Source organism: Pagrus pagrus, assembly GCF_965226575.1.
Source record: "Pagrus pagrus genome assembly, chromosome: 13".
Classification (NCBI taxonomy): Eukaryota; Metazoa; Chordata; class Actinopteri; order Spariformes; family Sparidae; genus Pagrus; species Pagrus pagrus.
The window spans coordinates 20,663,916-20,797,504 of record NC_140197.1 but is presented as its reverse complement, the minus strand read 5'-3'; the positions used below and the strand labels follow the sequence as shown (position 1 = coordinate 20,797,504).

The 133,589-nt window shown below is 41.4% G+C and overlaps 9 protein-coding genes across 13 annotated transcripts; 5 read left to right on the top strand and 4 right to left on the bottom strand.

Moving 5' to 3' along the window:
• The first annotated feature begins 4,612 nt into the window (after positions 1-4,612).
• LOC311267944 (immunoglobulin lambda-1 light chain-like) lies at positions 4,613-6,644 on the top strand. The gene is made up of 4 exons (XM_084371215.1): positions 4,613-4,700; positions 4,786-5,115; positions 5,429-5,458; positions 6,122-6,644. The coding sequence occupies exons 1-4, from the start codon at positions 4,661-4,663 to the stop codon at positions 6,445-6,447; spliced, it is 726 nt and encodes a 241-aa protein (XP_084227341.1). The 5' UTR covers positions 4,613-4,660; the 3' UTR covers positions 6,448-6,644.
• Positions 6,645-7,385: 741 nt separating this feature from the next.
• LOC311267473 (immunoglobulin lambda-1 light chain-like) lies at positions 7,386-14,441 on the top strand. The gene is made up of 4 exons (XM_084370557.1): positions 7,386-7,467; positions 7,560-7,881; positions 13,219-13,256; positions 13,921-14,441. The coding sequence occupies exons 1-4, from the start codon at positions 7,428-7,430 to the stop codon at positions 14,244-14,246; spliced, it is 726 nt and encodes a 241-aa protein (XP_084226683.1). The 5' UTR covers positions 7,386-7,427; the 3' UTR covers positions 14,247-14,441.
• A 1,023-nt stretch (positions 14,442-15,464) lies between these two features.
• Positions 15,465-22,649, bottom strand: LOC311267971 (immunoglobulin lambda-1 light chain-like). Of its 4 annotated transcripts, none has more exons than XM_084371242.1 (4): positions 22,543-22,649; positions 22,132-22,457; positions 16,695-16,728; positions 15,465-15,985 (listed from the first exon to the last, which is right to left on the bottom strand). In XM_084371242.1, the coding sequence occupies exons 1-4, from the start codon at positions 22,580-22,582 to the stop codon at positions 15,660-15,662; spliced, it is 726 nt and encodes a 241-aa protein (XP_084227368.1). In that variant the 5' UTR covers positions 22,583-22,649; the 3' UTR covers positions 15,465-15,659. The 4 variants fall into 4 exon arrangements, with proteins under 4 accessions (XP_084227368.1, XP_084227369.1, XP_084227371.1 ...); XM_084371243.1 differs by lacking the exons at positions 22,132-22,457; positions 22,543-22,649 and adding exons at positions 20,533-20,858; positions 20,951-21,034; XM_084371245.1 differs by lacking the exons at positions 22,132-22,457; positions 22,543-22,649 and adding exons at positions 17,042-17,367; positions 18,893-18,992.
• A 2,392-nt stretch (positions 22,650-25,041) lies between these two features.
• On the bottom strand, positions 25,042-27,460 carry LOC311268504 (uncharacterized protein; the record flags this gene model as incomplete). The annotated part of the gene is made up of 4 exons (XM_084372183.1): positions 27,361-27,460; positions 26,943-27,268; positions 25,531-25,537; positions 25,042-25,367 (listed from the first exon to the last, which is right to left on the bottom strand). The coding sequence occupies exons 1-4, from the start codon at positions 27,398-27,400 to the stop codon at positions 25,042-25,044; spliced, it is 699 nt and encodes a 232-aa protein (XP_084228309.1). The 5' UTR covers positions 27,401-27,460.
• Positions 27,461-31,485: 4,025 nt separating this feature from the next.
• Positions 31,486-37,405, top strand: LOC311268503 (cytochrome P450 2K1-like; the record flags this gene model as incomplete). Its single annotated transcript, XM_084372182.1, has 9 exons — positions 31,486-31,671; positions 31,744-31,900; positions 32,223-32,372; positions 32,584-32,744; positions 33,147-33,326; positions 33,674-33,815; positions 35,417-35,598; positions 36,597-36,738; positions 36,823-37,405. 9 exons carry the CDS (start codon positions 31,486-31,488, stop codon positions 37,008-37,010), a joined length of 1,488 nt encoding a protein of 495 aa, XP_084228308.1. The 3' UTR covers positions 37,011-37,405.
• Positions 37,406-37,516: 111 nt separating this feature from the next.
• Positions 37,517-41,255, bottom strand: LOC311268430 (uncharacterized protein). Its single transcript, XM_084372088.1, has 4 exons — positions 41,101-41,255; positions 39,321-40,001; positions 39,049-39,162; positions 37,517-38,841 (listed from the first exon to the last, which is right to left on the bottom strand). The coding sequence occupies exons 2-4, from the start codon at positions 39,960-39,962 to the stop codon at positions 37,909-37,911; spliced, it is 1,689 nt and encodes a 562-aa protein (XP_084228214.1). The 5' UTR covers positions 39,963-40,001; positions 41,101-41,255; the 3' UTR covers positions 37,517-37,908.
• Positions 41,256-41,266: 11 nt separating this feature from the next.
• LOC311268431 (uncharacterized protein) lies at positions 41,267-44,273 on the top strand. Its single transcript, XM_084372089.1, has 7 exons — positions 41,267-41,366; positions 42,563-42,709; positions 42,797-42,982; positions 43,081-43,186; positions 43,319-43,472; positions 43,560-43,701; positions 43,820-44,273. Exons 1-7 carry the CDS (start codon positions 41,299-41,301, stop codon positions 43,923-43,925), a joined length of 909 nt encoding a protein of 302 aa, XP_084228215.1. The 5' UTR covers positions 41,267-41,298; the 3' UTR covers positions 43,926-44,273.
• Positions 44,274-46,428: 2,155 nt separating this feature from the next.
• On the top strand, positions 46,429-61,752 carry LOC311268019 (arf-GAP with dual PH domain-containing protein 1-like). Of its 2 annotated transcripts, XM_084371345.1 has the most exons (11): positions 46,429-46,812; positions 48,919-49,049; positions 50,183-50,274; positions 52,105-52,187; positions 57,608-57,720; positions 57,828-57,974; positions 58,291-58,374; positions 58,638-58,700; positions 58,856-58,927; positions 59,309-59,537; positions 59,627-61,752. In XM_084371345.1, the coding sequence occupies exons 1-11, from the start codon at positions 46,719-46,721 to the stop codon at positions 59,653-59,655; spliced, it is 1,137 nt and encodes a 378-aa protein (XP_084227471.1). In that variant the 5' UTR covers positions 46,429-46,718; the 3' UTR covers positions 59,656-61,752. The 2 variants fall into 2 exon arrangements, with proteins under 2 accessions (XP_084227471.1, XP_084227472.1); XM_084371346.1 differs by lacking the exon at positions 48,919-49,049 and having other exon boundaries at positions 46,696-46,812.
• An 899-nt stretch (positions 61,753-62,651) lies between these two features.
• Positions 62,652-117,735, bottom strand: LOC311268020 (ras-related protein Rab-26-like). Its single transcript, XM_084371347.1, has 9 exons — positions 116,967-117,735; positions 114,489-114,599; positions 93,788-93,829; positions 91,857-91,923; positions 84,084-84,136; positions 66,060-66,125; positions 64,885-64,941; positions 64,020-64,096; positions 62,652-63,646 (listed from the first exon to the last, which is right to left on the bottom strand). The coding sequence occupies exons 1-9, from the start codon at positions 117,150-117,152 to the stop codon at positions 63,547-63,549; spliced, it is 759 nt and encodes a 252-aa protein (XP_084227473.1). The 5' UTR covers positions 117,153-117,735; the 3' UTR covers positions 62,652-63,546.
• Between the last annotated feature and the right edge of the window lie 15,854 nt (positions 117,736-133,589).

Genomic DNA, 133,589 nt, shown 5'->3' with positions numbered 1-133,589 from the left:
CGCTGAGGAGAGGAGAGACAGCCACCATGGACTGTAACCTGGGGACTGTTACTGGTAGTGGTGCTCGCTGGTATAAACAGATTCCAGGAGGAGTTCCTCAGTTTATACTGAATTATCATCATAGCTATAGCTCTCCAACGTATGGCTCTGGTTTCTCCTCTCCCAAATTCACACCCACTCATCAGTCAGGAGCAGAATACCGTTTTACAATTGCCAATGTGGAGGACGGAGACTCAGCAGTCTATCACTGTGCTACATGGGACGGCTCTGTTAATCAGTGGGTATCACAGTGATTTACACTGTGACAAAAACCTCCTCACTGAATACTTCTGCTTTTTGACAAAGGAAACGTTGACTGAAACGAAGCCACCATACACAATCATAAATACACTCATGTGTGAATGTTATGTTATGTTTATGTTTATGTACATCGGGTGCTAAGAAAAAAACAAAGTCAAATTCCTTGTTTGTGTTTCACATACTTGGCCAATGAAGCTGATTCTGATTCTGATGTGCACACAATACAAACAAAAATATAAGCATATTTACACAAAAAGGTAATTGTTGGACAAATCAGTATTTTCATATTTAAACAGAAAGTCCCGATCAAATCAGGACTCAGCGCTGGAGACTTTGGGTAATTTCAGATTCTTGTGTTAAAACCACTGACAACTGCAGAGGACCAAACAAAAGCTGTGAAACACTCAGTTTTTGTGTAACAAGTCCATCAACAGGCTGACAGTTCATATAGAAACAGTCATGGCTGTTGTTAAAAGCTCAACTGAGCAAATAGAAATACTGCGTTCAGTCAGTTACAGATCTACGATGTGTTTCATTTACTTTTCAAATCCCTTTATTCATTTTTTTTCTTAAAGAAAAGTCAACAGAGGAGCAAAGAAGCGGCAGCATACAGCATAGAGGATTTATGTGTTAGAGATGAAGGTTGGCCCAGTGTTAAAGCAACGCTAGGTAGTTTGGACTCATTACTACCCCCGGCTGGTTGAGAGGCGCAATTATCTGTTACTAGAGTCGTAAATACTGTCGCTTTATGAGCATCCCTGGGGAAAATGAATACACGTGAATTTGTTGACAGAGCCGGCGAATCACGAAATCGTCTGAAAAAACCTCAACCGAGTGCCAACAACAAGCTAGATTCAGAGATAGCAGTTGGTAGTTTGTTAGCATATAGGTTGCACAGCACATTAGCATGCTAGAGTTATTCTCATACCGAGTTGGTTATAGTGATTGCACCGACTAAGTTACTTCCAAAACACGACTCTTGGGCGTGAATGTGTTTAGTAACGTCTGAAAATATAACTACGTTTTCGGGAGTTACTAAGTACAATCGCAAGTTGACGTTGTGTTCGGCGTAATAACTACAACCAACTCGGGACGACAACAGTAGCTAAGTAGCATGCTAACGTTACCGATAACAACAATAGCCTGACGCTACCTCCCGACCACACTGTTCAACAATTATGTTGAATATCTGCATGAACTAAGAAATCTGCAACTTTACAAGGCAAGACGTTCATAGTGTTTTAGTTAGTTAGTCATCGTCTACAGTCACTACATGAAAACGTGCAAGCTGACGTTGTGTTTGGTGTAATAACTACAACCAACTCGGGACGACAACAGTAGCTAAGTAGCATGCTAACGTTACCAATAACAACAATAGCCTGACGTTACCTCCAGACCACACTGTTCAACAATTATGTTGAATATCTGCATGAACTAAGAAATCTGCAACTTTACAAGACAAGACGTTCATAGTGTTTTAGTTAGTTAGTCATCGTTTACAGTCACTACATGAAAACGAGCAAGCTATCGAAACGGACAGCATTAGCTTATCTCCCGGCTTTATTATGGTTATAAACTGTGGACAAATAGAGCCCCAATGAACACCACATAACAACAAATCAACTCAAAGTAAAAGTCGGTAAGATAATAAATATGTATATATGTAATATATGACTTACAAATCGAGTAGCATCAAGGCTAGGTCGCCATCAGTTCTTTCAGCTCGCACCACCGAGTGTAAGCTGGTCCAATATTTATCCATGTCCGGCTCATGTTATATCACTTTCTCTTTTTCTTTTCTTCGCCTCCTCAGACAATGCCTTCTTGACTTTTTTAGCTGGCTTGGCCATGGCGTTGGTTTACAAAAAATCCAAGTAGCTGCTGGCTAAATCCACCGACGAATAAACGCGCCGTAAAGCAGGTCGCACTAGACTTCTTTACGTCAGGTATGTCGCTACCCGCTCTGGGAAGTTATGCAGTGCGGTTTCTGCCGGCGCGACCCCCCTCAGGCTGCAGAGGCGTCACCGTTCATCCTATTAACCTTTATTCTACCAATTAACTGAGTTTAGAAACATTATTTTAAGGTCGAAAAGCTACCTAGTGTTGCTTTAATGTTGGTCTCCAGTGTGGATGAGGGAACAAGCATGTGTTGAGGGGGCTGCAGCACTCCTTAATATCAGGCTATAACATATGCTGAATTTATAAGAAGGCTGAAAATAATTAAGAATTTGTCACACAGAGCTTCACAAAGTTGATAAAGTTTCTCCAACACAACAACCCACAAAATTTAGTGATTTTATAAGGAAGTCTGGGGAACTTCTCCCCCTCTTCATCTCCTTGCTGTTGTTGACTGTAGTTGATGTTGCTTCTTTGAACTATGATGTGTTTGTGTTCCAGTTTGCTGTCTGCTGTAGTACAAGACGTTCTCAAATTGTTATAAATTATTGTTAATAATGATTAGATACATGTTAACGTGGCCATTCATATGAATGCAAAAAACATGAATGTCACACCATTTACTATGACATCATCCTATAGACTGACCCCTCAGCACCTCCAGCTGTGACTGACTTCATGCTTCCCTGGTCCTGAGGTACTTGTAGCTGCTCACCCTCTCCACAGCCTCTCAGTTTAGTGTGATTTGTGTGATGTGAAACCACAAACACAATTTAGTTTATCAGTGACTGAAGTCAGTGTTGAGTGTTGAAGCTCCTCCTCCTCCTCTTCTCCTCTCCTCAGTGTCTTTATAAGCTTCAGTCTCTCTTCTCCTCACACTCCAACCTGCTCACCTCTCAGCTGGACAGTAAGGGACGTTTACAGCACACACTGACAACATGCTGGGGACCCTCTGCACTCTCATCACTGCTCTAACATGTAAGGAGGCTGACTGACTGCAGCTTTGACCTCATGTTGGATTCATCAGTCTGTGTGTTTCTCTTGACTCCATGTCATCTTGTTGTTTCCAGGTGTGAGTGGTGCGACGGTGGTGACACAGAAGCCTCCTGTTGTGACGCTGAGGAGAGGAGAGACAGCCACCATGGACTGCAACCTGGGGACTGTTACTGATGAACCAGCTTGGTGGTATAAACAGATTCCAGGAGGAGTTCCTCAGTATGTACTGAGGTTTCGTGAAAGCTTTTCTGTAGTATATGGTTCTGGTTTCTCCTCTCCAAAGTTCACATCTACTCATCAGTCAAAATCAGATTATCGTTTGATCATCAACAATGTGGAGGAGGGAGACTCAGCAGTCTATCACTGTAAAACATGGGACAGCTCTGTTAATGAGTACGTATCACAGTGATTTACACTGTGACAAAAACCTCCTCACTGAACACTTCTGCTTTTTGACCTGCTGATACATTTTGACTGAGAGTGAAGCCATCAGATAATGTTTCTGTAACCTCCTCACTTTTACAGTCAAAATATATTTTGATCTTCTAAACTCTTCAGTTGGATTCACAAATAAATCCTCACATCTTTCTCAGTGGTAGTTATATACAGTGTGCCATGTGTTCATACTTTAACACATGGAAAAACAAAATGCTCACCAGTAAAAGTCAACCACTAAAACACAAGTTAAGATCTGTTCACACTGTTGTAAAAATCAGTCTTTACACCAAATAACAATGATTCTTGTCGTGCAGGATAAAATAATGAAGTTATAGAAAGTCTGCAGCAGATTCTCATTCGCTGACACAAATAATGTGTAAAATCCCTCTTGATTAAATCCTCTGATGCATGTTACACCAACACTTGGACACTTGGGCCTGCATTAATATGGTGCTACTTCACTGACAGCAAATTATTGGAAAATTGGTGATAAACCTGAGCTGAGAGAAATGAGAACGATCAGAAATAATGAAACATCGATCATCTTAAAATAAATATGAAGTGAGCATTTGAATGTACAACATGTCGTCTTTGACACTGAAACCTTTTCACTGGACTTATTTACAACCTCAAGAGTCCAGTTCAATATAACATTAAACTATGAACCCATGAAGGAGTATTTTAAGTGTCATCAGTGGAAAAATAGAACGAAGCAGAGAGAAAATTAACGTGATAACACAACTGGGTTTATTACTGAAATGACATCAACAGACTTATAACAACATGAAGGTCTTTGTGGACAACAGAAGTTATGAAAAAGGTTTTTGAAACAATCCAAATGTGTTAATGTGAAAACAAAATCTATTTAGTTTATTAATGACTGAAGTCAGTGTTGAATGTTGAAGCTCCTCCTCCTCCTCTTCTCCTCTCCTCAGTGTCTTTATAAGCTTCAGTCTCTCTTCTCCTCACACTCCAACCTGCTCACCTCTCAGCTGGACAGTAAGGGACGTTTACAGCACACACTGACAACATGCTGGGGACCCTCTGCACTCTCATCACTGCTCTAACATGTAAGATATTCTTCTCTCTCCTTTCACAGTCCATATCTTCACACACAAACCTCTCACTCATGTGTTTTTCTGTGTGTGTTGACAGATGTTGATGCAGTGATAGTGCTGACCCAGACGCCTGCTGTCCACACAGTTTCTCCAGGACAAGAGGTCGTTCTCAAATGCAACATTCAGAGATATGACAGTAATTATGTCAGCTGGTATAAACAGGTTCCTGGTGAAGCTCCTCAGTATGTTCTGAGGTTTCTCTACTCTGGTAGTTCACCCAGCTTTGGATCAGGATTCTCCTCAGACCGATTCAACTCTAAAGCCTCATCAGACATAAATTACCAGTTCATCATAAAGAGAGCAGAGACAGGAGACTCTGCTGTGTATTACTGTCAGACATGGGACGACTCTGCTTCTGCAGCTGTATCACAGTGATTTACACTGTGACAAAAACCTCAGTGAGAGACTCACTGCAGCTTTGATGAATTCTGAGAGCATTTTCATAATTGTTCTTCTCAGTTTGATGATCATATCTGGACTTTGAACATCTCCACCATGAAAACAAAAGGATGCAACATATACATATGTTCATATATGTGAATATGAGCAGACTGATGAAGTGAAAGTGATGTTGACAGTGAAAGTTGGTCTCAACAGGATGTTTCAGTTCCACTCCCCTCATTAGTGAGAGTCAGGAGGTTTTTGTACGGCCATGTGTACAAACTGAATCACTGTGGTATTCGGACAAGGCACCAAGCTGATTGTGACAAGTAAGTACTTTTGAACTCCTCATAAAACAGGACAGATTTTCACTTTCTGATACATATTGAGAGAAAATCACCATTTTAAATGTTGCTAATTTATAAAATATTCATCATGTTGATTTTTGTTTTACATCGTCTTTGATGCCAGATGTTGTTGAGGCAAAGGAAAGATCTGTGAATGATCACTATATTTAAAACATTTTCTAAAAAATACTTTTTAACAGTTGATAGATTATGTTCTTTATTAAATTACTAAACTACAGGTCTTGTAATGTAGCTGAATATTATTGTGGCTGTTTCTAATTTAAAGATAGTTTTTTCTTTGGTGGTTAGACAGACTACTGATATACTGTCATTTATCACAGTCACTGATATAATTATATCATGTTATAAGACACAAAAGGTGAATTCATGAATTTGTTGCCAACATAAAAATGAAACTGAACTAATCAAAATATTTATAAACTTGAGTTTGATAGATTTTGTTTCACACTGCTCATATTTTAGATAATCGTATAAACATTTCTATAACAGATTTAAAATGCTTTTTTCTTCAAGGTGTTTGTTATATTGTCAACACAACTAATACATGAATCTGTTACTCTCGTGCTTTGTATCAGTGATTTTTAATGTCCAGTTATTTGATGAACGTCCTTCATGTATTTTCAGGCTCCAGCCTCCCTCCTCCTGTCCTCACAGTCTTCCCTCCGTCCAGCGCTGAGCTCCAGTCCACCACAGCCAGTCTGGTCTGTCTGTCCAGTCAGTCTGTGCCTTTTGCAGATGTGAGCTGGTTTGCTGGTGGGAGTCCAGTGAGCAGTGGGATCTCTACCAGCACCGCTGTTCAGCAACCAGACCGGACTTTCCAAATCAGCAGCTATCTGGCCATCCAGACGTCAGACTGGAACATGGAGAAGGTTTACACATGTAAAGTGTCTTTGGGCTCCCAGACTTCAGAGAGAAACATCAACAAGTCCGACTGTCCCACTGAAGAATAGTAGAGGAGCAGAACGACCATCTCACATCTGCTTCTTTACTGTTTGTGCTGTTTGCTCATGACGAGGTTCACATGTTAGAGAAGATGTGTCTGCATGCTTGTAATAAATGTTGTGACAGTTAGGTGGAGGTGTTGTTTCAGCTTTGACACTGCTGCTTTTTTCAAGACTCATTCAATAAAAACACAAAAAACTGTGAACAAAAATCTCTTTGTATTTATTTGTATTATTGAAAACATCATTTAAAACACTTTAATGTTCCACAGTAGAGTTAATTCAGGACACTTAGATAACAGACATATTTCTGATTAATCATCATTTGAATATGTGTCTTTAGATTCAGAAAACTTTCTTGTCATTAGACATTAATTTGAAATAAATCACAACATAGAGAGTAATATTACTTTGTCTGGTTTTAGTTGCCTGCAATAATGAAGACGTTAGAAAAATCAGATAAAATGAGCAAATGAAACTTAGTTTTCATCCTCCGTCAGTGAAGCGTCACCTCTCTACTCCTCCCTCTCTTCCTTCCCAGGATGCACCTGCAGGCCTCCTCTCCTTATTTATAGCTCCATGTAAATGAAGAGGTCAAGTGTCAGCTCTCTGTGAGATCAGAGGCAACTGAATTAAATCACATGCATTAGGAAGTGAGCAGAGACACAAATGTGTGACAATAAAACGGCATGACGTCTTTCTCACATCATGATGTTGTAATATTTTGGGCTCAGGGGGGAGACGTTTCCTACATGGACAATAACGGAGACAGAAAAGACTTTTCCCTTTACAGAAGATAAGAGAGCAACACATGTGACAAAGCATGCAGACTGAAGCAGAGCTCCTCCTCCTGTCAGTCACTCTCAGTTTCAGTGCTGTATTAAATTGCTCCTCGAGCACCTCCTCTCCTCATCCTCCAAAGCCTCTGATCTGTCAGCAGTAAGCTCACTTTCCAAGCTACAAGGCCATTCTCAGCACACACTGACAACATGCTGGGGACCCTCTGCACTCTCATCACTGCTCTAACATGTAAGGAGGCTGACTGACTGCAGCTTTGACCTCACGTTGGATTCATCAGTCTGTGTGTTTCTCTTGACTCCATGTCATCTTGTTGTTTCCAGGTGTGAGTGGTGCGACGGTGGTGACACAGAAGCCTCCTGTTGTGACGCTGAGGAGAGGAGAGACAGCCAGCATGGACTGTAACCTGGGGACTGTTACTAACAGTGCTGCTCGCTGGTATAAACAGATTCCAGGAGGAGTTCCTCAGTATGTGTTGTATTTTTATCACAGCCGTAGCTCGCCAATCTACGGTTCTGGTTTCTCCTCTCCAAAGTTCACATCTACTCATCAGTCACAATCAGATTATCGTCTGACCATCAACAATGTGGAGGAGGGAGACTCAGCAGTCTATCACTGTAAAACATGGGACGACTCTGTTAATGAGTACGTATCACAGTGATTTACACTGTGACAAAAACCTCCTCACTGAACACTTCTGCTTTTTGAGGGGCAGACATATCTTGAATGGGAGAAACAGTTGATGCTTTCTTTAACTTTTCTACATATATATTGAATATTTTGAAAGTCTTTCATTGGATTCACATAAATGCTTGAAACTATCTCAGTGGTAGTTGTCTATTACACATACACAATATTCACACTAGGAACATGTGATGAGAAGTTTGTATTACATGTAGAGGAAGGTGAATCGATGTTACACAGCCCCCTTGTGAGGGACTGTTAAATGTGAACTGTGTCCTGTGACTTGTGACCTTTTGATATGGCCTTGTTTTGTGACTTGTCTTATGACCTAAGTAAGGTACCGACACTAATGGTAAACATCCTGCTCTCTGTAGGAGGGCTTGAATCAGCATTTGTTATAGTAATAACACACCCAGAGAGAGAGAGAGATAAAGACCCTGATTCCCTCCTTAGAAAGTGAGTTTTCACTTTGTAACTGATCTGCGTGTTGCTCTGTGAATGCTCCTCTTGCACAAGATTAAAACCCTTGTTTGAACTTTGAGCTGACTCCGATCTCCTTCCTCCAGTTCTAAATGACCGCAGAATCATTTTAACAGAACATGTCAAAAATCATTATTCACAGTAAATTAAGGTCTGTTAGTCATCATGACAGATTCAAATAAAGGTGTACGATGTAAATTTCCAGAATGTGATAAAAACTTCTTGAGGAATCCTCTGAATCACATCTAGTGACGGTAATGATACTAAGCTCTTGCAGGCAATATTATTTCAACTGTATTTTTATCCAGCAAGAAAGTTTTCTCAAACCATCTAAAGAAAAAAGAAAATTCTTTGTCTCTCCAATATGTCATCTATATTCACAGATAATTGATGCGTTTCTTGTAAATTATTCACAGTCGGCATTAAAATGGAACATTCTAAGTTGTTGGGTGGTGAGAGGATGTTTCAGAAAAGTGTGATGACACTGAGATAAGAGATAAAAAGCTATATTTACTCTACACTGTTCTCTGTACATAATGTCGTATACAATTGTAAGAAAACATGACGATGAAGACGCATTGAGCATGTGATCATTTTGACTCCCTCTCAAATGAAACAGAACTGCGCTCAAGAAGAACATTTGTATCACCTCTGAGATTATAAAGACTGATGCAACAGACACCATGAGGCCTCCAAAGACGACAGCAACGATAACAAAACAAAGTAAAAGAACAAACACTAGCTATGATGTGAAAATGCATAAAATCTGTCATTTATCTGACTGAAGTCAGTGTTGAGTGTTGAAGCTCCTCCTCCTCCTCCTCTTCTCCTCTCCTCAGTGTCTTTATAAGCTTCAGTCTCTCTTCTCCTCACACTCCAACCTGCTCACCTCTCAGCTGGACAGTAAGGGACGTTTACAGCACACACTGACAACATGCTGGGGACCCTCTGCACTCTCATCACTGCTCTAACATGTAAGGAGGCTGACTGACTGCAGCTTTGACCTCATGTTGGATTCATCAGTCTGTGTGTTTCTCTTGACTCCATGTCATCTTGTTGTTTCCAGGTGTGAGTGGTGCGATTGTGGTGACACAGAAGCCTCCTGTTGTGACGCTGAGGAGAGGAGAGACAGCCACCATGGACTGTAACCTGGGGACTGTTACTGATAGTTCTGCTCGCTGGTATAAACAGATTCCTGGAGGAGTTCCTCAGTTTGTACTGAGGTTTCATCACAGCAGTAGCTCGCCAACGTATGGTTCTGGTTTCTCCTCTCCAAAGTTCACATCTACTCATCAGTCACAATCAGATTATCGTCTGATCATCAACGATGTGGAGGAGGGAGACTCAGCAGTCTATTACTGTGATACATGGGACAGCTCTGTTAATGAGGAGGTATCACAGTGATTTACACTGTGACAAAAACATCCTCACTGAATACTTCTGCTTTTTGACCTGCTGACACATTTTGACGGCCAATCTTGTCTGTAACTTCCCTGCACTGACATATTCAAAAACATGTTAAACCTTTAACTGGATTCTTGAATAAATCCTCAGATCTTGTTGGTTGTTATGTTTCAACACAAAAACAGACAACATGCTCACCAGTTGATGTAAACCACTCAAACACAAGTTATGATCTATTACAGTGTTGTAAAAATTATTGTTTACTGTAAATAGTGATGTTTCTCTTCACTCATCATTGAAGAATCAGGTGATCGTATTTGCAGCAGAATCTAATTTGTTCATCTAAATTCAGATTGTCTGTTAAATGTAAATGCAAACCTTTACCCTGCACATACAGTGATGATTGTTGATCAAACTCCTGCATTAAAGGATAACTACCGTTTTTTACAACCTGGACCTTATTTCTTGCATAAAATATGATAATTTACTCACCCAGATAACTTTGGTGTCATTTGAAGTCATTCGGACGAAATGAGATCCAGTGTAGCGCCGGTATATCCATATAATGCGAGTGAAGGGGCACTGAAGCACAGCCTCTATAACGCATTATCTGCCACGAAACTAGTTCATTTCACCAATATTTTGTCATGATACGCTAGCGCTATTCCCCTCTGAGTCCGGGCTTGTCTGTTATGAACATCCGGGGTCAAACTAGCAGTAGCAGCTACAGGTAAACAAGCCGGATGTCGCGGGTGCGCACGCAGCTCAGAGATGACATCTTCCAGGTCAGAGGTAGTAGGTCAACCTACAGACCCTGGATGTTGACAACAGACAAGCCCGGACTCAGAGGGGAATAGCACTAGTGTATCGTAGCAAAATATTGGTGAAATGAACTAGTTTTGTGGCAGATAATGCTCATAAAGGCTGCGCTTCGGTGCCTTATCGGTGCATTATCATATGACGTCATTTATCTGTGAATGTAGTCAGTGTTGAGTGTTGAAGCTCCTCCTCCTCCTCTTCTCCTCTCCTCAGTGTCTTTATAAGCTTCAGTCTCTCTTCTCCTCACACTCCAACCTGCTCACCTCTCAGCTGGACAGTAAGGGACGTTTACAGCACACACTGACAACATGCTGGGGACCCTCTGCACTCTCATCACTGCTCTAACATGTAAGGAGGCTGACTGACTGCAGCTTTGACCTCATGTTGGATTCATCAGTCTGTGTGTTTCTCTTGACTCCATGTCATCTTGTTGTTTCCAGGTGTGAGTGGTGCGACGGTGGTGACACAGAAGCCTCCTGTTGTGACGCTGAGGAGAGGAGAGACAGCCACCATGGACTGTAACCTGGGGACTGTTACTAATCAACCAGCTTGGTGGTATAAACAGATTCCAGGAGGAGTTCCTCAGTATGTACTGAGGTTTTATCACAGCAATAGCTCTCCAACCTACGGTTCTGGTTTCTCCTCTCCAAAGTTCACATCTACTCATCAGTCACAATCAGATTATCGTTTGATCATCAACAATGTGGAGGAGGGAGACTCAGCAGTCTATCACTGTAAAACATGGGACAGCTCTGTTAATGAGTACGTATCACAGTGATTTACACTGTGACAAAAACCTCCTCACTGAACACTTCTGCTTTTTGACCTGCTGATACATTTTGACTGAGAGTGAAGCCATCAGATAATGTTTCTGTAACCTCCTCACTTTTACAGTCAAAATATATTTGAACCTTCTAAACTCTTCAGTTGGATTCACAAATAAATCCTCACATCTTTCTCAGTGGTAGTTATATACAGTGTGCCATGTGTTCATACTTTAACACATGGAAAAACAAAATGCTCACCAGTAAAAGTCAACCACTAAAACACAAGTTAAGATCTGTTCACACTGTTGTAAAAATCAGTCTTTACACCAAATAACAGTGATTCTTGTCATGCAGGATAAAATAATGAAGTTATAGAAAGTCTGCAGCAGATTCTCATTTGCTGACACAAATAATGTGAAAAATCTCTCTTGATTAAATCCTCTGATGCAAGTTACACCAACACTTGGACACTTGGGCCTGCATTAATATGGTGCTACTTCACTGACAGCAAATTACTGGAAAATTGGTGATAAACCTGAGCTGAGAGAAATGAGAACGATCAGAAATAATGAAACACAGATCATCTTAAAATAAATATGAAGTGAGCATTTGAATTTACAACATGTCGTCTTTAATACTGAAACCTTTTCACTGGACTGATTTACAACCTCAAGAGTCCAGTTCAATATAACATTAAACTATGAACCCATGAAGGAGTATTTTAAGTGTCATCAGTGGAAAAATAGAACGAAGCAGAGAGAAAATTAACGTGATAACACAACTGGGTTTATTACTGAAATGACATCAACAGACTTCTAACAACATGAAGGTCTTTGTGGACCACAGAAGTTATGAAAAAGGTTTTTGAAACAATCCAAATGTGTTAATGTGAAAACAAAATCTATTTAGTTTATTAATGACTGAAGTCAGTGTTGAGTGCTGAAGCTCCTCCTCCTCCTCTTCTCCTCTCCTCAGGGTCTTTATAAGCTTCAGTCTCTCTTCTCCTCACACTCCAACCTGCTCACCTCTTAGCTGGACAGTAAGGGACGTTTACAGCACACACTGACAACATGCTGGGGACCCTCTGCACTCTCATCACTGCTCTAACATGTAAGATATTCTTCTCTCTCCTTTCACAGCCCATATCTTCACACACAAACCTCTCACTCATGTGTTTTTCTGTGTGTTGACAGATGTTGATGCAGTGATAGTGCTGACCCAGACGCCTGCTGTCCACACAGTTTCTACAGGACAAGAGGTCGTTCTCAACTGTAACATTCAGAGATACGATAGAAATGGTGTCCAATGGTATAAACAGGTTCCTGGTGAAGTTCCTCAGTTTGTTTTGAGGTTTCTCTACTCTGACAGTTCACCCAGCTTTGGATCAGGATTCTCCTCAGACCGATTCAACTCTAAAGCCTCATCAAACATAGATTATCAGTTCATCATAAAGAGAGCAGAGACAGGAGACTCTGCTGTGTATTACTGTTATACATCTGACGACTCTGCTGATGAGAGAGTATCACAGTGTGAATCACTGTGACAAAAACCTCAGTGAGAGACTCACTGCAGCTTTGATGAATTCTGAGAGCATTTTCATGATTGTTCTTCTCAGTTTGATGATCATATCTGGACTTTGAACATCTCCACCATGAAAACAAAAGGATGCAACATATACATATGTTCATATATGTGAATATAAGCAGACTGATGAAGTGAAAGTGATGTTGACAGTGAAAGTTGGTCTCAACAGGATGTTTCAGTTCCACTCCCCTCATTAGTGAGAGTCAGGAGGTTTTTGTACGGCCATGTGTACAAACTGAATCACTGTGGTATTCGGACAAGGCACCAAGCTGATTGTGACAAGTAAGTACTTTTGAACTCCTCATAAAACAGGACAGATTTTCACTTTCTGATACATATTGAGAGAAAATCATCATTTTAAATGTTGCTAATTTATAAAATATTCATCATGTTGATTATTGTTTTACATCGTCTTTGATGCCAGATGTTGTTGAGGCAAAGGAAAGATCTGTGAATGATCACTATATTTAAAACATTTTCTAAAAAATACTTTTTAACAGTTGATAGATTATGTTCTTTATTAAATTACTAAACTACAGGTCTTGTAATGTAGCTGAATGTTATTGTGGCTGTTTCTAATTTAAATATAGTTTTTTCTTTGGTGGTTAGACAGACTACTGATATACTGTCATTTATCACAGTCACTGATATAATTATATCATGTTATAAGACACAAAAGGTGAATTCATGAATTTGTTGCCAACATAAAAATGAAACTGAACTAATCAAAATATTTATAAACTTGAGTTTGATAGATTTTGTTTCACACTGCTCATATTTTAGATAATCGTATAAACATTTCTGTAACAGATTTAAAACGCTTTATTTCTTCATGGTGTTTGTTATATTGTCAACACAACTAATACATGAATCTGTTACTCTCGTGCTTTGTATCAGTGATTTTTAATGTCTAGTTATTTGATGAATGTCCTTCATGTATTTTCAGGCTCCAGCCTCCCTCCTCCTGTCCTCACAGTCTTCCCTCCGTCCAGCGCTGAGCTCCAGTCCACCACAGCCAGTCTGGTCTGTCTGTCCAGTCAGTCTGTGCCTTTTGCAGATGTGAGCTGGTTTGCTGGTGGGAGTCCAGTGAGCAGTGGGATCTCTACCAGCACCGCTGTTCAGCAACCAGACCGGACTTTCCAAATCAGCAGCTATCTGGCCATCCAGACGTCAGACTGGAACATGGAGAAGGTTTACACATGTAAAGTGTCTTTGGGCTCCCAGACTTCAGAGAGAAACATCAACAAGTCCGACTGTCCCACTGAAGAATAGTAGAGGAGCAGAACGACCATCTCACATCTGCTTCTTTACTGTTTGTGCTGTTTGCTCATGACGAGGTTCACATGTTAGAGAAGATGTGTCTGCATGCTTGTAATAAATGTTGTGACAGTTAGGTGGAGGTGTTGTTTCAGCTTTGACACTGCTGCTTTTTTCAAGACTCATTCAATAAAAACACAAAAAACTGTGAACAGAAATCTCTTTGTATTTATTTGTATTATTGAAAACAAAATTCAAACAAAAAAAATCTTTTGCAAATTATTTTCAGGTTTCCGCAAAGAACAGAGGGTGACCAGATTTATCTGCATCTGTAATACTCGCTCCAGAAGTAATGGGACATTCTGATAGTTGGTCGGAATATTTTAGCTTTGCTGTATTTTGCATGAATTATTTCAATCAAAGCATTTAGTTGTTGTTTTTGCTTGTTCTTTGTAAGTGGAAACCAAAGAAATCTGATTTTGTGAGACTGTGTAGGCAAATGGAGTCTCTTTTGAGACTTGTTGATGTAGTTATTGGTTATTGCCACTCATATTGCTACAGATGAAGCAGATATGAATAATGATTTAATTCACAGCAATTTCACACAGCGAAAGTCTATTTTCATTGATGGATTTGTATTTTATTTCAACAGTAATTGTAACTGTAATAGAGTTTCTCATCAGATGACAGATGAGGAGGTGTCTCCTTGTGTTTAAAAGTAACATTGTGTAAACTCATCAGAGTTTCATGTTTGCTTGTTTATTGTTTGACTGTTTGTTGTATTTGAGCTGAGCTGTTTTAATGATCTCACAGAGAGCTGACACTTCACCTCTTCATTTACATGGAGCTATAAATAAGGAGAGGAGGCCTGCAGGTGCATCCTGGGAAGGAAGAGAGGGAGGAGTAGAGAGGTGACGCTTCACTGATGGAGGATGAAAACTCAGTTTCATTTGCTCATTTTATCTGATTTTTCCACTCTAATGAAAATTAAAGGTTGTCTGAAGTCGTAAAGTAAAAAAGCATAATCTTGTAAATGTGACCCAACTGTGAAAAATGTATCCTCCATCAAAACATTTTTTAGAAAATGTTCTAAATATTCAAACACCATGAAAATAATTATCTCTACCCTGAAATAACTATGATTATCTTTTGAAGGTCACAGTATATTAAAGGTCAAATTTTGATTTAAATGATGTTTTCAATAATACAAATAAATACAAAGAGATTTCTGTTCACAGTTTTTTGTGTTTTTATTGAATGAGTCTTGAAAAAAGCAGCAGTGTCAAAGCTGAAACAACACCTCCACCTAACTGTCACAACATTTATTACAAGCATGCAGACACATCTTTTCTAACATGTGAAGCTCGTCATGAGCAAACAGCACAAACAGTAAAGAAGCAGATGTGAGATGGTCGTTCTGCTCCTCTACTATTCTTCAGTGGGACAGTCGGACTTGTTGATGTTTCTCTCTGAAGTCTGGGAGCCCAAAGACACTTTACATGTGTAAACCTTCTCCATGTTCCAGTCTGACGTCTGGATGGCCAGATAGCTGCTGATTTGGAAAGTCCGGTCTGGTTGCTGAACAGCGGTGCTGGTAGAGATCCCACTGCTCACTGGACTCCCACCAGCAAACCAGCTCACATCTGCAAAAGGCACAGACTGACTGGACAGACAGACCAGACTGGCTGTGGTGGACTGGAGCTCAGCGCTGGACGGAGGGAAGACTGTGAGGACAGGAGGAGGGAGGCTGGAGCCTGAAAATACATGAAGGACGTTCATCAAATAACTAGACATTAAAAATCACTGATTCAAAGCACAAGAGTAACAGATTCATGCATTAGTTGTGTTGACAATATAACAAACACCTTGAAGAAATAAAGTATTTTAAATCTGTGATTAAATACAATTTATATAAGTAAGTAGTGTGAAACAAAATCTATCAAACACAAATTTATAAATATTTTGATTAGTTCAGTTTCATTTTTATGTTGGCAAAAAATTCATAAAGTCACCTTTTGTGTCTTATAACATGATATAATTATATCAGTCACTGTGATAAATGACAGTATATCAGTAGTCTGTCTAACCACCAAAGAAAAAACTATATTTAAATTAGAAACAGCCACAATAATATTCAGCTACATTACAAGACCTGTAGTTTAGATTTGACATCACAATGTGATTTACTCTTTAAAAACATAAAACTTGTTTGAAGTCATGAAAATCAAAGAACATAATCTGTCAACTGTTAAAAAGTATTTTTTAGAAAATGTTTTAAATATAGTGATCATTCACAGATCTTTCCTTTGCCTCAACAACATCTGGCATCAAAGACGATGTAAAACAAAAATCAACATGATGAATATTTTATAAATTAGCAACATTTAAAATGGTGATTTTCTCTCAATATGTATCAGAAAGTGAAAATCTGTCCTGTTTTATGAGGAGTTCAAAAGTACTTACTTGTCACAATCAGCTTGGTGCCTTGTCCGAATACCACAGTGATTCAGTTTGTACACATGGCCGTACAAAAACCTCCTGACTCTCACTAATGAGGGGAGTGGAACTGAAACATCCTGTTGAGACCAACTTTCACTGTCAACATCACTTTCACTTCATCAGTCTGCTCATATTCACATATATGAACATATGTATTTGGTGCATGCTTTTGTTTTCATGGTGGAGATGTTCAAAGTCCAGATATGATCATCAAACTTAGAAGAACAATCATGAAAATGCTCTCAGAATTCATCAAAGCTGCAGTGAGTCTCTCACTGAGGTTTTTGTCACAGTGTAAATCACTGTGGTACAGCTGCAGAAGCAGAGTCATCCCATGTCTGACAGTAATACACAGCAGAGTCTCCTGTCTCTGCTCTCTTTATGATGAACTGGTAATTTATGTTTGATGAGGCTTTAGAGTTGAATCGGTCTGAGGAGAATCCTGATCCAAAGCTGAGTGAACTGCCAGAGTAGTGAAACCTCAAAACATACTGAGGAGCTTCACCAGGAACCTGTTTATGCCAACTGACATAATTACTGTCATATCTCTGAATGTTACAGTTGAGAACGACCTCTTGTCCTGGAGAAACTGTGTGGACAGCAGGCGTCTGGGTCAGCACTATCACTGCATCAACATCTGTCAACACACACAGAAAAACACATGAGTGAGAGGTTTGTGTCTGAAGATATGGGCTGTGAAAGGAGAGAGAAGAATATCTTACATGTTAGAGCAGTGAAGAGAGTGCAGAGGGTCCCCAGCATGTTGTCAGTGTGTGCTGTAAACGTCCCTTACTGTCCAGCTGAGAGGTGAGCAGGTTGGAGTGTGAGGAGAAGAGAGACTGAAGCTTATAAAGACCCTGAGGAGAGGAGAAGAGGAGGAGGAGGAGCTTCAACACTCAACACTGACTTCAGTCATTAATAAACTAAATTGTGGTTGTGGATTCACATTGTGTCATTGATTCATTTCACACCAACAGTCTCATATTTCATAACCTTTTCTGGATCTCAACCCCCCACAACACACTGGTGATTCACCTTCATGTTAACTCCCTGCTCAAGTGGCTTGTTTTTATTATGTGTAGTTAGTTCCCCCTTTAAATAGTCCACAGTGTATATAGGCCGTGATCCTTATGTCTGGGTTGATATAGTTTTCTTCAGGTTGTGAAACACCATTTAGTAATAGTACACTAATAAAGGAAAAGAAAATGTAATCCTACCTTCTTATATCACTTCCTGCACACCTCTCTTCATTTTCTTTTCACTAACAGACCATTAGCTTTATATTGCAGCAAACTGCGCTGATCAAAGTCGAGGAAACACATTCTGAACTTCTGTAGATGACTTGTTTTCAGCAATGCAGCATTTTAACTTGTTTTTGGTTTTTTTTGTGCATAGTGACTTGGTGTGTGCATTATATTTGGAGTCAGTCTTATGAAGCAGATTAATTTAGTTTTAATATTGTTATATTGACTGAAGTTGGAAGTATAAAATTCATCACCTTGAAACAAGTTGAGTGCAAATAAACACAAGTTCTTCATAATTCATTTGAAAGTGTCAAGGAGCATTAAACACTTATTAATAAATCAGGTGCAAAACTTGCATTTTAATTCCCTGTTGTGCACTTAAGGAGGTTCAAAAGGGTGTTTTTTATAACACCTTTACTATGAATCAAGATGTGCAGAGACCTTTAAAAAAGAGGAACTATTGAGTGAGGAGGTTTTTGTCACAGTGTAAATCACTGTGATACGTGCTCCTTAGCAAAGTAATCCCATCTGTGACAGTAATAGACTGCTGAGTCTCCCTCCTCCACATTGTTAATGATCAAGCGATAACCTGTTGTTGATTGAAAATTGCATCTGAATTTTGGAGAGGAGAAACCAGACCCATATGTTGGAGAGCTCCAGCTCTTATCAAACACCAGGACAAACTGAGGATCTCCTCCAGGAATCTGTTTATACCAGTGAGCTCCATCTAAAGTAGCAGCAGGCCCACAGTCCATGGTGGCTGTCTCTCCTCTCCTCAGCGTCACAACAGGAGGCTTCTGTGTCACCACAATCGCACCACTCACACCTGGAAACAACAAGATGACAAGGAGTCAAGAGAAACACACAGACTGATGAATCCAACATGAGGTCAAAGCTGCAGTCAGTCAGCCTCCTTACATGTTAGAGCAGTGATGAGAGTGCAGAGGGTCCCCAGCATGTTGTCAGTGTGTGCTGTAAACGTCCCTTACTGTCCAGCTGAGAGGTGAGCAGGTTGGAGTGTGAGGAGAAGAGAGACTGAAGCTTATAAAGACACTGAGGAGAGGAGAAGAGGAGGAGGAGGAGCTTCAGCACTCAACACTGACTTCAGTCATTAATAAACTAAATTGTGTTTGTGGATTCACATTGCATTTATAATTTCATACCCAAACTTATTAGGATTTATTTAACTTCACTAAAAAGTATGTAAGGATTTAATATATTTACATCATGACTTCCTCTGATTCAATAATAATCACTTCTCATAAAACAGAGATGTTTTTTTATCTTTATTCTCACATCATTCAAATAATCATAAAAAAGGCCAACAAGATCATTAAACATCAAGAGAAGTTTTGATCATCCCGACATGATCCTGTGGATACTGGACCTCCTCCTCAAAAGGGAGCAGTTTGTGAGGATCAACAGCTCCACCTCTCCTGTCATGATCACATCCACCAGCACCAGATGACGCTGCATTGGTCCACACCTCCAACAGCCACCGCCATTTTGAGGAGGAATCAAAGAAGCTGCGCCGTGAGGAAGATGACGGAGCTTCTCATAGACTTCTAGAGGGAGGCTGACCCTGTCCCACAAATCACACTAAACTGAGAGGCTGTGGAGAGGGTGAGCAGCTACAAGTACCTCAGGACCAGGGAAGCATGAAGTCAGTCACAGCTGGAGGTGCTGAGGGGTCAGTCTATAGGATGATGTCATAGTAAATGGTGTGTGACATTCATGTTTTTTGCATTCATTTGAATGGCCACGGTAACATGTATCTAATCATTATTAACAATAATTTATATCAATTTGAGAACGTCTTGTACTACAGCAGACAGCAAACTGGGACACAAACACATTATAGTTCAAAGCAGCAACATCAACTACAGTCAACAACAGCAAGGAGATGAAGAGGGGGAGAAGTTCCCCAGACTTCCTTATAAAATCACTAAATTTTGTGGGTTGTTGTGTTGGAGAAACTTTATCAACTTTGTGAAGCGCTGTTTCTGACAAAGTCTTAATAAATCCTCTATGCTGTATGCTGTCGCTTCTTTGCTCCTCTATTGACTTTTCTTTAAAACAAATAATGAATAAAGGGATCTGAAAAGTAAATGAAACACATCATAGATCTGTAAATCTATCTACTGACTGACGCAGAATTTATATTTGCTCAGTTGAGCTTTTAACAACAGCCATGACTGTTTCTATATGAACTGTCAGCCTGTTGATGGACTTGTTGCACAGAAACTGAGTGTTTCACAGCTTTTCTTTGGTCCTCTGCAGTTGTCAGAGGATTCAACACAAGAATCTGAAATCACCCAAAGTCTCCAGCGCTGAGTGCTGATTTGATCGGGACTTTCTGTTTGAATATAAAAATCCTGATTTGCCCAACAATTACCTTTTTGTGTAAATATGCTTATATTTTTGTTTGTATTGTGTGCGCACATGAGTGTATTTATGATTGTGTATGGTGGCTTCCTTCAGTCGAGGTTTGGTAGAGTCTCAAAAAGCAGAAGTATTCAGTGAGGAGGTTTTTGTCACAGTGTAAATCACTGTGATACTTCCTCCTTAGCAGAGTCGTCCCATGTTGTACAGTGATAGACTGCTGAGTCTCCCTCCACCACATTGTTGATGATCAGACGATAATCTGATTGTGACTGATGAGTAGATGTGAACTTTGGAGAGGAGAAACCAGTCCCATAGGTTGGAAAGCTATAGCTTGAATAAAACTTCAGCACAAACTGAGGAACTCCTCCTGGAATCTGTTTATACCAGCGAGCACCAACACCAGTAACAGTCCCCAGGTTACAGTCCATGGTGGCTGTCTCTCCTCTCCTCAGCGTCACAACAGGAGGCTTCTGTGTCACCACCGTCGCACCACTCACACCTGGAAACAACAAGATGACATGGAGTCAAGAGAAACACACAGACTGATGAATCCAACATGAGGTCAAAGCTGCAGTCAGTCAGCCTCCTTACATGTTAGAGCAGTGATGAGAGTGCAGAGGGTCCCCAGCATGTTGTCAGTGTGTGCTGTAAACGTCCCTTACTGTCCAGCTGAGAGGTGAGCAGGTTGGAGTGTGAGGAGAAGAGAGACTGAAGCTTATAAAGACACGGAGGAGAGGAGAAGAGGAGGAGGAGGAGCTTCAACACTCAACACTTCGATGTGGGCAGTATGAAATCGGCAGTGTTTGATGTACACTGTGTGAAGGTGAAGTTGTCTGAGTCTCAACCTGAGTTGTTCATATTAGAGGTGATCTCTATGCATAATGCGAGACAATGAGGAGATGTTATTGCAGTTTTGCATCAAGGAGCTGATAGCCAGATCTTTGTCTTCATGTAAGACCGACAGTTGGAGATTGATATCTGCTCTTATTAGAGGTTTGCAAGTTTTCTCAAAGCAGTTTTCTGAGTTGCTCTGAAATTGTGTTGACAATCAATGGTGGTTATTACAAAATATTTTGTGTTGTGCTGATTTGTCCTTATCGACAGCGTTTCAGTTGTGAGTATTGCAAAAAGCTCTCAGCACCAATATCTGTTTCAGTGTGTTGTAAGGTAGCAGTGAGCTGGCATCAAATTTAATCCAAATGTGGGATTCATACTTTTCCCTGAATTGATTGCTAGTGGTTTGTGTTGATCTGAAAGTCAGGGTTGTGCAGATTGAGATACATTTCCATATGCAGTGATTTGGATGGATTTCCACCAAGCTGTCAGAGTCACTGCAATGACAAGTTAGTTTTTTTAATTGAATGGATAAGGAAAGAATATGGAGATATTGATCATTCTTGTTCCATATCCAGTCAGGGTTATTGTGATTGCTGATTCTATTGGAGCCATTTGGGTATTATAGTATCAAAGATGACTTGCAAGGAGGTAGAATGAGAAATTTGACACAACTTCCTGGTCTCTAAGTTTCAGCAGAGCGGATAATTTGCATTCTCGAACTTATCGTCACCTCAAAATCATGTGTATCGGAAATTCTTGTAAATATGGTAAAGTAAGAATTCATAAGAGAAGATTATGGCTTTTTGATGAGCTGCAAGAGAGGGCCCAAGAAAAACTAGTATGCATTTGTTTTGAAAGTCTCAAAGTTACAAAAACTCAAAAAGCAGAAGTAGTTAGTGAGGAGGTTTTTGTCACAGTGTGAATCACTGTGATACGTTCTCCTTAGCAGAGGTGTCATATGTCTGACAGTAATACACAGCAGAGTCTCCTGTCTCTGCTCTCTTTATGATGAACTGGTAATCTATGTTTGATGAGGCTTTAGAGTTGAATCGGTCTGAGGAGAATCCTGATCCAAATGCAGGTGAACTGTGACTGTGGTAAAACTTCAGAACATACTGAGGAGCTTCACCAAGGACTCTTTTATACCAAAAGATATATTGATTATCATCTCTCTCAACATTACAGTTGAGAACGACCTCTTGTCCTGGAGAAACTGTGTGGACAGCAGGCGTCTGGGTCAGCACTATCACTGCATCAACATCTGTCAACACACACAGAAAAACACATGAGTGAGAGGTTTGTGTGTGAAGATATGGGCTGTGAAAGGAGAGAGAAGAATATCTTACATGTTAGAGCAGTGATGAGAGTGCAGAGGGTCCCCAGCATGTTGTCAGTGTGTGCTGTAAACGTCCCTTACTGTCCAGCTGAGAGGTGAGCAGGTTGGAGTGTGAGGAGAAGAGAGACTGAAGCTTATAAAGACACTGAGGAGAGGAGAAGAGGAGGAGGAGGAGCTTCAACACTCAACACTTCGATGTGGGCAGTATGAAATCGGCAGTGTTTGATGTACACTGTGTGAAGGTGAAGTTGTCTGAGTCTCAACCTGAGTTGTTCATATTAGAGGTGATCTCTATGCATAATGCAGGACATTGAGGAGATGTTATTGCAGTTTTGCATCAAGGAGTTGATAGCCAGATCTTTGTCTTCATTTTAGGCCGATAGTTGGAGATTGATATTTGCTCTTATTAGAGGTTTGCAGGTTTTCTCAAAGCAGTTTTCTGAGTTGCTCTGAAATTGTGTTGACAATCAGTGGTGGTTATTACAGAATATTTTGTGTTGTGCTGATTTGTCCTTATCGACAGCGTTTCAGTTGTGAGTATTGCAAAAAGCTCTCAGCACCAAAATCTGTTTCAGTGTGTTGTAAGGTAGCAGTGAGCTGGCATCAAATTTAATCCAAATGTGGGATTCATACTTTTTCCCTGAATAGATTGCTAGTGGTTTGTGTTGATCTGAAAGTCAGGGTTGTGCAGATTGAGATACATTTCCATATGCAGTGATTTGGATGGATTTCCACCAAGCTGTCAGTCACTGCAATGACAAGTTAGTTTTTTTTAATTGAATGGATAAGGAAAGAATATGCAGATATTGATCATTCTTGTTCCATATCCAGTCAGGGTTATTGTGATTGCTGATTCTATTGGAGCCATTTGGGTATTATAGTATCAAAGATGACTTGCAAGGTGGTTAAATGGGAAATTTGACACAACTTCCTGGTCTCTAAGTTTCAGCAGGGCGGATAATTTGCATTCTCGAACTTATCGTCACCTCAAAATCATGTGTATCGGAAATTCTTGTAAATATGGTAAAGTAAGAATTCATAAGAGAAGATTATGGCTTTTTGATGAGCTGCAAGAGAGGGCCCAAGAAAAACTAGTATGCATTTGTTTTGAAAGTCTCAAAGTTACAAAAACTCAAAAAGCAGAAGTAGTTGGTGAGGAGGTTTTTGTCACAGTGTGAATCACTGTGATACGTGCTCCTCAGCAGAGGTGTCATATGTCTGACAGTAATACACAGCAGAGTCTCCTGTCTCTGCTCTCTTTATGATGAACTGGTAATCTATGTTTGATGAGGCTTTAGAGTTGAATCGGTCTGAGGAGAATCCTGATCCAAACACAGGTGAACTGTGACTGTGGTAAAACTTCAGAACATACTGAGGAGCTTCACCAAGGACTCTTTTATACCAATAGATATATTGATTATCATCCCTCTCAACATTGCAGTTGAGAATGACCTCTTGTCCTGTAGAAACTGTGTGGACAGCAGGCGTCTGGGTCAGCACTATCACTGCATCAACATCTGTCAACACACACAGAAAAACACATGAGTGAGAGGTTTGTGTGTGAAGATATGGGCTGTGAAAGGAGAGAGAAGAATATCTTACATGTTAGAGCAGTGATGAGAGTGCAGAGGGTCCCCAGCATGTTGTCAGTGTGTGCTGTAAACGTCCCTTACTGTCCAGCTGAGAGGTGAGCAGGTTGGAGTGTGAGGAGAAGAGAGACTGAAGCTTATAAAGACACTGAGGAGAGGAGAAGAGGAGGAGGAGGAGCTTCAACTCAACACTGACTTCAGTCACAGATAAATGACATCATATGATAATGCTTCGTTTAATTTTATCTGTTTAAAGTTTCATGTTTTCCTCCACTTGTATATCACAGTATGTTTAAACAGTATAAGCAGGGTGTATTGTACTGAGTTCATGTCACTGTTTATCTCTCAAGATCTCAGTTTGATCATCTTTCCAAGAATTTGGAAACATGAATCATAAATCTACATGACGTGTTGTCAGGTGAATGAAACACTTTCATTTTGTTGTGTTTAAGTTGCACAGGACAGAAATTAACAAGTGTTTGTGTAACAATCAGCACTACATGTGCACCAGAGGAGTTATATTTAAAAAAGATTTTTTATTGTTTTCTGAATTTAGATCATTAAAAGAGAATCTGCTTTAAACTTTCTCTAACTTGAATAAATGTAATATTTACTGTATTTAATGATTTTACAATACTGTTAAAGATCGTAACATGTGATGATTTAGAGGTTGACTTTTACTGTGAGCAAATGGTCTGTTTTTGTAATAAAACACAAGCTATCACCAAGAGACATCTAAAGATTAATTTGAGAATCGAATAAAAGGCTTTAGAAGTTTAAACATATTAAAATATACTGTCAATGTGTAAGTACAGGGAGGTTACAGAAAACATTATCTGATGGCTTCACTCTCAGTCAAAATGTATCAGCAGGTCAAAAAGCAGAAGTGTTCAGTGAGGAGGTTTTTGTCACAGTGTAAATCACTGTGATACGTACTCTTTAACAGAGTCGTCCCATGTAGCACAGTGATAGACTGCTGAGTCTCCGTCCTCCACATTGGCAATTGTAAAACGGTAATCTGCTCCTGACTGATGGGTGGGTGTGAATTTGGGAGAGGAGAAACCAGAGCCATACTTAGGAGAGCTAAAGGTATGATAATAATTTAGTATAAACTGAGGAACTCCTCCTGGAATCTGTTTATACCAGCGAGGACCGTCTATAGCAGTACAGTCCATGGTGGCTGTCTCTCCTCTCCTCAGCGTCACAACAGGAGGCGTCTGTGTCACCACCGTCGCACCACTCACACCTGGAAACAACAAGATGACAAGGAGTCAAGAGAAACACACAGACTGATGAATCCAACATGAGGTCAAAGCTGCAGTCAGTCAGCCTCCTTACATGTTAGAGCAGTGATGAGAGTGCAGAGGGTCCCCAGCATGTTGTCAGTGTGTGCTGTAAACGTCCCTTACTGTCCAGCTGAGAGGTGAGCAGGTTGGAGTGTGAGGAGAAGAGAGACTGAAGCTTATAAAGACACTGAGGAGAGGAGAAGAGGAGGAGGAGGAGCTTCAACTCAACACTGACATCAGTCACAGACAAACCAAAATGTGTTCCATAAACGTTGATCATTCCAAAACACTTTTTCATATTTTCATTGGTTTGAAAAGATGTCTTCATGCTTTTGCAAGTCTGCTGATATCTTTTGAGTGATAAATCCATTTGAGTAATCACATTATTTTTTTTCTTTACTTTTTAAGTGTTGTATTCCAGGAAGGACCAATCACAATAAAAATACTCCTTCATGGGTTTATATTAGAATGTTAAATTGGACTCCTGAGGTTGTAAACAGGTCCCGTAAATAGGATCAGATGAAGGACATGGTGTAAATTCAAATGTTTATTTTATGTTTATTACACTTAGAGGATGTTGAATATTTATAGTTTTTTTCTTTGAACATCGTCAATCTCAGAACCTAGCTGATGTGTCTGGTCAATGTAATATTTTGATTTGGTCATTCTTCAGTTGTGTGTGAAACAACGGACTGCTATTGTAATAATTTTGTTGTTCCTGTTGCCTTTGGAATCCTGCTGATGTCCTTCTCATCAAAATCATTAACTGCAGGTGTTGTATCAGTTAATGTTCTGTTAAACATGCTATGTTATTATGTTAGCAAGAAATCAATTTGATCACCTTTTCTTCCAGTTGTATATTACAATATGTGTAAACATTTCTCATCTCAGTTGTAGCACCTTTCCAATAATTTGCTCTCAGTGAAGATGCTCCATATTAATGGAGACTCCAGTGTTTCATTTATTGGAAAAACATCACGAACCATTACATCTCAACATGTTGTCAGGTGAATTAAACATTTTCATTTGGTTGTGTTTTAGATGCACATGATATCGCTCAGAATAACTAGCTAAATATTTTATATAAGTGCTTGTTCAACAATAATCACTACATGACTGCCAGAGGATTGAGTTGAAAGAAACATTAATATCTGTAAACAATGGTTTAACCTGTGTAATAGATGTTTTTTTTATTGGTTTCCTTTACACAGGTGAGCATATTGTCTGTTTTTGTGTGTATGTACACATGCAATACTGTATATACACATGAAGAAATTCTTCTGTTAATATTTGAACTCATATGTGAAAATATTCAGTTCACATGTGAACTTTCTGAAGGGTAACGACTGTTGGGAGTGATAGTAGCATTGATTGAGAATCCAACAAATTAGTTGAAAAGGTTTCAAATGTAGAAGTGGGAAGGCTATAGAAAACATTATCTGATGGCTTCACACTCTAACAAGAAATATCAGCAGGTCAAAAAGCAGAAGTATTCAGTGAGGAGGTTTTTGTCACAGTGTAAATCACTGTGATACGTACTCTGTGACAGACTTGTGATATGTTTTACAGTAATAGACTGCTGAGTCTCCCTCCTCCACATTGTTGATGATCAAACGATAATCTGATTGTGACTGATGAGTAGATGTGAACTTTGGAGAGGAGAAACCAGAACCGTACGCTGGAGCGCTGTTGGGATGATAAAAAAACAACACAAACTGAGGAACTCCTCCTGGAATCTGTTTATACCAGCGAGCAGCACTGTCAGTAACAGTCCCCAGGTTACAGTCCATGGTGGCTGTCTCTCCTCTCCTCAGCGTCACTACAGGAGGCGTCTGTGTCACCACCGTCGCACCACTCACACCTGGAAACAACAAGATGAAATGGAGTCAAGAGAAACACACAGACTGATGAATCCAACATGAGGTCAAAGCTGCAGTCAGTCAGCCTCCTTACATGTTAGAGCAGTGATGAGAGTGCAGAGGGTCCCCAGCATGTTGTCAGTGTGTGCTGAGAATGGCCTTGTAACTTGGAAAGTGAGCTTACTGCTGACAGATCAGAGGCTTTGGAGGATGAGGAGAGGAGGTGCTGGAGGAGCAATTTAATACAGCACTGAAACTGAGAGTGACTGACAGGAGGAGGAGCTCTGCTTCAGTCTGCATGCTTTGTCACATGTGTTGCTCTCTTATCTTCTGTAAAGGGAAAAGTCTTTTCTGTCTCCGTTATTGTCCATGTAGGAAACGTCTCCCCCCTGAGCCCAAAATATTACAACATCATGATGTGAGAAAGACGTCCTGCAGTTTTATTGTCATACATTTGTTTCTCTGCTCGCTTCCTAATGCATGTGATTTAATTCGGTTGCCTCTGATCTCACAGAGAGCTGACACTTGACCTCTTCATTTACATGGAGCTATAAATAAGGAGAGGAGGCCTGCAGGTGCATCCTGGGAAGGAAGAGAGGGAGGAGTAGAGAGGTGACGCTTCACTGACGGAGGATGAAAACTCAGTTTCATTTGCTCATTTTGACAGACTTTTCTAACGTCTGGACTTTTGCAAGTGACTAAACCAGATTAAGCAACATTAATCAATTTTAAAAACAATCATACTTACGTAATTTTGTATGTTTTCACATCTTTCCAATAATTATGTTTGCACATTTTAGTAACAAGATAAAAACTAAAAACAAACTAAGAACTTTAAGATCTCGACATGCAGTATGTCTCCCGTCTGTGTTGGTCGAATTAACCCGAAAAAACATTAAAGTCACGATAGAATTTGATTTAAAACATTTGAGTTAAACTACTGAATTAACTGGCCTATAAGTGAGGAGAAATTTACTGTAGATGAACTTGTTTCATTGAGTGTCTTGATCATTTTTCATTAGTGGTAAGAGAGAACACCTTTTTTTTTAGGTCATGAATGTTTTTGTTTTCGTTCCACCTTTTCCAACTCAGTCTCCTCTTTCCATCACAAGGCACAAAAGTTTCTGCCAGAATCTGCAATGTTGCACTCAGTGGGCTGTAACACCAACCCTCTTCTGATTGATTGAAATGATCCAAGAAATCTCAAGTTTCTCTTTAAAAGCTGTTCTGGTTAGTGCAAACTACATTGTAGATCAATTGTAGGCAGATGAACACAGCGATGTGGCTCCTCTGACACACACGGTGTCAAACTGATGTAAGACAAATACATTTGTAAAAGTGAATGTTTAAATTCATGCTGAATGTAACAGAGATCAGTTGTTGCCTCATTCCTGGTTGAGATGCGTCAGCGACTCAAAAGCAGAAGTAGATAGTGAGGAGGTTTTTGTCACAGTGTAAATCACTGTGATACGTACTCTTTAACAGAGTCGTCCCATGTAGCACAGTAATAGACTGCTGAGTCTCCCTCCTCCACATTGCTGATGATCAAATAATAATCTGATTGACTGCGATGATTTGATGAGTGTTTCGGAGAGGAGAAACCAGTCCCATAAGTTACAGACCACCACTCGTGATAGTAAACTAGCACAAACTGAGGAACTCCTCCTGGAATCTGTTTATACCACCAAACTCCTCTGTCAGTAACAGTCCCCAGGTTACAGTCCATGGTGACTGTCTCTCTCAGCGTCACAACAGGAGACTTCTGTGTCACCACCGTGACACCACTCACACCTGGAAACAACAAGATGACATGGAGTCAAGAGAAACACACAGACTGATGAATCCAACATGAGGTCAAAGCTGCAGTCAGTCAGCCTCCTTACATGTTAGAGCAGTGATGAGAGTGCAGAGGGTCCCCAGCATGTTGTCAGTGTGTGCTGAGAATGGCCTTGTAACTTGGAAAGTGAGCTTACTGCTGACAGATTAGAGGCTTTGGAGGATGAGGAGAGGAGGTGCTGGAGGAGCAATTTAATACAGCACTGAAACTGAGAGTGACTGACAGGAGGAGGAGCTCTGCTTCAGTCTGCATGCTTTGTCACATGTGTTGCTCTCTTATCTTCTGTAAAGGGAAAAGCCTTTTCTGTCTCCGTTATTGAAAATGTTGATGAAAACTTTTATTTGGAATGTAACAACGACACGATAAGTCGTTTTTTTTTGTTTTGTGCCTCCTGTAACCTTCTGCACATACAACAACAATAACCAGTGTTTACAGTGTAATTCTGGCAGCTTTGTCCGGCCCAGATGGGCCCTACAGAAGTGGGGACAGAATCCTGAACATCCAGGACAGAGACCCATGTCCGGAAACTATTGTGCTATTATTTTTGGCATGGCTTGGTTGTGAAGGATTACTAGCCCAACATATGTGATTGTAATACTGAGATGATTGATGGAAGTTTTTTCTTGCTAAGGAGGAATGTGTTGGTTGGTCTCATGGAAAATAATAAAATAATATACCTCACAAAAAAAGGGAATTATTCAGAGGAGAGAAACCATTTACTGCTTTACTGCTGTCAGCAACGAGTTCAAACAATACATTCATTCAACACTCTGAAAAGGACAAAGCAAATAAAACTGTAACAGCTTGTACTGTATTAAGATTTTCTATGTAGGTCTTTGTCTCCCCCTAGTGTTAAAATTCAGCATTAAAAGTCTATTCCTTTTTGTTTTTTCTTCATTATTTCATCTTTTTTGATAAGTTCATGAGATCAAGGCATGTTCTCTATTTCTGTATTTTTGGTAACCCTTGTAAGTTTATTTTATCTAACCAAGCCATCAACTGGCTGCCGACCTGAATGTGTTCTACTGCAGGTCTGATACTCGGACACCAAACAAATATCAGCACTCACTGCAACACCCTCAACCTTCCCCACTGACTCCTCTTTTGCATTCAGGATCTGTGAACACGATAATCCTTTAACAAAGACCCCACACTGGACAAATCAAAGGTGGCATAATAACGTAAATGAAGAAAGTGCCAGCTTTCCACAAGCAAAAGAGGTGTGATGTAAAACACAACAGCGTCTGCGTAAAGTGTAATGTTTTATATATGTGTTAGGTAGAGCCTTCTAAATAATGGCATAACATGGTAATGATCATTCACTGTCTCCGTTTCATGGCTATAGATCTCTCGGAGGGTAAGGAGCTACTGGACCTTGTTGTCTTTTCAGACGCTGTTCTTCTTCTACTGCTTTGTAAATCTCCAGGTCGTGGTTCGCACACGTGACAAGTCATTAAAACATCACAACCCTGTCCCGTCCTGCCAGCTTACCAGCTCAGACGTGGAACAACAGTGACTCCCTATTTCATATTTGCACTTGGAGCTGAACTCACTGAAAACTGTGAAGATGACACTGCCTCCAATCACCACACTCAAAATTACTACGTTTACTGTGGAAACCTTTCTCACTCATTCAATAACACTACAACACACCAGAATGTCCATCAGCTTCTATAGAGTATATTTTTACGGTTTGAAATGCACTATCACTTTAAATCCTGCACGCTGAACATAATGCTATAATGTACATAGTCCATCCACACCATGTTCACATATTCATCCAGTATTTACATGTACAACATACAGAACAGTTGACTTGTATATAGACTCTTTTATGGTGTTGGCCATTGGTGATTTTACAGGGGCATCATGTAGCTTTGGAAAAGAAATGGCTTCCTGTTGCAGCCCGCATCTGATTCAATACGATGGTGCTGGCCTTCAAGGCCGTCAACTGAACTGCACCCATCTACCTCCAAACACTGGTCAGATCACACGCCCCAGCCTGAGCACTTCGCTCCACTACATCAGCTGGCCAGCTGGTACCACCATCGCTGAGAGCAAACCTTTAAACTGGTTGTTGCAATATATTTATGTTCTAGCAGTTGTAGATTAACCAAAAGCTCCGGTCACAGAAATGGGTGAAGGAGCAAATTAAACAGAAGTTTCTGATTTCACTGTATGTGGCAAACTATAATGCAATTGGTCAGCAGAGTAGGGTCACATGGTGTCTCACAGCCCAATTAGAGCTCTTCTTTTCCCTCCTTCATTGTTTTATTTCATCCTTTCACCTTGAATCAAAGAGGATAACTGATACAAAAGTAGGGCACATCCATTTTTTCCCTGAGCCTGTTATCAGTGTGACACTTAAAAAGCGTGACTATAATGGAGAACCTCTTTCTACAGTCACCCAGTACAACCAGTATACTGTGCGCTATTGGGATCCTTCTAGCCTTGTTTGTATTTTTCCCTAGCTTTGGATGTCAAAGAAAGGAGCCTCCAGGACCCAGGTCACTGCCTGTGTTTGGCAATTTGCTGGACCTCAAGTCACCCCACAGTACGCTGTATGAGGTAAGCCAGTGTATATCTGATATAATTTAATTCTTTATGCGTTCTGACAGCTTTTGATGGCATTCATCTCAGCTCTCCAAGAAGTATGGACCCATATTCACGATCCATCTTGGGCCCCAAAAAGTTGTCGTGCTGGCAGGATACAAGATCATCAAGCAGGCTCTGGTCAGTGATGCCTTTTCAGAGAGAGACGTTGTCCCAATTATCAATGACCTAAAATTAACACACGGTAAGGAACTGAATTTATTTTCATTTATATACTATGCCATGTAACCAACTAACTAACTAAATATGTATATATAAACATATATACACACATACATATATATATAAATATATTAATTTATAAGGAGAGACGTCATCGGGGGACCAGCCATCTAGTGACTCGTTTTGTAACTGCAGTGTGTGTGTGTATATATATATATATATATATATATACACACACACACACACACACACACACACACACACACACACACACACACACATAATACTGATGTTAAATGGATGTTATATTTCATAATCAGATGAAAAAACTTTCTCATCTGCAGGAATTGTATTTGCCAATGGAGACTCATGGAGAGAAATGAGGAATTTTGCAATGACTAGCCTGAGAGACTTTGGAATGGGCAAAAAAGCTTCCGAAGAAAAAATCATAGAAGAGAGTCAACACCTGATTGATGATTTTAAAGAAAAAGATGGTAACCAAAGTTTGGCATATTAGGTGTTTTGTTTGTTTGCAAACATGAGATTTTTTTATTTTTTCTTAGGCAAAGCCTTTAATTTAAATCTACCAGTGAACTGTGCTGTCCAAACTACAACTATCTATAGCAACAGAGTTGAAACTGATGATCCAAAGTTTAAACGGTGTGGAGTTAGGTCAATGAAACCACTTAACTTTTTCTCTTTTAGGTAAAGCCTTTGACACTGCCCAACCACTGAGCTTTGCTGTCTCCAATGTCATCTCTAATATTGTCTATGGCAACAGATTTGAATATGATGACCCAATGTTCAGATCTACGGTGGAACGGGCTCGTAAAAATACTCAACTAATGGGCTGTGCTTCAGTACAGGTGATGATCTACAGTTAAAATCCAGTGCTAACTCAACTGACCCTGTTTATGTCAGTTCGTTTTAGGACAGGGGCAAACTGTCTATCATTAAGAAAAATATGGAGTTGATCATTCACAAAGGTCTGGAGGCTGAGTGTTACATGAGGGGCAGAAACAAAGGAATGCATGACAGATTGAAAGAACACATCCAGTTGTGTGAATGAATGACAGACAGGGAGAGTAATTTAACTGAACGAGGAGGTACCATCTCCTCTGGAGCACTGGGCAAGCATTAAGGTCAATTTCCCAGTACTCCATATGGAACTTAAGTATAATGTCATCATTTTATATAAAATAAAACCAGTATACAGTTGTCATATAATGCTACTTTTAATCAGCGTACGATCCCTGATTGTTTAACAGCTATATAACCTCTTTCCACGGCTGTTCAATTGGCTTGGAGCCCGAAAGCAACTGATGAAGAATTCGCTTGCTAACAGGAGAGACATTACAAAGCTGATCAAGGGTTTACAGGACACCCTTAATCCACAGATGTGCAGAGGTGTGGTGGATACCTTTCTGGCCCGCAAGATACGCCTTGAGGTACAGTACTGTGTAATTACATGGTAACAAGGGGTGAAGAGTTGATACTTCATAATGCAGTCCACACCCCTAATATTATTGTGTAATTAGAGGGTAAAAAGGGGAGAAGAGTTCTTAATACATAAGAACTGAAAATTGTGTCATGCCTAGGTACTTTAGTCTGTGCCTACTAAGTACTTACAGTATAATTTCTGTCCTTTCCTCTGAAATACCCAACCTGTTACTCCCTTGTTTTCTTGTACCTAACTTTAAGTACCAGAAGGAACCCGTAAGTAGTAGTCAAAGAAGTAATTGTATTACTTACTCTCCATTACAACCCACATTTTACTCGTTTCATCACTTGCAAGGCATCTGGGATTATGAATTCTCACTACAATGAAGAAAACCTAGTGGTGACTGTTATCAACCTTTTTGCTGCTGGCACCGACACTACGTCATCTACTCTTAAATATGGCTTGCTGCTCATGGCCAAGTACCCAAAAATACAAGGTAAGGAACACAATGAACACATATTTTCTGAGAAATATTTCCTAAAACATGTATTGATTCAAGACTTGTTTCTTCAAGACTAATATTCTCATTTGTAAAACCATGTTTAGCACAACTGCACTGCTTGTGAGTGAGACAACTTACACCTTACAACAACCTGCAAACCCTGGTTTGCCCAACTGGTATTAGAAATAGCTATAATGTAGAGGAAGACTTTCCTCAGAAAGCTACACGGGTTGTGATAGCAGCAATAAGTCCCAGCCTCTTCACCACATACACTGGTGAAATAGACAGTTTTCCATTTGGCCCTTCTTCTAGTAGGGAAAATGCTGCAGGTCCTTAAAGTGCCCAGACACACCAAACCAACATTAAAAAACTAGTGGCGATGAAGGCTGTTGCTGTTGCATCACCTCTGAAAGTCCCTTTTGTCTCTGTTAAAAAGCTGCACTTGGACACGGCCAACTGTGTGAGAACAAATACTTCTCCATACCACCAGGTCATGGTAGTCTGTATTTGTTATTCCAAAAAGGAAGACCCCAGACTGCGGATAAACAAACTGTTATAATTAAGCAGCACTTTTTGACACCACGCTCACTAATATAGCGACCTCTAGTCAGGTATACACCGATCAGCCACAACATTAAAGGTGCTGACTGGTGAAGTGATTAACATTGATCATCTCTTAACAATGCAATGTTCTGCTGGGAAACCTTGGGTCTTGACACACTTAAACCCCCAAACCCTGCAGGCAACTAAGCACACGCCTTAAAGGTCAGGCACTCCCCAATGACAGTGGTCTCTCAGCAGGATGATGCGCCTTACCATACTGTGAAAACTGCTGAGGTATGCACGATCAGATTGGGATCCGTGGAGGAACGTGACCTCAAGTCATCACCTGGCTTTCAAAGTCCACCACTGATCGTACTTGATTCTGATCCATTGGCGTGGACACAGAACATCTTTGGTGACCTGTGGTCTCAGGCACCAGGGTGCTGGCAGCGAATCCTTGAGTCCTTTGGGTTGCAGGGCAGGGTCTCTATGGATCGTACTTGTTCCAGCATCAACCTGGCTTCCAAAGGCTACTTTGAAAGCCAGGTTTATGCTTTGAGCTCTTTGTCACATTCCTCGTACAATTCCTTTGCAATCTTTGTGGTATAGCAGGTTGTACTGTTGCACTGCTAAGGGGGGCACTGCCATCGAGAAGTGCTGTTGCCATGAGGGGCTGTAGTTGGTTTGCAATGGTGTTTGGTTGGACGGTATGTGTTAAGTGTATTTGACATGTATGCCAGCAGCCAAGGTTTCCAAGCAGAACTTTGCATTGTAACGAGGTGATCAACGATATACATGTCACCTGCAGGTCTTTTTAATGTTGTGGCTAACTGGTGTATGATTGATAAAAGGTTGCAAATGGAAATCATGGATACTACAGTGACAGGCTCAAGGATCTTTCTATCTCTCTTTCCTGGTTCTCTTTATGTGCACTGATTCGCTTGTTTGAGGCCCTACCACAACTCCCACTCCATCCACAAGTCCCGAAAAAACTGTACTCTCATTCATTGTATAACATGCTCATCAGCTATTCCTCACCCTGCATCTCAAAGACCAGGTCCAAGAGGAGTTGAGCAGGGTCGTAGGAAGCCGTCAGGTCAAGGTAGAGGACAGGAAGAACCTGCCATACTCCAATGCTGTCATCCATGAAGTACAGAGAATGATCACTGTTATCCCCACAATTCCACATTGCACCTCCCGAGATGTCACCTTCCAGGGCTACTTCATCAAGAAGGTAAAACAACTGTTCACTGTCAACTACTTCTACTTTACTTTTTGGGGGGTAAAAGTCAGAAAGATGTGCTATAACCATATATCACCAGTAGGACGCGCCAAAGCACCCTACTGGTACGTCACAGCAGTGTATTTAAATACATTAAAATAAAAATACTCTGCTTGGAACAGTGATATTTGTCTGCCTCCTTGTTGTCTTCAGATCCCTATCCTGTAGCCTTCATCTAGCTGAGCGGCAATGTTTACTCTACCAAACATGCCAAGACGCAAAGCATTTTCCATGTGGCGCTTAGCTTGTTCACTTTTTTCTGCAAAGTGCTTTAAATCAGTCATACCTAACTGGATCCATGGTCCATCCTGGTTTGAAAAAGGAGGCAGGGAAAGCAAAATAAAGGTCCATATTATTCTTCTTCATGTGCGCCCCCTATTGACAAGCCCCCACTGGTATTTATTACCTCCCTTATTTTAGTCTTCCTGGCTGAGCCATATTGTTTGCAATGACCAACTATATTCACATGTCACTATTCACAAGACCATAACAGACGTGTTTCCTTTATACTTGTGTATGGTATCATGGTTAAATGTCATTCACCAAAGTCGAAAATTTTAGCTATTGATCTATTAAAGCTGCTCTAAGTGTCGTCATCTTTATAACTCCCTGTCTGTCTCTATGTCACCACATGAACACACAGCAAAAATCACCAGACATAGCAGCAACCCACGACCGGGCAGGGATAGCAGGAAGTTTCTTTTTTACTGCATGAGCAGGGGGAAGAGAGACATGGCTTACTGACCAAGCACTTTACACCAGTGATTAATGTTGGAATATAAAGCCATTTCATACGTATTTTAATTTATAACAGCAGCTTTAACTAATCTTCAATTTCAAGTGAGAATTGGTTTGTCTCACAGTAGGGACTTAGATTGATGTTTTTTAGAGGATAAAATCCATTTACAACCTTAAAACATGTTATCATCTACATTTAAAACACATTTCAGGGGACTGCAGTGCTTTGCCTGATATCAACTGCTCTTAAAGATGAAGAAGAATGGGAAAAGCCTAACATTTTCTATCCAGCACATTTCCTCAATAAGGAGGGGAAATTTAGAAAGAGAGACGCTTTTCTACCATTCTCTGCAGGTAATTGTGTTTTTATTGACTATCACCAAGATATTTGAAAGAACACATTTGATTAAAGATGTGAATTTCCCTGCTTTGTTTCAGGCGCAAGGGTTTGTGTGGGGGAGAGCCTGGCCCGGACTGAGCTGTTTCTCTTCTTCACCTCCCTCCTCCAGCATTTTCGTTTTACTCCTCCACCTGGAGTTAAGGAGGACGAACTGGATCTGACCCTGGTTGGAGCCTTTTCCCGCACCCCTTTGCCTCATGAGCTCTGTGCCATCAGCAGGGTTTGACAAACATGACCAAAGCTGACATGAACCAACAAAACCAACAATTTATCGTAGTTTAGTTGCAGTGGATCTGGTTATAGATTATACTTCAACTCTTACATTTAATTCTTCCAGTGCAAATCATGAGATGAACTGCACCTTTAGAAAAAGTCAAATGTGTGACAAATCATCATTATAATGAAATATTGTAGTGGTGCAGATGTCCTAGCCTTCAAATCTTGTTCTCCAGATTTAAAGAAACATGTTTGTTTGATGAAGAACCCAACAAATGTCCCAATTGTCATGACTTTAATCTTTTCTTTTTTTTTGGGTGAAAATGAAAATTGTGATGCAAAAATGATTATTCCAACCTATCATAATGATTATTATTGTAATGGTTTTTCAACCATATCCTGTAGCCCTAAGAAATACTAAAACTATTCTTTAATGATATATTATCAGATAACATGATCTTTATGGAACACTTTTCAATGTGTACACTTCTCACACACTGTCTTACACGTTTGAGATGCTTTGGATCATAACCAATCCTTTATTTTGTTCATCAGTTAGCATAGAGGTATGAAAGCTAACAGTTCGTAATGCCAGTCCTAGAAATACAAAAATAATAGATACAAAATAAACAAGTGCTCTTAAAAACAACGACAAAGTGCCTACACACAACATTTTCTCTACTTTTGTAATCATTGCCTATAATAAAGACAAATCATGAACACACTTCTAAATCACTGTAATCTCTTTATTCTATTGCTGAGTATTCTCTTGTATTGTACACAAAATTAATTTAAGAAATGCTACGTTATGTTTTCATTGTAAAAGCATCTGTCTTAAATAAGTTTTATAACGTGATTTAAAAAAAGCACATCCAAGCCCTTAAGGTCCCACAACGCTCTGAAGGCCTTTAAGGTCCTTCCACTTTGATGATATTGATCTGTTGATCCTGTGGCTGGGTGGACACGCTGCAGTCCTGCATGGTCCTCAATGAGCAGCTGCTTGGGAAATCCGATGTTTTACTCTCTGATCCTCTAAAAGTCTGAGAATGTGACTGGCTGTATGAAGAGACAAAGGACTGTGTGAAGGGTGGTATGAGTGTTTGACTGTTTTGCTGCGGGTAAGCGGCTGCATAAGCTTGTGTTTGAGGGGGAGTGTGAGTAAGTGGGAGGTTCTCTGCATTGCTACATGGTGGAAACCCATTCATGCTTGAGGGGCTAAGTCCTGGCAGTTTAAAGGCCTCGACATTTTCTAAACTCTCTAAAGAGCTGTAGCTTGGCTGGGTTTGACTACACTGAGTGTACGTGCCCTGACTGAAGTTGAAGGTGTCTTGGCTGAAGGAAGTCGACGCAGAAGCTGAGGACAATGCAGAAGGTGATGGAGTTTTATTGTGCTGCTGTTGAACACTGCTACAACCTCCCAGTTTGGAGGCAAAGCCCTGTAGAGTGCTGAGGATCTGCTTCTGAATGTGTGTCTGCTGCGCCTGCTCCCTCTCAAGACGGCACTGCTGCTCCACCAACATCTTCACAGCCAGACCCAAGCTGCGCATCTCAGAGCTCAGGGTTTGAATCTGATCCTGCAGTCCACCTCTCCCTCCGGTGTCCTGGACTGCCTGCTGGGGGCTCGGGTTTCCCTCACTACGAGTGGTGCCTTGGCCTCCAGGGGTCTGTAGACGGATGACAGCAACCCCAGGAGCTGAGGATGTTAAAGGTGATGGCGACCGGTTAGGAAGACGAACGCCAACCCGAGGGAGAGTGTGAAGGGAACGGACAGACAGACCTGGTCTCTGGGTGAGAAAACGCCTGGGGCCTATGCCGTCTCCAGGCTGACTTTCCATAACAGTCTATGCAACATAAACAAAAATCATGAAAATAGTGAAAAACTATTGAAAAGTTATAGTGCAATGTTATTAACGTGAAATGAGAATTTTTTTTTAATTAGCCAGGCTTAAGGAATCCGGTGTACCGATCTAAAAGATTAATTTCATTCATGAATAAGGCGTATAAAGGTTAAGGCCATTTATGGTATTTGAGGTTTGCTGCTTTCTCACCTTTTCAGTGGTCAGATCAAAAGTTTCAGGCGCTTGTGGCCTTGTACTTCTCAAATCAGCACCTTGGACACTCATGTGCTCTCTCCTCAACAATGACGCCACCTGGTGGAATGACTGTTGAAAAACAATGTATGCAAGTTAAATGAAAATGGATTTTTTATTCATGATATTCAACAAATTACACAGCTTTTGTGCTTTTGTAAACAATAATTACAAACAACAATCCTAACAACGATTGGTATTCACATGGGAGAAATTGTGTAGGTAGGTACCTTCATTCTGTGTGACAGTGCTTTATCCAAAATCCTCTTCCGAGCTGCCAGCATTGAATTGGTGGCTGGAGAAGGTGTGACTCTCCTCCTCATGCATGCTCCTGATGCTGTTAGTGTGGAAGACACTGTGGCAGCATCCGCCCTCGTTACAGCGGACTGGGAGCTTCTTTGTTGGCTATTCTGTGCAAGAGAGGTGACACTAACAATCTGGATGTCATTTTCTTCCCTATCTCTCTCGTGTTGCTGTTCTGCTCTGCTGCCTCCACTGATCTCCCCCGACCTAGATGGCTTTGCACCAGTATCTGGATTTGTGGAAGACTTTTTGGTAAAGTTTGCAGCTGCTGTGAAGCCAGTATGGTGAGGTGCCTCCCGCAGAATGTTTTGGAGATGAATGTTACTCCAGCTCTCTTGTATTGCCGCCGCTCGAGGTTGAACCTGTGTTAGTGATGTGCTGCTTCCAGCCTCCATGGGCCTCACCCTCCCTGGCGGCCTGCCTTGAAACTCCCTCAGGAACAGGTAGATGGCCTGGGCAGACACCTTGATGTTTTCCAGCTCCAGCACAGCTTTGATCTTACGGAAACTCAGACCAGCCTTCCGCAGCTCCACCACTTTGTGTTTTGCGGCATCATCCAGTCGACCCATGGTGTCTCACTCCAGAGGTAGTCGGGTTTGACTGTTAATCTATAAAAGATTCACATAATAAAACTGTTAACAACACTTGGTGTTTAAAAATCAGATGTTCATGCAGCAGTTGATAGCTGCTAACATTACAAAGTGAATCTGCTTAGTTTCTCAAGGGATCCTTTATTCATTTGTTCCCTGTTTTTAATTAAAGGGTAACTCCACCAATTTTATACATTAAAGTGTGTCTTCAGGTCATGGGGAGTACTACTTCATATGTTAAAACGGTAGAATATAGTGTTCTGTGCCTCAAGAGGAAGCTGCATATAATCTGATAAATTGCCACCATCGATGATACTCAGTTGTTTAATTGCATTGTGGGTAATATGAGCTCCAGTTTTCGAAAGAAGAAGAAGAAGAAGAATGCTTGAAGTAAATAAAGCAATAGTTGTGGTTCTGCTGCACTGCAAACTGTCCGTAATAATAATAATAATAATAATAATAACTTTATTTATAGAAGACCTTTAAAAACATAGTTTACATAGTGTTGTGAAACAAATAAATCCAACAGTGTTATAGTCTACACGCTAGACCAGTGGACTGCCATCAAAACCTGGCACCTACATTACCCACAATGCAACTTAACCATTGAGTGATCAGATTACATGCAGCTTCCTCTTGAGCCACAAAAGGCTCTTTACAGCTTGTTCACATGTGCAGTAGTACTCCCCAAGACATGTAAACACAGTTTAATGTGTACAATTCATGGAGTTACCCTTTAATAACGAATTTCCTTGATGAATACGTTGCGTTGTCACGTTATATCAATACGCATACTTGTTATTATACAGTACCAACATATATCAACAAACAAGAAGCCTATAAAATAAATACTGATCAACACATGAAAGAACTAGATCCTAACTGATTAATTTTTCTGTCGCCGCATATATTTGCTTATTAAGTCAGTAATCAGACGAGGTGGTTAATGGTTATCATAAATATACGTTCGTATTGGATTACTTTTAAAGAATATTTTTCGTCGTGGTGGCAGGAATACGCTGCAGTTCAGTAACCTGTAACAGCTAACTATCTGATGTTGGCAGAGCTAGCTAACGACAACAGCTAGCACACCGACGTTATAAAGTAAAACGCTCACCTGGCTTCCTCGTCGACGAGCGGGAAGATCGATAGTTGCTTCCTATTCGGTTAAATCATTTCACGAACCGTGAAGAGACACGTAGTCCTTGCATAGCTACGATACAGACATCCACACATACACTCACATTTTTTTATCGACAACATAAATAAACAAATGAGTTGTAAGTGGCGCTCAGATGGATACGTAACTTCCGCTATGTCGTCATCACGGAGCGACGTCTTCTCAGGCCGCAAGTGCGTGAAGCAACCTCGCTGGAAAGATATGTAAGTTTTGTCGTCTTTTTCGATTGCAATCCAGCTAGTTTCGACTTCAGTGTTTATTGTAATCATATACTACGGTAGGGTCACCTTTTACAACCGTGTGTGTGCTTCATGGATCGAGCTGTACTCGACAAACGGCTTCCTCCGCGGCTCTTGTTTTGAGGAGTCAGTTGAATGAAAATAAATGGCGGCGGAATTGAGTCTGAGAGCAGTTATCTGCTGTAAAGTTCATTAGTGTGAGATATTTCAGTGGCAACTGTAGTAATATTAACATGGACTCCTAATACAATAACATTTAACCAACCAGTATTTCTTTAAATGCAAATAACGTTAGCCGTGCAATTCTAGCATCATTGCGGCAGATTAGCTCCGATTTGCTCAGTCGTGCTAGGTGTTGAGGTCTGTTTACACACAGCCACTATAACCTAGCTGCTCTGGACGTTTACTCCATTGTGTCTGTAAGGTAAGCACACACTGGATCATGTTCATGATACAATTAGTTTAGGTCCAGAGCAAATTAAATTGGTGGCCAACAATATCGATGTGATTCATGATTTCAGTCATTTATTAGCCACATGTCTTATTTATTGATTTAAGGTTGGTTCCAACTTCTCAGATGTTTTGCTTCTTCTTTCTGAAGTCAATCCTGCTTCGTGTCAGAGTAAATATATCTGGGTTTGGGACTGCTGGTAGGTTAACGTGGGTATTTAAAGACATTAGCGTGTGTTTCCAGCCCAAATTATCAGAAAAGTGGTCATATTGCAATATATACGATGTATACTTTTATCATGATATGAGACTACTGTATACATTTTAGATGTTTTTATATCCTAGTACTGTGATATTGAGCCGTGTGATTTCTCCACCAGGTTTTAAAGGTCACTTTACTGTAATGTAATTTCCTAAACTTAGTCGACCAGTTACTGATTATTTAATTTGATTGATGTCATTGTTTTCATGTTTTGTAGCAGTCATCCTTATAATATTATTACAATATGATATCAAGGTTTTTGGTGAAAATATCTGCCTATGCCTAGTGTGCAATGAATGGCTTTTGAGGAGATGTATATATCATGTATCGCGATACAGCCCAAAAATATGATACTATCTGAAGGATATATTGCCCGTCTTTAGTTGCAGCTCTACGGCATCACAGCATATATGATCTCAAAGTAACAGCAGCTTGCCTCTGACTCTAGGGCACCATCACCCACGAAGCGGAAAGAGGAGGAAAAGACAAAAGACAGAGGCAAAGACAAGACTGGTACCAAGGAAGGAGACAAGGAGAGAGGACGGGATAAAGTGAGGAAACGCCGCAGTGCTTCTACTGGCAGCAGCAGCAGCAGGTTTGATTTCTAACTTACCTTGTAATATTATTTTCGTATATATTACTGACAAAATCAGCCTCACAAAATGTGTATTTTGTCCCCCAGGTCCAGATCTAGCTCTACTTCAAGCAGCAGCTCTGGTTCCAGCTCAGGCTCCTCAAGCGGTTCCAGCTCATCTGGTTCCAGCCGCTCTGGTTCTTCGAGCTCTCGTTCCTCCTCCTCTTCTAGCTCCTCAGGCTCCCCCAGCCCCAGCCGTCGACGCCATGACAACCGCCGACGCTCCCGCTCAGCGTAAGTCGCTTAACCAGTATTTATTACACACTGTGCTGTCTTGAAGTGTTACTTGTTTGAGTGTGAAGTTAATCAAAGTTTTGTTTGTGATTCTGCAGGTCTAAAACACAGAAGAGGGGAGATGACAAGGAGCGAAGGAAAAGAAGCCCGAGCCCAAAACCAACTAAAGTTCATTTAGGGCGATTGACCAGAAATGTCACCAAGGTCAGCTGAAGACAGGCTTTTCATTGTTGTCAGCAGTTGATTTTATGTATTATGAACCGATCGTCCTTCACAGAAAATCAAAGTCTCCTGTGAATATTGTCGGGATAAACATACTGTGTCTTTCTTGCGCAGGACCACATCCAGGAGATCTTTTCCACTTACGGCAAAATCAAAATGGTTGAAATGCCAATGGACAGACTACACCCACACCTGTCCAGAGGCTCTGCTTACGTGGAGTTTGAGACCCCCGAGGAGGCCCAGAAGGCCCTCAAATATATGGACGGAGGTAGGAGGAATTATGCTTCAGTCTGTTGTTTTACAGGATTACACTGAACATATGTGTTGAAAATCATCTGGTACTTTTTTTTTATAGGTCAGATTGACGGCCAGGAAATCACTGCATCTGCTGTGCTGACTCAACGAGTCCGTCCTCCACCTCGTAGACCTTCTCCTCCTCGCAGAATGCCACCGCCGCCGCCTATGTGGCGTCGCACTCCACCACGCATGAGAAGAAGGTACATTGATGATTTAGTATCAGTAACTATGGCCAACAGTTAGATTTTTCAGAGCATCTGGTCTATTAATTTTTCCCGCCACAACAGCTTTTAAAAAAAAACTTGTATGTTCTTGCAGGTCCCGCTCCCCGAGGAGGCGGTCCCCAGCGCGCCGTCGGTCTCGCTCCAGATCTCCTGGTCGCAGGCGCCACCGCTCCCGTTCCAGCTCTAACTCCTCAAGATAGACGAGTTCCCTGCCTCCTGATACCAAGTGATCTCTTAGAGCCTCTCTAAACAGCTGAAGTTCCTGTTCTCCAGACCTCGTGGACTGACAAACAAATCCATTTACATTGTAGCCAACACAAACACCTGCCTGCATGTAGAAAGTCGACGTGTTTTTTCTCTTTGTGCAAATGTGAGTTTCTTTTCATATTTTGTGTTGAGTCGATCCTGAAATTTAGTTCTGTGTTTGTGTTTTTTCGGGCTGTGTTTGGACTCCACTGAGATCTACAAATGTTTCTTTTAAAGTGTAACTTCTTTTTACCACGTATTGAATTTTTAGACATTTTGAAAAATAAAAACATTGAAACATGTACAGTGTGTGGGTTCAGTTTGTCACAGTCTTGTGAAGACTCTCAAAGGCCTTCACTGTAAAGCTTCTTGGTTCAGCTTTGTTTGCTCAACTTCCCCTTATGTAATGTCTGCAGCTCACATTAATATTGAATGTGTCTGCCATACTTTCAAATGAGTATCAACCTAAAAGAATAAACAGCAGATATGCTCACAATTCAATAGCAACACTTGCTAATCACATTTGCCCCGTAATGTGTGTCCACCTAGTACAGTACAGTAATTGCTTCCTCACCGCAGCTGTAACATTTACTGGATAGTGGATCATCTGAACATGTCTTTGATTTATGACAGATAGGTGAGCCAGCATACATGGTTCTGAAATGTTTTTACAGTTTCTCCCAATGGTATGAACACATTTCCTGTATCCATGACTCATTTTTCTTAAATCTTACAAGACCAATCTGGTAACAGTTAATCATTTTGTCAAAACTCCACAAGGAAGCACTGCACCCAGAACCATGTTATATAGTGCAGAAAGAAGTGAAAGCGGGGCGGAGTGGCTGTGACAGACACCATTCACCCTCTTGACCTTTTTCACTGCAGACATTTCCCTTGTCAAAGCAGGAACAACAGGTGTGACCATTAACGTTAACGATGGTTCCAAACCATTAAGTATCCAAGTAAGGCATGTCAGTGAGTGAGTGAGCATTAACAACACCAGAGCCCTGGAGCAAGCTCAACTACATGGAATGCAGCCATCATTAACTTAAGAAATGCCTGTGTGTGTCTGGCTTTGACAAGTCACAGTCTGCTATGAAAAGGGTCTATTACATGTACCATTAAATACATTGCAATACAGTAAATTGACATAATAATTGTATCAGAATAAGATGAAGTGCATATTTGTCTGTCCAATGAGCTCAAACTGTGCTGACATCACAACCCAGTCAGTTTCCCAGTCAGTCTGTGATTCGAGTTGATACTGTCACATTGTTAGAGTTCAAAATATTGGCTTGACCTCCTCCTCCTCCTCCTCTCACTCTTCCTCCTTTATTTCTATTTGTGTGAAGCCACTGGAAGTTTGGCAGTCTGGAGTCTTGTTTTTGATTCTTGAGCTTTGGTTGATTAGACCCAATTGGTACATGGAGTTTGTTGACCTCGCCCACTTTAAACCTGAGCACGGGTCAAATCAGCCACAAGTGAAAACACCCGCAAAAGGCAGAACATGATGCGTGAGTTTGGTGAAGCTTGCTAAGTTTCTTTGGTAGATGAGGCAAGTTTTGTATGTAGCAATTAGTTAGATATTAAATCTGTAACTTTCTAATGATATTACATCAATGAAACAATACACCAACCGATGGTTGATTTGTGTTTAAATGAAAAATCCAAAGGGAACTGTCCAACAAAAATCGACTACTCAACAAAGTAGTCAAGCTTGAAGGTGAAGAAATGGAAAAACTTCAGACCGAGTAAAATATCTGTTAAATACATGCTTTAATGTAGAGAACATTTAGATTTAATGTATATATATATATATATATATATATATTCAACATTTAGATATAGGTTTAACATTTAGATTTAACATTTAGATTTTATATATATATATATATATATATATATATATATATATATATATATATATATATATACTGTATGTATGTATGTTCATATTCATTCACATTCATTTATGTATGTATATTCAACATTTAGATTAGGTTTAACATTTAGCTTCAACATTTAGATTTTTCATTTAGATTTAAATATTAGATTTAATATCATATATATAGGTTTAACATTTTGATTTATATACACTGTCTGTCTGTCTGTATGTGTGTATATAAATATATATATTCATATTCAACATTTAGATTAGCTTCAACATTTAGATTTGTCATTTAGATTTAACATTTAGATGACGATATTACATTCAGACTTAGATTGAATAAGTCTATTAAGATTTAAGATTTAACTTTTAAGGGTATTATCAACAGTTATAACATGTTTTAGAATAATTTCTGTCTCAGATGTAAAGAAAAGGAGCAACATGTGAGGAAGCTGAGCTAAATATTGAAAATACATTAGTTAGAAACTTGTGAAGGAGGCAGCCAGGAGGGTGGGGTGGTGTATTCACAGTTGAGTGTCGTGAGCGCGTTTCCTACCAGCAGAATGGCCGCTGGGTGTCTCACTCCAGAGAGAGACTCTCCCAGAGAACACTTCATGTAGCCGGCGTAATGTTGCATCTACAATAGTTTTTACAGCATATACACTAGGCTGACCATGCTCCACTTGTCGGCCGCCCTTCACCTTGAATCACAGCCTTGACTTCGGTTGTTGGGGCGCGCCGTGACGCGCTCTGCAGCCTGCAAACTGAGTCCAGCGCGCCCGGCGTTACTCTTTACTTTCGATGCGTGAGAGTTTGAGCTGTGCAGCCGCGGAGGAGGCAGCTGAGCAGGATCATTTGCATGATGACTTCGGATCAAGAAAAGAACAGACAGCGTGTGAAACAGCTTGTGGGCAAACCCGGGAATGGGAACTGTGCTGACTGCGGAGCTGCAGGTAGGCTGGAGGAGGGAGACACTGGACACATTTCACTGACCTTTTCCTACTTCAGTCTGTTTGACTGTGATCACTGGTACTGATCTGTCATACCCGTGGGTCATTCTGAACTACAGATAATTAGCTGCATGCTTTAACAGTGTGCCTCCAGTCCTCTTTGGCAAGAGTGTACAAGGTCGACAGTTTCTTTCCTCAGACAGTCACGATGTGGTCTAGGCTGGGTTATGAAATATTTAACAGTTGACATAATGAAGATCCTCATAGAAGAGGGATGGATTTCCTGACAACTCAAATGAAAGAGCAACTAAATATTGCATAAGCCTTTTAAAAACAACGGTAGGCTATTTATTTTACAGGCTCCCTGCAGATTTAATGAGCACACTTTATTAATAAGTAACACATGTCCAGCTGTGACTTCTTTCTTCTTCTTTCCTTAATTTTTGTGCTCAGTTTTGGTTAAAAAGTTCTGTTACAACTCAAATTCTTAGGTGGGATATGTTTTTGGGTTGGTTGGTTCCTTTTGCATGTGCACATGTGGTCACTTCAGTACATGGCAGACAGGTGTGGTTTGAAACAAGGCTCATGTTGGCGTCATGCTTTACCTCGCCTGGCCCCTGCCAGGTGTAAGCTTTTACAGTAACTATCCATTCGTCCAGGTCTACTAAAAGATGCACAAAGTCTGACTTAATTGTAAATTGATTAAATCAGTCATTAAGTAGTGAGAGAAAACTCAATTTATCCACGATTTCCCGAGCTAGAGATGTCATCTTTTAAAGTTTACAGTGAGTTATGTCAGCATAAAGCAGCATATCCCCTCATTTGACAAGCATGAAACCAGAGAATGTTGACCAGGCTGCGGGCCCTCGTAATACAGAGAGAGAATGGGAGTGGCTATCGTCAGCGTCCCTTGTGTACAGATGCACAGTCCAACAAATGTGCAGCTATGTGATTATGAACAAGGAAGTAATAGTTTTTTTTTTCTCTTTTGCTCTCATGCTATTCTTGCAGTGTGTGGTCACACTGAAGGGCTGCAGCGAGCTGACACAAACTACTCGAAGCTGTACCGGTTCTCTGACTCGGTTACAAAATAACCACCACGGCAGCTGTAATCTCACCTTACGTTGATCTGAGTAATGATTCTGAGAATTAGGTTTTTTTGTATGTGTCACACTTTAGCCGCCACTCTTCGCCTCAGCTCTGTTCACAGGACTAAATTTAAACGGATTAGTGTACAGTATCTTGTGATAACAAACAAATCTATCTTGTTTTTTTTTACTTCTTGGCTTTCATTGTGAAATCCTGTGAATTTGATGATTGCCACACCTGCACGCTCTTTGCACAATTGTCTCCCTTCAAGGAAATGTCCGACCGGTGAATCTTTCGTTGAACTTCTTGAGAACAAAACAAAACAAAACAAAATATGGGCGACATGTTACAAAAAGTTACACTTTAAGTTTGTGTTACTGAGGTCTTTGTGGCAGAGGTGGAGGTAGCAGTGACTCATAGCGTATGCATGTAAGTGTGAATGACACTTTTCACACATGATGCGCAGCGCGTATACCTGTGAATTTCCACTTTTTATAGAAATGTTCATTCAAAGCCGTGTACCTCCAGTTGTAAAGGTTACAGCAACATAATATAATAATGGAGACACATATACATGGATATAATCTATGTAGTTTTATATATTTATGTGCCTGCCTCTAACAAAAGATAATATAAAAGATCGTTCATCACCTTTTCTAAGTAGGTGTTACTCAGTTGCAGTGACAATGTACAGAAAATGTGGGCTGCTGTTGAGTAAACACTGTATTAAGGGACTGCCCTCAGAAGTTCACCCAAAAATGAGAATTCAGTACTCCAGCGTCATGCCCATGGAAAGTCCGGTGAAGTGTTGTAGTCCACAAAACATTTCTGGAGCTTCACAACGAAACAGCATTCTTCTCAACAACTGAAGTAGATGGGGACTTTTTTGAACTACAAACAGAAAAAAAACTCAAAACAAGCCCACAAAACGTAAAATGAGGATGAGTAGATAACGACTGAATTTTCATTTTAGGGTGAACTAATCCTTTACATTTTTTGTGTCTCTGTCCTGTGTTGCAGACCCGGAATGGGCATCCTACACCCTGGGAGTGTTTGTGTGTCACAGCTGCTCAGGCCTCCATAGAAACATTGCTCAGATCAGCAAGGTGAAATCTATCCTGCTGGATCCCTGGAGCTCCTCTGAGGTGGAGGTGAGCGCTCCTGTCTGCTGCGCTTGTGCTTTATTCACGCGTATCCTGAACGCAGTCATAAGCCTTGTGTTATTTGAGTGAAGATCAGCCGATCGATTGTTGTCTGAAACTTGGCTTGAAGCGACATCTGCAGCCCCTGGCCTCGCCCTCACCCTGCTCCACTGTGAGCATCGCTCTCTGCCTGCTGCTCCTCCCCTGCCTCCCTGCCTGGTAGAATAAGACAAGTCATCCTTCTCAATTCAGCACAGCCTGAAAGGCATGAGCCAGCAGCTGGCAGATACAACCAATATCTCTGTGTTTGTGTGTGTGGGACTTTGACTTTAAAACTCACTTTGGATTCCAGTTGATTTCACAGTGAAAATATCCAGGATGAGGTGGAAGAATCATGTATTGTGTTTATTAGCCGTATCATGCCGCCTGCGTGCTCCTGTAAATGTGTGCAACAAAAGAGGCCTTGTGTAGTGCTTTGCCATTAGCTCTTTCTCTCTCTGTCCCTCTTTCTCTGGCTTTCTCTTCCTTTGTGTATGTGATCTGTAGTTTTCTATCTGTGTGCTGAGCAGTATCCTCTGTGTTTAAATACAAGGACACAGAAGAAGAAGCAGCCACGTCTCCCTCTTCTACCAAATCGTCAGGATAGATGCAGGAAGTGTTTTCCGCAAAACACGAATATGCCCAAACTTTACACTTCTGTATTATGTTAGGTTTAGGCACAAAACCCACTTGGTGGAAAAAATTGTGTTTTGGCTTGAAATACCTGCTTCTTCTCATCACAAACCTGACTCGAAGTTGTCCTGAGGTCTCCTTGAACATATCCGGTGGTGTCAAGCTTACAAATGTTGCAACGCAGTCTTGAACAGTGGGCAGTGGCCTGGCAGGCTTCTCACCTATAACTCCATGCAGAAATGTCAATATGGTGCATATGAAACCAACAAATGTGACTTCAGTGTGACAGTGGTTTTGCAGAAACGGGGGACCGAGGTGCCCTCTGGCTAAGGTGTCAGCCACACAAACGCTGAGCTGCAAGTACCTTATTATATCTGTGTGGCTGTGTATGTGTGAGGCCTGCTCTCATCCACCATATACACTTGCACACAGACGTGTCTTACAAAAGCCTGTCTTCCTCCCCTCTGCAGTTTATGGACTCTGTGGGTAACGATACCGCCAAGGCCAAATATGAGCAGATAGTTCCTGCCTTCTACTACAAGCCCACACACAAAGACTGCACGTAAGTGATGTGTCTTCTTCCGCCCTCCTTACTGTCTAATCCAGGTGTTTTTGCCACCTCTGAAAGTGAGGGTGATTGGTGCATATCTGCAGCACATCTCTTGCATTGGGGTTGCAGCAGTGTCGTGTTCATGGCACGCTGTGGTTGGAAAACTGCCACATGTGCACGTGGTTTTCTACAGTGTTGTGTGTTAGTGTTATTAAAAGAATATTTTTCCAAGTTTATATCAAGTTTTATATGTTAGGACATAATGTCTGCCAAATTATGACAGCATTTTCATTTAGCCAAAAAAGTAATCATATTAAAACGGAAGTTTTTTAACCTGGGCCCTATATTTACATATTTTGTGTGTAAATGATTCATGCTTACAGCCATTGCAGCCGTGTCTGTAACATTAAGTCCACTAATAGTGCTTTATTTTGCCAGTGACAGGCTGAGGTTGTTATTACAAGTGTCTAACAAAAAGGTCTTTCTCCATAAGAACCGTTTCTGTAAAGTGCCTCAGCCCGTCTGTGACAAAAACAAGCACTTTTGTGGACGTAGTTGCCCAAAAGGATTACGTTGCAGCCACGGCATCTGCGTTGCGGTTGCAAGCTGTGATAATCTACAGGACCGATTTCAAAACTTTTGGTATGAGTCATTTATACACAAAAACGTGCAAGTACTGGGCTTTAAAAATACCAGAATCCCCCTTTTAAAGGTCATTGTACAGTCACAATGACCTTTAAATGGGGGATTCTAGTGTCAGTACACCATATACCATGAAACTGTGATATTTTTTGAGATGGTTATCGAAGGGTGAAAATGTCAGACTGTTGCAGCGCTAGTAATCATACACATCCATTTGCAGCTAATGTAGTTTTCTAAAGGTAGATTAGGATGAAATAAGTTTGTAAAAGCCACATTTTTTCACATTTAATTAGGTCAATAAAAAGTGAAATCTTGTGCCGGTCTACACATTTTAATGTTAAATTCTATATTGACAAAAGACTTATTTCCCTTAAGGTAATTCATACAGTAATAAATGCTGATGTTACCTTATTTACTACCTTACAACTACTTAACTACCTAAATTGCAAACTGGTGGGTATTCTGTGCATAGATACTGTAAAATATTACTCATAGCATCTTTAGGACTGCGATTATTGTCACACAGATGGATGCATTCATTAACCGAGGGGCAGCAAGTGGCTGTCGGTGGCCCGGCTGACATGCAGAAACTGCTCTGTGATAAGACTGGCAATTTCCTGCAGTTTGAACAGGAAGCGGCAATTCAGTACGAGGGCTTCTTCTTAACCGTCCAGGGGTAAAAATAACAAATACGTAACAACCAAACACTGAGCGGTGAGTTCTGTTTGAGCCTGAACCTGTGTCGTGTGTATGAGGGGTGACACGTTTAGGACGGTACAAAGGAAAGGGTGACTGGATAAAGGCAAATCCATTAAGTGTGAAGGGCGTTGAGCACTTGGGGGAAGAGCTGTACAAAGCCATGACATCGAATCCTGTGATGATGATTTGTTGAAAGCGACACAGCTGGTTAAGAAATGCAGATGACGTGTCTTACATGCTGAAGATGCTCTGCGAATGTTAACAACCATCAGTAAGGGAAACGGAAAGAGTCCAGAGAAATTAGTGTAATAAAAATGGATGTGAGAGACGAAAGAGGAGCAACAGCCGTATAATTGTCATCACAGCGATAATTACGGGAAGATGAGTAATGTTTGTATGAAATGTAGCTCCGAGGCTCCACATTCATGTGAGTTAATGAGACGTTTCCGACAAACTAACTGAAGCATGATAAAAAGCTCAGCACCAACTGTTCTGCCGCAGGCTCCTGCGGGAACAATGGATCCGGGCCAAGTACGAGAGGAAGGAGTTTCTGTGTGTGGAGAAGCAGGAGCCCTACTCGGCAGGTAAGAGTGAAACACGTCTCTGTGCGTTATACCTCTTCTTGCTTACTCAGGAGAACAAGTAATTGTCCGCGTCTCGCACAGCACCACCTATTCAGCAGCGAATGAATGCTCAGCAGGGAAACGGCATCATCCCTTTAGCATTACCAACATTCTTGGGTGAAACAGCTGATGAAATCCAAGATAAGAGGGAAGGAAGGAGGCCTCATTTCACACTCTGCTTCCCCGCCTCCACCTAAGTGGGGTGACACTACAAGTCAGACACCACCTTGAAACTTCCCTAGTTGATTACTGACCTTAAAAAAAAATGTTTTTAAATGTGTTTTCTGTTGCAAAAGATGATGAAAATGGATGAAGAATAAAATGTTCTGCAAATCAGACTATGAACAAACCAGCATATAGATAGGAATAAAAGTAGTAAGTGTGGTGTATGTTAGTGCTACTGGAGGAGAGATTTGAGAAAAAACAGTGTGAAATTATAAATATTATTATCAACTATCGTTTTTGGCATCGCAAGTTTTCTGTGCTGTTTAAATATGCAAATGAGGCACCGCTAATTAAATATGCCCAAATTTGCATGCAATTTCAGACGAGAAATCAGAAGTCAAACAAACACCTACATGTTTTTTTGGACATTTTGAAGAAAGACATGGTATGGGAGCAAAATGGCTCCAAACCTCAAAACTAACCAGTGTATAAAAAATAATTAAATAATTTAAAGTTAAAGTGTTTCCCCCTGCGCCCGCTCTTTATGCTAAGCTTGGCTAACCACTTCCTTACTCTAGTTTCGTACATAACATATAGAAAGTCTGGGAAAGAAAACCAATGTTCAGAAGTTAGACGATGCGTTCAGTTCCAGTTGTTTATTTGGACCCATTAAAGAGTTTCGCTTGAAAGATATGACAATCTCCTGTGTAGGGATGTTCTCGTACTGCAGCAGAAACTCTTGTTCCTCCTCTTGTTTCGCCAACTAGCTCATTATGATCTATTGAGATCTGTTGGGCTTCAGTATGTCTTGTTGGAGGTGCTATTTTGCCTGCTAATGGCATTACACTGTCAAAGAGTGTAATAATAAACAGCTCATGGCCCATAGGCACTGCTACCCACTGCTCATTTACATAGCCCAGCCCAATTAGCCTGCCAGTCAGATAGTCTGACTGCACGGCGTGTCAGCATGGTTTATGTTGCAGAGACGATGAGGACTGGTCATCAGGGGACCGACTCTGACCTTTACTGTCCTCCTTTCTGTAATTCTGTTTTAATTCTCTTATCTGCACTCACAACTGTTTCTGGCCGACTACCAGAGGCCTCATCTTTTTCTCATGGTTTACCAGGTGTAATCATTTTGGCGCTGGTCTATGCTCACTTCCTTACTAATTATACATTACATAACCCTTATCTGTCTTTAATGCTGAATCATGTGCCGGCGTGTGTCAAATATGACAAATGTCTCTTGGCTAATCGCCCAGAAGAGCCTCATTAAAAGAGAGAAAGTGGCGCCGACCTGAGCGCTAATCAAACGCGACTAATCAATAATGGATGGGCCCTCCCAAACTGACTGGCAGTGTGTGTGTGTGTGTGTGTGTGTGTGCAGATACTAAGACTGAGTCATTCTGATCCCATAAGAGTCAAGGTGCAATATGCACATTTATAATTGTTGTCTTGATATGAGACTATTTATTGTCCAAGATTTTGGATATCATAATATCATGAGATCACGTAAGTGTTGACTTAATGGTGCTGTTTGTAAGAAAAGTTGATTTTTGACACTCTGGGTTTCCCAAATCATCAAAAACTGACGCTTTGGGATGACGACTGACCCGTCCTACATCCCAAAGCGTCAGTTTTTGACGAGTTGGGAATGTGACTCCAAAATCGACTTTTCTTACAAATTTCACCTTTTTAAGGCTGCATTACAGTAAAGTGATGTACTTTCTAATCTAGTTGTAGCTGTTTTAATACTTGTATTTACCCACTTTGTCATTTCATTTCCACAGTACTGATGATTATTTAGAGATATTAGGACTTTGAGGTGTTTGTTAATGTACAGTAGAGCATTGTAAACTATTTACAATATTAATGCAGTAATAATACAAACTCAGAAAGTTTTATATAATTTCCATAACTGAATAAACAAGCTGTTCTCAGAGGAAAATAAGGTCCCCAGAACACTGTTCAAAGCTAGAAAGGTGGCAGGGTCCGCCAAATATAAACAAAGTAAAACAGTGTGAAACTGTGTTGTCCTTTAAGGTCAGTTTGTTTATTCAGTTTATTCAGTTATGAAAAGAGTATTAATTTAATTAATTTTGTTTAAGCAGGAAAATCAATTAATGAAAATGTTTCTCTTCTGATTAAAATGCATTCCCAAAAACTACATAATGCACCTTTAACCACAGGTGTAAATAATAGCATTGATGCTGTTGAGGTGTTTCAGTGCCACGGGCCTCACTGACATGGCTTTCTAGGATGTCTAAAAGTAACAGGTCCATTATTAAAGGGCGTGTCCCCTGTTTTTCAGCCTGCAACAATGTTATGTCACATCAGTTATACACACGCAGGGCACAATGTGTTGAATATATGCTCTATATGTCCTGCTGATAAAAAACGATGATCACCAACTGCGCTTTCCATCTGGCGTTATTGACTATCCTGTTGTGCCAGAAACAGGAAGTTGTGCAGAGTAGAGTGAGTTTAATCTAAAAGAAGATGTGGTTTGTGGCCATTTTTGATGAAACATTTAAAGGCGCCTATGTGAGGCCCCACCCGGCCGACCACCCCATGGAAGTCATCGAGTGTGTCACATTTAAACACAAGTCTCAGAAGATTAGGGGAGAGATTTTGATGTCTGAAAATAAAACATGGTTCCCCTTTAACTGGAGCTGTTCTCGCAGGGTCACAGCTGAGAAGCCGCTTGCATTCAGAGTGAAAACATCATTAGGAAAAGCTAAAATACAGCATGAAATTTGTCAAACAGATGGCCGCTGTTCCAAGGAGAAAAAGCAAAATGTATCTGTAAGGTAGATGAGATAAAGCGTTATTATCAGAGTCTCATGACCGTCGAGCTCTTGCTCTCTGTGTCTCTCTGTCTCTCTCCCTCTCCGTCAATGGTCTCTTGTGTTGTGCTGTGCAGAGGCTTTAGGAGCATGTGGTGCCCCGGAGGAAGAATGACCTCCTTTGTGTACAAGTATTCTATACAATGTTGCTCCTCGATTGTTGGCCAAGAGAAACTAGCGGCGATCTGTGGAAGACGTGGAGAAAGACAGGCGCTGTGGTCCAAACGTTGCCTTGCTCTCCCTTGTGTTTGCAAATGTTTCACACCCCGCTCTTAACAGTGAATGACTTCTCTTCTCACCCTCGCCCTGCCAGCGATGGAACAAAACTTTCCGACTCATGAATTATTTATGAAGTCTCTGCTCGCCCAGATGTTTACTGCTGTCTCTGCTGCTGTACAGTGTGAAGACGCGAGGGAAGGGATGAAAGGATGGATGGGGGGAAAGAGTCGAGCAGTCTGTGTTTCTTAATATCAGATCCATTTCCCAGAGGAAATTGGCAACTGGGATGTAATTTTCTCTCAAAAATCTCTCTGTTCTTTGCTTATCGCATTGCACTTAAGCTCATACCATTCCAGCATTTGACCGAGGCACTTTATTTTCAATTCTTATGCAGTTTTTTTTTGCAGGGGAAGTGGTTTATCAGCCGTCTCTAATGTAGCCTGCTATTTGATGTAATCAAAAGAGAACAGCGCTATATGAGGCTGTGAGTTGCCATTATTATTATCATTATTATTTTTAATTGGCCTTCCTTTTTTTTTTTTTTTTTTTTTTAATAAATTAATTAATAATAAATTGCAATTGTGGAGATTTAAACAATCTCAAAAGAGTAGAAGGAGGCGTGCTACGGAAGCCCTGAGGGGCAAATCAGAAAATATGTTTTTCTGGTGATCCATTTTCTGTCTCATCTAAATTGTTTTCTCTCCTGTTTTAATGACTGGAGAAGAAAAAAAGAAAATAAGTTTTTCCAGGATATTTCTAAGTTCCTTATTTTTTTGAATTTATGTTATTTATGAGTGGAAAAAACTAAATCAGGAGAAAAGAAATCATGCATGAAATTGATAAAAAATCTCATAAAATCTTTTTCTTTTTCGCAGATGAGGAGAAATTTTTTTTTTAGATTATCCTGGAGAAACTTTTTTTTGCGAAACAATTTAGATGAGATTTCAAAAATGGATCACCAGGGAAAAAAAAAATAAAAATCCTCACTTGACCCTCAGGACTTCCGTCATAATCACTCTACTTTCTTAAAATATTGTTCTTCTCTCTCTCTCTCTCTCTCTCTTTTTTTTTTTAAGTTTATAGTATTTTAATTTGACTTTTTCCATCTTGTTCAGACACCATGTAGGTAAAAAATGCTGTCCCCTTGTCTGTTTTTTTGGAAAAACTAACAAAAGTAAAAGAATCTAATGCCCCTAAAAACAAACTAAAACAAAACTTAAATTCAGAAAGAACAAGCTGAAAATGTGTGGTTACTCCAGTTGACCAGTGCCCAGAAGTAGGCTCTTGGCTGCACAAACAAGTGTTCTTACTTGAATCAGCCAGCACGTCGTTAAAAGCCTGACCCTGTGGAGCTCTAGTTGAAAAACAATCCAGCTCATTATAAAATTAGAAATCCATTTCTCAGTCTTCTTCTATTTGGAGAAAAATAACCAATGCAGGTCTTTTTCTGTTCAATATTGCTGATTTTGAGTTAATTAGTATGTGTGCTGGCTGAGTGTGCACGGGGCGATGACGCTGCGTTTCTTCCTGCAGTGCTGTTTCTGTTGGCTCACGCCGGGTGTATGGGCAGAGAGGCCAGTGTCAGGAACAGGCCCAGGAACAGAGCCAACAAGCTGTGTGTGTGTGTGTGTGTGTGTGTGTGTACGCGCCTGTGTGTCTAGAGAGAATAGGGATGGGTCTGATATTGCATACAATTTAGTGGAGATTAAACATTATGGAGGAGATAAATAAAGAGCCGTTCCTGCTCTGGCACTGATTGGTGAGAAGAAAGTCCTGACACAAAGATGCTCCAGTGGTTGTTAATCAGAAAGTCTTAGAGGGAGATGAGTTTATTGAAGTGATGTTCAGGCTCGTAGAGGAAGCCATCGTTTGAAACTGAATTATTTATGTGTAGTAAAAGCAGAGGTGCTTCTTCCCATCACTGCTGAGCTACTTAGAACAGTGACCACAGAAGAAGGAAGCAGGGCTGGGTAAATTATATTGCAATTCTTCAGGCAGTGTCACAATACATAATATAAATCCTGATATGATGAAATCTGTTGAATTTCTCTTCTGTATGAATGTTTGTCTTGGGGTGGTGTATGGAGTGTTTTGTTAAAGCCCTGTGGTCTCTTCCCTCTGTTCCCACTCCTGGTGCTCCCCTCCTGGCAGGCTACAGAGAGGGCTTCCTGTGGAAACGAGGCAGGGACAACGGGCAGTACCTCAGCCGAAAATTCATTCTGTCCGAACGGGAAGGCGTCTTGAAGTACTTCAACAAGCATGACGTGAGTGTTTCTTCACCTCCTTCTACCTTTTTGTTTCCCAATCTCGACTGAGCCAAGACTACACCATTGACCGTCTCTCTTTCAAAAATGGCCTCCCCTTCCTGCAGGCCAGAGAGCCTAAAGCGATAATGAAGATCAATACGGTGAATGCCACTTTCCAGCCAACAAAGATTGGCACGCCCCACGGCCTGCAGGTAACCTATTTGAAGGACAACAGCACGAGGAACATCTTTGTTTACCATGAGGATGGAAAGGTGAGGTGTGGTGCCTCTGTTGTTTTATACAGGGTATGTGTGTCCCTCTGGTGGAAATGGTTTGTCATTACCCTTCAGTAATGCCAGCAATCAAAGTTTACTTAAAAAAAAAAAAAAAAAAAAAAATCATCTGCCCTGGGTTTACAGCTTTTCAAATCTCATTTCCATTTAGAAAGGTAGTTCTGTCTGGTAATGATAGCGATGAGCGTTCAGTGCAGGAGATAATTAAAGATTTTTCGGGCTGATGACGATGTGTCAGGAGATGATACTGCAGTGAGAGTCAGTCACTGGATATCCTGATTTTACTGTCTTGTAGGAAATGGTGGACTGGTTCAACGGCATCAGAGCAGCCAGGTTTCACTACCTGCAGGTGGCTTATCCTGGAGCTTCCATTGCTGATGTGAGTCCATGCACAGACACACACACACATACATATACAAGGTCATGACAACACTTCATCACATCCTTTATATTTTACATGTAAAGAAATAAACGTATCTGATTGGCCGATTCAAATATTTTCACTTCAAGGTTAATTTTAAGTAGATTTTTTAAAATGAAAGACTTTACTTTCACCTACAGTATTTTTCAGAGTGGCTAGAGCTGTGCACACATACACACAGAGTTTATCAGTGACTAAGTCTTTGCCCTTTGTTTGTCTAGCTGTTGCCAAAGCTAACCAGGAACTACATCAAGGAGGGTTACATGGAGAAGACTGGTCCAAAGGTAATGCACTGATTCCCACGTGATTTATAAGATGGGCAAATATGCAAAGCCATAAACAGCATCTTGCAGAGCCTTGAAGTCCCGGTTATTTACTTGACATTTATAGCTGTGTGAATTCAGCTGCCACGTGTTTCTCTCCTGTTTCCGTCCCACAGCACACAGAGGGCTTCAAGAAGAGATGGTTCACAATGGATGACAGGAGGCTCATGTACTTCAAAGATCCACTGGTATTAAAGCTGCATGCTTTAGAGGAAACTGTTGTAGTTACACAGATGCACAGCAGAGAAAAAGGCATAGCTGCATCCGCTGGTCACAGTCTATTTTTGAGGGACAGTGCACTACAGTACGTAACGTGCCAAAACAGCCTTTTCCTTCGAAATGTGATAGTTGTTCACAACATTTCATTCTGAAGTGTGTTCCTTAATGAAACTACAAATCAGTGCTGTTGTTTCAATCAAGATTAAAGGTGCAATATGTACAAATTTTAGTTGAAAACATTCAAAAATGTACAAAAATTATCCATAAAATGTGAAATAAGTAATAAGTTTTGATTACAAATGATTCTTACATTTGCACCTTTAAACTTGTGTCTCTCCCGCTGCTTCCAGGATGCCTACGCACGAGGCGAGGTGTTCGTTGGTATTAAGCAAAACGGCTACACTGTGCGTCCCGGCCTCCCCCCCAACACTCAGGGCTACCATTGGCAGTTTGGAATCACCATAGTGACCCCAGACAGGAAGTTTCTATTTGCATGCGAGACTGAAGGGGATCGACAAGACTGGATGGCTGCATTTCAGACTGTTATCGACAGACCAATGCTGCCTCAGGAGTATGCAGGTAAATTGAAAACCCATCTAAATCATTATTTAGCTCTTTTCTGTTCTCATTGTCTGAGTCAGTTGTATTATTTTCTGTTCCCTCTGCAGTGGAGGCCTATTTCAAGCACAAACCATGATGGTCTCAGTGTTTGAAGAACCGTCGGTGCAGGATGAGAAGCAGGGAGTGGAGCTGGAGAGGGAGAAGATATGTACTTGAGATCTCATAATGGGAGCCTTTCTAAGAACTTAAGGTGACAGAAAAAAAGGACCTAGCGGTGAGACGGCTTTGACCACAGCTGCAGACTCCTTCACTCTACCCGCCGTCTTGCGCAGCCTCACCTATTATGTGCCAGACCCATTTCATAGGGAGTCCGAATCACGCCTCAGCTCATGAATGTTAGCCTAACTCACTCATAACTCATGTTATGCGACTTACATACTTGAAAAGAGGTCAGTCATCGTGACCTGAATGTGTAGAGGTTATGCACGTGACTTGTTCAGTAGGAATCAGAATTGTGCTGCTCAGATGTTAAAATATGTGGTTTTCTGTTCTCAGTAATCTAGTAGTAGAAATATATTAATACTTAAATGACCGATGTTTAATGTGGAGCAGTTTCCTGCCAAAACTTGAACAAAATGTTTTACGGATGCCCTAAAATCACATAACAAACACACAGTGTGGTTTTTCAAATACAAAACATGCCTATGAAACAAGTACAGAAGACGTTTCTGATACATCATGCTTTACAAGTACCAAAATAGTACGCAACTTTTGGCACAATCTTCCCGCCGTGCTTCCGTGCTCAGGATCTTCTCACAAATATCCTGAGTAATCTGCCCTCCACAACACCAGTCAGCACTATGAGTACATTTAAGCGCACCGGGAGGTTGAGCCATTGCAGAGCAGAGCAGGTCGAACAGCTAAAACTTTGTCATAAAGGAGCATGCTGCAGTTAGAAGAGACAGGTCATCTGGTAAAGGTGGAGAAGGAAACATTCATACAGAATAGACTTTACTTTATGAACGTACACAGAAGAAATGGGAACAAGAAAACACACGACGGGATAACGGAAAGAAACGAGTCTCAGGTGAGTGCTAACTTTGGTCAGGAACACAACTGAACACAAATACGGACACAATCTCTGTGCCAGTTGTTGCTCGCTGTAGGGAACCAATCTAAACTCAGATGGTTTCATTTTTCTATCCCTGTTACACGGTGGAAACAACATTTACTTCGTACAGACACAGTGGACTGTTGATGTATAGCACCACCTGCTGTTGTGGAGGGTGAATTATTTAGGAAATTATCGAGGAACATTTTGAGGAGTGAAGCGTGGCAGAAATATCGTGCCAAAAGTCACGTGATATAACTGTTATTGTCTATGTGGGATGTGTTTTTTGTTTTGTATTTGTCTGTTGTATTAGAAATATGTGGCGTGTTTAATAGGTACATTTTGTATTCGCAAAACAAAGTGCTCGAGTTTGTTGGTACATTTTTAGGGCATTTATAAAACATGTTTTGTTTGTTTGCGATGGCAGGAAATGACCTCCGTTGTTTAATACAGCTGAATTAATCATGCATTTCATCTAAGTGAGGAACCATAGAGCCATGGTCTGCCGATAGGCCACTCAGATTAATTTCCACATGTGAGTACAATATTTAATTCTCAGTGTATTTATTTTTTTTAACCGTCTAATTTGCTGTACGCAGCTTGTGCTATTAAGGTGCCAAGCATTGCAGATTTAATAAGGTATATTTGCTTTTTTGTACGTGTTCAAGCAGCTGAATGTAAAACTGCTTTGTGATGTTTAATATCACTGTTAATTATTGGCTTGCATTTGTTTGTCTTGTCGTTCAGCGTCTCTCTTAATGTGCTATAACTATTTATCCAGCAGAGGGAGACAAAGGAAAAGGTTTTAAAACTCACTATGACACCCTTCACCACACACACTCAAACTCCAGGGGCTCATTAACCTCATCAAACTACTGCCTGCAGGTGTGCACATTAATGTATTTGTGTAAGTGCCACCTGGAAAAGGCACGGAGATGTTTTTGAGCAGTATTATAATGGGACAGTGATTCCTTTTGTTCAAACTGAAAGAGCCGCGGTCAAGCGGACCATGTGAGCATGCATCTGCAGCCCTGCTTGACCATTAAACCATCACCACGCACATTGTCTTGTAACTCACTGTGGAGAAATACGCTCACTATTAAAAGAGTAAAATCCACGTTACCTTCTGTTTTTTTTTTATTGTAGTTAACTTCGAGTTACAAGAAAGAAGATGCACATTGAAAAGTAGTAAAACGGAAAATCAGTACGTTACTCTGAACATCAAGATTGGAAAAGCTTACAGTAAATACTGTACAGAGATATTCTGTGTCTATGTTTCTGATGACTAAGATGAACTCTACCAAAACAACAGTCATATAAAAAGAGGCCTACGCTTCCCTTATTAAGAACAGGTTAAATACTGTTAACAGATTATAAGAAAACATGGCACTATATACCCCATTTATATGTTCATGAATGAAAAATTAACAAAAAGCAGGAAATAAAGCAGCCTACTGATGTTTGCACACGTGACTACAAATAAAACATTCAAAATAAAACGAGAAATATTACGGAAGCCCTCGACGGTCATGGGTCAGATTTCCTCTGTTTTCCTGCGATGACACGTTAAATTTGTCTTCCTGTGAGACGATTTTCTTGAGATCTCAAGAAAATGATTTTTGAGTTGTTATCATGGAATTGCAAATGTTTTCCCGAGATAAGGAGAGTAGACGGTACATACGGTACACAAACATTAAGCTCTAAGGAATAAGAAGGAAAAACCTGTTTTCTTAAAAATATTTCATTTATCACATTATCTCTAATTGTTTTCTGGAGATCTCAAGACAACAAAGGAGGAAATTATATGTTCAACCTTTGACCATTTAGGGCTTCACATCTGTGTCATATACAATACTAAGTAACACAGTCGTCATACTGTTGGACTTTAACTCCACCCACACTCTTATTCACCATCTAAAGTGCTATTCTCCTCCATTAAAACTTTTTTTTTTAGACATGCAGAAAAAAAGTATTTACATCACGTTTGTCAAAACCCAAATGTATAGAGATTACACACAGTATATTCGACCATCTGGTTTTAATAACATTTGCGAAACAAAAGAAGAGAGAGAGGTTGCATTATTGGGAAAAAAAAAAAAAAAATCCCCCAAATATTTGACACATGCACTGCCATTTTTTTGAAGTGACTCTATACTTTATTTTTTTGCATACAGCATGAATTCAAATCTACTAAAAGAATCACTTCATGTGGCTGATGATGCTATTCACGTCCTTGTGATGCACAATAGCAACAGCCGTTTACCTTAATGTAGAAGAAATAATACGTATTCCCAAATATCCACAGCTGAATTATGGAAATGCTTAGATTGAGTTTATGCTGGTGAGCTAAACTGGCTGCATAGAGCCCGTCGAAGTACTGACATGAACACCGAACCAAGGACAGGAGACACACCACTGTACATCTGTCGTATGAACATTCATCCACACCGGATCGAGAAGAGAACAACCAGAATTATGACTGTTGATGTGAGGAATAAATGGCTGTACAAGACACGTATGTTGTCTGCATGTGATTAAGTCCCTTCACAATAAAACGACCACACAAGTAAATGCAAAGGTGCGACTCAATGGTTAATAACTGAGGTGTGCAGCGCATGACTTTGCCTTTTTGCGAACCGTAACCCGGAGCTACACTCACAGCTGCCGAGGGAGGTCGCCGAGACAAAAGCAGGACATACAAGATGGAGTAGGGCGGTGAAATGAGCGCAGGACGACAGATGGAGGGCGCGTGGACGGAGAAAAAAACAGAAGGACGAAAAGGTTTATACCTCGCTGGAGCTGACTCCTCATCTCTGATCGGGCTAGATATGAACACCGACTGCATGAACATGAGTGATCCACACACACATAAATACACACACACACACGTAGATCATCGAATGACCAGGGCAGGCTTTAAGACCTGCAGCAGCCCGTGCTCTTCATCTCCTTGTTGACGTACTCCTGCAGCTTAAACTTCTCACTGGGTTCCTTCATAGACCGGTGCTTCAGCTCCCTGCGACAAAGGAAGAGGACAAGGTGAGGTGAAAAAACAGAGTATCCCTCCTTTAACACTAAAAATGACCGTTTTTTCCAAGACAAAATGACATTTCAAGACTCTTAATTGAGATAATTGACCTTTCCGTGAAAATATATCTAATTATTATTCCTTGCCGAGTATTTTTTTATGTCTGCAGGGGAAAAGCTAACAAGCTGACCTCACGTAAGGGTGTTTTTCTTTTCTTCTCAGCTATCTCCAGGGTCAAAAGTAAACCTTCACATGAACAATGTATCCATGTTTCTTCGTGACAGTAAAATGCTTCATCTTCATAGCTGTTTAGCAGATTAAAATGGCAAAACATCCCTTAATTAGAGAGAATAACACTCACTTCGCCACGGCCGTGAAAGCCAGCTCCACGTTGAGTCCTGACCTGGCGCTCGTCTCCATGAAGGGAACTCCGAACTCCTGCAAAGCAATGACAGCTATTGGAGAGATTCGCTCGCTTAACACTTTTCTAAACTCCTCTAAGAGCTGTACGAGAGTTTGCAGCCACAGAGCTGCGAGGCTGTTTGCTTTGGGTGAATCCAGCTCAGATGTGATAAATTTCCCCAGCTTTTCCTCTGCAGGGGAATTTGTCTCAGCCCACAGCGATGATAACTGATGGGCCTTCTCCCCTCCCAGGCCGAGCCTTAAGTTACTTAGTGGCACTTTATTGCTCCCACTTCTGGAGAGAACCACTTGGCTGTTTGGCTGTTTGCTATTTGTTTTGTGTGTCACGCTGCGAGACAACACTCGGGGAGACTGATAAAAAGGAATGTTTGCTCCCGGTTTCAGTGCTTAGTGGTTGTATTTACGGCCGTGGCAGGAATCTGTACAATGAAAGCTCATTATTAAATGTTTATTATCTACAGGAGGGCGATACATCTGAGGTGTCTGGCCTTTTCTGTGTCTTATCTTTTTCCTCATGGGGCAGAAAGATAATGAGCAAAAGTGAAAATGAGAACCGATCTGTGCATAATCCCACCTCTCTGTAATATTCATATTCCTCTGATCTGTCATTGAAATTCAATCAGTTATACAAATACATGTGGAGAATTTCATTAAAAGAGACATCGCTGCCTTCACTGGTCTCAAACGAGGCTTTGATTTCGCAAGAATCAAACGATGAGTTGAAAACTTTCCGGTTATGTAAAGTGCCGCTTCTCGCTGTGACACCTGACAGTAAAAACTGTGCCAACATCTTTGTTATTTACCTTCGCGAGCCTCTCGCCGTCTTCTCTCTTCACCACCCTCTCATGAGTGGCATCAGCCTGGCGAGACAGACAAAAACAAGGTCACACATCACGCAGCAACATCAGCGCTAAAACCACAACAACCACCCACCCAGCCAGCGCGGAGATCTGCTCGCTGCTTGTCCACAGTTTACACACGAGCCTTTCCTGGTGTTCAGGTCTGATGGCGGCTAATGAGTCAAGATTGGCTCTCAGGGTGCTAATTAAGGGCTGATATATGGAGCGTGGGGGACAGAGCTCCAAGGCAGAGACATCTGTTCTGTGTTCAGAGGGAGGGATGTGAATGACGGTTATAGACAAAAAATGTGTAACACTGATATCTGCGGATTAGCAGCTTGAGATATTGTCAGATGTGTGCGCGTGTGTGCTTAAAATGAACAGGACCAATTGTACTTTTAGTGCTATTGTCAGGCGAACAGTCACAGATGATTGACTGACTGAGCTTCAGGTTGATTTCTTTTTCAGATGTAGGTTACTTGAGTATATACAGTGCTTAATACTGTGCATGTGACCTGTGACTGGATATATTTTGTTCCATGTTTAATATTTAGGAGCATGATTTTTTTCTACAGGACCTTTTTTTAAAAGCCTTAAATGATCAGAATTTAGACTTGGCTTCTAAATTCCCGAACCTGATCCAGGATCTGTTGGACGTTAAGTACAAGTCCAATCCAACGGAGCCCTCGCTGTGGATCAGACTTGGCTCTGACACGTTAATTTGTTCTGTTGGACCGGTGGCTGCACACAACATTAAGATCCTGCAGGCCGTCCCCATCCTCTCCTTTTCAGAGGTTCAAATTGGTCCACCGTGGACTAGGCTACATCTAGAAAACCTAGAAAACCCGTCAACCAGTGCAACAGTGTGGCTCACTGCATGTGTTTTTAACCGTTTTCGGACAACAATGGAGCACGAAGGCACAGAGGAATAAGCTCTATGAAATTTTGGATACACAGACAATAGGCTGCTTGTAAGTAGAATCAATTCATTTTAGGTTTTATGTCTTATATTGTCGGACTTTCTCCATAAATCCATCACAGTATGGAAAAATCTAATCCAAGAATACTTAAAGTACATTTTAGTCTGTACCACCAACGTCTTCCACTGTCTCTATCAAAAATGTGCCATAATGCCTTGCCTTGTTTCCGAGCAGCATCAGCACCACATCCTGTTGGGCGTACTCGTGGATCTCTGTCAGCCATGCCTGGTAACACAACAGGACAAAGAGACAAGAGAGAGGAGACAGAGTAACCGTTAGACAGGGAATAAGACATTATGAGTGTAAAGAAAACCTGAAAAGGAACATACTGAGAAGAGAGACAAAGAGAAAGAGGAAATATGTAGCAAGCATAAAAAGTGCTTCAGGAAAAGAAAACCTTGTCTGGGGACTTGACAAGGACGGGCCTGAGCATTAAATCTAATAACATGAATAAAGTGGAGGCAGAAAGTGAGAGTGACTACGGCATTTAGAAGATGAATATGGGTAAAGAAAAAAAGGATAAAAACTGAGGCAAGGACAAAGAGATAAAAGGATAAAAGCAAGAATGTGTGAAAAACATTCATCATCTGTTTAATCAACACTGTCTGCTCACAGTACTGTACACAGGGGGAAGATGAAGCTTTACCTGCTACACCTCTGACTGTTAGGGCTCTGACGCCACCTGAACCATCCATCCATTCACTGTCAATGAGCATTTAATCAGCTCAGACACCTGCGGACCCCCTGCTGCTGAAATAATGTCCCTCATCTCAGCACAAAGCTTAATTGTACCCACAGTGAATTACTCCACATTGGATTTCTGACTGGCTGGTGATCAATGCAGCTTTTCTTTAGTAGTCCTGCTCCACAGCCGGTTCTCCTCCGGCAGCTCCTGTAATTAATTCTGGTGATGACTCTGTGTTTGTGTAGGGATTTCAGCGGGGTCACCTCCAGCCAAAGGTCATGTTAAATAACAGGAGATGAGACAGACAATGTGTTGACACCGCCGCCTGGGAATTTCAGAGCGTGTGTGTGGGGTGAAGGACGACTATATGCATGTGTGTCAGTCCTTCGTATAAACACAAGGTGTGTGTTGGTATGAAAAGTCCTTTGTGTGACACCGTGGGTCAAAATGATCTGAATGTACATTATATTTATAAATACTTAACCAAGATGGACATGTTAAGACGAACAAGCAAAAATATCTCGACCATTATTGGATGGATTTCCAGGAAACTGCACAGATATTTATGGTCCCCAGAGGATGAATCCTAGGGATTTTGGTGACCCTTTAGTTTCGGTTTTAGCTAGGCTACAACATGTGGTTGCTAGCTTAGGTGATAGCAAACAACAGACTACTGCACATTAGCAGTAGGCAAGGGTGTGTGTGCCTGTGTGTTTGAATTCAGGTCAGAAAAACTGAAAAACTGAAGTTAATATTTTGAGAATCAAGTCAAAGTCTTCTTCTAGCGATCTGGAACTAATCCACCATCTTTCAAACCGTCTCTGTCAGTCTGCAGCGATGGTCAGACCTTCCCACATTTCCGCTCTGGAGCCTTGAGCCAGTCGTCTCCAGTCAATTCCACAGAATGATGCATGGCCTTCTGCAGGCTGACGTGATTAGCATTGCATGACCATGCTCCAACACGCAGGTTCTTATAAATAAAACATCTGCATTTCTGCTCAGCTACCACACCATCATACTGCCAACTCATGCAATAAGTCACTCACTTTCACAAAGGATGTTAAAAGGTTTGTTGCACTCGATTTTATTACATCCTGGCTTTCTATTTGGACTTATTTTCTGGAGTAACAGCGATACATATCTCCGCTATCGCCGGTTACCATCTCTATAAAATATGTGTTCCCTTTAAGCAGTTGTACAACACAGCTTATAGTACATTTACATAAGATTTTGTACCATATTTAGATATACTATGTCTTTGTGTGTGAGCATTTAACTATTCTGCCCACACGCTTCACCACTTATTCTAGTCCTCCACTTTATTGTCTTAGCTCAAAATAAATGCTGAATTGCATTTGCGAATTCACGTGCTTTGGATTTAATGAGGTCGGAGAGGTTCGGTGACTTGGAAAACCAGACGACGGCTCAGAGGCTCTTTAATAAGGCAGTGAGCTCCACCTGTGGGGAGCAGAGTGCCGATTGACAGGAACATATTAAAGACGTTTAGAGAAAGGTCCAGCTGAGCCCTCTGCTATTCTGAGATAAGTGGAGGAAGATTGAGTTGGGTTAAGTAGAATTTGCATCACCGGTGCTCTTCAACATAGTGCTGAAAGAGGCTAAATGTTACTGAGGAACGTTTTGTATGTGGATAATTACCTGCTTCATGCATAATTCAGCTCTCAAGGTTTCCCATCATTCACATGTCGCCTCGCTGTAGTCCACTGCTCATCATTGCCGCTTCTCTATAAATTCTGCGCCCCCCCCTGTAAAAATACTCTGTTTGTATGAGGTAAGCTCTATCGATCAACTAACTAACATGTTTGCTTTGTAATAGAAGGATCGTCTGTTCAACTTTGCAAACTTTCATCCTCCCACAACAAGTCTAAACAAACCTCTGTTGGATGAAATATTACAGCTTTCCTCTGAGCGATTCTGCACATATGCCGCGATTATCGTTAATGAACCATAGCTTGTAATTAGATCATTCAGCTGTTTATCCCCCCATGGTTCATTTCACAGATACAATCAATGATTCCAGATGATGCCACTTGTCATCTTTGACCAAAGTCTCCTATTATCGTTTCATCACAGGAGCAGAAGGACATGCGCAACGACTCGAGAGACCGAAATGGATCGGTGCAGTGAATGGGAAACATTATCATTTGAATCAGAGAGGATACATGTGCATTTATACTTCTAGACTTAAGAGTTTGAGTGTTTATTCATACATAATTCTTGGTGACAGATGTTGTTTTTTTCAAGTTTACTTCTATGAAAGAGTGCTGAAGGAGGAGCTTTGAAGAACAGTGTTGTTATCTGTTGTCAGTATCTCATCTGTATGTTGCAAACAAGGCTTGAAGCAGAGTGCAGTTTAACAATAATAACTTTAAAGAAGCTCTAATATCTGAGCTGTCGCTCATCTGAGTCGCTCGCTTTATATTTACTCTTGTACTTCCTTCACAGAAAGCAATGTTTGTAGTGACATCTGTTTCAAACTTTTCGGATTAAAAAGTGGAGTTATCTTCACTCCCGTTTATCAACCTGACTGCAGCAGGTGACCTCCATTGTAAGCTGTAATGTTGACCGCTGACTGGAGCTGGAGGGGAAATGTACTTTACTTCATGAATGTAAGGCTACAAACAGTAGAGGGGAAGGAAAAAAGCGAGAACCGGAGTCTCTGGTGAGTGCTGAGTTGAGTTATTGACCCAGATGCACACAACCTCGCTAGCTTACGGCTAAAGTACTGTACCTCAACGTCATCTGGATGTTGGGGCGAAAACACATTCCTGCAAGTAAGGTAAATAAACACAAATCGCTCCTGCGGTCAAACTCGCCTTGCTGGTTGTTAGGGAGTGAATACACCATTAAACAACCACCACTGCTAATGAAAACTGAGGTAAGGTTTTAGTTTTGTTCATGTTACACTGGGTTACCAAATGAAACTCACTGTTACCTTGAGTATACTTTTTTGGCTTTGAACACTGTTGGAAACATTTGAGATAATGTAAGTACGCAACTTAACAAAATATATAACAAAGGTCTAGTCATATTAATGCAGACTATATAATTATTATTTATATTTTTGGATTAGTATTACCAATAAGAACAGTTTTATGCTGTGATAAAATACAATAAAATACATTAATTCTGTTTATGTATCTTTCTATTTAGAACAATAGGGCTTTAAAGTTCCTATAAACCAAGCTCCAAATATGTCTAATATCCTCAGTGGCTGCAGCTGAAAGAACTGGGCTGGGTTCATCTTTTATTCAAGACTAATACCTCCAGCCAAATGCTCAGAGAGCAAAATGTCAATGACAATGTGCACCGTGGCAGGGGCGGTAATACATTTCTGTGCGCCTTGCCCTGGCAATGGCAAGTCCCCAAGTAGTATCGCAAATCGAATGCAGCTGGAAGTTTGTTGTGTTGGTGAGGGACAAAAAACCTTTAAGAAGCCCAATCGAATTCAGCTGCTCGATTCCTACTTTTGCGCACCACCTTCTATATATTTTGTCAGCAGTCTGGAGCTGGGATGAATTCAAATGTCAGTAAATTTCCAAGTAAAACCTTTCAGTCAATATTAACAGCATCAAAAGTTATTAGTTCCGATATATTACATTCTGTGAAACCAAAATGCCAAATGCACCGCTCTCTGCTCAACTGCAGAAGCAAGAGACGATAACAATGGCAGGGACACAGGGAGGTACACAGAGATGGTGCCAAAAGGCAGCAAAGTGGTGAGACAGACAGTGACGGTGAAAGACAAGACAAAGACCAAAGGATCCGTATCAGAGAGGAAGAAAGATAAAAGCCAGGCAGACAGCTGCTGGCAGCTGCATCGCGACATTGGCGAGACAAGTTGTCACTGGCAGAGGTATGTGAGGGTACTTCTGATGTTGTATCTGTTCTCCTTTTGTTGGCACCGACATGAGAAAGCAGAGCGGTGTCCTACTCGAGGGTGTGAGACGAGCGAGGTCAGCTCATGATGCAGGAATGCATTTTATTCTATTTTTTGATGTTTAAAACTGTGTTACAGGCACGGATGGAAGCAACAAATGACATTTACTTTTGTTACTGTAAAATCAGACAGCTCCTGATTTTTTGTCTCTAGTTTTACAGTTGTTACAACTAAGAAAATGTTTGATGTTACGTGGAATCTTACATATCATAAATGTACATCATTTTTTAACATTAAGTTAAAGTTACCTTGACAAAACATTACCAGTATTAAAGAGAAATATGTATATGTATAGTATGTTTGGCTTTGTCTCAGAGAACAGCGAGATGGCTCTGTTCAGAGAGAAGTTCCTGGACTGGACGGGCCAGACTGGAGGCAGCGAGGAGGGGGTTCCTGTGTAGGGGCCGTCAATGGCTTCTCAACAGGTTAGCATAAATAGTATATGAGTATTTCTTTGAAAGAAGAGCCGAGAACGTTGCTATGGGCTTTCCACGTTGGAAAACATGTTTTCTCTCTGATCTTAATTGGCTTTGGTAAGTTTGATTCACCAACAGACTCCGCTGGTGGTAGCGCTCTCCTACTGTTGATCTGATTAGTTGAAGTCAGACGATGACGGACAGATGGTTCGTCCAATCACCTGCAAATTATTTTTTTGAGAATGCCTGCCCTTTTCAAAACGGTTCCTAGCGAGGCCTTTCCTGATGGTTGTGTTCAACCGAGGTTCAAACCATGTGGTGCAGGTCAGGTCAGGTCAGGTCAGGTTAATATTTCCGTCCGAACAGCAAAAAATATCTCTAACATGAGCAGAAAATTTCAGTGATTTCCCACGTGTTCGGAAAAGTGATGCACTTTGCATCCGATTAGAGCTCGGCTCATACTCTGCTGAGTATAATGAACGAGACTTTAATTCCTCAAGGAGCCTCAGAGTGTCTTTCCATGTGACCCAGCTTTCCCTCTGTTGTACTTGTGTCTAAGCAGATTTGCTGTGGGTGACAATGCTATTCTTGCCAAGCTTTGATCAGAGTATTACACCATCAGACAGAGTGGAGAAGTCTGCTCCGAACAACGGGGCAGAGTCAGACTGAGCGTACCAGAGGAGCGCGGGGAGAAAGTAGGCCTTCTCCCCTGAGAGAGGGTTTAAGCTCCACGAGGCAGCTGAGCTAAACGGAGTGACACTGTGTCACTGTTTGACACTGAGAAAGCTCGTCACACTCGGAGCTGTTTCATATAGAAAAAAAAAACAAACTATAACCCATATTTAATTTAGAAGAACTGGGGTTTACAATCATGCATTAGCATTTGAAAAGCTGCTTGTTGATGTTTTCGGGAAGTACCCATGTGTTCGTCTCCACATTTTACGGGCAACACAACATCTTTGATAAAGAAAACATCAGTTATTAATTCTGTTATAAAACCAACCAAAAAAAGAACGCTGACAACAACAGCCTTGTAAGCTGATTTCTGTGGCCTGACAGGGAAGAGAAAGGCTTCTATGTTCATAAAAGAGCAGCTGATGCGTCGATCTGCCAGCGAACATGGTTTTGAAACGCGTCTGCATGACTGATGCGCTTTGAAAAGTTGCAGCTGTAGAGCGAGTACGAGCACGAGTTTAAGCGAGACGCGCACAGACGAAGGACGCTCCTCGCTTCTGTCGACGCCCTCCGCCAATTATCGCTCCTGCTGTTGAAGCTAAACAGAAGCGCTGACCTTAAACCTGCGAGTTGCTTTCAACCAGTGATGAGTTCACACCTCTTTAAACACATTAAGCAAACCAGGTAAAAGGCCTACATATGGAAGGTGGCTGCGTCTAAAGTAACTCGTTAAACCAACCCTGTGGCTGTAAAGACTATTTAGTATCACAAAAACAACACGATGAAAGAGATGTCAAGTGAATAAAATGATTGCTTTGCTCGAAGGAAAGCTGCTCCTCGACTATCTAAGCCCGTCCTTTACAGATTTTTAAAAGCGATTCAGCTCGGCCCTCTGAGCAAACAGCACAAAGAGAGGAAGGAACACGAGCACACGCTGGCGAAGGGAGAAAAATTACCGGTGAGCTGAGGATGAAACAAGGTCACAGCATTTGTCTCGTCTTTGGAGAGAAGCCAAACCAAAAGAAAATATTGAAACTGTGCCTGGGTTTCTAAGTTGCTCTGAAACAACAAGTAAGCATGTGTGACTCTGCTTTCTCAGGTTCCAGCTTTAGTAAAGCAGCTGTAGCTAAAAAGGACTGACGGATGGCAGGTTAACAGGGGGGACGCATCATCACGTCACCTACTGGCGAAAGGTCATTATCATATCGGTCGGGCTCTAAGTAGATTTGGTGTATGATGTTTTTGATTCAGCAACTCTTCAACTTTACATCTTCAGACCAAACAACATGCGTGCCGGTGAGAAAAGCAGGTGGGAGATGAATCAAGTGTTTCATGAGTCGCAAGTGGTCAAGAGTGCAATCACTTCACACGCCCTGGGTCGTCAACCTTGCAAATTATTTTCTACCTCTTAGAATTATGAATATAAAAGATGAAATCAATAATTTAAGGTTTTCAATAAGCTGCGGAGGAAAGAATGGACCGGGCAGAATGTCAAGTGCCGGCAAAGCTGAGATTTAATGTGCGGAGGCCGAAATGTCTCAAAGCTGAGGAGACAAAGAACAGGAGTCATTAACCTGCTAATGTGCCTCTTTGCTACATTTTCATTATAATAAATTGACACACACACCATCTCATGTAACCTCATGGCAGGAAGGCAGATGCAGAAGTTCTCCTTGTTAGTGGCGTGCCAGTTTTTGAGATTGTGTGCACACACACCGTCCTCATTATCATGATATCCTCTGTGACATCTGTGCCAATTGTTTCCAGAGACGTGTGCTGTGTGTCAGAGGGGGATGTGGGGCTCGGTGCCATCCTGTCAATCAAACTGATATCTTGTCAGTCCTCATGTCAGACCTTGTAAACACACATCCTGTCTTTAAAATCTGCGTTTTTGATCTCAAAAAGCTTCTATTCTTGGAACAAACAGCACCTGACATGAATCTCTGTTTAAATCAAGTGCGTTCACTGTCACGGTAGATATTCTACATTTTAAATTGAAGTTGAGAGGCTGCGATAAAACACAGAAGAAGAAAACAACAAGTGTGGAAGAGCTCAGAAAACACCTAAAGCCATGTGTAGAGTCTGCTGACTCCGATACAGTCACACTGTGTGGGACGAGGCTGACCTCTGCTGAGATACCTCGACTTTGACGCACCGTTTCTTCTTCGGCTGCCACAAATCCAAAAAACATCTCAGATCCAGTGCTAATGCCTTGACATGCTGCGGGCTTATTAACACTGGAGACAACAAGCTGTGCTGTGCAAACACATACTGTAGGCAGTAGGTACCGAATGTTTATAGCACCCTCGCAGTGATGTGCTTAATTGTTCTGGCTCTGCCAAGGAAACTATCAGCAGGTACTCACTCTCTTAGATGGGAAGCAATTAAATTCACTGTACTGCATATTCTCTGGCTATTTTTACAGTATCTACTGAAAATCTCCATCTCCTTTTGTCTTCAGTGTATGTTACAATAAAGCTAAGAATTACAGTACCTCAATATCTTATTCATGTCTATTTTCTTTTTTCACTCATGTTTTGTGACCAAACTATATAAGAGTGTGCCAAACATACTTTCTTGCAATAAAAACTACAAGCTCTGTTTGAGGGAAATATTTGGCTCTTTATCTGCTAGTCACCAACTGTGTCTGACTGCTGTTTGGTGCTGGGAAGGTACGGTCCTAAATATTGATTATAGCTGCTTTAAAGTATTGATAGGTGAAGAAGTATTCCAGCAGTTTAGTATGAAGTTGTGTGTGCTACGCGGTTTTGTTTTGTTCTCCTGGTGGCTTCATATCCCAGCTGGAGCATTTCAAGCTGAGCGTTGTGCCTTTCTGATTTGTTGACTTGCTCATTCTTTGTGATTATGTGGAGTCTTTATGTGGAGTTAAATGGTTTCATTTGTGGTTGTTTTAATTGCTTTTATTGTTATTTTCGACTTTGTTGTGCTGTAGATCCCGAATCTGCACAGGGCGTTTTACTTTGAAAATTGACTGATTGCTCTATGCCGTTCCTGTGTCTGACTTCCTGCCTGGCTCGATCTCCTCTGTGCAGCTTGATGTGGCATCTGTCCGCTTCTGTCAAAAATACCGTACCGACTACTGTAACGACGACGGTAACATGTTTATGCTAAGAAGGTAAGGTAAGATGCAGCATGCTAAAAACTGCCTGCAGGCTTCATCCCAAAACAAGCTTAAGGTTTTAAATATTTTTCTGGCCCAAGCTGAGATAACCACTTATAACATCATCATTACTACATTTGTTGCAATTCATGATGGCCTCTGCTGCTAAATTAAGGAGTACAGTAGTTCTGCCCATTATTTTGCCACTTTCCATCAGTAGTCTTTTGGTTTTTGTTGCAGATTTTTCGAGGTTTTTTTTTTTTTTTTCATCCCAGTAGGCTGTATCCATTTCTTCTGATTGCTTGACAAAATGACATTTAGAAAACATAAGAGCAAGTTCCTGTTCCACAAACAATGCCATAATTACTCTGGATTACACAAAGACCTTGCTGTGTTAATAGTTTTGCGCAATTTACTAAAATCCAATCTGTTTGTGTCATTAGACAAAATGAGTATAATTAGTGTTGATTTTTTAAATTTCCCTTCACCATGTGTTCATGTAGAAGCCACCTACACTACACTGGGGTCCGCTTACTATTCTGCTCACATGTATAATTGAAATCCATTTCACAGTCTTTCTGTTCCAAACAAAAGCTATAAGGTCCTGCTGTCGGCATGATAAAAGGGTTACAGGACTGTGATAAAAAGCCAGAGTAACCACAACAAAAATAAATAATGACGCCCCTGCATTTGTTAATGCCAGTTAGAGATAAAACACTCTGAAAAGACTATACAGATAGAAAGTGACAGGGTTTTGGATATGCGCTGCTGGATTTTGTGTTAGTGCTTCTCTAGAGGATTAACAGTATTTGTCTCTGGCCGATTGTTTAACTTGGACTAAGAGCAAAAACACACCTCAGTGCATAAATGATTAGGAGGAGAGAAGGTGCAGTAATATCTGTAAACCGAGGGAAAGAAGAAAGTTCACAGAGCTTGGTTTTAGAGGGATCACGTATTTTCCCTGAAACTGTAGTGTCAATAGTTTCTGACAGGCGAAAGGAAACAGGAACAGTCACTGCAGACAATGACTGGATGACTCATTTTGTGCAAAAAACACAGTGCAAGACTCCCAGATTTGATAAACTGTATCATATTAGGAAGGTTTAGTAAAGTAGTAGTAAAGTAAAGACAAAACCCCTGAGGTTATAGGAAACTTTTAAAAAACACTCCTGCGTTTAAGATTGCAAATGTTTTTTTTTCCTGAAGCGGTAAAGACTCTTTCTCTCTTCTGTTTTCTTGTTTGTGAAACAGACGCCCAAGAAAATCTTTTTTGTTGTTTTGTTAGTCTCAAAACAACTTTTTTTTTTTTTTTAATGGATTATCAAAACTCTGCACCCAAGGCTATCCTGAAAAGAACATTTGTCTGCAATCTGGCCTCTTAAATGGATTCCAAGTGTCTCGCCTTGAATATTTCTTCTTTTCATACACTACTAACACCATCAGTTCATTAAAATGTTTGAGGTTAATGGGTAATGGAAGTGCAAACAAAAGAGTTAATACACGCCTGTGCTTCTTGGAAACTCTGACATAACGAAGACGTACACTTTGAGCAAGAAAAGCTGAAGGGGCGTTTGAGCACTTCAGTTTATGACAAAGCTGTCTCTGATTTTTCGAAATAGTTCATGATGCTTTTTGAAGGCTGCAGTCGGCAAATCACATTATCACTCTGAGAGCGTCTGAATGGCTTGACATTTGTCAGCCCCCTCACAGGTAAGGAGCCTCCTTCTGCCGGATTGCAACAAACTCAGCAGAACATAAAAGGCACTTTTTTGGCGAGCAGGAGGAAAAGAGGGGTTATGTAACAAAGATCAGCAAGATGATGAAGAGATGGACGTCCATTTCACACAATTTTCTTACCAGCAACTAATGAGCTTGTGAAAACACAGGTCATACCCACTACACTGGCTTTCTACAAGAAAAGACACTTGCTATCTAGAGCACAGTGTTCATTTACTGCTCATGCAAACCGAACATTTCCTACTGTTGCAGTTTCACATTAAAAAGCAATGAACTGGTGAAACGTGAGTTGACTTTTCCTTTGAACAGGCTCCACACATGAAATACATTGTGTTAAGTTTTGCTCTCACCAGTATCGTTCATCACAAATGCTTCTACAGAGCAAAACGATGGTCGTCTCTTGCATTTTTTGACAGCGGATCAATTTTGAATATGTCAGGGAGAATTTTTGTGGGAGCAGTGGCACAGAAAGGGTCTGTTGGATGAGGAGCTGCACACCACCAACTTCTCAGTGAGGTAACCAACTACTTTTTTCCTCGCTAACATTATTAGGTTCTCTGTTAGCATTGGGTTTAAATGAGAAATATCGCTAAATAGGTGCTTTTGTTTTTCACTTTGAAAGCAAATCCTCTGCCCTCATCTTGTCTCCTCACTCTTGTTAAGTTAAATATGACTCCTGCAACTCTGCTGCTGGCGCCGCTGCTGACACTGCAGAGATGTAATTGTAGCGCCTGTCGTCCGATTAAGTATTGATAAACAAAAGCAGAACGACGGTGTGGGCGACAATCTAATTCAAATGCAGTATCAACGGTAGACCACCACCCGCCCCGCCAATGTGCCGACTTGCACGCACTCAGCGCATGTCTAGAGATAATAGGAACACACCAGATGACACAGCTAGCTTACAGCCTGCAGCTGCATTTCCAGACACTTATCCTGGGAGACACACAAAGACAAACAGCTGACTGGTTTGAACATAGGAGATGTTTCAGTGATCATTTATTGATGAGAAGAGGGCTCACTCATAGGGGAAAAACTGAACTGATCTAAAGTGATAACATCGCCAAAGATCCTTGATTAATTCACATGAGAAGATTCTTTACTCTGGTGAGGTTTGAGATACCAAACGTTGTAGCAAACTGAATTTCTATCTTTTCTTGTGTTGTTGAATCACTGAAGGGTGGAATTTTTTGTTGAACTCTGGAGTCTTTATTTCCGGTGAATGTTATGACAGCTGTCAGGGCTTAAAAGTCTAAAACTAACAATCGCATGGCTGTCTGTGCTGAAATGTTTTAAATCGAAAGTCAAATCGTGACACCCCTAATGCCCCACCACTGGTAACACTACTGCAGCGAGCCTACTCTCCACAACAAAGACCAGCAGTCAAACACCTCTGACAAAAATCCATCTACTAAGATGTTTCAGTTATTTTTCTAACTCCGTCTGGGAAATTGAATGGCTCCACCAACAACAAAACGAAGGCGTCTTATGGGACACCTTCATTCATCTTGCTGTGTTTGAGAGTGTGCACACGAGAATCCCATCGGTTTTGTCACTTTGTAGCCAGACATCAAAGTAAATGGAAATGTCCACAGAAAGCAGCTGAACACTTGTGGATCCTCTGCAGAGCTACACGCTCCACTGGCTGCATCACATACAGTCAAGGACAGGCAATAATCGAGTGAAGCAATGGAGCTGACATACTAATAATGTTCCATGGAGGCCAAATTACAGGTGATGTGTGAGTGAAGAGGTAATGACGGAGGATTACTGCATGTCATGCCCTCACTGACGGTGCAGAATAATCCACAAACTTAGAAAATGCCAGAGTCTCCACTGATTTTCAGTGAATGGTATTTAAATTCACATCACTGCATTATTTACTGACAGTTTCTCTCATCACCATCTGGCGCGGTGGTGCCATGACATTTAACTAACAGCTATGTGGTAGGCAGGTGGCCATTTCATTTGAAGCCAGACCATGCCCCGGGGACAGACAGTGAGATGAATGAAGGCATACAGAAGAAGGTTTCATCTCTCTCATTGCTTTTATTGCACTTCTACAACACAGACACATGATGAGCATGATCAAGCATTCAGGCATCAGCATATGCAAACAGACACGCGCAGATATAAATAATAGCAATCGGTATCAAAGCCAGACTGTTCAATAAGAAACCTTTGATTACATGTATGGATCTGCACAGTCGATATGAAACAGAGTTTGTGTCTTATGAGATTGCCTCACTTGGATCAGTGCCTCAACACTGATCAATTCTAATGTTGTGAGAAAGCTGTGGGGATTTTTTTTCTGTTCGAGTACAATCAAAAGTGCAGGTTCACACAGCAGAGCAGGAGCTGGTGTCTCGCTCGAGGACACAGCAGCAGATCAGAAAGTCTTACAAACTAAACGGCAAAATTTGTTGTGTTTCACTGCCTTTAAAAATGACTCACCGACCGCTTTCTGACCTGGCGTTCCTGTTGACAAGATGAATTTGTCAGTGCCTTCCAAAATCACGAAAAGATTCCTTTGACTATTTTCTGAACTACCAGCACTGTGGTTAAAGCTGTCGATACTCAGTATTTTTACAACAATAAATTGTTTCCACATGGAAATTCGAATCCACATTTACAAAACGATGATTGTTCAAACACATATCGTGAAAATGCAACTTTCTTATGTGGAGATTTTTGTTCACACTCTGTTCCAATCAAATAGATAAAAATAAATATATGTACTTGTGAAAATATCCTTTTCACGTTAAAACTTTACTTCACATGTAAAAATATCCAATCACATGAAAATACTCAATTTACATGTGAAATTTTTATTGTCACATGTGAAAAGGCAAAATTTCACATGTGACATTTTTGTGAAGGAAATTGCTCAAATTTGAAGCGGCTCGCTCAAAATAAGAATCCCACTGGATATAATTTCCTTCAGCTCTACAAAGCAATTTAGCATCTTTCAGCGTATGTTTTGGTTTTATGTAACTTTCCTGTTTTTGTTTACCCTCGCCGTGCTCATCAGCATCATTTCAGCCATAGCAGGCAGCTGTTCTCAATGAATCAGCGCTGGTAAACCTGCTGTATACTGCTCGGCACAAGCTGGTGAACATAGTGAAGCGCAAGGTATTTCCCTCAGGAGTTGGCGGAGATAAACTTTACAAGGAGATAATATTCAGTTATGTACCAACAGCTTGTTGCACTGCTCCAAAGCGGCCAAACTATCAATCTAACGCAGGAATAAGGTGTGATTAGATTCAGGCACTGGTTCAGTGACTGCTCTTCCCTACAAGGTTTTGCAGTCATAATTCACACAGCTAAAAGAAAGTCCTTGCCGTGCAAGCACAGGTCTTCTTCTTTGACAGCACAAAAAACGATCAATGCTGACGTCTTCCCGATGAGGACAGTCTGCTGCCAACTTCCCCAGCTAAGCCCAGCATCCTAAAGCTGAAAGTCAGTCTCTCTAATCACCACAGCAGCCTGCTGCCCTTTCTAAATGGTGCGTTTCAGGAACTGCAGGTTAATTGACAGACAGAGAGCACTGAATCGTTCCGCTTTGACAATCTTTTTGATTCCCTCTGACGGCAAATGATCCCAGCTTTGAATGATAGCGCCGTAGGAGCCAGGCTGCTTTTTAACAGAGTAACCCAGACAGATGATTTGCAGCAGAGGCCTAAATGGACTCTTATAGTCTCCCTGAAGCAGCGCTCCTGACAAGAAGACATTCATCACATTACTAAACGGGTTGTGTATTTCTGCTACAATGGCTTACACCAACAAGTATCTGCCACTGTTTATTGGATAAACAGAAGACTGATTCATGGAGCTGAACGTAACCGACTACATGAAACACCTGAGTGACTCTCACAGTCTTAATGGGCTGCTTGCCTCTGTCTCCCACAGTATCCGGGCAGATAACAATGCTGTACACCGCAGAGAAGAGCGGGTCTGAGGGCGGAAGAGGAGAGGATGATTTGCCCCCTCTCATTTCTCCCTGTCCTTCAGTGTGGCATTCATCACCATTAGCGTTCATTAACACGAGTTAGCGCTCGTTAGGCAGCGGTGTGCCAGCAGGCATCTGTAGCTTGCCAGCAGCATATCTCCTCGCTGTAATGGACAGTGACTGAATGTGAGCGCGGTGGAGGGATATGGAGATGATAGAGAGGAAAGGGAGAAGGCTGAGCAGGGCAGGGAAGGACCTGTCAACGTGAGTCTCCGAAGATTAACTGAAATTTATGTTTGAGAGCACGGCGGAGAATTTTTATCCACCAGCTAAATGGTGAGCCAGTGCTCAAAATTTACCAGCCACTCAATAGTTGAACAGTTGTTTTGGCTGGTGAAGAAGCAAATCCCCCAGTTGATTGCATTTTTTGCTAGCATTTTGTCTGAAGTTCATTTTGTGCCCTGTCTGGGAGACTTTAAACACTTTAATGCAAAATTAATCCAGAACCTCTCAGTTAATTTTCAATTTCCAAGGCAGGATGTCAGTGGGTGCAATCAGATAGACCTATAACCGATCAGAGCAACGAAATGTGTGATGTAGCGCTGAAGATAGTTAAGCTGATAAGCAGAATATGCTCAGCTCAAAGCACAAATGGATGCAAGCCTGTTATCTCCCACTTAATTGTAGTTTAGGGAAGCTAAGAAGCTGTAACGATCAATAATACATCATGTTAAATCAGCACTACAACTATTAGCCAGCTTGCTTCCTTCTATGGTCATCACTGGCACATTCAGCTGAAAGTCACTCGTTAAACCGAAACACCAACAACATGCCTCACAAAAGTCTGAACAAACTTCAAATTAGTCCTAGAGGGTTTATTATAAGTGAAGATTTACCAAGTTTACCACCATCACCAGCAGAAAATGAATCGCTACTACTACTGTGATAATCAGTAAAGTAATAAATTGAGACTAAACTTATAAACTCATACGTTTAATGATCAGACCGCAGCAGTGTGGAGGACATCTATTTGAGCAGACAGAGCCTGAAGCTGTGTGTATTGGACCATGAAGAGATAAGACAAAGGATGAAGGTCCTCCGTTGCAGCAGCTCACCAGCGCTGGAGACTTCCTTTCAGACGGTTGACAGTTACTCGTCCTCCCTTATGTTACATTTTGCCCAACATTTCAGAGTCCTCCCTGTCCACCCCTCTCTCCTTGAGCTGCTGTTCACATCTGGAGCGAAAGAAGCACATTTTTCTGCTTTAATGGCCTCCTGGGGCAGATGGGCACATCATCTTTCCCTGGCAGAGACCGGTGACAAACACCCTCTCTCTCCCCTAACAGCCCTTTAGCTGAAGGATACATTTCTCTCTGATGGCCGGTGTCAATTAAAGCGGCTGGAAGTTGCCACCTCTCCTTTTGAAAGGTGCATTTACTGCACTGAGGGAACCAGCAGGTGTGATGACATAGTGACACCAGCTGGCACGACTTCAGTCCTTCTCACAGCAGTGGTGCTTTCGAAGAGGGTAATGGAGGAGATAGATGCTCCTGAAAAAGCTGCAATTTTGAGCTACTGACTTTTCCATGTTTTTCAGTATATTCATAAGAAAGGTTAGTGGTGAGAAAGAAAAAAAGTTTTTCCCCATTTTCATACACAAGGCCTGTAAAAAGACATTATTTTCATTATTGATCCAGATATGAATTATTAGTTTTATTGATTGGAGGACTGTAGTCACAGTTTGACTTCGCCTCTGCATCCTTTCAAATCCTCTCTCCCCGCGGTGCAGATATTTATTATGATTTCTTCTTACTTCAAGGTATTTTCTGCTTTGTTGTTTTTTTTCTCCACACTTTCACATCTTTTTATGGATACAAGAAATCCAAATCGGTACAACCACGAAGCCAGCAGCTGCAAAATCCTCCACCCAAGTGAACCCCACGGCATTTTGTTGAGGACCGGTTAGCTTCATTTTCCCAACAACATTTCTTGTACTTGACTTGACTTGACTTGTTCTTAATGTTCATTTTTTAGGACAGTGAACTATAAACGTGAACTAGCTCATTATAATCTGTGTGGAATTACCTTTTGGATAGCTCCTAACGTGTGAGCTTGGACTATTACTGTCTGATAAAAATCTTCCTTGTGCCAGGCTGACTGTCTCCTCTCTTATATTGAATTTTCAATTTCTTTTAATTAGCTGAATCAATAAAGAGAATATGTCTGGGTGCACAAGAGACTTAGATTTAATATGTAAACTGCTGTTCTGCAGGACAGACTGCATCAAACAACATTTTTTTTTTTTTTCAAATCAAGCCATATGCTCGTGAAGCTGCGTCTCTATCTGGTCATGGAGGAAATCAAATCCTCCGTACTAATGAATGGTTTCCTTTGCATGAGTGCTCAGGTGGTTCTTATCAGTTTCATCCTTCATCAACTAATCTGTTTTCAGTGTTCCTGTTGCCAGAGTGCACACAGCCACAACATTTAACAGTCTGTGCCAATAAGCAGCGACAGGCGCCACAGTGGTCCCACAGTGAACCCAGCCAGGGCTGACTGGGACCTTTTTGTGTTGAGTTTGCATGTTGCCGGATTAAAGGTTGGCAATGCACCTTTCTGCAAACCACCGATATGTTTCCATTTCTTTATATTGCATCTTTACGCTTCTTTTGGTTAAATCTTTTAAACTGACTATTGCGACAATGCTGTGGTTGAACGCAAGTCTGCTGCTACACATGTAATCTGAACATTATACAACACATATTGTTAAATCTTAATATGATTTGCATAACACGTCCAAATCTGAACGTATACGTGGTTTGCAGAAACATAAGATGCTTCAGTTTAATAAACCTGGAGGTAAGGTGCTCTGGACAACAGAAGAGCACAGGATGAACAGCTCTTGAACGGGCGGATACAACCCTTTGGTCTCCACAGGATTTCAAACACAGCATTAATCCCAAAGCTGAATATTGAGAATTCATTGTGGTCGATGATGCGGGCTCTGGCAGCCAAGAAGGAGAGCAGCCATGCCAAGTCACATGCAACATCACATATTTGTCTCCTCGCAGTGGAGTGAGAAAGAGAGGGATGAAAAAAAATAGACTGGAGGTCTGCCATTTGAACGGACAGTTGAGTAGTCCCTCTGGTCCAGGCTTTGACGAAAAGATGACAGTGCTATCCCTCACTAAATCACAATCAGTCTACTCCAATCCTCCCGTCCCCGTTTGTTCTGCTGTCTTTTTCTTTGATCCCCACATCTGATCACTCTCCGCTGGCTCAAGCATCTGTCACACGCGCTGACTTTGATAATAAAAAACGTGTTAGTGATGTTGCCAGAAATGACACCGACAATGAAGCTCAGCATTTTGTCATTACAAAGGCGCATCATTCGTTGACGTATCAGATGTTACTGAGCTTTTTGTGATAACGCTTTCGGCCACGATCTGTCCACAGCCTTTGAATCTATAAAAAACAATCTGCCGAACCGAGATAAAGTTAATTAAAATTAATACTTTCAAATTACCACGTCAGGCGTGACACTTGGTGCACATGTTAATGAAAGAAAACCGACGTATGCTGATGTTAAAGTGTGTTAGAGATCCCCAGATCAAACACAGAAGCAAACAAAGAGTAACCTACCTGTATGTTGTCGAAGGATGTTTTGTTGGTGACATCATACAGCAAAAGCAAAGCTGGAAGAGAAGGAGAAAAAGTTTCAGTGTATCGCTTCCAAATTCATAAGTAGAAGTCTCTCAGCGAGACTGATTTCATCTTTCACCTTGACGTCTCAACCCTCCTTTAAATTGAATTATGAAAGAGTTCATTTTCACTCTGAACATAAAACTGATTAATTGAAATCCGCTCTGTTGGCCAGACAAAAGTCCTGCATCACATTTGGCAGGACTCAGACGGACCGGAGTTAAATCTTCAGGTGGTGTGCGACTTGGTTTCAGCCCTGTTGAAGTGACCCTGAGGAAAACACTGACAATACCAGCTGCTCTTCAGGTGTCTCTGTGCCAGCTGCAGTTATTTTCAACAACTCATTGTTTTGGCTTTATATTCATTTATGTGTCTCCGTGTGAAAGTGCTGATAGTGGCCCAATTAAGGTATTTGCATAGTCCACAAACAACAAACTACTCTGTAACAAGTTCAGAAGTTTTGAGCTTCAGTTAAGCTTGTGTCAGGAACAAGGAACTTGTCGCCAAACTAATTTCTTTTACCCAGAAAATATTTCATGAATGACCCAGCAGCGTTTTCTGGAAAGCGACGTTGCTGTTGAGTTTTCAATTTATTTTTTTCTCTGCGCTCTCTGCACCACAAGCCGAGTGTCATCTAGTTCCATTATATTCAAGAGAAGGCAGACATCTCTACGGCTGATACCTCCAAAACCCTGCAGCTCACACCAAAACAATGCAGATGGATAAGTATCGCTACAGGTCAGACGGAAAATATGCATCTCTGATTTTGGGGTGAACTGTTCCTTAAATGCTGCTTGAATCTGTCAAACAAATAAATGTACATAAACTGCATATATGTAATTTGGTCAAATATTCATCTTGTCAACATGAATGACACAAACTAAATTGCTGAGATGCCTCAGTCCACGTCCTTCGTCTCGTCTACGCGGCAGCTCGCACAGGGAGTTCAGGTATTTGAGAAGAGCGCAGCTGAGAAAGGTGGCGTCCCAGCAGAGATGAGCCAGATGCAGAGTGACAACTGTGTAATATAGCAGAGCTCTGCTAGACTTGTCCTGGAGGTGTTTTCTCACTCTTTTGCTATCTGTTATCACTTGATGGTTGAAGTCAGGAGACAGACATTCATAAACTGCTGCCACTGCTGCTAAGAGTGCGTGTGTGCGGTGTGTTTGTGTGGACTCATGCATGACTTTGTGCCAGCTCGTCCAAAAAATGTTTTCTATTAATAATGTTTCAGTATCAGTAAAGGTCAGAATCAATTGTTTTTTGTGGAAAAAGGAGTTAATCAGGTCATTTGCAGTAAGAAATACAAGAACGTCTGTTTTCTTCTGAGCGCTGGAAACGGTGGGGCCCAATCAAGAAGTCTCATTATACGCAAGATTTCCTGGCGAATGGGACAGCGAAATTGAGGCTTGGAGGAGGAAATGAACAGACGATTGCGAGCGCAGAGTAGAGAAAGGCTTGATGAGAAGAGGAGGAACAGGAACTGGAAAGGAGAAGCAACAAGAAGCAACAAGACAACAAGAGGCGAGGAAGCTAAAATGAGACACAATGACGAGGAAAGACAAAGATGGAAGAACAGCGACGGGAATTGGAGAAACGTTTCGATGACAGTATGTGTGTGTCTTCTTCTCCACCCGCTCACACAAACGCATTCAATCTCACATCTGTGATTTCAATTACACCACTTGAAAAGTTTTAATTTCTTCTTCCCTCGTGGATGCTGGATTGTATGAATCTTTTTACGATTTCATTTTTAATTTGAGCTTCACTGCACGCCACTAAATTATGCAGCGCGTTATGAAACAGACAGTAATTACAGGGCCAGCACGCAGTGAAATTAAGCCTTTATTTTTTAAAGAGTTTAGGAAAATGACATGCAAACAACTGTTTTAGTAAATGAGCCTCAATTAGACAAAAATGTGATATCTGTTACAAAGAACAGATAATTTAGCTCAGTTTGAAACATTAAAAAGTTGATGTTGATTGCCCATTATACCATTTCCAATAATATCATCTCACGCACACTGTTAGAGCTTCATGATGTTCAGTAGGTGGGTATGATTGTTCAGCCTGAGTTCATTTATATTCTTTTCAAGTCAAGGGCGCACGAAAATCAGATGTAAAATGGACTCCCCTGAATTACACCTACGACAAAACAGTGAAATTCTGTAATTGCTGAATACATTTAGAAAAAGTAATTTGATACTTCAGGAGGGGACAACTCGTAACTGGGTTATCTTCTACCTGAGGATTAAAGTTGATTTTGTATTCCAGGTAGTTTTCTCCCCCAGATTTGGTCAGGTGCTCAAACATAAAGGAAAAGTTCACCCAGTCGTCATTATCTACTCACCCCTACACTGAATGATTTGAAAAAGACGTTATTTACACAATCAACGCACGGTTGGCACCCACTTCAGACGAGGTCCACGCTAACGCTTTTAGCTTAGCAGCTGCAGTGAAGATTTCAGCATAGATAACACTTTTGGGATTTGGATTACGCGAAGCCATTTTATGTTTTTTTTTTCTTTGTCTTTGACTTTGGCTGTTGACTTAAGCATCTTGATAATGACTAGTTTCTACAGGAGAGGTGAAAACAAACAAAAACAAAGTGGAACAAAAAACTGAGCTAAATAAGACTATCTATCTGAATAGAGATCCCAGATGTAGCACAGGTGCCTTTGTCCATGAGCAAAGAGCCCTTCATCAGTCTGCGATAAAACAAATGAATGGTTGTGCAAAATGACTGTGTGCAAGGGGAGCTAACGTGGGAACAGAGAGCATCCACATCATGTCGTTTCTTTTTCACTCTGGAAACTGGATGCATTTGTTGAGCTGAAATGTTATGCATACTTTTATTTTTATCCAACAACCTCTCCGAACAAACCTGTAATTTACATTTCTACTTTGTTTTTCGTAGGTTTCTTTTGAATCATTTTTTTGTTTCTTGACAGTTGTTTTCTCTTTCATCACGGTCTACACAAATAAACAAGACCAAGATAGGATAAGCATAAAAACATCCCGAAACTGAATAAATTGCCGAATTTTCTCACAAAAAATGAGCTGAATAATATCTGATGGCTGTCTACACCCTTTCTCCCACACAGCAGATACAGTGCATATTCACCAACATCTAAAATAACCCTCATCACATGCATCTCTCTCTCTCTCTCCCTCTCTGTCCTCTTCTTGAGCCTCTCCTAACTCAGAGTCACTCCACCCTCCCACACTCATACTCTCTCTGAATGCAGCAACACTTTAGCTCTGGATTTTCACTGCCTTCAGCTCTGCTCAGACCCTAAAAAAGTTATAGCAGAGACAATTAGCGCCATTCATCATATTTCACCTTTGCTTTCATGGAGGAGTGTGTAATTGCATGTCAAATATTGAAAAAGGGTTCAAGGTTATAAACTTTCTGCAGGTAAATTCTTAAGTTTGTCACTCATAATGTTGCATTCGTTGGCTGAAACTTCTTGAGTCCTTGAGCAGAATTTGATTTGCGGCTTAAGAGAGCCTTAAGTTTTCATCATTTCATCATATAAGCTTAACAATTTGAGTTATAAGTTGAACTATTTGAGTGAAAAGTCTATTTCAGAATTGGCTGCCATCCGTTGTCGTGGGGAGTGTTGCGTGTCGCTGCTGCCTGGTTCGTATGCTAATTTTCCAACAGCTCCTAAACTGCAGATACACGATGTGTCTCCTTTTCTCTGGTTCACAATTTCTATGACTCCTGTAAATGTAGTTGTAAGAATATGTCTGAGTCAGAGACAGAGTCCGCCAAGCGCCAAATGTGGGTATATTTTTGGCGAGCGAATCTCGTAAGGCTCTCCGCCAAACTGGCAGGTAAATGTTTGTACCTAATAAAAAAAAAACTATGCCGAGAGACGTAGCCACGTTTTGGTGTCGTTTACAGGCGAACTGCTTCTCTCCATATCTATATTTCTCTCCTCTGCTGTCTGTGTCCAAGTTTGACACACACAGAGGAACTGCATGCTGCATTCAGGTGCACATTTTAAAGATGTATCATGTTTTTTCGTTTTTGTCCTTTCCTTCGGTGTTTTATATTTGTTCTTATGCATTTAAAAGGTCTTAAAAGTTAACAAAGTCAAAAGTCCGCAACAACGGAAGCTCCTCTCTCCCACAGAAAACACTGTTCCTGAGACGCTTCGTCAGTAGTCCAGCCTCTGCATTTGCATTATTTTCACCTTGCATCTAGTTTGGCACAGAATTATGCACAATAATTAACTAAGCACAGCTGCTCTGTTATTGTTAGCGGTGCTGGGTCAGGCATGTCTGAGCTGACCAATCCGAGCAGACTGGGTATTCGGGAGGGGGGCCCTAAAGAGACAGTAGTGTTTCAGACAGAGGGGGAATACAGTGCTGCTGCACTGGACAGTATGAGAAAAATGATGCAGACCTTTAAGCGATAGTATGAGAACCCCTGATGTAGACTGATGTGAAGTGCAACTTAAACCAGGCAACAGTCCCCAGGGCTTACCCAAAAACTTGATCAGTTCACAGTGGGGACATAAAGAGAGACAAAAGTACACTTTGCAAAAAGAAACTTGAGTTTGTTTTCAGAGTTGACAGGAAAACCACAGAGACTGACAGTCGAGAGTTTACACACAGCATGAAGGCAACATCAAAAAATGTACCTGCTTTTGTTCGAACAAGGTACTGAAAGATAGAGAAACCACAGCAGTTCAACACTTAAGAGACTTTAAAAGCTCAGTCACAGTCTGTTGCTGAAACAGGAGTTTGTTCAGGTTAGACCAAGTCGCAGTGAATCACATTCAGAAACATTTGAACTTAGGTATCTACATGGGTGGGCAAGAGATGAGTGAAGTATTTTTCACTGTGGTACTCGCATGGGGTTATCAGTAATGCTTGATGTTAAGATGCTATCCTAAATATTTTTTCTTTCTCCAGAAACACCAGAGGCTCAGTCTCACTCGGTCTCTTAGAACAGGCAGGTGAGGAGGCGCATTTAAAAAGGTTACATCTCTGACGATGTGTGGAGATCCTTGATGTTAAACTGTGCTCTGTGGTATAGATGGTGCAGCTTACACTGTGATACGCCTCAAGGTAGTAATGGAAACGTAATTGAAAATCGTGACACTGAGATGTCTAAGGCTGCACTGCAAAGATGTGCGATGTGGTTTTCAGAGGGAGATGTGTTCCCGGGTGTCGTTCCTGAAAAAGGACCTGCTAAAAGTCCTCCTTGGTCTCCTTCCTCCAGGAGACAGAGACAAATAAATCCTGCTCTAATCATGAAGGCTGACTGCCAAACCATGACGTAAGTAATAATGATGCTACACAGACACAGATCATTGACACTCATTTGATCACGTATACATAGAGTCAGTCACACACCCACATTCACACACAACCTGTCCCTGCTTAAGTTGCGTAAACTTTAATAGATTATACGGCCACACAGATCTATATCCAATAAAACTTCCCTTTGATCCCACAGGGATTTCTGACTGCTCAAGAGATTAAAAGACCAAACGAGCTAACGCGTCTTCCATACATATGAGGGGACAAAATAGCAAACACATACTGCAACATTGTGTGAATATCAAGTACCAAAGAAGAGTCATCCCTGCTTGGAAAGAGTGAGTAAAGGTGAAATCCTTCAGGACTTCCAGGCGCATTTCATTTAAAGGTGCACTGTGTAGTTTTGGGGAAGAAATTTTAAACAGAAGAGAAAGATCTCCAAAACTATCCAGTCCCCTTTAAAATCAAGCTGCCAACCACAAGAGAAGTGTATCTACACTCTAGGGTGCACCTGGTCCTGTATAATAGCATCGTAATCCTTGGCTTTCACTTGTATTGATAATATGTTTATTTATATAGCACCTTTCAAGAACAGACGTCGCTAAAGACAAGCAGCTAAAACAAGAGGAAAAACAAAAAAATAAACAAAACAAGTGAACAATTTGGTCTTCAGCTGCTTTTTAAATGTGCCAATAGTGTCCACAGAGCCCAAGTCCAATGGGAGTTACTTTAAGAGTGTAGGAGCTACTACTTCAAAAGCACAGTCTCCTTTTGTCTTTAGCCTGGAGCGAGGAACAGATAACAAACCCTGATCTCGGGACCTCAGAGTCCTACTTATTTTATATTGCAGGTCCCTGACCATGCAAGGCTCTACATGGGATTACAAGGATCTTGAACTGGATTCTGAATTTGATGGGTAGACAGTGTAGAGACATACGGATTGGTGTAACATGGGATGTTTTGGCGGACTCTGTCAGAAGCTTGGCAGCAGCATTTTGAGCCACTTGTAAGCAATTAATGGAAGTCTTGCTAAGACAAGTGAAAGAGTTGCAATAATTGAGAGGAAATAAACGCATGAATAATCATCTCCAACTGAGGTCTTGACAAAATGGGCCTGAATTTAGCCACCAAACTGTTTACATTTTGGTCAAGACTCAAGGTCTTCCTCATTAAAATGCCTAGATTACGGAGGGTAGGTTTAACAAAGGAGAATAAAGAGCCAAGACTTTCTATCACTTTTGGGACAAGGCCTTCCTGGGCAGAAATGAGAACTTCTGTCACTGCTTAGCTGTAGATAATTATCAGCCATCCAATCTTTTACAGAGTTGAGGCTTACACGAAATGTATAATTGAATATCATCTGCATAACAATGGTACGAGATTTCTTTAAAATTGCTTATTATCTGCCTGAGAGGAGGACAATACAAAGCAAACAGCAGTGGGCCAAGAACAGAGCCTTGGGGAACCCCACAGAACAAAGACTCAGTTGATGAGGAACAATCCAGTTATACCCTCCGCTGCTTGAGTCTGTCAATCAATTATCAACCATCAGGATCTTTATTTTAAAAAAAATGTCAGGGCATTTTTCAGCCTTTATTATGGTGACAGAACCAGTTCAGGCAAAACATGATTTTTTCCTTACTCTAACCAAGTTGTTTTTATGCCTAAACAGAAACTGAACATGAAATTGAACATGAAGAAACGTAAAGTTACAACATTAAGAAGTTTCAACATATCCTTGTTTGCCGAAACGTGCATTACCAACATTTATTCTGGTGACTGGGTTGGTTTTTGTATCGCTCTGGGTCCAGGTTTTGTGCCTCATTCACCAGGTTATGTGAATTTCATTGAGGCGGTTTACTAAAAAGCAGCTCTGCCTTGGTTACCAGCTTTGTTAGACAACAACGAGTGTTTCCGCTAAGAGCTTTCTAAATGAACTTCCATGGCTAACAATGACAGGATGAATAAAGAGAAGATACACACAAAAAGACTTACACACACACACACACACACGCATTGGTGATGGCTGATTACAGATCATCAAAGAATCTCATGAATCTTCAATGTGTTGTTCCTACATCCCTGGAGAAGAGTTATAAAACCTCAGCAATTTATAATTCTGCACAGTGGAAGAAAAACAACCGTCATCAAAACAACATCTTAACATGGATCCCCCATTTCATTTTTCTTTAATGTGCACATGAAGAGTGTCCAATGTACTGTATAATATGTGTATATATCTTAGACACTAAAAGTAACACTAAAATTACAATGAGGCCATAATCTGCCTCATAGGACACCGGCCTGAGCTGGATGTCAAGTGTCTGAAGGATAACAGCAAATAGAGATTGCTTTTAAAGTCCGAAGTAAATCCTCTGTAGTACAACAATCTCAGAACTGTACACGAGTGTGTCTATGTGTGTGCTGGTGTCTCACCATGGGCGTCACGGTAGTAGGCATGAGTGACACTGCGGAACCGCTCCTGTCCAGCTGTGTCCCAGATCTGCGGAGAATAAGAGAGGAGGGTAATCACTGAGTGGAGGAAGAAGTTTCTGTCTTTTTTAATTTAAGTCCTCTGTTTGCTCAGTCATGCTGCTGGAGCTCATTGCGAACCATCCATCCAACTTACTTCTGTGAAATTAAGTCTGGAATATGGAAATTGATATTGAACAGTCTACTGTCTTTAGTTCAGCAGAGAATGGATCGGTAGTTAAAGCTGCATTCACTGATTTTTAACAGGCTGTTAACACAATATTTACATATTATCACCATATAGTTAATATGTCTAACATCTTATCAAACAGTTATGTAAACATCCAGCAGACATGGTGCGATATCAGGATTAATAAGGTGTTGTGTTTACTTCCACCTAATTGATCCAAAGCCCAGCTTTTTGTTTTTGGTCTCCACCAACTCCCCAGGGACATAGACCATATTCCCATGGCAGCCATTTTCCACTGACATCATGCTCAGGGTGGGAAGTGCAAATGTGGTGCTGATGTTTTCCAGGATGCAAGTCCCATAAGTGTAAGGAAACTGACAAGTTGTTATCATTTACCACTTCCTGATTGATCTGCAGTGGAAAAGAAAATGGGTAGGGTAAATCTGGAAAGACTCTGGTCTATATTTCAAGGTAAAACAACATATTTGACACCCGGAGCATGACATCAAAGGAAAATGGCCACCGTGTGAATAGGGTCAATGATTTGACTGATCGAAGCAAACTGAAACAGTAAAGCTGAGGGCTGTAAAATCAAAACAGTGAGCTAAAAGATGCTAAAACACTCCGTAGAGCAGAGAGACACAAGGTCAGACAGTGATTCTCTGTGGGTGCATCGCTACAAGCAACCCCTCTTACATCACTTGCAGTAATTTCCATTCTTTCTATAAAAATATTGATTTGTGAAGATTTAAGGTCACGGCATGTATTGTATATTTATTTTTCCCATCATTCCTGATGTGTAGCTCAGTCTGGGTCATGTTATTGAATATGAATCAGCCATATTCGATGCCTTTCGTCCTATTGTCCTACCTCAGTGAAGTAAAGCTAATTAAGTCCTTCTTTTTCCCCATCAGGCATTACTGTCTCTCATCACAATTTGCTCCAGTGGCAATTACGTTTTCTTCTCTCCCTAGAACAGACCTGTGAAGGTTGACTGCACTTGTTTTTTTTTGTTTTACGAACTATTCATTCTTTTTCTTCTTCTTTTGTGGACACTCTCTTCTTCTTCCTCTCTCTCGCTGAGACGTATCAGCTTTGATGCTCGTTCTGCCTCCTGATTGCCTCCTGGGGCAACCGTCCCCCCAGGAACCAAGTGGCGGTAATGAAGAATGGCAATTACAAGAGGAAAAATAACTTGCCTCTCTCTCTGTTTGTAGGCTCTACAAACGGACTTTGAGCCGATAATCCCATATGAATACATCACAGGGCAAAGGCCCACTCCACCAGCCTCCGTGAACCACTAATTAAGATCATTAGGAGTGATTCACATAATTACTTACTCTCTTTGACAGAAATATCAAACATGCTGAGTTGTTTTCAGTATGGACAGCAGTTCTTGGATGAAGTGTGGAGAAAGTAAGAGAACTTGAAGCCTAATGGAAAGTTTTCATGGAGATAGATACGCCCGAATTAACCCTTAGGTTCTTTTTGTATCAAGATCATTGATTGTCCTCACAAAATAAGGTCAGTAAACAGCAGGCAACACTAAAGCTAAAATAGGCTTTTATCTTGGAGACAGGTGGGGTTGGAAACAAGATCTGACAGGTGGCTACAATGCCTCAGGGGTTGGAGTCTGATTCTTATTTGGTTGACACCTTTCTCTTGACGACGACTCTTATAGACACTTGTTTTGATGAATTCTTACCTGAAGCTTCACCTTGACTCCGTCAATGCTCAGCACCTTATTCTGGAAATGAAAAACAAGAAATCATAAGTGACAGTGCTTAAATTTAAACCTTTTCCAAGATGGAAACAACTTGAAAAGAAACAACCTCAGGTGTGTGTGTGTATCCGTTTGTGGTCAAACACCTTTCTGAGCAGTCTCTTCCTCTCATCCACCAGCCCCACTCTCCCTCGCCTCTCTCCATCAATATTGCATGTCTCCACCTCACTTTGGCCTCTTTTGATGAAGCCTCGCTTCTCCTCTCAAGAGGATTAACCCCCTCTGCCCTCCTTGCTTCCCTCCGTCTCTCCATCTTAGGGAGACATTCCTCTGATCTCGGCTTCGATCCGCTCCACCACACAGAAGAGGGAAGCTGAGCCAAACGATGTGCAGTTTGCCAGGTCAGAGTTTGACTCTGTCTTGATGGCTGGATGTACAAAGGTTAAACAACCCACCGTCAAATTAAATTCTGTCTAGATGATGACAGGTGTTGGTTTGAGTTAAAAATAACTTGGCTTTATGTAAAGTAGAGCTGGTAGAGTGTCTTATGCCCTGCTCCTAAACTGCTCATTTGACTTCAATGAGCGCTACATATCCCTGTAGCTCATCTGCACTTCTGACCTATGTCAAGAAGTGACTTAGACGTACTGCCTTGTGACCTCGGCCCTTCACCTCATTGATCAACATCACATCTGTTTCCACAACTGGAGGGGCGTTCAATCTTATTGATATACACCACAAGAAAGATTTATGTTGATATACCTCACAGAAGTGAGAGCTTATTGACCTGTTTGTGGCGCTGCATGAGCATCCACTGAGCACTATGAATATCTGTGCGATAAAAATATCATTGCAAACTGTCTAATCTTTGAGATATGGAAGACTAGCTGCTAGCTTGTTTACGGTGATACTGTTAGCGACCAGGTTAGGGTTAGGGGAACTAGCCATTTTCAGTGTGTAGGATGCTAGCTAAGAGGTTGCTGTTATATCCCGTAGCAATGGGGATTTTGTGAACAGTGACAGAATGTCGCCTCAGATATGCGTCCGATGGTAGGCTTATACTCCAGTGAGCCCAACCAGACCGACATTGCAATCCATTTAGCTAAGTTCACACCACTGGTGCTTTTTGGGGATCGCCAACAAGCCCCATATCAGATGCAGATTAGTGCGCACTCCCGCGCTCCCAATGCGCATCCTAATCAATTCTCTTACTCGTAAGTTTTTGTGTTTTCACCTTGTTTTAGGCACAAACAACTTGGACCGCCTGCATTGCCGTGTCACCTCCTGCGTGTCTGATCTTGTCATGTGCGACCACCTGTCGCTGATCAGTCATGTAGTGTAGACTTTCGACCTTTTTATATTCTATATTCCTGCATCGTTCCCATTTTCCGTGAGAAATGGCTGCTGTAGAAAAGACGAGGTCAAGATGTTCTTCAGTGACCCACATGTCCGCCTCCCGGTACTCTGGTGTGGATTAAATCACCTGCTGCCACGGCAACCCTCAAAAGCCTGCTCCCACCATCATCCCTTCTTAGTTGTTCCTGAGAGCCGCTGCTTACCCTTTAATTCCCCCGATCCACGAGGAGAAACAGAAGATATTCAACCCCGACAAGATGCTGCTAATCTTCCAGCAGAGCACTTAGACACTGATACGGCCTTTGTTGACGTGTTCCGTTGATTTACCTCCCCGAGAGTCACAAAGGGGGAATCTCATACATATTCACAGGCAAGTGGAGCTGCAAGCTGGTTTGTAAGTGTGCTCTGATAGGAATCAGAGTCTCAAAAGACTTTCTCCCTGTTGTTGTTGTCACTGAAAACAACTCACAATGTGCTCGAAGGCTTCATAAATATTTAGTGACCCAGAAAAAGGGGCTCATGAAAGCACTGCGGTGAGGGTTTCAGGTGGTTAGTCAGGCTTGATTGCACCAATAATTATGTTGGATTTGTTAAAGTCCCCCTCCAGTCAGAAAAATGTTTTTCCTCTTGTTAAATGTTTTAGCTTCACTGTGTAGAACGATGTATGCGCAGAATCTGACATTGTTTTCACACACATTGCTGAAGGTGTCAGTTTTCTCTGTGCTCAATGAAAATCTGACTTTCAGAGGCGGAGCTACGAGCACGATTTGTGACATTACAGATAGTTTCGAAGCCAGTCCTGGTCCAATATTCATCTTACACAAGTGTAATGTGGAAACTCGAGGCTTCCAGTGCACAAACACTTCTTCGAACAAACCCACAGCAATATATTCACATTTTCATGTATTCTGGTACTTTTAGTGAGGGAGAAGGAAGGATTTTAATGTGGAAATTACAACTATTTTTCTGGAAAAACATGACACACAGGCTGAATGTCCAAAGGGCAGAAGTCCTCACTTTATTTTCTATTTAAAGATCCTCTCCACACAAGTATTAAGGCACACAAAGAATTCTCTAATGTCTGCTCCCACTAGCTCATAGATTCTGGCAGCATAGAGTGGCTCCAGAGGGGGAGTATAACTCAAGAAGAGCAACAGCGGGCCGGTCAGGAGGGAATACAACAGCTGAAGATCTGCGTTTAACGGGAAAGCTACATATCAAAATCCCGACGTGAAACACCGGAGGAGAAGCCGGTAACTATGTGGAGCAATCACAGTCGTTATGGTCTGTGTTGCTGCGAGGTGCAGATACATTTCTGGGGAGTTGCACATCAGGTTATGGTGTAGGGCAAGCATCTACACAGAGGATTCTTTCTCATAATTTTTTTCATAATTTTGTAAATTTATCTGGTATATCTTGTGAAAACCAATTGTTGCTTCTGCATCTTATTGGTTAGTTTTAGGCAGTTTGTCGAGAAGACGATGCTAACAGTAACACTGTACAGTTAGTTAGTGACACTAACAGTCATGATTTGAATGCAGTGTTTTCAACAAAAATGCTTTACTTAGGTATACTGACGTAGATTTAAGCTATTTTTTCAGATGCTGTCATGTATGACAAGACCCGAGTTGAACACATAAAGCAGACTACTTGATTACTGTAAGAGAATTACTCAGACAGCTTCTGTATATGAATCATTCTGTCCCAAGCTTCTTGATCAATATAAGCAGTTAATCACTGTAAGCAGTTTCCACTGTACATGAAATAATCCAGAAAAGCACGTAACAGATTTAATGAGCACAGAGAGAGTGGACTGAGCGGGATAAAAAGTGTCTGAGCAGCTTAATGACTAAGTTTGCTGTGGTAAGACAGGGAATTCAGGTATTGTAGATAACACGCTGTCAATCACACTTCAAGTAACACTTTGTTTTTTCTCCACTTAGCTTGTAAAATGTTGAAGCTTGAGGAAGTTTTGGAAGCTGACGCAGCTCTCCTCTGTGTAGTCACAGTTAACTTACAATTTAGAGAGAAACAGCTGAGAAGCTTACACCACTTCTTTCGGGGTCAGTTTCACTCCCTGAGCTCCGGCGAAGACCGTCCAAACACAACACATCTTCAAATACAAACTGCTCTGCTTACAGACGCTGGATGCTAGCCATTTAATGCCCTATCTCTTTCCCCCACAGGAGCATGAGTGAGAAGGTACAGTCGCTACAGAATGGCTCTAACAGCACTTCACGGGAATCATAAATTACAAATGCATGCGGCGCTTTCAGAGGGGCCCGTTAAGTGTGAGCCAATAAAACATTAATGGCAGCAGCATGGGGAAAAGAATAGGAGCATGATGGCCAGAAAAAGGTTAGGCATAAAACAAATTCACAGTTTCGGCGAAAAATAATGAGAAAGAGGCTACATGGCGCCGACTCGATGTCTTTTCTTTTGCTCCGGGAGCTCACTGCTCAACACACACGTCAGAAATCAAAGCATTGGGGGAAATGAGCTACAGAAGTAAGGGCAGGGAGATACAGAGGGGAAGGTCTCTACTCTGCAGTCAGCTCCACGTCCAGCTGTCAAGTTTTCTAAGTCATGCTGACACAGACATTATGCACACATTCGCACATACTGTACCCACAAACACACTCAACTTCTTCACCCTTCCTGCCTACAGAGAAGATTGCCCCTTCACACTAAGAGGTTTTATGCATTATGGATACAATCTTACATGACAGTTTATGTAATTCCATATAGAAATAGTTATATTTTTAGTTATATAGACGAAAAGCTATTTAAAAAATGTTTGGGAATGTTGTATTTTTGATAATCTAGTGACTTGAATACCTGATGAAACAAGCACAAATCCCCTAAATCTATTCAGTTCAATGTTCATAAAACATGTCAGCCTACAACACTTAGAATTATTACATCAGTGGCTACAAAGCATTATATCTATTAGCAGAAACACTGGAATCGTCCCTGAACTTGCAGGCTATTATAAACGATGACTACCCAAACTCACTAGAAGATGACATCAGACATTACCAACAATGTTTGCCCCCAGTATAATACAGTACATTATAATATATCTTAAAGTATATGTTGTCATGTTGCCCAAACCTATTTCTCACCAAATGAAATGTATTACCAGTCCTTTTCATCTTGTGTCATTCCCTTTCCTTGCACATATCTCATGTTATAGCACTGCACTGCTGTGTTCATCAAAGCCTTCGAACAGTTTCTGCGAGAGAGCAGCTCTTTTTTATCTGAGCATAAAGTCATTCCAGATAGTCTCCGGTTCTGTTATCTTCATTTCAAATCAGATCATTATATCATGCACATATAATTTGATGTGAGGGAATTGAGTCAGGACAAAAAAGATCCCCCAAAGTACTGTATTTACCAGATTGCCTCACATGTAGGGACGCTAATGGTCATGTGTGGTGTGTTATGTTGTCGTTATATATATATATATATATATATAAAAAAAAAATAAATAAAAAAAAAATATATATATATATATATATATATATATATATATATCCTCTCCTCTCCTCTCCTCGAATCAGCTTTTGTCAGCATTTTCAAACCACCAGACACTCTTTTACAAATACTTTCAATTAAGATGCACTGGATATTCTCCTGGAGACAGAGATGGTACAATAAATCACTTTAAACCAGACACACACACACACACACACACACACACACACACACATAATGCAACCTATAGACACTATGGGACTCATTTATTCACGGGCTATACTTGCTGACCCCAACAATGATTTCAACAGGCGACAAACGGCCTGTATTTGCAGCAACATTGTAGAAATAAATACATGAAAATACATTTAATGAAATACTTATTAGTGTAATATTTTTCATGATGGAACACGAGCTCCCGTTCTTCAATGTGAGTCTCACATCATATAATTGTATTATTTGTGGAGGGCTCAGAACGACTGTTTTCGTGCTCATCAGTCACAGCTCTGACTGAAAAAGCAAAGTGTGCTTCAACAAACACTTCTGACTGTCAGCGTAATAGCCGGAAACGTCCTGTTATTGACTTTTTCACTTGAGTGACCTGGTGAAGTTGAAAACAGAGACTAATTGAAAGCGCAGAGGGCCTCAGGGTCCTATCGCAAAGACAACTGCACCGCTGCACAAACGCAGGCTTCCTCATTCACTTCTGTGAGGGCACAACAGGAGGGCTGAGATCTTCTTTGCTTTGTAACATCATCATGAACCACATAGCAATGGTCATGCACATGCAAGCTGCACAGATTGCGAAATTCTGGGCCAATACGCTGTTCACGATGCATCCCTGATGACCTTGTAGCATTTGTTTACTCACTATTCAGCAGGGTAGCCTTCCAGAAGCGTCCTCCTTGTACTCAAAAGTTACTGATTTACCTGAATCACTTTGCTCTTTTTCCATGTTTCATATTAAAACTGCTTCCTGGAAAAAGGCACTTGTTTGTACTTGATCTTTTACCAGTAACTGTAGCAACATGCTCATACTCACACAGATACTTTCTGTGATCCAAACCTGCCTTCAGGCAGTAAATACACACAAACACACTCGCACAGCACTTTGTGATGCCGTATCACAGATCCATTATTCAGCTGAATGCTGTGAGGGGAGGCCTCGACCTCTCTGAAGCTCTTCCCTGGGATCTTTTCACACACTGGCATGATACAAATCAAATGGCAACACAATAAGGTTGGGTATAGTTGCTGTGAGCATGTGTGGTGGTGAATCACAGGACATAGCAGGCTGCGGGGCAGGCTGTTGGCTGGAACTCCAATATTTCTTGTGTCCTTTATGAAACTGTTTTGTTTTTCTTTCTCAGTTTTCCTCCCCATGGCGTTCAGACATTAATATATAAACACAAATGCAATATAGAAAGGTAGCCACTATAGGCATGGCCAAACTGAAAGTGTCTCAGTCTTTCTCCTATCTGCAGTCCCTCGCGTTTTTCTCAGAGAAAGCACTTTTATTTATTTTGGTCCAGTATCATCACAGACTTCTCCAAAGAATATCTGCCAACGCATATGCTGCTCAGATTTATTACAGTTTTGCTCAACTGCTGAGCCACATTTCCTAAAATCATGCACCACTTTCTGGAAACTATAAAAACAAAAAGTAATTTACAACGCTGGCTTGTACAAGCCTCAAACTTAACACTTTCTCCATATCGAATGTTGCAGTCAGATGGCACACAGACACCACCAAACACACGGACCAGATAGACTGCTAAGCAAAGCACTAAAAGGCTGCAAGTGATCACGATCTGTATCTGTATCAATTCAGAAAAGCCTATAAATAACTCAAGTCTGCAAGTGCACAAATGTTGCGCAAAATGTAAAAATAAGGTAAGTACAAGAGCAGAACTGTAAACAACATGCCGCTGGCGTGTGTCTACATCACATGTGACATTAGTCCTGGTCCGGAGAGCGAAAGAATCCAGACCCGGATAGACTTCACTGAACATTTAGCAGAGCTGATCACTAAATAGGGTCATAATCCGAGAATCCTTCTCGAAACTATAAACTGTGACTGCTCCCTCGCTCATTCAGCCAGGTGAATCCTCCCCGGAGAAAGGTAAAGAATGTCTCAATTACTTTTACAACAAAACAGTGGAGTGAAGCTTCTGCAGCACATTAACACAGAGACCTTGATGAAACTCACTTCATGAAACCTCTCTGTCAACCCTGAAAGCAATGTTCTATCCTTCATGACTGCATTCCTACGTGGGATTTAAAAGCTGTATTTCAGGCGGTTGGTCCAAATATTTTAGCCATATAGCCCCACTACTACCAGCATTAACAGTCTCTCATCTAGTGTGGTTCCCAATTCTAATCGTGTTAAAAAGAGGCCCAGAGCCTAGGTGTTACTATTGGCTAAGAGTTTTGATGGCCAGGTGCCTAATATTCCTCTCTTTGTCCAAATAAGAAGTTTAACCATGTGCTTCCTTTCGCGGCAGATTTCCAACATCCAAAGACTAAAACCTATACAAAACCCTGCTGCCAGGCTTTTCACTCGTTGTAAGCCACATCACACCAATCCTTCGAACATTTTTTAAAACCATAAGCCATGGTTGGGATCCTGCTTTTCCAAAATCTTGACAAGTCACTGAGGGTGACCGGGTTTTTGTCTCGTGCGTGTGCACAAGTAACGCCGTGAGTAAGACTGAATGTAAACAAGAAAAACTCCATATGGCACCTCTAACAGCAGCTGTGCAACCTGAGATGTGTGAAGCGGTTTTATGTTTGCGATAAAAACGATAAACAGAAGCAACAAACCATTGGGCATATTTCAATAAATCAGTCTGAAAGGAAATTCTCCTCATTTTCATTTGCCTCTTCACCGTTTACATCCCTCAGCCGCTTCGTCCGGCGACGTCTCCCATACTCCAACAAGTCACTTCCCACCTCTTTCATGCCGCGGTTAAATATTCATGGTGCTCCTCGGGGCTCGCCTCTCTAGATCCCTGTGACATTATGGCAGCAGGTGGCAAAGCTGCTTTTCATTAATTACAAAAACACCTCCCGAGGCAGAAGCGAACCCCACGCCCCCACACACAAAAGTTTATGCATATACATACTTGACAACTTTAAGGCCTGATGGTTGTAAATCAACACAACCAACTATGAAACTAGACACACAAAAATAATTACTGAAAATCCAGCAACATGGCTTGAAGTAAAGGTCACATATACATATAAACGCACATGTACAGTGCCTGGTTCTGTGCGCCTAGCTGTGCCTCCGACTCTCATTGTAGCTCCCATACTTCATCTTCTTAATTCAATTCATTTTTCAAGCAGAAAAACATTACTGCTACTCGATGGCATGATCAAGCTTGGCACTTTAATTGCACCCACTCAGAGAAGGCAGGCAGGCAGACAGGCTGGCAGAGTGGATAATGGAGAAATCAGTCAGCCATCGTTCGGCTAACTATAAAAAGGAAAGGGAAAAAAAAAACGTATAGAAGCTGGAAACAAGTGAAAGACAAGATGTATGAAGACTGTCAGGAGTGAGGCGACGGACTGTCAGTGACACGCACAATGACGGAGGGAGAATCAAAGAGGAGCGGAAGCTTTCAAAACACAAAGATGTAATCACAAAGTCACTGCTTGATTTCTATGATGGGTCCGTTATCGTCCTCTCACATGCCAGAGCTGCCTCTCTCCCTGCTGTCTGCTTTGCCATCACTCGCTCTCTAAAATGGACACTTACAGACTCCTATAACAGTGTCTGCAGGATTTAAATCCTCACATCCTTCCAAGAAGCGATATTAAAGACTTAATTAAAGTGGAGTCAAGTTCTGTTGTCCCATGGGGAGGAATTTAGTCTTCAGCAAATGTTTAAGTGAACAAGACTTAAAGTTAGCTTGCGGTGTTCAAATCACGGCTAGATGTGCATGACTTCCTGTATTTCAATCACAGGCAGGCCTTTAAAGCATTAAGATGTGTGGAATTTACAAAAAGGCTACAAGCAAACACAGATGTTCAGTCAAGTCTCTTCTTTGTCTTTTGTCAATAGTTGGAGAAGATTAAATGCCTAACTCCATCAGCATCTTTCAACTAATCAAGGCAACAACATCTACTTCTCTGCTTCTGTCATCAACTTGATTTTAGACTCTGGCTGGTTTGCGATGTCAATAGAAAAGCTGCACAATCAGTTTGTTTCAGCATAAAAGGAAAATCAACTGAAGCAAAGTATGCAAATGCACTCGTTCTGAGGTGCATCTAGCTGAGTAGCAGTAATTGCTTGATGACTAACATCCACTTGTTGCATGAGTCAGTCTCTCACAAACATGCGGTCTGAAGATGGCGCCCCGATGCTCCTCTGAACAAACGTGTTGACGAAGGTTCTCAGTCATCGAGGTCACGGCAAATCTAAGCGCTGCATCGTAGGCAACTGGACGTGTTTCAGTTCCTTGAAGACGTTTCACCTCTCATCCAAAAGGCTTCTTCGGTTCTGACTAACTGGAGGGGAGTTGCAGGCTTTTAAACTCTGTGTGGGAGTGTCCTTACAGAGTCGCTAAGGACACAGCACTTAGAGTCCTCTGAACAAAGAGATTTTCAGCCATTAAACAGACACTTCAACATGCAGAGTGTCTGAAAAGTCTCAAACAACGGACGTCAGCTCTGATGTCAGCGCACTGAAGTCAGGAGCAGCCCACGGTGAGAGTTTGGGGGTGTATAATGTACACACACGCACATATCGAGTCTTTTCCAGTCAGAGATGAAAGTAAAGTGATTCATATCACGCTTGTCCTAATTTAATCTATTTCAGAGTGCCATCGCTGACGATGGACTGGCTCATGAGTCAATGGTGCAAAGGATGATGGCTCACTCAGCCTGCATGAGTGTGTCTGCGTATGCATGCTGTGCGTCGTATGTGCATTTGAGCCGCGTGAGCTCCACACTAAGCCTGCGAATAGCGATTATTTTATCAATTAATTGTTTTGGCCTATAAATGATCAGAAACATTGAAAAAGTGGAAAGAATTACCAGAAGTCATCACTTAAAAACATCAAAAGTAAAAGCACCGACCCTGTCCGTGTTAGATTATTATTACTGATGCAAGTTTTAAGTGTCGGCTTTTTATTTACATGTTCTGGTGTGTAAATGATTCAGACGTACGAAAAATTTTACCTGAGGAGCTAATGTTAGCAGCGAACCACCCAAATCAGTAAGCTGAACAGAGTAGGCCTACGCTACTGTATTTTAACATTGGTCATTATGGTGGTACTAGGTAAACTTAATATTTTTGGAGGTGATACATGATGTCATCATCAGTTATCAGCCTGTTTCACCTCTGCAGCTGATGTTTCAATCAGCAAATAACTTGAGCTTTACATAGAAACTGTGTGCATTCAAACACGTTGTCTGCATCCCAAAACACGGGGACGGCAGTCAGCAGACTTTGCCAATTTACACAAACATTATTTGCCGACAGTGTTGAGCGACGGCTAATAATGTGCGGCAGGAGTCAGAGGAGACAGATGCATGTCAGGAGCTTCCTGCCTGGAGCTCCCCTGGTTAATTAACAGTTGCCACATCTGTTCAGCATTGTTATCCGTGTTAGTTTGTATATTGTGTGCGCGCATGTGTATGCGTGTGTGTCACTGACACCCACTAAATGTGCCATTGAATGTGTGACGGAATGGAACTGAACGGAAACCACACCGGTATCTCACTTCATGATTAAAATAAGCGAGCCAGACAGCCATCTGCCATCAATAATCTATTGATGCAGAGATTCATATTTAAAAAGACACTTTCAATGTTTAATGTCCTGGAATGTACTTCACATATACTCTCTCCCCGTGTGTTTTCCACAATAAACCGATCACCCGTCACAATAACCCCATCTTCCCCAGAAAGATAATTAAAATCTCCCTTTCTTCTCCTCACCCCTGTGGGCTCATCATGAGATCAGTGAATTGACTATCCAACACATTTTCAGCCCATTTAGACACTAAGCTGTTATCAATTGTATTGACCACACGACGAGGGCTCAGGCTTCTTGCAGGACCATGAAACAGTGTTTACCAGAGGTTGACGAAAAAACACAGAAAATGCAGCCTCGGTGATGAATCGCATGTCCGAGTCGGATGATTGGCTCGGCATTATGGGGGTCAGAGGTCGGGCAAGTCATCAATATTTACAGCTTCTATTTCAGGTGGCATGACAAAGGACAGAAACAATCTCGGAGAAATAAGATGCACCTTCGACAGACACAGACACCGCTGCGTCCTTAAACGATAAACGCATCACTTCCTTAAACGATTTGTTATTATTATATTTGTAAGAATGTAAAAGCATTTTTTTAATTTCCATATATACGTAGATATAATCAGTTGATTGTTAATCTCATTATTTTATCTTTATTATGAAAATAATCCATATTTTTGCAGACCTTGTAGCAGCGATAAGCCAAAGCCTAGTGTCTAACATCAACTTCAGACCTTTATTTACTGAGTGGAGAGTTCAGTCACTCGGATGTGTCATTAGATGAGGGAGTCTGGGTGTCTCTTCCCCCTGAATCTCCACTGCGGTGGTAAATCCAAACAAACTCACAGCTTAATTAAAATCTCGAGTAAATGAGATGCACAGAAAACAGCGCTCTACCTTCTTCCATGTATATAGAATAACATATGCTTTAAGGTGACTGGGTGCATCATTATAGAACGATATATGCAGGAACACCTTCAGCTCCTCATTATACTTCCAAAGACATGCATATATACGACTGTATGTGTGTAAAGGTGAGTGATGCCAACTTCATGGTCTCCCACTCTGGTTATTAGACTTTAAGATTTCCAGCTGATTCCGCCCCTCTGCGACTTGATTAACCCTTCCTGCCACCCCTGCGCTGCTGCTACCCCCGTCTCCTCTCCTTGCTCACTGCTCTGGCAGGTGTATCGCACACATCCTCACTGCCAAGGAAAGGCACACACACTTATTAAGAATTTTTGAGCGTTGCCGGCATAATAACTGTAGTCTTACTTGAATTATTCAACAGTCTGTTCTGTTTATAGACAGATAAATGGATGAATTATAAATCAGTCATCGCTGATGGCCGATGCAACAAATCGCACTGGGCAGTTCACCCGAAACACTGACGGTCATGGAGAGCTTCTGTAGCTGCTGTATCAGCTTCAGTGTGAGATTCATGCTCCCCAAAGTAAGTAAATTCAGAGCAGGTGCTCTCTTTTTGTAAAGAAAATCCTCCCATCAGCGTTATTTGGTTTTTATCCTGATTAATTAGGATTAGAGCGAGCTTATTTCCTGTGTTTTCTTGACCATGGCGAAGGTCAGAACTTTTTATTTCCAATGCCTCTCTCAGGCTAAAAGCTGTGACGTTCTCAAATGCAGGAGAACAGCGCTGAAACGCATCCCCACTCCAAGTTATCTTTAAAATCAGATAATTTTGCAGATGCCTGATTCATAGCCCCCACCCCCACATACATACATACATACCAAGTACATCCAAAAATAACATCAGAGGGAAGTGGAATCTGAATCAATGGAGCTGTCTCTTATGAGTGAAAGTCTCCCGCTGTGAAATGGGAACTTGATTTTACACGATTCAACTCCATTAGGGAGGCGTGAAACGTCTGGTCCAACTTGTGACACACAGAGGGGTCAGAGTGCCATGAGTGTAGATGGGAACATGACGAGCGACTTGTCAGGGAAAGCAAAGAGGATAGTGGAGGAATGTGTTACAGAGAGAGTGTTGGTATGTACTCTTTATGTGTTATCAGCCTCTCTGCGCCCCCATCACTTGTTTCTGCACTGTGTAACTTCAGTGAGAGGGTAGGATCGCAGCGTCACACACACGTTTACTTCGTTTTCAACACATAACATTGTGATGTAATGAGTTTTGTTTGTAGTTAGCACCTACATTATGTCTGACAAACTGTTACAGACCTGGGATTTGTCACTGGAGAATCACCAAAGTCACTAGGAGTCATCCTCTGGAAACCATGAATGTCTGTACGAAATGTAATCTTATTCCATCCATTAGGAGTTGAGAAATTTCTGTCTGGACCAAAGTGATCTAAAGGCCAACCGACTGACATTACCATCCTTAGAGCCATGCCGCTAACGTGGCTAAACACAAAAAACCTCACCCCAGCCTGGATTTGATATGTGAATCACAGTTGCACTCAGATTTGCTTCTGTCTCACATTAATCAGTGGTGAACTCAAGCCCATCCATTTTCGCTGTAGCTCACTAAGACATTTTCCCTAAAGTAGCACGGCATGGGAAAATCATTAAGATAAAGGTCTTGTGTACAATACAGACTACAAACAGGGTGAGATGAATTAGTATGCCAAGTGTGATCCATGTCTCTTCAAGCTGTCGGGGACGTTTTATGGACCTCTCCTGGAGAAAGTGCTGGAAGTAAATCATTGGAGAAAGGAGGAAGTGTTGTGATGTTTCATCCACCAAGTGTGGTCTGTGGTAACTGCTCCAGCTCCAGTATGTATTGTGGACATCACATGCCAATACGATGCTTATTTTTTGATGGAAGCAACTAGAAAACTCGTACAGTCTCTGTGTGTGCTAACCATTTCACTTCGGACTGCTTTCTCAACTAGGGCCAGCAACGTGAAAAAGATGCTCAGAAAGCTCAAGTGTGGATGATTACCAAGTTCAAACTTTGAAGATGTGATACCCTGATATAACACCATCACCGCAAAAAACAAAATAAATACTGTTTTATCAATGTTAGGTCTTGGCCCCCACCCTTACATGAGCTATTGCACAATTTGTTCACACATCAAGCAGGAGCAAGGGATGAACTGTCACTGAGGACAAGGCTGGTCATGCATCTCAATCAGTATTGGACAAACTATGATTATGGTGCCAGTGAAAAGTTTAGGGATCACCAAAGTTATAGCAATTCATCCAATGGGGAGAATGAATGTGCAAAATTTCATAACAATCCATCTTGTGGTTGTTAAGACATTCCACTCAGTACCATAAATGTCAACCTCATGGTGCTACTATAGGGAAAATAAGAGGATTACCAAAGTCATTAGGATTCATCCTCTGGGAACCATGAATGTCTGTGTGCCAATCCATTTTGTAGATGCAGACTAAATGCAGTCTAACTAAAAAGTAAAAACAGTCACCACCTCCTGGTTACACTGAAGGAAAGGTCAAAGATTGAGAGGAGTGGGTAAGATTCATCCTATGAGGAACATGACTGTGAAAAATTGCATGGCAACCCATCCAATAGTGGTTGAGCTATTTCAGTCTGGACCCACATCGTCACCCCAAGAGGCTGAAAATCCCAAAGTCTGATGATGCGTCCTCTCACGCATCATTCGAGATCTGCCTTCCCGAGTCAGACAAGCCATGTTTTCTAGGGTGCAGAGAGGTGAAATCTGTGGTTGCATAAGAGGTCTGTCACTCGGGCGCAGCAGACATAACTGACAGCTGGGAGCAGCTCGCTTGTCTCTCAGCAGAGGTGAGAAGTGCTGCTCTTCTCCCCACCATCGCATTTATGTCGACTGAGGGATTGAGGGATTACTTCCCTCCGGTGCCGTGAGGTGAGGTAGATTGTGAAGAGGAAAAGAGGAACAAAAGCTTGTTTTCCTGCCACATCAGAAATGAAACCTGTTGGGAGTATTGTGTATAGTGTGTGTGTAATGATAATTGGCTTTCATCTCTGAGCATCTTTGCGTTTCTGCTTCACTCTCATGAATTGCTTCTCTTTCTTTCTTTCTTTCTTTCTTTCTTTCTTTCTTTCCTTCCCACTTAACAGTCGTCTTTTTGACTTTCTAAGAAATTCCACCTCAAGCTCTTTTCCAAAGGAAGACATTTCGACCCTTGTAACAGCGAAAGAATCCTCTCCGTGGCTGACAACTCTGTTTTTCGGTAAATAACGTTTGGGACTGATTATGCTTGCAGCTAAGATAAATTCAACAACTTCCCTGCCGCTGTTTGTCACTGAGGGATTTAGTTGAAAGTGAGAATAAAATGTTTTGCCTTCAGGCTACAGCGTTTAAAAGAATAAACAACACTCGCACATTATTTTTAGCAGAGAATATGCAAGGAAATGCCAAATAGCATGCCGGGGAGGAAAGTGACAGAAAAATGGGGCAAACTGATAGTATGATGGATTTAGACAATTACAGCAGGGGAAATTGACATTGGTCCCTCAGTGTGTGAAAATCTAATTGTAGCAAATAAGACGGACGGGCTGACATGTCGAATATTTTGTGAGTTTGGTCACAGATTGGTAGATTTGGCAGCCTTGTATACAGAGCTGCAAAAATCAATTAATTAGTAGTCAATTGTTAAATCAATCACCAATTATTGTAATAGTTATTTAAGTCCTTTTAAAGGGTACAAAATGCAAGAATTGGCAAAGTGTCAAATTCATACTCCTAACAAATAGGGGCAGCATATCGCCAGAGTGAGTGCTGAACTCCTGCTGACTGTATTCTGTTAATACATCCGTGACTGAAGCTATTATTAGCTTGTTAGCTCAGGTAGCCATTCAGCTAGCCGGACTACTGGGGGTGTGTTGGTATTTACACTGCTAGCACAGGAGCCTTGGGCAGGTGGGAGAAAGGGGTTCTGAGGCCTGGGGCTAGCTGGTTAGCATGCTAACTTTAGTAGATATCTCTGCAACACTGTACACAGCGGCCTTGACTTCAAAACTGTTATTTCATCACATTCTGTTGATAATCTCAGTTAATTTTTTAATCTTTTAAACTGAAATTCTTACATATTGCCCCTTTTTTAAAGAAAAAGTAAAATTTTTCAGATTTCAGCTTCCCCCTTTATAATAGCACACTGTATCTTTGGGTCACTATCAACATTTTCTGACATTCTATAGAACAAACAACTAATCGATCAATCAAGAAAATAATCATCAGATGAATCAACAATGAAAACAATTGTTTTGCAGTGCAACTTGTACATAGATTTTGGTGAACCTCAGTGTGATGGCGGGGTTCAGCACCAAGGACAGCTCCCACCATACCCTGTAGCTACTTTCACATTCAGTACTCATTAAAGGGTACGTCTGCATTTTTGATTTTTGTCAGCTTATTTTGTTTTTGTGCCATGAAGCTCCATTAATGTCCATAAAAAAAGACATCAGTGAGCCACATTTGTGCACTCCATTATGCTGAACATGGGCACTGTAGTCTATTTTGAGTAAATCCCACACACATCGCACTGCCGTCGTGAATACTGACTTGATCACCAGTCAGTCCCCTATCAATTAAACACATTTCACTCCCGCTTGAGTTAATCAAGTTAAAACCTACAAATTCCAAGTTAACTATTCATTTGAGATCTGCTTTTAAAGATTCCCATCTATGTCTTCAGTATGAATCAGTGGGCTTGAGCCACAGACAGGGTGGAGGCGTTTGTTGACAGTGGGAAACAAAATAATGCGTAATAATAATGATCCCAGACCCACTAAAGCTACAGTAGATATCAACTTTCTGCCAAAAACACAGCACTACAGTTCCACCCTTTTGCCAGAATAATCATGAGAAAAATTAAAGGATAACTTCACCAAAAAAAAAAAGAAAATTCTGTCACTATCTACTCACCTACATGCTGATTGAAAGTTTGTAGGCCACAAAACATTTCCGGAGCTTAACAGCAAAATAGCGTTGCAGTATTCTCTTAAACAACTAAAGTAAATGTGAGAAAACGAAAAAAAAAGAAAAAAGAAATGGCTCTACATAGCTCGTCCAGCGTAATCGAAATCTTTATCTGTGGTAGAAAGATGGATGTTGATCTGTGCCCCGCAGAGCTAGACAAATATAAGACAAGCATGGAGGAGTCTTCTTAGTAATTGCCAGTTACCTTTTAGAGAGTCCTGCTGAGCTACTCCTGATTCATTTTGTGAAAGAGACAAGAGAGGCTTTCAGCTAACCTTGGAGCTGTGTGAATTACAAGTGACATACGGTGAGTAGATATATAATAGTATAGAGAGAAATGAAGAAGACAGAGAAGAGAAGAAACTGTCATGTGATTTTTATGCTTGTGTGTGCCCATGCATGTTACAAATCCATCTTTCCCCTGAACACTAACCAGCGGACTGCAGTGTGAAAAACACGTCAGAGGTCTTTTTCACTCAGAGCAAAAGGCTGAATATTTGCAGGAGCCTTTTACGCCCACCTGATGCCTTTCACATGCTGCTGACGACCTCCTGATCGAAGCAAAAAACAAGAAAATCACGAGCACGATCAAGCACGAAGACAAGCTCTGGCCTTTGGTCGATCTCAGTCACCTGCCCATCACTTAGCACCTGCATTACCATGGCAACTGATGACCTGCACATGCTGTACTGTAGGTGCACTATTGTGTCCTGTTGCTCTATTCTAAATGTGATGACTTTTCCTAATTGGCGTTTTGTTATTATTTAGCAGTTTCCAATAAAAAGATCAAGAGTTGTAATTGTGTGAAAACTAATTTTATTTTAGTTGCAGCTTCCAATAAAGCTTTTCATCTTCAGAGTGGAGTGGACATGATCATTTATTAGGAAAATATTTTATTCATAAGAGAGCTGTAGAGGTGAAATCACATCCAGCTAACCTGCGTTGGTCTAAATGTCACTGTCATAAATGCACAGCAGGGCCATGTAAGGTCTGTTATTTTTCCTCCCGGTGAGAATTTGTCAGAATGAGATTGAGATATGTAACATGATGCAATCTACACGGATTTAATACGATCAGGCACGGTCTTGTTTTTCGCTCTTTTTGTATGCATTTATCCTCTTTTTGATCCCTTTTTATAGGCAGATTTTATAATCAAATGCAATTTGCAGTGGGGTAATATTTCCAATTCTGACTCTGCATCTAAAGCCGAACAAGGCACCGGTGCAGCTCTGTAATCCTGAGAACATGCCGAAGCTTAAACGAGATGAGGCTACAATAAACAAGAGGGGGTAGGAAACACAGGATCTCGCTGCTGCTTTGAAGTGGGAACCGGATCAAATCCCCATACGAAGCAAATTGCCTTTCTTTCCCACCAACTAAAAGGGATCAAAACTCCTAAAAATAACAACTTGCTGACTCCCTGTCTCTTTTTCTCTTTGTTTATCTTCCATGGGAAGACAAACACCAAGGATCGTCATGTTTTCCTACTCAACAAACTCCTGGTCTCGCACTTTCTCAAACACACTATTGACGAGTATGTTTACAGAAACCGGGTGTCAAGTCTGTTTGCTCACAACAATTTGGTTCGTTCTGTACTTGTGAATTTATGTAAAATAAAACTCTGCAGTCTCATTAACATCCCTCGAAAAATGCCACGTTAATACTGACCTACAGTACATTATCACTCAGAAAAGGATCCTTGTGAGTCGAGGTCGATTTCACTTGTACCGGAACCATTTAACAAGAAACCACGCAGAAGAGAGTAGAAGCCTTGAGGATAACAATAAAATCATTCATGTCAAACAGCTACGTACAGCACTGTAATTAAATAATAAGTCAATATGACAAAAGAGCAGACTAAGCACTGAACTTTATGAATTTTAACATTTTTCATCCATTTAGAGGTAAATGAAGAGGGCGAGGACGGCTGATGAAGGCCTCTGCTTTGCTTCGATAGGCCTAAATGTACATCGGGCCTGCAGACACGGTGTTATAAGAGACGTTACATAAGTAAATAAATCAACTGCTCATCCACCCACAAACTCATCCAACCCACTCACAGGACTATACAATGGTTAGATACTTGAGTTGAACACACACACACACACACACACACACACACACACACCAGGCAGCCCGTGTGAGTATACCTCCCAAGAGTATAAAGGATCTAATGTTGCCCTCACACTCATGTAACGGTGTTAACTTTGAAACTTTAAACAGTGTTTTCAAATATGTTAATTCACCTCAATAGGTGGAGGAACGAGTCAAGATTAACTTGCACAAAGAGTGTCATCTGAGCTCAGACAGATTGGTGAGTCAGTAACTGACAGGCACTAACTGTACGTGATGAAGGAGGGGAAGCAGTGACCCTCTTTCATGGACCAGATGCACATGGCGGACTTTTTTCCTCTGACGTCATGCTCAGGGTGGGAGGCTTTAATGCTGGAATGATGTTGCGCTGCCGTGTTATGGCTTGCAAGTTGTATAAATGTTGGGAACCTGACAAATTGCTATCATGTCACCACTTCCCGTTTGATCAGCAACTGATAAGTTGACGGATCGTGGCAATCCAGAGGGCCATATTTCCAGGCAAAACAGCATATTTGATACCCCGATAGCTAACGTTAGCATTCAACCACTTTCTAGTTAGCATTACCATTCAATTACATTCGGCACGTTTCACTTCCAGTGGTAAATAAACATGTCCAAGTTGATATTTTGAACTTAATGTACGCCTTATAGTATCGTGTAGCTGGGAAGCGGCTGAATGCTAACGTTAGCCGATGTCTAACCGAAGCTAACAGATTATCAGTTGCTACTGTAATCCAATGGGAGGCAGTGAAATGAAAAAGCAAAACACAAACTACGGTTAGTTAAAGGACAAATGCACTGATTTTACACATCAAAGTCAGGTCTTGTGGAGTAGAGCATGGATACCCGTCGGGACCTGTGCTCCATACGCTTGGAACATTTAAACTTGATACAGTTATACCTATAGGTCAGTTTAATTTGATTTCAAACTACCCAGATGTAACTGTTTTTAACTGTGCTGTCCTGGATGGTTGTCTTCCATTTGTCTTTTCTGCACTCTGTTTTATTTGTGTTTTGTCATATTTGTTTGCTTGCAGTTTCTTATCATCTTCAAGCACTTTTTTCCCGTTTGATTTGTATTCTGTCATATCGCTTCTTATCTGTTATCATTTTTATGTGCCCATTCTGTTTATTCTCTCTGAGATTACGTTGGTTGTTTCTGTTTGTTATCACATTTTTGCATCTATTCTGCTTTTTGTTGTGCTCTTGACAACAAATGATTTTTCGAGATATAAATAAAGCTTGACTGAATGAATGAAAGTGTCTGTGTTGGGGCTCTATACTTCCAACACAAAACTGGTGTTATTTGTTACTTTCTACATTGTACATGTCTGTAATCAAGGTGAACAGGCAAGCTATAACCATGGTAACAACTCCATGACAGGGTAACACAAACTCAGAGCTTCATTCTACATAAACGTCTGGCTCGAGTCAGGTTTGGACATAAAAAACATAACACCTGTGAAGTTCATGTTGGTTACGTCTCTCTTGGACTCCATCAGAACGAGCTGCAACTATTGTGGAGTACTGCATTTGTACTGCATTTGATTCAGTCAGTGTTAGGACAATTAACTTAACTTGACCTGTCAGAGAACACAATGTGGAGGTGAAATCTAAAAGTAGAAGTTCAGCCAACACCCAAGGCCGTAACTGTAGCTGATTTAGCCTGTGCTTGAGGTCACTGTAGAGCTCGAGGGACGTAACTGTCTCTTTTGGTCTCCCTGGGGCTTAGTGTCACTCTGAATGATTTCCTGTCCCTGTGTCTGAGACAGACAGACACACCTGAGTGTGATCGTTAAGAAACATGGACAAATTCCTTCCCGGCTGCCCATGTGGGACCACAAAACCGGCGCAAGAGAGATTATCACCCAGGGAGACAAAAAAACTAAAGCATGTCAAACTAATTTAAGAAATCAATATCCTATCTCGTGAGACTTCTAAGACAGGAAATGTTCATAGCTCTGGGGCACATAAAGACACTGAATAGCTCCCATTAGTGCATATGGCCCCGTTTTATGAAAGGTGCTTTTGTGTTAGTGAGTGCATGTATGTGTCGTTTGTTGTGTCCATCGATTTAAACTCACCCTGAAGTCGATGCCCACAGTGGAGATGAAGCTGCCAGCCAAGAAGGCTCCGTCTTTAAAACGGACCAGGAGACATGTTTTCCCCACACCAGAGTCCCCAACCAGCATCACCTGCACAGGGAAGCCAAGAGGGGAAACTCAGCCAGGCTAAAACTAAGAACAGAGAGTACAACCAGAGGTGTGAGGGGTAAAACTTCAGACTGTCTGACTGATCGCAGAAGGTAAATGTCAGACAGCACATTTGAATCACTCAACTAAATTAGTCCTGGCATTTTGGTGTTCAGCCAGTGAAGATGCTGTAACGTGAATGAGCGTGTGACTGCTCATCAGCGGGTGAACCTTGTCTGAATGTACGCAACCATCTTAAAAAAAACATTCAGAAACAGACACACTCGGGCTTTGCTCCTGTTAAACACACACACATCGTGCACTTCTCTTTTTATTCAGAGCCGTGATGAAATTAATAGTTTGATGTGATTACTCTTATCAGGTTAGCTGAGGGACTCTGAGCCCGAGACCATGGAAATCAAAAGGTGCCTCTTGGGTGCAGAGAGGAAGCAGCAGAGAGGAGATGAAAGACAGAGGAAGAAGAATGAAGGGATGTAACAGGGTCATGTTACAGATGCACCTTGTGGCAACAGGTTATATGTGCTGTTATTGTAAAGTCAACCAGATTGGATTGTTTGTTTTGCTCCTGGCTTCCTTGTGGCTCCTTGCATTAGCTAGCGTTAGTGTTACAAGCATGGCTAACGCTAGCAGCCTGGCTATTGTCCAAAGCAAGAAACAATAACAAATAATCCCAAATCCCCACAGCCTCTTGAAAGTGAGGGTTATGGGGAATCAATATAAATGTGGACGATGTCATTTTCTTTAGTTATTAAACTGTGCAATCAATATTTACCTCATAATTATAAGTTTAAGCCAAAAAGCTGTCTATTTCCACGTGAAATCCTTCATTTGCCGGAACAAATCCTAACCGGTGGCAGACAGAGGAGCATAGTGAAAACGAGGGTTGTAGGACACTATTATAAATGTGGACAATGTCATTTTTGCTTTAGTCATTAAACTGTGCAATCAATATTTACCTCATAATGGTAAGTTATAGCAAAAAATAGTTGCCTATTTCCAATTTCTTCCTCAATTTTTCCAGTAAATTCCTACCCAATGGCAGACAGGACAGCATTTTGAAAGCGAGGCTTGTAGGGAACCAATATAAATAAGGATTAAGTCATTTTCTGTAGTCATTAAACTGTGCAATCAATATTGACCTCATAATGATAAGCTTAAGCCCAAAAGTTATTTATTTCCACTTTCAATTTGTCTTTTTTTTTAACCTCAGTATCTCATCTCTTCTTTAATGCAGCCCTGCATGAGCTAAATGTTTACAGAGTGTGCAGGAGGAGGCACCTGGCCTCTCCCTGGCCTTAGGTTGTTATAAATAAAATGCAATCAATTTCCTCGCTGATTCAATGCAGAGTAACGATCAGAGCGAGCAGTAAGTTGGGCTGAAACACGGCACAGTGCCTTAGAAATCAGAAAGAGGGATGCATATAGCACAGGTTGAAGCTCCACTTGTTGGGAGTAAAGGCTACAGGTGGGATCTTTTTGATCCGGTCTTGCAAAGCTAAATATTACAACTGAATCTATGCAAAATAAACATGGCACTGAACAAAAAAACTATTAATGAAACGGGAAAAGACAGTTCATAATGAAGTGGTTTGGATGGAAGAATCAAACCAATTGTTCTGCAAAAACAAGCCACCGTGCTCCACTCACATCAAACAGCTGCTTCAAAAAACACGGAGTAGGTGGCACAAGTCCCTTGAAGCTATGCTGGGAGTACGCGCCGAGAGAGTCTGTGGGTGTGAGTCTGTGTTTGTGTTGCGGTGAAGTGACAGCTCTCCACTCACACAAGTGCCTCACATTATGGTGAGGTGAAGCGCGCCAGCCAACTGCTCACTGTTGTTTAATGCGAACCTTGCTGCTGCCGAGACAAACCGGTGGCACATGTGATTTGTTTGTTGGCAGTTGCGGGGCAAGAGAACGCATTTGAAGTAACATTATAATTAAATACCTTTTTTTTTTTTTTTTTTTTAAATGACCAGAAACAGAGGTCCCCTTTTGGTGAGTGTAGAAATATAGTCCCCTGTTAGCGATATCTACGTGTATGTGTGTGCCTGCACCTTTACAGGTTATCGATCGGTGTATTGACACAGCTGGTGTCAGGAGCTCGCTCATGTTTAATGGATAAAGGTGGTAGTAAAACGAAAGGCAGTGACGACAATAAAGTAGAACACAAACAGGGTTGTTGTGTATTTTCGTCTGAAGGGGAAACAAAAGCCATACATATGACCCAGATCTTTTACTCCGTGTATAGTTCACTGACCTGAAACCTCGCCTTTATTATTTGTAGGTGTAACACGATCAAATAAAGCCCACTTTTACACGAGTTGCAGTTTGCACATGCACGGATCTTACCTTGAAGGCGATGTCATAGAACTCGCTGCTGTTGCTGATGGAGGGTCTGCTGGGATGGACCACACCGTTCATCTGAACGATGCCCGGGCTGCTCCGCGCAGCTTTCCCGGTCCCTTTCCCGGTCGGGCTGCCCGAAGACGGGCTGCTGGTCCCGGCTTTGCCTTTGGCAGCCTTCTTGCGAGACATTTCTCAAGATTTCAAAAAAAGTATCTTCGGGGATTCGAGCTGAATCGGAACAACACCAACACAATCTCGGACCTCGATTCCGCACAAGGGATGAAAAGTTGCAGCGGCTGAGAAGTTAAATAAGCAGATTTGTTTTCACCTGCGCGCTGCACGCATGTTCCTCGGTGCCTCTCGACTCTCAAAGTAGGGCTGCAATTGTCCTCGAGATGCAAAAAGCGCTCTCGCTTCCGTTGTTGTTGAGCCGCTTCCTGCTCCTGACAGCTCTCCGTGCAGGACAGCAGCCTCAGCACTGCGCGCTGTGGCCGCACCACTTACATGTGATGTGGCACAAAACTCCACCTTGAGCAAACAACAGTCAGGAGGCAGAGGGAAAGCCTCAAACCCTCATCGTCTTCAACAGTGTAAAGGACTAATGTTGTGGATTTATTGTGGTAACTTATCCGTCGACAAGGTAACTGTATGACCTGTGCAGTAGGACTATCTGGTCATTATGGGGTGGCTGAGGGCGCAGCACGCTGTCCGTGGTGCTGAAAACAGCTGCGCAAACACCAGATCATGAGCAAATGATTCCCCCCAAAAATGAAGTTTGGGGGGAAAACAAATATCTCCATGGTAAGTTTTAAATATGAGATAAAAAATTAAACTTATGAGATATTAGCGATAATCATCAGTTAAAAAGTGAAAATAATTAGATACATTATGACTTTTTATTACATCATTTTTGACCCCATTTCGGAATTTCGGCTTTTTGATCTCTTTTATCTCATAACTTTGACTTTTTATCTCACATGTTTGTCAAAAAGTCGAAATGATGACATAAACATATCATGATTGTGAGATCTCATAATCATGACTATTTCATCTCATAAATTTTACTTTTAATCAAATAATTTGGATTTTGGATTTCATGTTTAAGACTCTTATCTCATAACTTTGACTTTTTATCTCATTTTTGTCTTTTTATGATGATTTTTATGACTTATCTCATAATTTGGATGATTATGAAATCTCATAATTATGACTTTTTAATCTCATGAATTAGATTTTACAATCTAATAATTTAGATTATTAGATTACATTACTGGCAACAATGGGCTTCCATACATCCTCATTTGTGCAAGACTTTTTCTGTGATACTGTTGTGATATTTTCTCTATTTAAAAATCTGGTTCATGGATTTAAACCAGTGTGTTTTAAACCTTCAAAATGAGTTACATATACTGCAGACCAACTCCTACTTCAGTGTGGCACGCATCATTTCTGTTGTTTAGTACTCTGTTGAATGAAGAGGCCTAAGTGAATGTTTTTATGTATTATTATGAAGATGAATGATGTCATTTAATTGTTACTTACTGATTTGTGGCTTTAATATCAAAGATTATCTTCATTCATTAACCTAATGCCAACTTAACTTAATTAGATGTCATCAGTCACACATGAAACATCATCAGTGTGACTTAAAGTTTATGAATGCAGTGCGGCTGTTATCAATACATATAACGCCATGTGATTTTTATAGCTGAATATTATAGAGAATTATTAAAACAAATCACTTTTGTGATATGTTAATAATTAGGAGCTGAACTAATGAATTCATTCAGTCTGTTATTTATATCTGAGAAGCTGGAGGCCAGGACACGATGTGCTAAATACATGCAGCTGGTTAATGTATGTGATCAAAGTAATGTTTTTTATTAGCACGAGCACTGTTGATGTAATGTAGAGAAAAACAACCACCAGCCACCTGTAGAATAAACTGGAGCTGTGATTTCAGTACTGCACCACAAGAGGGCAACATAAGAATATAAGATGGAAAGTCACAGATGAAACAGGGAGAGTAAAGTTCAAGTATCCCTGAAGTCACTAAAAACTGTCAGGGAGGCTAGCTCTAGTTCTGGAGTAATATGAAATGATATGAAATGCATATCACAGGTTTAATTTTCATACACAGTGGGTCTTTGTCATCAGCGGTCGGCCTCTTTATAGGCTGCAGTTGTTTTCAGCTTTCTGCAGCCTCCATCAACAAGCTGGTTGTGATCAGAGCACAACAATCAAAAACATGGTCACTGGCCTCTCTGTGACTCGTACCCACACCCGTTATAATTCATAACATAACTCAGAGGTCTCTCTGTAACATGGAGGAAGTCACTCTGTGGCACCGTCCACATATTGTTTACATTTGCGACAAAGAACAGCAGCATATTGTAATTAGACCCTGATCCTCAGCGGCCAGTAATGAGATGCTGTTGTTTCCCAGCTCTGTAATCTAGTTTGTTATGCAATATGAAATTTGTGTATGATACGACTGCTCCTCTGATCCAGTGCCAGGCTGTCCAGGCTCATTAGAATACGCTCAAAGATCACAGCCCAGGGACCTTGTTTGCTCCCCACAACAGGCGTCTGAAGTGGGCTTGTGTTACCTCTGACCTTTACGATGTGTAGCATGAATAATACCAGGCTAAACTCTTAAAGAGGCAGCGCCATTTAATATATACAAATGAAACAGATCCAACAAAGGAATAAACAGCAGAGCAGTAAACAGGTTGAGAGACATGTCCGAGGGTCTGTGTAGTTCACCTTTGACATGTAAATAAGATTTTCAAGCAAGAGGAAATTACAGCCGAGTCACCAGAATAAAATGTCGACGTTGCACTATTCTGCAAGAGACCACTGTTCAAGAAGGTGTTTCAACAGCTGTAAGCCCAAAAACACTGGATATTTTTAATTAGATGTCAGGACACTTTTCAGCCCTGTTTGTGGCGACAGAACCAGGAAAGTCAAAACATAATCTTTGCTTGCGCTACAGCCCAGTCACGAGGATATAATGTTAGCACTTAATGTTTCTGCAAACCACAGATATGCAAGAGGTTGACGTTTGTACCAGATGTGGCATATCATGGTCATATTAGATGATTATTAGTGGACTTGCACATCTGGGGTTGACGGGAAGGTGGTTGCATGATCAGCCACAAGGTTTCCAAGCGGTGACGACAGTAAATGTCCGTGGGGATATTTTTAGCCGTCTTGTTCGCTGTTTTTGTAGTGACCAAAACTGGGTGTTTTGCACTGGAAGTTGGATCATCTCCAGCTGTTTTTGTGGCGACCAAACCATTTATTTTTCACGAGAAGTGGAACCTTCTCAAGCAATTTTTGTGGCTAACAAAACCCGCCTTTTTTTCTCATGAAGTCAAAGCATCGCTAGCCTTTCTGTGGTGACCAAAACAGGTATTTTAAGCCAAACCATGATGTTTTTCCGAACCCTAACCAAGTGGTTTTTCTGCCTAAACCTAACCAGAACATTAATGGTGTCACAACTAAATTGACCATTAGAAACATAAGGATGCAACATGATAAGAGTGAATTTTCAGTATCATAAATGTAAAATTTCAACATATTGGTTTGGTTGGGAAATTATTGTGCAATGACCTTTAGGGGTCACTTATTTGACCCCAGGACTTCGCAGTTCAGAGGCACTGAGTAATTTGGTTGTAAACACACAGACAGCTGAAGCCTCTGCTTTCTTTCCCTAAATCTGCAGTCTGTCAGCATTTTTCCACACACCACCCATCTCAGTGTAGTGCAAGGAGTGGAGTGTCATTGGTCTGAGGGAATACAAACCCCCAAATCCAGCAAACCCCCTTGCACAACTCCCTCCAACAGCTGAGATTCGTTCTACCCCTAAAGCAGCTGTCTACTGCCGCAACAGCTGGGCATTTTGGAGGGAAGAGGGGACCTGGATCGAGAGGGTCGCTGGAATCCGTCCCTGGTTTCAGAGAAATTAACAGCCTTGTCGTGATGAGTTAAACATGCCAAAAGAGTGTACTGTACATTTCCCGGCAATAATGTCTACGGCAATAATGGCTTGGGTGTGTGCCAACATACATGTGGCAGCAGCAGGCACAGAAAAGGATCTATAAATACAAACTGTGGAGGCAGTTGAGCGAAATCCTATCAAGCAAATGTACTTTTTTGGTACTGTTTTCCTAGTGTGGTGCACTGTAAAGTAAATGTGTGACTCAGCTGTCAAGAATGCAATGAATCACATTATTTCAACATGTTAATTAGGGGCAAATTACAGCTGCCTTTCCTGGGTGAAGGCATCCTTAGAGCTGTGCAATTTCCATGACAATAAGTCAAACAGCCTGGAAAGTGCGGGGTACTCCAAGTGCAATGTACTTGGTCAGGAGCTCGAAAAACATTGTGATTGGGAACATAAGGCAGACAGAAGTGTGTGCCCAGTCTGGTAAGGTCATAACGGCCTCAGGGTCACATCACTCTGCAGGCACACCCAAAGGCCAGGCATTTGTCAGTTTACCCAGGGTCAGGTGCCCCGAACGTGGGCTGGGTGGCGTGCAGCAGCCCGGCCAGTCGCTCAAACCAGCGTCGCAGCAACTGTTGATCTCTTGGCCGCTCTTTCTCTCAGCTGCCCGCGGCCCGAGTGCCGTGAGGAGGGGCCGGGGGTGGGGGGGCATCTTGCCAGCCGCCATCTCTGTTTTTCAGGCCTTGGCGAGAGCAGCCATCAGTGGACTGGTACTGCCTGGCACTTATTCGCTCCCCGAGGCTTCTTAAAAGAGAAAAACATTGTGTGTGTGTGTGTGTGTGTGTGTGTGTGAGAGAGAGAGGGAGAGGGAGACAGAGAGAAAAAGAAAATGGGTGGCATGGGTGCTGTTTTTTATAGCCTTTGAAGAAAAAAAGTTGTATATGACATGTTTTAAGTAGAGTGTATACCTTCACAATATAACTGGTATTGTGTTCACTTTGACTCTACTTTTGACTCCAAAACATATTGATAAAAAAAAATATGATGCATGTCAATAATTGGTCCATTTATTACTTTAATCACTGAACCATGTTTATTGCAATACAGTGGTTCCCACACTTTTTTTTTAATGACACCTTCAAGCGAATTTAAACAATAATTTTCTATCAAATAACAGTGAAAACAATGTGACAATGTGACAATGTGTCGGCTGTCGTAATGAACCTGTGGAGAATTACGAGCTGAATATGCAACTCAACAGCTTTTAAGAGCTTTCAGTGAGTTCCAGCTCGTTGTTTGGCTAGCTGGCTGCAACTGGTTGGTTGGTTCCCTCTCACTACTCTCAGCATCATTTCGGCCACAGCAGGCAGCTGTTTTTAGCAAATAAGCTTTAAAATCCCACTGTCAGCTACCTGCTCAGAACCAAACTGCAGGCAGACACAGATAGCGGCGAGCTGGTGGACATAATCAAGCCTTTAACAGCTAAAGAGACAGACATTTCTCCGCTTTTGTGGTGGAGACCAAAAAAGGAGCTAAAAGAAGAGGGATTATTGGACTTGAATTGAATGATAATTTTGCTCCATGCAGTATGAACTTAAAAGGCGATGCTATGTCAGTGTATTTGGCCAAAATAATTATTTATTTTAGTACATATTCATACACATATGTATATATGAAACAGATAAAGACAGTAAAATAACATAAATACCAATCATATAGCTATAAAACATCCTGTCAAGAAATAATATAGATCAACACACTGCCCATTATACTCTTGTCATAAATTATATGAATGAGACGATCAATATATGTGAAGCAGAACTACATTTTTTCTTTTTATCCATGTCTGTTAAACAACTCAGGACCCCTTAGATGTATCTGGAGAGGTGATGTCTCTCTGAGACCGGGAACCACTGCAGCAAAACATCAAAAATGTTACTTAGTCAGCCACTAAATTAGATGAGATAACATGCTGTCTTGTCAGGACCATTTTATATAAAGTAAATGCAGCTTCATTGCTGCAACTATAACAGTTTGGATTTAATTTGATATAGTTTTTCTTTTTAACTTTTCTCTGCTTCTAAATTTCATCCTGACAGACAAAAGATGTTGCATTAATGTCCTCTCTGGAAAGAGCTTGATGCCTCCATAAACTGCAGCGCACACAAGTGCAAGAGAAAATGCAGAGAAATGAGCCTTTGCAAACACAATGTGTCCTGGTGGCTTGAAATTGCCTTGGCACGATCGATTTCGCTCAATCTTGCCATATTTTAATGTGCTAAACCAATGAAGCCAAGCCCTGACTTCAAATCTGTCAGCATACAAGATTTTTAATTCTCTTTCCTCTGCGCCGTAAAAAAGGTGACACCGTTAATTATTACCTTTCCAAAGACGTCATCACAGCATCTCAGTGTCACACTTGCAATTTCCACCTATGCTTTTAACGCTATTTTCACAGTCGCAGCCTTTATTTTTTCTTTTTTAATTTTGCTGTAACCCAGCAGGGGGTCTGTATTAGTAAGGCCTCGGAGAGCTGTTACAGGGTTTAATCTGAAGTGTTGAAAATAATACATGCCCAACCCTCCCCGGACCCTTTAAAAGATCCAGACATGAGAGTCTGAGCCAGGGTACCAGGATGGAAAAACTCTATGAGGGTAATAATCACTACCAGGGGCCCAATTTTCCCCAATATCTGCTCCTTATTTCAGCCCCTTTATTTATTTGGATATAGGCCCTTTAAGTTGAATTTAATTTGAATCTGCTCTGCATTTTCTATGGATTGAGTTACGGTGCAGGACACTTTTGTTTCCACTTGCAAAAAGATGTCTGTCATCTTAAGAAAGAGGGTGTATTCACAAGTGGTGGGCATGCTATCCAAGGCCCAGCCATAAATCCTCGCTAAGCCGGGGTGCTTCCTGCAAGCGTCAGTGTCACTGTACTCTGTTGCTGCGGTGATCAGATTTATGACCTCGCACATGGTGTCAAAGAGGAAGCATTTGGCGTCGACTCGCTCACAGACACCAAAACATGCAGAGTAAGCACAGGGGTGATTTCACACACCGATCATGAGATTCAGCGACCGAGCTCCAAGTCGGATCCAGTTGGACTGTCGGAGCAAAGAGTGTAGAGCAGACAAAAAGCAGAGATTCACTACAAGGCGTGCCTAAATTACCCACTGCCATTTCAGTCCGCTCTCTGCTCTCAGACGCAGAACAGATTGAGCTTTAGTCGGCCGTAATTTTTCACAGCTTAGAGGAGGCCAGAATAAAGCATGACTCACTGTCCACTTTCTCTCCCGTGCTTGCAAGGACCAGAGGTGGGCACTACAGGTCTGAGCTCAGCTGGAACGACGGCAATAAAAGACGATTACACACATCATATACACACATAAACACACACTCACACACATTACATGCAAGCTGCGGCAGAGAGTGGGCACACAAGCACCAACTGGAGAGAGCCATGGTGAGCGGGAAAAGGTGTGAGCAGGAAAAGTGGTGTGTGTGGGTGAGTGTGAATATGCGAGAGTGTGCGTGTGTATTTGTAGAGTTTTTGCAGTTGTGACAGCTGGGATGAAGGAGTGGAGGCGGCGTGTGTGATTGGAGGAGGTGCCAACAGAGCAAGTGTCTCTTTATTTTCATCACACACAAGTGTGTCTGTGTGTGGATATATGTTCATGAACACTATGTACATCTGTGTTTGTGTCTGTTAATATCGATCTCCGTGGTCGTTTAGTCTGTATGTACAGAACATTCTGATCTGTTTGATGTGAGTGCAATATGGAGCCGTCGAGCAATGTAGACAGACATGTTAATGAGCCTCGTGTTTACATGAGGCATCCATGTTGTGTTGTTCCGGGCATTGTTTACACAGTGAAAAGGTCAATACGCCCAAATCGCAAAGAAAAAAAGTTCTCACTTGCTGTGAGTTTTTATCTATGCATTCTACTTTTGGTGTCACTTGCAAAAGTTTTGAGCAAACCTAACGGTACAACTCTGCAAAAGCACAACAAAAAAAATCTGCTTTCGACACCATGCAGTACAATTACAGTATGGCTAAGATTATAGGGAAAGATTATGGTTACAGCAAATAAATAATGACTGAGGCATGGTTAGTCGAAGGGGCTTTATTGACATAAATATAAGAACAAAACTGACAAAGGATAAAAGTACAATTTGTCCAAATACCTGAACAGCACACGATAACAGTATGAATATTGAGAATATGCTATGCTATGATAAACATAAATATATTAAACTAACTTAACAAATCTACCATGGTAATGCAGTTCTGCATGTGGTTTGTCCAGATGGTGTTGCCATACATAGGAGCAGCTATTAGTTTGTGTTGATAATGCACTTGACTGACCGTGCACCTTCCACATAGGGCTCACTGCTTCCTGACTCGGCCCTGAAGATTGGCTTTGAATGTAAAATCATGATGTGCAGAATCCAGTATTATGGACAGTGGACATGAAAAAATGGTGTCTCCTTTGAAACGATGCTCTGGTTAATGTGGACAATCCACAGACTTTGCTGTGGGCAGTTTTCAACTGGACAATTTCTTTCACTGAAAGAGCTTCCAAGCTTAAACTTAAACTATCTGCACGGTGAGCATTTTCTTCTTGGTCCAGGGTGAGCGAGACTTTGCTTCTGGTTCATTCTGATTAAAGGATGCAGGCAGAAATCTTAGCAGATTAAACTTAAGCTATCAGCATAATGAGCATTTTCTTCTTGTAATATTGGTGAACTTATCATTTAAGGTTTTGCATGTTTTGCACCGGCGTATCTGCTTACTTTGCATGTGATTGTGTGTGTGTGTGTGTGTGTGTGTGTGTGTGTTTGTGTGTGTGTGTCGCGTAGGTGAGGTCACTCCGTCGCTGCTGCAGCACCGAGCCATGGCAGCAGCTGCAGGGAGGCAGGCAGGCAATGATGAGGTCATTCAGCAGGCAGGATTAAGGCCGTGACAACTGGCGCTGCGACCAGTGCCAGTGCTGACCGGGGCAGTTGTGCAGTGGGCACGGTGCTACAGCCCCAGCTCCACACCAGCATTACCCCACTGTTGTTTTTTCATTAGCTTGGTACTGGCCCAGGGCACTTTGCAGCTTGCCAGGCCCACAGCGTGAACCCACAGTTGTTGCAGGGCTTTAGAGGCCGTCTTACTCCACCTCTCTCTCTCCCTCTTCGTCTCTGTCTGTGGTCACAAACTGTGACCACCATCCTCACGGGGAATAAAGGATCAGGTTACGTACCAACACACTCGTTAACTCAATTATGCAAGCCCTTAACGCTTTGATGTGTAGCGATAACTCCAGGATTATTGAAGGGACAGATGCCATCTGACCACAGCAGAGCTTTGTTGCCGCATGCCTCAGCCACAGCCGACGAGAGACGGACAAAATGGACTGGTGAGGGTCAGGAGAAGGGCCACTTATAACCTGGAAGGGTTGAAAGACAAGCACAGGCATGGAAGATATCAGATGAAAGCATCTCACCGACCTTCAAATGTGAGCTTGACATTCTGGGCGTGAAAAGCTAAAGTAGCTTGTAATGGATAAACCAGCTTCAAATTCACACCACCTAACCTAACATCTGCTTAATAGATGAAGGAGTAACAGGATGTGCAACGTGTGGCTTTAAATTAGGTGATTCCAGTCTCCATTTTCAGCTTTTATGCACTTTAAATTCTCCTCCTTCTCCTGCGAAATGATGAAAATGCATAAAACACAGCCGCTCGCCCTTCATTGGTTCCCACTTATTTTTCAGCGGAGCTTGGACGTAAACCTAAAACCATTAGCTGCACCACTGAGACCAATTAGCCAAAACGTGGCCAAACAAACCTTCCCTCGCTTTTACAACATGTTCTCTCATTTTACTCTCCCTTCCTCCAGCCTCTCTCTCTCTCCTTTGTGACAGACCGAGGCAGTTATTTAAGTGTCTCTGGCTTCTTCTGAGCTCCTGATAAGTGATTTATTCATTATGAGCATTTTTGATGCTTTGCAACTGTAGGGATGTTCTCTTATGGCCCGAAGGCCTGACATGTTGATGTCTATCTCCCACATAAGCTCCAGATGTGAACTCACTGGCTTGATGTTTGGTTGGAGGAGCTCAGCTGGAAAACTTTTACAGTCGCTGACCTGAAATAGCCAATGAATATAGAGAAGATGGTGGGCGACACCCTTCAGTTATACATTTGTCGCTGTTTTAAATCAGCTTTTTCTTTTTAAATACAACCAAACTGCCTAATTTTACTGAATATATGTGAATTTTAAACCACAGCAGTCTGAGGACAGTAAACCTTCTCTCCCACTAGGTGGCAATGCAGTTGCAGACTGACATGATAGAAGGGAGACAAACACCTGTGGGATCACAACATCTCACTTCCCGCTCTCTCCCTGCTGTCCTCTAATGTGTCCCAAGTCTGTAAGAACGTGTTATATTGCCATTTAGAAGACAAAGAATAGGATTCACTTTTATCAGGCGAAACAATTTCATTTGTGTTAAAGATAAATGAAAAGGAGGAGCTCCCTGAAGTCTGATTTTGTTGAAAGCAACTGTAACTGCAGAATTGACAGCGTTCTGCCGTTTAAGAGAAAACCTTCGTCAGTATGTTCAGATATGATGCTAGATTTTCTAATATTCCAACTAGCTCCCACAAGTGCTGCATTTGAGCCCAGATTAAGACAATTTACAACACATTTGAATGTTATACAAATAACAAATTGTTATATAAAAGGTATTTAATGAAAGCTCTGAGGTTAAAGCTGGAATTGAAAGTTGAGGGATGCAAATGTGGATCATGGAGAATTCTCCCACTGGGCAAAACATATCCAATAGACATCAATTCGGCGTCTATTGAGTAGCCAGAATGAAGGCTTTTGTGATGTGTTTTAAAAATACGCTATTGACGTCCAAGTGAGATCTTTGCAGGGTTCAAAGTGAAGTCATTTTAGACATCTTTTCAGCTTCAATTATCGATGAGCAAAGGACATAGATGTCCTCTGAACTTTCAAAAAAGACGCTGAAATGACGTCTTTTGGATATGTTTTACTCACGGGGCTGTACCAGTGTCAGCTCTCTTTAGGTCCAATTTCTTTAATTGTATTGAAAGTACAAAAAAGACACAGTCAGAGCAAACTGGCACTACATTTTTTTATTTATTTATTATTTATAATTTTTAAAAACTACTAAAAACACTATTTATCAATACAATTACATCCTAAAACCTGATCTAACAATTAAAACATGTTTCATTAACAAGTGTTTCTGTTTTTCAGTTAAAGGAGCAACATGTAGCAATTGTAGTTTATGACATACAAAAACATTGCTTGCTTTCCTCCACTGGAGACAACAAGGTTTAATGCTGATGAATATAAAGGATCAAACTTGACTGAAGCATTTCCATTTTTTACTATGTGATTTTAAAATGCCGTTCATTTGCATCTATAGTAAATGTGCTCAAAGCTGTAGTGTGTTGTGTAAACATGCTGTCTAACACCTGCAGCTGAGTGACACTTACATATACTGAGAGACGGACCAAAGTGTGGACGGTAATCATATGTGGTTGCAGCATTGATGTATACCACCTGCTCTGCCTGCATCATCCAATGGAGAGTGTGACCACGCTCATGAAGCCTTGTGCTCGTGTTACCAAGACAGAAAACATGGATAAGCACTGATACCCCACGGGAGATGAGAAGTTTTTCCCCTCTTGCACAACGCTGTCCTCACTCTTAACCGTTACTATTAACAACCAACTTCTGAGCAGTGAGCAAAGGTTCTCCGTGACCTTCTCACCTTTTTGGTTTGAGTTCCTGTTCTTAAACTACAGCCAGAAGAACAATAAAAACACTGTTTGATGTTGTTCGCGAGGTCTCTTTCTCAGTGTGCCTGGAAGTCCCCTTCTCCTCCTAACTACCACCAAATGGCGTCCTGTAATTCACAACGTGCATGTACATCATTTGAGAGCAGACTAAACCCAGAAGCCTGACTTTGGGATTTTCTCCACCACATAAAATGAATGCCATATTTAATGTAAATAAATGGGCAATAAAATAACAATAAAAAAAGTAAACAAGTCGGTGTCAGAAATACAGAAAATGAGGACTATAAATCAAAAGTATTGTTAGCCCCTGGAGTGTAATTGACTGGGATTTGGGACTTTGCGGCTAACCATTGTCCGCAGTGTTTACTTAGATCTCACATGGGCACAGAGAAGACGATGAAAGAAGGAAGGAATGATGTCAAACTGGGCTAAAGTAGGTGCTGAGACTAGAGAAAAAGAAGATGGGAAATGGAGGAGACAAAAAAGGATAAAAAAAGTACGCACAGGGAGCGACGAGCCTGGAACCAATAATCTGGTTTCTCTCATCGGGCTGAGGAGGGGAGAGCGAGCGAGCGGCGCCTGAGGACAACAGACCGCATCCTTCCTTCCTGCGAGGCAACGTGGGGACAGGAAGGGCCACCAGAGGGGGTCACTTGGCCAGCGATCCACTTCCTGTCGGGGTCGCCAGGGATCAAGGGATAAGTACATCCAGGTCGCAGGAAGAGCCACCTGTCTGATTTTAAGCCCCCCGAAGTTGACCTCAATGGCAGCCAGGTGGGGATTAGATGCAGGGAGAGGGGGATGGGCGCAGAAGCAGGAGGGAGTCGAGGCATGAGGGGTGAGGTGGCATCATTCTGTGTCCTCCCTTCACAGGCTGCGAGTCCTGAGTTGAAAGAAAGCATATGGGTTTGGAGGTGAGGTAAAGCGACAATATAACCAATCCATCTAACAAGATTCACTGAGATTTATGATCAAATCATTGGAATGGATTGACAGCAGTCCAGTCGCCAGAATTAAATGTTGATAGCTAGAGGAGATGGCTGCCAAGCAAAAGACTATTGTTTGAGATTGGTCTGAGCCCCTTAACCCCAAACCCTAACCCTCAACCTGACCCTCAACCCTGACCCTCTACCCTCTACCCTGACCTAACACTCAACCCCTAACCCTCAACCCTAACTCTAACCCTGACCCTCTACTCTGATCTAACCCTCAACCCCTAACTCACAACCCTTGACGTGGCCCTCAGCCCTCAACTCTAACCCTAACCCTCAACCCTAACTGCTGGATATTTTTAATGAAACAACGGGACAATTTCCAGGCGTGTTTGTGGTGACCAAATCAAAAAACAGGATCTCTATATCTAACCAGACTGTTAGCACAACACTGTCACAACATAAATTGAAACTTGAACATAAAGAAATATAAAGTTAAACATATCAAACATAAAATTTAACATCCATGGTTTGCAGAAACGTACAATGCCAACATTCATTCTGGTGATTTAGTTGTTGACAGAGCATTTTTAATGTTGTCTCCTTGAAGATGAATTAAGGCCTTCTTTGTAACAAAATTATCATTCAAACATGCCCTTAGGAAGCATATAGGGAATTTCCAGAGTCATTGTTGATGTGAAGACAAAGGGGTTATACATCAAAATAATGTGCACTGGATGGAAACGTGCACCAAAGGACTGTGGCACTGAGGGTTAGAAAAGCGGACAAACTTTGCCACTGTGACAGGGAGAATGGGGGGGGGGGGGCTTAAGCCAGCTGAGGAGCATGTGTGTGTGCGTCTACGTGTGTGAGTGTTTGTGTGAGAGTGTGTTTGAGAGTGTGCCAAGCCGACCCAGAAAGCGCTGGCAATTTCCTTGAGATGCAGAGCTTCACCGCACTCCCCAGGGGGAGGCCAAATAAACCTCAGATGTGCGGCAGGATCTGTCCCCTCCTCTTTGTCTCCCCCCCTCTACCTCCAAAGACTACAGAAACACATTAGGCTGAAGACGAAGAAGAGAGGGATAAGAGGACAGGGAAGGGGCGAGGGAGGTGGAGAGGAAAGGGGAGATTTCTGCTGTTTCAATTTTTTAACTCCTTCGCTGTAAGCTGTCATCGTAGCCCGCCCTGGGGAGGTTTGCAGATGTTTATCATGTACAAGAGGGAAGAAAAAAGGAATCATAAATTGTTCCACGATGCATCCAAGGTCACAAGTTCAGACCCATAAAGTACACGAATAACCCTGCAGAGTGTTATTATGGAAGTAAACCTCCATGTCATAGGCTGTGAGATGTAACCTCACGAACCTGTCTAAATCATTTTGGAAGGAGCAAATTGTGCCGGGAACAAGTCTGCCTAAAACTTGCAACCACATTGTTATCACGACTACGTAAATGGACGTCCCAACCAATGCTGAACTTGTTTCTAATCTCAAGTCGTTTAAGACGTATCAGAGGCTGACTCAATCGAGAAATTATGTTGTTTTGAGCATGTAAAGAGAAAAATATGATGTAATCACACCTACATAGCTATCAGTAAATGCCTTGCCAGCACTTAAGGGCCATTTTCCTTTAAATTATACTAAAAAGGGGCCTCTGTCACGCCCATTTGCTAACCTCAATGTGTGCTCTTTAAGGAGTCTGGAAACCCACCACACGACACCAAACCACACACACAGACGCATACACACACCTCTAACGCCCCACCCTGCCCTGAAAGTCCCTTGGTAATATCTATGCGTCAACACACACTGCGGGTAAACAAATACACGCGCCACCAGGACCTTTAACTGTTTACCCACTGCCCATTACCCTCCCTCTGTCCCATGAGAGCTATCCGAGTGGGTTGCTTCACAGCTGAAAGCTTCTTTCATTGCTGTGCTGAGATAATGTTTGTATTAATGGAAGTATTAGTGTTAGTGATTAGGGCAGCGCGATATGGCCTCAAAATAGTAATAATAACTATTTTTTGGGCTATATCCGGACTTTTTAAAAATCTCCTCAAAAGTCAAGGACTCAGACTTATATTTTTGTAAGTGGGTAAAGGCAAACAAGGTTCTTGGGGTTCAAGGACACGTGTCCGTTTGTTTGCGGGTTGGTTTGTCAGCAGGACTTCACAACAACTACTGAATGGATTTCCACGAAACTTGGATGGAGGATGCGTCTCGGCCCAGAACAGACCCCATTAACTTTTGACGCAGATCCAGATAAAGATTTTCATTAATTTCTCAGGAAATAATACATCTTGATGAAAAAATCTGCCGTATTTAGTTGGCTGGTATCTATGAATGAGTATATTTTGATGCAGATCCCAGATGTGGTGAATTTAAATTATGGTTAAGCAGTTATGGGTGGTTTAAAAATGTATAGCATCAAGTTTGTAATTGAATTAGGCTTAACTGAATTAACAAGGACTGATGGGCCTTTGCAGAGGTATGCACTCTACTGAGTAACGTTTCTAGTTAAAACAAGTTGAACAGTCTGGACTTTGAAACCAGGAATAGACAACACTTATACCACATCATGATATAACAACATCTAAACAACAGTCTCCTTTTGTATTCACTCATACGTATCAGCTTAATACGGCATCATCAAGATCCATGCATTATTCCCTGAGAAATAAACAAAAATGTCAAAAAACGCAAGAAAGCGAGAAAAAAAATCCTCGATCTGTCCCTTTTATTGGGACTTGCACCAAAAGTTAATGAGGTCCATTCTGCACTGAGACCCATCCTCCATCCAAGCTTTGTGGAAATACATTCAGTAGTGTCAAACTGGACATGGGTGAAAACATAACATCCTTCGCAGGGATAATAAAACTCAGATAGTAAAACTGAATTTAAAAAAAGAGGACACTAATGAAAACATCATTGTATTATGGAGTTGAAACAAATGGTTGATATCTTATGTGTAACTAAAGAAGTACAAAATTCAATAAAAAACGTGCATTGTATTAACATCAACAAGTCTGCTAATGGCCATATACGGCATATAGACATAAAGTGTTGCAGAACAAAGCCATAAATATTGTTCCAAGATGGAGGAAATCAATCCAAGAGGGGGAGTGCGCAGTATGTACAGAAAAATGGCAGTGTGGAACACACATATGGATTATCATCTGTTCGCAATATCCCCCTCGAGTATCAGTACATGCGATACGAAATCTGTCGTATGTGCTGTCACATGTCCAGAGAATGCAGAGCAGTGTTTTCCTACATGTTTAGACCTGATAATAACAGATAATCAGACTAAACTGTCATGCTGCTGGAAAAATAAAGAGGGATGTGGGTTTGGATTCAGGCTAAACTTCTTGTCTTTGCACTTTCATAACTGTTTGAATACCAATAATGTACAGTTAGACTCAACCAACATCATCTCTAGGGGAGGAAGTAATGAATGAAGATGGTCCATAGCTGCTTTTTCTAACTCCCTTTCATGCTTTTGGGCCTTTAAGAGTGCGTCATCGATGTCCATTTGTTTTTCCAAGACATCAGTTTGTAGTGTAGGCTCTGCTGCCACCTCCATGGTTTCCAAGCTCAGTCTTCCAATACTGCCAACCCTTTTTCTTACAATTTGATCATCCTCCTGCGTTCCCAGCCTTTGGCCAACACTGGCCAATATACTGTAAAAGAGCTCCCTCATTATTCTCCCTTCATCCATGTAAGTCCGGAAAGTCCAGTTTGTTATTGAGGTGATCGTGAAATGCCACTCCTGTAAACACGTATCCTGAAACATCATGCACTCGCTTGAGGAGACTAAGCAGGCTTCCCACAGATCCCAAAACCAACTTACAAAACCACAGCAGCACCTCAACCCCACTGGCGCTACCTTTATTTTCCCTTTTCGACTTTTTCTGTTTTCG

Coding starts and splice junctions, on each gene's coding strand:
- LOC311268430 (XM_084372088.1), bottom strand. CDS start 39,962: ATGGGTCGACTGGATGATGCCGCAAAACACAAAGTGGTGGAGCTGCGG. Junction 39,163..39,320: donor CACTGTCACACAGAATGAAG/GTACCTACCTAC, acceptor GTTTTTCAACAG/TCATTCCACCAGGTGGCGTC. Junction 38,842..39,048: donor TTGATCTGACCACTGAAAAG/GTGAGAAAGCAG, acceptor TATGTTGCATAG/ACTGTTATGGAAAGTCAGCC.
- LOC311268020 (XM_084371347.1), bottom strand. CDS start 117,152: ATGTCTCGCAAGAAGGCTGCCAAAGGCAAAGCCGGGACCAGCAGCCCG. Junction 64,942..66,059: donor TGATGCTGCTCGGAAACAAG/GCAAGGCATTAT, acceptor CTGTCTCGCCAG/GCTGATGCCACTCATGAGAG. Junction 63,647..64,019: donor GCTTTCACGGCCGTGGCGAA/GTGAGTGTTATT, acceptor CCTTTGTCGCAG/GGAGCTGAAGCACCGGTCTA.
- LOC311267473 (XM_084370557.1), top strand. CDS start 7,428: ATGCTGGGGACCCTCTGCACTCTCATCACTGCTCTAACAT. Junction 7,468..7,559: donor TCTCATCACTGCTCTAACAT/GTAAGGAGGCTG, acceptor TGTTGTTTCCAG/GTGTGAGTGGTGCGACGGTG. Junction 7,882..13,218: donor TGGGACGACTCTGTTAATGA/GTACGTATCACA, acceptor AAACTGAATCAC/TGTGGTATTCGGACAAGGCA.
- LOC311267971 (XM_084371242.1), bottom strand. CDS start 22,582: ATGCTGGGGACCCTCTGCACTCTCATCACTGCTCTAACAT. Junction 22,458..22,542: donor TCTCATCACTGCTCTAACAT/GTAAGATATTCT, acceptor GTGTGTTGACAG/ATGTTGATGCAGTGATAGTG. Junction 16,729..22,131: donor ACACCTCTGCTAAGGAGAAC/GTATCACAGTGA, acceptor TGAATCACTGTG/GTATTCGGACAAGGCACCAA.
- LOC311268019 (XM_084371345.1), top strand. CDS start 46,719: ATGATGACTTCGGATCAAGAAAAGAACAGACAGCGTGTGAAACAGCTT. Junction 49,050..50,182: donor GGAGCTCCTCTGAGGTGGAG/GTGAGCGCTCCT, acceptor TCCCCTCTGCAG/TTTATGGACTCTGTGGGTAA. Junction 58,701..58,855: donor TGGAGAAGACTGGTCCAAAG/GTAATGCACTGA, acceptor TCCGTCCCACAG/CACACAGAGGGCTTCAAGAA.
- LOC311268431 (XM_084372089.1), top strand. CDS start 41,299: ATGTCGTCATCACGGAGCGACGTCTTCTCAGGCCGCAAGTGCGTGAAG. Junction 42,983..43,080: donor CGCCGACGCTCCCGCTCAGC/GTAAGTCGCTTA, acceptor GTGATTCTGCAG/GTCTAAAACACAGAAGAGGG. Junction 43,702..43,819: donor CCACCACGCATGAGAAGAAG/GTACATTGATGA, acceptor ATGTTCTTGCAG/GTCCCGCTCCCCGAGGAGGC.
- LOC311267944 (XM_084371215.1), top strand. CDS start 4,661: ATGCTGGGGACCCTCTGCACTCTCATCACTGCTCTAACAT. Junction 4,701..4,785: donor TCTCATCACTGCTCTAACAT/GTAAGATATTCT, acceptor GTGTGTTGACAG/ATGTTGATGCAGTGATAGTG. Junction 5,459..6,121: donor CACCAAGCTGATTGTGACAA/GTAAGTACTTTT, acceptor ATGTATTTTCAG/GCTCCAGCCTCCCTCCTCCT.